The sequence below is a fragment of the Eucyclogobius newberryi genome, unplaced genomic scaffold (assembly GCF_026437365.1).
Source record: "Eucyclogobius newberryi isolate DKJ021-1_F unplaced genomic scaffold, fEucNew1.0.hap1 SCAF_18, whole genome shotgun sequence".
Lineage (NCBI taxonomy): Eukaryota > Metazoa > Chordata > Actinopteri > Gobiiformes > Gobiidae > Eucyclogobius > Eucyclogobius newberryi.
This window is the reverse complement of record NW_027315812.1, coordinates 6,557,233-6,691,124: the sequence shown is the minus strand read 5'-3', so window position 1 is coordinate 6,691,124 and position 133,892 is coordinate 6,557,233. Positions and strand designations below refer to the sequence as shown.

Here is a 133,892-nt window from a genome sequence, read left to right as displayed (position 1 = left end):
ACATGGGATGCTGGGACATTTGTCTAAGGACACAGGAGGCTGGGACATTTGTGTAAGGACACAGGATGCTGGGACATTTGTCTAAGGACACGGGCTACTGGGACATTGTCTAAGGACACAGGATGCTGGGACATTTGTCTAAGGACACAGGATGCTGGGACATTTGTCTAAAGACACGGGATGCTGGGACATTGTCTAAGGACACAGGATGCTGGGACATTTGTCTAAGGACACGGGATGCTGGGACATTTGTCTAAGGACACAGGAGGCTGGGACATTTGTGTAAGGACACGGGATGCTGGGACATTGTCTAAGGACACAGGATGCTGGGACATTTGTCTAAGGACACGGGATGCTGGGACATTGTCTAAGGACACGGGATGCTGGGACATTTGTCTAAGGACACAGGTTGCTGGGACATTTGTCTAAGGACACGGGTTGCTGGGACATTTGTCTAAGGACACGGGATGCTGGGACATTTGTCTAAGGACACGGGATGCTGGGACATTTGTCTAAGGACACAGGATGCTGGGACATTTGTCTAAGGACACAGGATGCTGGGACATTTGTCTAAGGACACAGGTTGCTGGGACATTTGTCTAAGGACACGGGATGCTGGGACATTTGTCTAAGGACACAGGATGCTGGGACATTTGTCTAAGGACACGGGATGCTGGGACATTTGTCCAAGGACACAGGTTGCTGGGACATTTGTCTAAGGACACAGGATGCTGGGACATTTGTCTAAGGACACAGGATGCTGGGACATTTGTCTAAGGACACAGGATGCTGGGACATTTGTCTAAGGACACAGGTTGCTGGGACATTTGTCTAAGGAAACAGGAAGCTGGGACATTTGTCTAAGGACACAGGATGCTGGGACATTTGTGTAAGGACACGGGATGCTGGGACATTTGTCTAAGGTTAATAACATATACATCGTCATAAAGGCGCTGGCAGCCTGGTGCAACGCTCTGCTCTTTTATGAAATTTCCCCATGTGTGGACAATAAAGGAATATCTTAAGGACACAGGACGCTGGGACATTTGTCTACAGACACGGGACGCTGGGACATTTGTCTAAGGACACAGGATGCTGGGACATTTGTCTACAGACACGGGACGCTGGGACATTACTGTTCTCACTTTCGCCCTTCGAGACAACTGCTTCTTTCAGCTGTTACAACGGGTCAAATCAAAGTCAATATTTCTTCCGCTGGTCTCGGCTGCACGTCTGTATCAAAAATCATTTCTCTTGGTTATGAATAAAAAGCAATTCTCACCAAGGCCCCGCCACATTTGTTTTGGTTTGTTCGGGCGCTTCACCTTTGACTTCCACCTAAAACCCAATGCCGCCCTGTGATTGGTCCAATGGCTCAGAACGCCGCCGTCAAACGACAAAATGCTAGAATATTTTGAGTCGTTTTTGGTGGTGGAAGAAACAGTTTGTTCCAACTCTTTCAGCAGCAAATGCTTAATACCGTCATCTCGTCTCGTCAAACAACGGCTCTCACCCGCGCTGACGGTAAAAAGAGACGAAACAACCTCTTTTCATTTGTCCGCGTTAACATCAGAGCCTCGAGATGCATCTTTGAAGACGCGAGGTTGGGTTCAGCTTGATCGCTCCGTCGCATTCCGCCTGCCACGTTCTGCACTTCTGTGACAAGAGCGGAAGAACCTCTTGACAAAACGAGACGTTGACGCCGCCGCGAAGAGCGAGCGACCCCCCCCCCCCCCCCGCCCGATGCCCGTCGTAAAAAAACTGCACGCGTACCGTCAATGTCGCGCGCGCAAATAACACTGTCATCGCACTCGACGCCGCCGGCTCAGAGTCGACCGGAGCGGGATCGCAATCAAACGTCTGCTGCTTTTTACGAGGCCGCGTTGAACTCGTAAAAGCCGAGCCGCGGACGTCCGCATTAGCGCCGCGATTCATACATCATGTTTTATTCCGTGGCGAGCGCACATGACATGAAATGGAAGCGCTAATTGTGTAAGAAAATGTGAGAGACGGTGTATAAAGGAGAGAATATGGAGAGGAAATTAGCAGCTCTTTGGCCTTTTTCAGCCTGTGCAGTTGACTGCGACGCACTTTTGCCTTTTACAATATAGTTTTAACCTTTAAAGTGGACGTGTGCTGCATTCTCGCCGCTGTAAACGGCTTTTAAACACACTTTTGGGATTAGTATTTTGCACTTTAAAAGGTACAACTCAGTTTCCAATGAGGTATTTAGACGTTGAAGCGCTGCGCAGTTACCGTATTTTCCGGAGTATAAGTCGCACCAGCCAAAAATGCATAATAGAGAAGAAAAAAACATAAATAAGTCGCACCGGAGTATAAGTTGCATTTTTGGGGGAAATGTGTCACTAAATCACTAAATCCATTGAATTCTTCTTCCTCTGCGTCACTTCTAAACAACTCCACAAACTCCAGAGGTAGAGGAAGTGCAGAGCCTAGAGTGCCCTCTTGTGGTTGTCATGTGAAAATAATCAACACTTGAAATGCGGTTGCCAGTGTGAAAACACAGAGACACAACTATGAAAAAAGGTGCAACTTATAGTCAGGAAAATACGGTAGTTGTGAACACAGGTTGGCCACATTACGATTGCAGTCCGTATTTTTGCCTGCAACGTGACTCAAACGGAGTGATTTCTGAGGCGTAGAAAAGACAAGCTCGTGAACATGACACGCCTGATGAAGTGAATGATGCGTTTGATTGACAGGAACAACAATACAACGCTCCAAAAAGTCCGTTTTGCCTGCGCCTTGCCTTTATTTGCTTCTGAATTTGAATAAAACGTCAAGTAATTTCATCTTTATCCATCTTGTTGTGTCTTTGCTGATAAAGTGAGTCCATTCATCAGCCTCTATCTGACATGCAAAGCGCTCGTGCTTCAACAAGATAAGTGCAGATTTGTATATGTGTTTGAAGGTGACTGTGGTGCGCCGCGTTAATCATTCGCCCACCAATCAGACGGTTTTGTGTTCAAATCTTCCTCGGTGCCATGTACTTTTTTAAAAATGCACCACGGGCACAGAGCGGCAGCCGCACTCCTTCAACTCTGAGGAGCCCCGTCATTACTATGTATCATTCTATACGGCATGAATACATCAAATGGAAGCGCTAATCATGCATGCGCTTGTGTAACCGTGGAGAGGAGGAGAAATCTCGACTTTAAGTAGCTACACTGCAAAAAAATGTGAGCTCGACCAGGGACTGACAGAAGATGGAAATGTTCTGAGCCGGACTGGAGTCACTGGAGCGTCAGATTCTGGCTCAAAAGGCTTTGGTTCAGTGTGTCCAGGAGTCATGGTACTTTTAATGTATCATTCCCATTTAAATATGAAACAAATGGAACTCAAAGACGATCAAGAACTGGACAGATGTGGGACAGACATCAAACAAATGGAGAACATTCAGACTTAATTTGGAAATGGACGCATTTGATAGATTTTGGACTAAATGGGACATATATGTAGGACAAACTGTGCTATATTATTATTATACATACATTTTTTTATTTTATTTTTTTCATTAGTATTATTATTACTAACACTAAGTATTTTTTGTGTTAGGGTTTATTTTTATCTTCTTGTAGCTACGTTTATATTTAAAACATTGAAAAAATAATACAGTAATTTCCGTACTATAAGTTGCACCAAAAAAATGCATAAACGAGAAGAAAAAAAACATATAAAAGTTGCACTGGAGTGTGAAAATAACAAATAATATCACACATAAGTCAGTCCAGAGTATAAGTATATAAGAATAAATATAAGTTGCACCCCGGCCAAAACGTAACGTAAACAAAGGGGTTTTATAATTACAGTATTTTCCGCACTATGAGGCGCACTTGGATCATAAGGGGCACTGTAAATGTCTAGTTTTGATCACCTCCATATATAAGGTGCACTGGATTATAAGTCGTTTTTTGAGAAAATGAAAGGCTTTTAAGTGTGTCTTAAAGTGTGGAAAGTACGGTATATGTTTATTGAGAAGACATAACATTACAGGTAAAATTATACCGTTCTAACAACAATAACAACAACAAAATCAACCCAAAAATCTAAATTTCTTCTCGAACAAGTGAGAAACATGGTCTACAACAGTCGATGCGGGGAGCGTTGGAGCGTATATTCCGACCGCTCTAGCGAATCCCGGCGTTCCTTTTGCAGTGCAGCGGCGGAGACTTCGGGAGCAGCAGCCTCTGGCCATCCCACTGTGGTCAAATTAGTGCTCCGACATGAAGCATAATAGATGTGTGATTAATGCAGCGCGTGTGGGCCCCGCCGCGCCTCGGAGGGGCCAGCGCCGCCCAGAACAGCAGGTCACGCCGAAGAACATACTCCCCGATTCGTCCCATTAGACGCCGCGGCGCACTTTTGCACCGTCCACTCGTGCCGGGGCCGCGGAATGGTCGGGGTTATGTATGCGCGGGGCCCCGTTCCCGCTCAACGAGGGATGAAGAAGAGCGCGGATTTCTGTGTCTTTTGCTGCTGCGGTCGCGAGGGATCGGACGGATATGCAAATGCCACGAATGCCAAGAGAACAGACGTACGATCTTAACTCTGTATGAATGTTTGAAATAGCTGTGCCCACTTCCTGTACATGCAGCTGAGCAAAATTAGACTGGTATAACGTTTTTAAGATCAAAAAGAGGCCGACGTGTGCTGTGTGCATCAAATCTTAAAGCGTTTAATCATCTGAAAACCAGGAAGTGCTAGTTTTTGTTAGCTTTATTGAATTTTGGATGCTTTTCTGATACATATTCTCTTCTACCTTTTATGAATCATTAAAACCAAACTATTTACTTTTATAATGTCTACATTTTTTATAATTAATTTCAATAATTCTCACTAAATCCGTCCAAATCTTTCCCCGTCTTACAGTTTTTTGTCAGTCTTTTTTTCTTCTTTAACACAGATATTTTTGTAGAAGGAGCTTGGGTCACAATGAGACCGCAGTGTGCAGCCTGCATCAAATTACAACATCTAATTTTATCGTTCGATTAAACTGTTATCATCAAAACATATAAGAGCGTTCGTTTGCTAGTTGCTGTTTGCTTCATTGAGATGGCGAAACTTCACTTTGGCCTTTGAAAGTTGTGAAAAGTGCGAATAAACTCAATGCGAATAATTAGGAAACTGAAAACGGAATCTAACTCTGAAACGGTTCTTTTAAATCTGTGTCGTTTGAAGGAACCGTTTCATCCACGACCTGCGGCCCAGTTTCAATTGCAATAGTTAATATTAATGTGTTTAATGTCACTAATTGATCAAGTTTGACAACATAATTTGGAATCTATTAAAATTCGACGTTACTATGAGAAATGATTGAAATGGTAATAAACAATTTCAGGAACTTTGGACTAAATGGGACTTTTGGTGTTGGACTTTTTGTGTTGTAATTTAGTTTGTCACTGTGCCTTTAATATTGTGTATTTTTAAAATTTGAATTATCTTTGTTTTGCCCTCTGGTTTTGTTTCTTGTTCCTTGTTTTATGGTTTGCTTGTTTTTTTGTTTTTTTAAATTGAGAAAAAAAAATGATAGATAAAAATGAAATTGGGCCAAATGATGTACATTATTTATTTTATTTATTACATTTTTCCATATCTTTGTTCAGTTCCATTGTCATAAAACAATAAATAAAATGCACAGGAAAAAAAAGGCAAGAAATGGCAATGAACGGACGAAATGTATACTGCCATTTACAAAATATCATGTCATAGAATTTAGTCTGTAGTATTCTTTTCCCAACAATATAAAGTACCTATTGTAGCGTAGTCACGGTAACGCCAAAACGACTGTAGACGGTTGATCCGCGCCATCTTCATCGAACACTGTATTTGTGCCATTGAGCAAAACAATAGGAGCCTTGGAAAGCACAATGTCATTTCTGGATTGTCTTTGTGGGAAAAACAAAGATTCTCTTGCCTTATCTGAAAAATCCAATCAGAATAATTACTTTTTATTTTAGTTTTAGCCATATTTCTACGTTTCCGTCTTTTATGGACAATTAAACTCCAACAACTTCAATTTAAAACGATCCAAGCGCTTTCTACACAGTCACAACTCATCCGCCCCGAATCGCTCCCCGTTCTCGTGGCGTGTTTTATCGCTCTTGCGTGAACGCGGGCGTCGCCTCAGACCGTCGACAGCCGTTACCTGAGCAGCCCATTGAGCTCGCACCTGTTCCCCACATAAACCCACCTCGCCGTCCTCACAGCTGCCCGCCAATCAACGCCCAGTGTGCGCCGCGACTCCACGGCGGCGGGCGCGTAATTAACCACGTCCAGATTAGTTCACACGACGCCGCGGGATGAAAACGGTCGGCGGCGGCAGCGTTGGAGAAGGACGGACGGCGGGAAAAAAAAAAAAACGAACATAAAGGTTGATTTTGTCATTGTCGCGCTCAGAAATTGCCGCGTCAGTGATTGGCGTGTGTGTCTCCAAATCGCCACGGCCACGTTGAACGGCATTACTTGTGTATTCAGCTCGTGGATACTGCGTTTGGAATAACCTTTGCAAAGAAACGCCGTAAACAATGTCCGATTTATTCAATTCAATCGAGAATACAATATGTGGTTATGTAGCCTGAAAGGTTACGGACCAGTTAAGGACCAGAAAGACATCACGTGACCTCTCTGGGCGGAGTCTGCGTGTTCTTCCCGTGTCACAGTGGGTTCTCCGGCGTTCGTTTGGTAAATTGGTGACACTAAATTGCCCCGAGCTGCGTCCAAATGTCCGCACTCGTCCCCTGACCGCCCCTGACCACACCTTCCTGCACTATTTAGCAGACGTTATGGTGCACTCTTCGGACACTTGACTCTACTTTCCCCTCGCCGCGGGTCATGTGACTTTGTGTGTGGCGTTTGGGTGATAAAAAGTCAGCAAAACGTTGAAAAAAAAAGTTGATTTTTGTAATGCCGTATTTTCCGGAGTATAAATCGCATCAGCCAAAAAATGCATAATAGAGAAGAAGAAAAAACATATATAAGTGGCACTGGAGTATGAAATGCAGTTGCAAGTGTGAAAATAACAAATAATATCACATATAAGTCGCTCCCGAGTATAAGTATGTACGTATAAATATAAGTATAAGTCAAACCCTGGCCAAAACTATGAAAAAACTTGCAACTTATAGTCCGGAAAATACGGTAAATATTGCTCAAATCCGTCCGTCACGCACGTATTTATGGACAATAATTCCCCGTACAAGTCACTGATCTCACGTTCGACAACAAACAGACTGGATTATACAACGTTTTGCCCGATGTGGGGGTCTTAAGTTATTCAAGGTAAATTATGCGTGATAAACTTCAAGACAATTTGCTCATCGTGACATTAATCGTGAATTGAATCTCCTCGTGACACTAAAATGTATGGCAGGTTAAAAAAAAACATACTTTTACCTTAAACGACATGAAAATAACAGCTTGGAACACTTTTTTGTAATGGATAAACGTTGATGACTTGAATGGAAAAGCTGAACAGGCTGTTGAGGACAGGAAAAACTTCAGGACCTTTTGCTCGGCCGCCGAGGCAAAAGCGCCCGGACCACACTAATGAGCGAAGAGCGGCGCTGAATTATGCATAACACAACGTGCGTGTTCAGGCGGCGCTGCGGCGTGTGGGAGTCGCGCTTTTACAATGACAAATGGGGCCGCGCGCAATCTATTCATTTTATGCCACTGTCAAAACATCGCATCAACCTTTCAGACCCCGGCGTCAGCACAAAGTCTCTACAAACAAATGGTGGGAAAAAGTAGAGGCGCGCGATTGCATTTTGATTCACACGTGGTCAAATTCACCCAGCACTTAATCAAAGGTATTTTTAGCGGCTGCGGTGAAGGCGTGTCGCTCGAGGATACGAAACGTCGCCTACGTTTACGATTTGACACTAGGACGACTTAATTGTGAGAAGCAGCGGCTCGGGCTTTTCTTAAGGTATTAATTCAGGATCTGGGGGACGTAGGTGAAGGATTTGCCTACTTCACATGTTTAAAGGGCACATATTATGCAAAATGTAGTTGTATTCTGCTTAATTCACGCTTCGCACTCTCCCGAAAACACAGTGTCAAATTTCCTGGATTTGTGATGTAGGTCGCAATACATGTGTTCGCGGTGACGTCATACATCCGGGACTTCCCCATAGCAGCCATTTTGAAAGGGGCACGCGATATACTAGCAACCACCACGACTGCATCCTTTTCTACGGCATCATGAGCCACGAATACTTTGATTCTTTAGACGATAACGGCAAACTAAGGTACACGACAAAGCTCTCATTCCTTGGTCTGACAACGCAGGATTTTGGCATTTGGGCCTCATGTGTCCTGGATATCGTATGTAGTAGACGTGCTGTTGTGCCCCTTTCAAAATGGCGGACTCAGTTGCCATTGCACAAGTTCCCGGATGTGCGAACGCATGTATACGGAGGTCCTCTGCTGTTTTTAAGTCCTTATATAAATCCTCGCTGGACTCTTTCTGCCATCGAACACGTTAATTACACACGAGTGCTTGTATGAGCGTGTCTTTCCCGTGGTAGTTCCCTCTGCTGCCAGTCGGTGGTGCTAACACAGAATCTCTCACGCCAATAGTCAGGAACGCCAGACAATTTAATTCAATTCATTTAATTGTATTTCTGTAAAGCCCACAGTCACAGCCGTCGCCTCGAATACTGTGTTTTTAGTACATACATTATTTCATATTCTAAATCATGAGGTGCTAAAGCATCAACGGTCTGTTTAAAGTTAAATGTGTTTGTATTGTGATTCTATTGTGATCTGTAAAGCACTTTAAACTACTTTGTGTACAAATTAACTTAACCTTATATTTTCCCTGGAATGTTTCACATTATGACACTTTTACCAAAAAGTAAAGTAAACTATAAGTCGCAGCAGCCAAAAAAATGCACAATAGAGTTTAAACTAATGACAGATGAGAGAACATGGTGAATAGGTGTACTTATGCTAACGCTAACACCTTCAGCTACATGACGTATGCTAACGCTAACACCTTCAGCTACATGACGTATGCTAACGCTAACACCTTCAGCTACATGAGGCACAGACAGAACTGTGGTAAGTGTCTGGTATGTTCACGTAACATATGAACAGTTATTCAGATAACTATAGCATAAAGAACATGCTAACAAGTTTAGCAAAGCATCAGTTTTACCCCAAATCACTAAATCCACTGAATTCTTCTTCTTCTGTGTCACTTCTAAACAACTCCACAAACTCCAGAGGAAGAGGAAGTGCAGATTCTTCTTCTGCGTCGCTTAGAGCCAAGAGCGCCCTCTTGTGGTTATCAGTGTGAAAATAACAAATAATTTCACATATAAGTCGCTCTGGAGTATAAGTCGCAGCCCGGACAAAACTATGAAAAAAGGTGCGAAAATAGGGTATTTATCACATTTTTTTCAGTAACTCACACACACGTTTTATGACAAACACATACATACACGTCTTTGATTCTCGTATCATCTTAAGGCTGGTCCCGTTCTCAGCGCCGCCGCCTCGCTGTAAATATGGCTGTATCTTTCCCCTCCCCGCACAGCGTGCAGAGCGAGCGGCCGTTCAGACGAGGCGCATTGTTCCCGCTGAGTGGAAGCGCAGCTGTTTCATGCCTCATGTATTTTCTCTCCTTCTGCAGGTGTTGCATTCTGCTGCGTCCATCGTTTTTCAGATTGCGCTGAAATCCACACCGCTCTGGTCGCCGCGGTCGGCCACTCGGCGCTTTATAAACAGAAATACAGTCCGTCCTCTTCAGGGGTCGGGAAACGGACGGTACATTTGACTTTTTACAGCAACATTACGTTTTTTTTTTGACAAAATGTATATGACGCAGGCTTAATCCTGAAGTGGATGAGTCAGTTTACAGATTTGATGTTTTTCTTTCTTTTTAAAAATAAATTTTAATAAAAAAACAAATGGAACAAAACAGTTTCCAGATTATGAGAGAAAATAAACGATAAATGCTAAAAGTTATAATAAAGTCTGTGAAATAAACTCCCCCCTTGAATAAAAAAAATAAATTAAAAAAAGGCAAATTTGATGACGTTTTTCTTTTTCTTTTTTAAATAAACAAACAAATAGAACAAAACACAAAACGGCCAGAAAGCACGTTTATCGATAGTGATCTTGTAATTGGGTTGGTAATTGTCCACTTCTCAAAAGGTCGATGGTTCTGCAGTGTCGTCAATGCGTGTGTTTGTGTCCATGAGCAAAGCACGTCACTCACCTTTGATTGCATAGGTGGAAATGGTCAAATGAGCGGTCTTTACTTTGTCGAGTCAGTTTCAGGGCACATGTGCAGTAGAAACATGTCTCCACTCTGTATTTGGGCCTCAAAGCTTCTGCCGTGGACAAGATACATGGATACTTTTGGAACGTACTTTTTGTGGCAGGAAAAAAGGCCAAAACAAAGCAGTGGACGACACAAACATCACCGACGATCAAGGACTGGACTGAGATAGGAACAGACATCAGGCAAATGGAAAAAAATACTTTCTGACTTAATTTGGAAATGGACAAATTTGACCGACTTTGGACCAAATGGGACTTTTATTTGATTTGAATATGCTGTGATTTTGTCTGTTTTTATGTTCAGTTGTGTTTTCTTTTGAGTTGTACTTTCTGGTCCTTTTGTGTTTTGTTCTATTTGTTTATAATAATACAAAAAGAAAAGAAAGAGAAATATCACCGTCATCGAATTTAACTTTACTTTTTAGTTTTTTTGATTCAAGGTGAGTTTATTTCACAGACTTTATAATAACTTTTTGTATTTATAGTTTACTTTCTCTCATTGGTTTGGTATATTTTATTGTCTTTATTGTTCATTATTTGGGCTGCAACTAACATTTATTTCTTTGTCAGATTATTAGTCAAATTATTATTTTTATTTTACATTTCTATTTTACATTTTTTTCTGCTTTTTATATTTTTTAAACAAACACAGAACAGAAAACAAAAAGGCCAGAGAGTGTAAATCAAAAATAAAACACAAATAGACATAAACTTAGCATAAATACCAACAAAATCAAGGCACATTTAGATTAAAATAACAGTCCCATTTTCTCCAAACTTTTCAATTTGAGCTGAATCATTTTATCCATCACCGTGAAGAGGATTAAGCGAGTGCATATCAAAGGTCCGGGGTTGGGGTTAAGGCTCAAAAACGTTGCCAGGACGATATAAAACAGGATTATTGCAGAGTAGAACAGCTACTTTGGTGGCCAGAAGTAATAGACTCGCATGCTTCTGTATTCAGCACTTTGTCCCTGATTGCTCTATATTTCAACAGAATAAACCCAGAAAAGACCAGCACACGCAGCTCTCAGCGAGGGCTCGAAAGTGGCTCAAATTACCACTATTAACTGCATTCAGAACATAAGGTCCAACGCTATTTTTCTCCTATTTTGTCCTTAAAGTGATAAAGTTTAATGTATTGAGGGCTAATGTTTGAAAGTTGGTAATTTAGCTAAATTTTAGCTCAACTTTTCTGTTAGGAGGATCAAATAATAGAGAACATTTGATTTTAGAGTATATTCTATGCACAATAATGGTGTTTTATTAATGGTTGTTTACTAAAAGTTATCACGGTTCATGACTTTGTGTCTCGTTTACATTTTTTACGTAAAACGCTCACTGTTAAAATAATAAACACTGCTTTTATTTGATATGTATAAGTATGTGTTGCACGACAGCAAAAGGGTCATTCTCACTGGGCTTGCTTTTCATCAAACCTAAAAGAAACCTCCTCCTGCTCGTCGCCATGGAAATTATGTTCCTTTGTTTATAGGATTCACAGTGTTGTCCAGTCCAAACATGGCACTTTAGACTAAACTGTCTATTATCATCTGAATTAATGGCAATCAAAAATATATATGTATAAATGTCTTGAATTGACACACAAACTTACCCATCTTGTAATTTTAAATGTTATAGTTAAAATTGTATGAAGCCAAGAAAAAGTTTTAGTTTTATTGGATTAAGTTCTTTCTCTCCACCGACTTTTCTTCAAGAACGTAAGCTTTAACTTGTAGTACCCGGTCTTACCTGTGGGTGGCAGCATCGCGCCTTCATGCGTTACAGCCTGCCGCAAATCAGTCATAGAACGAGAAAGAAGTCAATGTCATTGATGAGTCGGATTGTGACGAGAGCAAAATTCAAAAAGGATCAGAAACAAAACAGAAAAGCAAAGATAATGGAAAAAATGGAGAGAAAAGGGTCAAGAACAAAGGCGATCTTTTGTGTTGGAGGTCGATCGGCGAGCTGGAGAGGTCGAGGAGAGAGCGTGACGGTCGGATTTCCAAAGAAATTGAAAGAGGAGTTACTTAAAGATGAGAGGAAGAGAAAGGACCAGGTTTCCTTGAGAGAAACTTGTAAGAATAGTGATAAAAAAATATGCGGTTGGAATGATTTCTGTGACGAGAAAGGAGTTTTTAATGATCAACATGAAGTGGGAAGATGTGTTAGTCAGGTGGTGGGGGATGTGGAATGGTGAATATTGACTGCACGAATAAAGATCAGAGCGATATCGCCCTGAAGATGGAGAACTATGGAACTGCTGGTGTGAGGTGTTCTGATCTGGATGGAAAAACAAGTGGTGTCGGTACCGAGTCTACAGGTCTGTGTGGGACTGTTGTTCCCTGATGTTATGTGAGTATTGACTGTATTTATGTTGTGTGTCAAAACAGCATTTTTGTGTAAAAATTGCAAAATGCTAATCATGAGTCAGCGACTTAGCATGCTAACGCTAAAGCTAGCCTAATGTTAAATTCTGTATGCAAAGTATAGAGGTTTTATTTGGATAAAGAAGTTAAAGAGAGACTTTCTAATGCACAGCGGACCAAGGCCACTCTCTCCACCTCAGGTCCTGCTCCTGAAGCCCAGGTCCTGCTCCTGAAGCCCAGGTCCTGCTCCTGAAGCCCAATGGCCTGCTCCTGAAGCCCGGGTCCTGCTCCTGAAGCCCATGGCCTGCTCCTGAAGCCCGGGTCCTGCTCCTGAAGCCCATGGCCTGCTCCTGAAGCCCGGGTCCTGCTCCTGAAGCCCATGGCCTGCTCCTGAAGCCCGGGTCCTGCTCCTGAAGCCCATGGCCTGCTCCTGAAGCTCGGGTCCTGCTCCTGAAGCTCTAGTTCTGCTCCTGAAGCCCAGGTTCCCATGGCTTTGTGAGTACATTTCTAAAACCTTGCACCTTTTATTTCGACTTGCTTGAAGTGAAGGGGCCTTTGTTAAGATTTGAATTATTTAGTGAAACAAAACAAAGGCTTTGTTGAAAGTTGAACTACAATCACAAAGGGCATTTATTATTTGGAGTGTATTGTAACAGAAATACAAGTTATTATATTTATTCTGAATATGATGTTCTATGTTTTACATTTAAACTTACATGATTGTGGTTACATTTATAAGGATTCAAAAGCTAAATTAATTTAGTGGGTTTAAAAAGTAATTGACCTGCTCCGTGGAGGCACCGTCAATCAAAACTCAGACAAACTCGAGGATTTGTCTTTTCCATTATGTCGCGTTCGTGAAGGTTTATTATTTAGAAGTAAGTGTACTCATTAACACAGGGTTTTATCTACGCTGGATGGGTGTTACAGAACGGCATAAAATGTGTGAAAATGTTCCGTTTTTTAACTTTCTATTTCCGTGGATGTGACATGACACCTCCAGATGTATTTCATATCGAAAAACCAAACTGCCATAATAAGTAAACCTAGGAAATACCACATTTTTCTCACAATTTTATTAAGAAAATAAGTATAAAAATATAAATATAAAACACCATGACTCCGCACCCAAACAGCATGAATCCAGTGTATGACAGTTTTCCTACGACATACACTTTTCCAATACATTTTACACCGATTAGATGAGATCATGAATTCACAGTTTGACAAATAAACTGCAACAACCATTCACGTGGTCAACAAAGATAGCAAATAGTATATGATAGGATGTCCATAAAAACACTTTGTACATGTTCTGTTGAGAGTGGCATGAAAAGATACGCGATTCCCAACCCCTCGCTCTGCTCTCAGTGGACAATAATTATACTACTATCGTTCAATACAAAACACATGTTCACGTCATTGTTCACAAAAACCCCTAAGATTCAAAGGCATCGTTACTGATTATGACCAAAAAACGGTAAAACTTCAAGAATACAGTAATCCTCTGTAAAACCGAGTTCAAGTCTATTACATCCATCTCTGGATTCATCGAGTCCGTTCGGTGTGCTAGCGCGCTAACGAGAATCAACAAATGGCCGACCGGCGCAAAGCCAGGTCAACTTTGACATAAAAACAGATATATTTCGATAGATAGGTAGACAGACGGCGGGCTAGCTCGCGCGAGTCAATGTCGGCGAGCGCCACGACGGTTAAAAACGATAGAAAAAAGTCTCCTCTAGGTGTCGAGTTCTGCCGTTTTCCCTATGTACATCTCCGCCAGCTTTTTGAAGTGCGGCCCCCAGTTGCTGAGGTAATCGTACTCGTGGTCGCCCTCCGTCGCCGCCGACTCCAGCGAGCTTAGCGACTCCGCCAGCGAGCCGCTCCCCTCGTAGGCGTACGTGGCCAGCGAGTCGTAGGGGGGCGCCGTCGGGTCCGAGTCGTTCTCCTGTAGCCGGCTGTTGATAAAGTCCCGCACGTCGGTATTATCCTTTATGGGCGAGGTCCGGCGGAACGGAAACAGCATCTCCGGTATGATGTCCCGGCGGAGTTTGTTGGCGTCCATGACCTCCGGGTTGCGCAGCGTCCCGATGTCGAAGGCCTGCGTGTCCTCCTCGCCGCCGCCCTCGTCGTTGTAGCTGACCACGTTGTCCCGGACGTCCTCCTTGGAGATGATGAGCGGCTCCTTCTTCCTCTGCCTCCTCAGAGCGGCGAACAGCACCACGATCACTGCGCACACAAACGGAGAAAAGTCACGTTAGCGTTCAAGATCTTCAGGTTCAAAGCGGGTTCATCCAGCTGAGTACAGCGCTTCAGATGAATTCATGGTACCACAGTCAAAGTATGTTTTTTGTGTAATTGCAAGAATATGATTACAGTATTTTCCACACTATAAGGCGCACTTAAAAAGGCTTTAATTGTCTCAAAAAGTGAGCTTTATAATCCAGTGTGCCTTATATATGGATTCATTCTTATTGTGCTTATTGACCTCAAAGCGTTTTGTTTCGCTTAATGCGCCTTATATTCTGGTGCGCCTTATATATGCAAAATGATCAAAAACAGACCTTTCGTTGACAAGTGCGCCTTATATTCCGGTGCTTCTTATAGTACGGAAAATACGGTATGGTTTTTCATCCAATTAAGTTTCATTTTTGTCTAAGAGCTGAAAACTTTGAGTGTATTACTCAGTCGATCGTGTCAGCAGAAAGGAGGAAGTATTGAGTGAAAAGCTGGAGTTTTGGGGAGTGACTGGCAGTGTTGGGTACTTTTCTAGTAACCTACTAACGTGTTATAATAATGTTTAATATCAGGTTATATTTACTAGCCCTAGTAATTATACATTATCCGACCCAAAAGACGTATTTTCGTCATATACATTAAAATTATGACTATTATATCATTATTAAAATCAAAAATGAACAGCTGCAGCGCTCATCTTAGCGATGTCACGGTTCTGCCCAGCGGTGGTTTTGTGGGAGGAGCCGCGATATTTCTGAGTTTTACGCCGAGTTGTTTGTTGCTGATGAGGAAAAAAATCAAGCAAACGTGTTTTTCATCGCGAAAACGTTGACTGGAGCGATCTCTGCGAGTCCAGAGCAGAGCAGTCATGTCCGTTCTGAAGCCGTTTTCTGAAAGCCGCTTCTTTTACTCGATTGTTTGAAGTCATATTCGCTCCAAACACAGATTAAACGGGTTCACACTTAAACCTGCTCCTTTTGTCAACACAATTATAATATACAATGGCCTAAGTAATGAACAGGACTGAAAAGTTTACATTTTAGGGTTTATGTCTAACCTCTCCCCGTATAACCACTTGTATCTGGACTAGTATTGTTATAAAACATTAGAATTTGCTTTTGGGGCAAAAAAAAGATAAGGAAAATACTACATTTTGTTTTAAAAATGGGTGTTTGACGTGACCTTTTTTCTGCGTCATCACTTTAAAAGAATGTTTTTCTTGCTCCAAAATGCCATTGGAAAGTGCGAAAACGTGTGTTCTACGAAGTACACACAGTTTTAGAATGACGTTGCATTTAATCGATTGTGTCTTTAGCAAAAACACAACGATGTCATTAAACATTAAAGTGACACCCTCGGAAATTAAAGCTTATTTGATTCCACAACAACTAATAAATCATTTCTTGTTCAAGTATTGCTTCATGCTGTTTCAACGACTCCAACATCAGTTCACAACCTGGAAAATGTGGACAAAGTAAATTCAAGATCGATCAGTTCATTTGGATGTGACTGAAGTCGTTTTATTGCAGAACTTTCGTGTATCTTCTGTGTATTTTACGACTTGCTATCCTCCACTGGGCTTATGTTCCGTTATCTGACTTTTCTGTTGACACATATTCTTCCCCGTCGATGGCAAACGGCTCAACGCTCATTTGCGGCGCTGGGTTTTCCCTCTTTTGTCGGACCTCTGCATTTGAAACAAAGATAAAACCCACCCAGCGGGGCAGAGTGGAGTGTTGTGGAACATATGTCGTGCATTAAAGAGCACGGGGGAGCAGCGCGGAGGATGCATTTGCTACAGCGATAAACCCCCCGCTCTCTGCCTCGGGCGCTCACCTCCTTTTTATTAAAGATTCAGAGGAAAAGCTTTCTCTTTCTTTTGCCTTGAATGGTGCCTTGGCTCTACAAAGTGCTCCGCTCCGGCTTTATTCTCAACAGCGTATCTCGTCTCTCTTCTGATGGAGGAGGCACTGGGAGCGACGTGGCGTTCTGTGTGTAGTGGAATATTGGAACTTAATCATTTTATATAACCTATAGACTTCCAGGCCTCCAGCAAGAACTTCTGCGGTTTCCTTCCCGCGTCAATGGAGAACTGTCAGATTGTAATAAACCCCATCAGAATGAAGAACAAACCAAAACTAACCCCCAAATTAAATGTTGACTAGAGCAGAACCAAACGCAGACGAGGGCGGGGCCAAACGAGGGCTAGGGCGGGACCAAGCGAAGACCAGGGCGGGACCAAACGTGGACATTAGCTGTGTGTGTTGTTTTGCACCAAAACAACACATTTTAAGGCCTTTCATCTCCTCCCAGAACTGGACACAAACTACTAATTAGCTCAAAAATAAACTTGTGCTCCTCCACAGGTCCCTCCTCTCTCCTCCACAGGTCCCTCCTCTCTCTCCTCCACAGATTCCTCCTCTCTCCTCCACAGGTCCCTCCTCTCTCAGGTCCCTCCTCTCTCCTCCACAGGTCCCTCCTCTCTCCTCCACAGGTCCCTCCTCTCTCCTCCACAGGTCCCTACTCTCTCCTCCACAGGTCCCTCCTCTCTCTCCTCCACAGGTCCCTCCTCTCTCCTCCTCTCTCCTCCACAGGTCCCTCCTCTCTCTCCTCCACAGATTCCTCCTCTCTCCTCCACAGGTCCCTCCTCTCTCAGGTCCCTCCTCTCTCCTCCACAGGTCCCTCCTCTCTCCTCCACAGGTCCCTACTCTCTCCTCCACAGGTCCCTCCTCTCTCTCCTCCACAGGTCCCTCCTCTCTCCTCCTCTCTCCTCCACAGGTCCCTACTCTCTCCTCTCTCAGGTCCCTCCTCTCTCCTCCACAGGTCCCTCCTCTCTCTCCTCCACAGGTCCCTCCTCTCTCCTCCTCTCTCCTCCACAGGTCCCTACTCTCTCCTCTCTCAGGTCCCTCCTCTCTCCTCCACAGGTCCCTCCTCTCTCTCCTCCACAGGTCCCTCCTCTCTCCTCCTCTCTCCTCCACAGGTCCCTCCTCTCTCCTCCACAGGTCCCTCCTCTCTCTCCTCCACAGGTCCCTCCTCTCTCCTCCTCTCTCCTCCACAGGTCCCTCCTCTCTCCTACACAGGTCCCTACTCTCTCCTCCACAGGTCCCTCCTCTCTCCTCCACAGGTCCCTCCTCTCTCCTCCACAGGTCCCTCCTCTCTCCTCCTCTCTCCTCCTCTCTCCTCCACAGGTCTCTCCTCTCTCCTACACAGGTCCCTCCTCTCTCCTCCTCTCTCCTCCTCTCTCCTACACAGGTCCCTCCTCTCTCCTACACAGGTCCCTACTCTCTCCTCCACAGGTCCCTCCTCTCTCCTCCACAGGTCCCTCCTCTCTCCTCCACAGGTCCCTCCTCTCTCCTCCACAGGTCCCTCCTCTCTCCTCCACAGGTCCCTCCTCTCTCCTCCTCTCTCCTCCTCTCTCCTCCACAGGTCTCTCCTCTTCTCTCCTCCACAGGTCTCTCCTCTCTCCTCCACAGGTCCCTCCTCTCTCCTCCTCTCTCCTCCACAGGTCTCTCCTCTCTCCTCCACAGGTCCCTCCTCTCTCCTCCTCTCTCCTCCTCTCTCCTCCACAGGTCCCTCCTCTCTCCTCCACAGGTCCCTCCTCTCTCCTCCACAGGTCCCTCCTCTCTCCTCCACAGGTCCCTCCTCTCTCCTCCACAGGTCCCTCCTCTCTCCTCCACAGGTCCCTCCTCACCTGTCCCTCCCTCTCAGCCTCGTTTTTTTGTCCCTCTGCAGGAGCCGTAGTGTTATCCCGGCCCTGGCTGAGTGTTAATTACAATGCCTTCTGCCTGGCTGCTCGGAGGCGGGGGACGACTTTAAAAAAGACCTGATCTCTGATGGGCCGGATGTTTATTTTCGGTGGCCGGCGCCGCGGTCGGGCTCGGTGGCGCCCCCGGGTGTTGAGCGGAGGTGAATGGCGGGTCTGTCGGGGGCTGCCAGTGCAAAGAGCTATAGATAATGAGCAGATGTCACGGGATTGCACGTGAGAGGAAACCTAATCCGGCCTGCTAAATACTCAAAAACGGAAAGGGGCTCATTTTCAAACGGTAACGAGGGTAGAAGCTGTATTTAGATAATATTGCACATGTTTTTGAGCTTTTTACCAATTATATTTTGCTTCATTCACAATTGTTTCGTCGTTCATGTTTACAAGGTTGTCTTCTCTGAGCCTCAGGAAACACTTCCAGGTTGTTCTGAGCATCACAGCGGCATGTTTGTGTTAGCGTGTCGAAAAATGTCGCTTTAGTCCAGCTTGTGTTTGCTTTTTTTCAACGGTAATCCCATTTGCTGCCAGTAGGTGGTACGCTAACACCAAATCCTCAAACAGCGAGCACATAAATATGCCTTTTTTTTCAGTATATAGGCATTATTTTACGCAATAGGCCAAAGCGACGGTACTCAATAGCATGTTTACAGACCAATAACAGTATAAACAACCCATAATATGACTTTAAAGTACCGTATTTTCATACATATATATATATATATATATATATATATATATATATATATAATATATATATATATATATATATATATATATATATATATATATATATATAATATATATATATATATATATATAATATATATATATATAATATATATATATATATATATATATATATATATATATATATATATATATATATATATATATATATATATATATATATATATAGCGTATAAGTCACACCAGCCAAAAAATGCATAATAGAGAAGAAAAGAACATATATAAGTGGCACTGGAGTATAAGTCACATTTTTGGGGGAAATTTATCACTAAATCACTAAATCCATTGAATTCTTCTTCCTCTGTGTCACTTCTAAACAACTCCACAAACTCAAGAGGTAGAGGAAGTGCAGATTCTTCTTCTGCGTCGCTTAGAGCCAAGAGCGCCCTCTTGTGGTTGCCACTGTGAAAATAACAAATAATATCACATACAAGTCGCTCTGGAGTATAAGTCGCACCCCGGACAAAACTATGAAAAAAGGTGCTACTTATAGTCCGGAAAATATGGTATTTTGGAGTTTCCAGCTCCTGCAATGCTATACTTCAAAAAGCGCATTAAAAAGAAGGTGTTGTTAATGCAGTTACTGTCAAACTCCCATCTGTGTTTCCTCCTTCCAGCTCCTCAAATTCACATTTTAAGAATTCTACGGGTCAATTTACCGCATGCAGATCACACGCGTGCAGTCCCGTTCTGCACTCTCCCGTGTACATTCTCCCGTGTACGTTAATGCAGGGTTACTGTTTACAGCCCCGCCCCCCCACCGCCCATTCACCGCCCCCCCACCGCCCATTCACCGCAAAGAAATAGATGCACTTAACAAAATGGCTTCTCTGGCGCAGGTAAAAGATGTATGGTGTCTCTTCTTCTCTTTCACTAAAGCACCACTCCAAAGCTCTCAATGCCCTTTCCGCCGCTACACTCGGCTACAGTCAAACACGAGCGATCGTTTTACCGGAGAAAAGCAGAAATGCGCAGCGCTTATGGTCAAGGGCACATCAATAAATAATGCATTTCAACTATTTTTCCACTTTAGCGAGCTTGGCGAGATTGACAGCTCTATCTGCGGCGGTGAAGATGAATGGTTTTAAGCGCGTATAATGTGTGAAATAACGTATAATAAAAGAAGCAATAGTCCAAGTTGCTAAATTGGTACTAAAAGCGTGCTTATCCCGGCAAATGGAAGTGTGTGCAAAATATCACGTTGACATAATTTACATCGCGATTTAGTACAAATTGTCCAGTCGCCAGATCAAATGAAACGTTTTGGAGATTTCAGGTAGAGGAGGTTTTAAAGGAGACATTTTCTGCATCTGTGTCGTTATTGGCCTCCAAACGCGCTCTTACCTCGTGCCTTTGCTTTGGCGTTTCATATTCTAAACGCAGAAGTGCTCAGAGCGATGATTCTGAGCGATGAAGTGATGATTTATGGACGACTGCATCTCTGGCTTTGACGTGACCAGTGTTTTCGGAGGCTCAGAGGGAAAAAAAGACCTACTACAAGCTAAATACAACCCCGGGTATGCTTTCGATGAGGGAATCTAGTTAGTTAAAAGACATGATATGTGTCCTTTTAAAATGGAAAGAGAGGTAGTAGATATAGAAGAGTGTTGAGGTTTGAGCTGCAGGAAACGGGAGGCTGACAAAAGTGATGTATGGATGTAGAAAGTGTTCATGATACAAATGTACCCGGTTCCATTGGGAACAGGGAAACGGCGAGGAAGAGACTCGACCTCTGCGTTGACCTCTGCCTGATCTGTGTCACGTCCAAACAAACATGAAGCGGCCGCTGTTGGACTTTATATTTAGTTTCTTATGGATTTATCCCACGAGTCGTCCCAGTGTGAGCGACAGTAAGAGCGCCGACGATGTGTTTCGATTACGAGGAGACGGGAACGAGCCGGCCCAAATGCTACGGGCCGAATGCTACGGGCCGAATGCTACAGACCAAATGCTACGGGCCGAATGCTATGGGCCGAATGCTACGGGCCGAATGCTACAGACCAAATGCTACGGGCCAAATACTACGGGCCGAATGCTACGGCCAGAATGCTACGGGCCAAATGCCACGGACCAAATGCTACGGGCCAAATGCTACGGGCCAAATGCTACGGGCCGAATGCTACGGGCTGAATACTACGGGCCAAATGCTACAGGCCGAATGCTAAGGACCAAACGCTACAGGCCAAATGCTACGGGCCAAATGCTACAGACCAAATGCTACAGACCAAATGCTACGGGCCAAATGCTACAGACCAAATGCTACAGACCAAATGCTACAGACCAAATGCTACGGGCCAAATGCTACAGACCAAATGCTACAGACCAAATGCTACAGGCCAAATGCTACGGGCCAAATGCTACAGACCAAATGCTACGGGCCAAATGCTACAGACCAAATGCTACAGACCAAATGCTACAGACCAAATGCTACAGACCAAATGCTACAGACCAAATGCTACAGACCAAATGCTATGGACCAAATGCTACAGACCAAATGCTACAGACCAAATGCTATGGACCGCTTTGGAATGACTGGAGTAAAGAGGAGAAAATCTGAGTAAAACGCTCTGGAATGTGTGTCCTCTGCTCATTTAGCTGTACAGCCTAAAACTAGCCACTTTTGATAGCTTCCATGTAGCCTTATAACTGTGCTATTTATCTAAACGATCCCTGAAAACGGTGTTTGACTTTAGCCGTCTTCTGTCACTTTCTCGTGTAATTTGTCCCGTTATCGCTCTCAGACTAGTTTGATTGATCCCGAGCCTCGCGTGCGTCTCGGCGCGGGTCACTTTATGGTCACTTTATGCTCACTTCCTAGTTTTGTTCCGCTCTCTGCTCCGTTTGTGTTCACAAATCAAATGAACTGCCCCGGAGTACGACTCAATCGGACCGAGACCCGCCTTTTCAACTGGGCCAGATTTAGTTTCGGTTTGTTTTACTGTTGTATGTTTTTTTTGCTCTGGACTACGAGTCTCTAAATACAAGTTTGATGATAAATTGACTGAAATAATTGCCTGATTATTGTACAAATTCCTACTGGGCCCAAAAATAGGTTGTTGTTCTGTTCATTTCACCGCCGGGATATCGATCACAAGCCTCGCCGCAGTAATACAAGATGAGCTAATCACCACGGAAACCTCTTCATCTGTCAAACTGGGTAAATCGTGTCGGACAGCCCGAATGACAGCTGCCACAAACGAGGCGCTGCGACAGAACTGGAGATTCTGTCACGTGTCAGAGGACATTAGCGCCAGAAGATCACAAGTAAATGACAATAAATAACTGTGTAAAACATAGTTGCGTGAAACATTTGTAGTTTAGACTCTGTAGGTGATTTGTTGACTTTATGTTGATCCGAAGCCAGACTTAATAGTGTTACAGAATATGATTGACGACTGTGGACTGGAGTGTAGATCTTGATCTGATTTGAAATGTGTGTAATGTGTGGTCCCGGGATGACCTGGAGAGTGGCCCCTGTCTGTTTGAATAATAAGCAGCACTTCTCCCGACGCTAATGCTCTTTTCTGGCTCCGAACACGTCCAAAGCCTGACAGGCCCGCTGCACCGCATTAGAACACGGCAAACTGTGACACGCTTTGGACAAGGTGGGGAGAGAGGAGGAGAGAAGAGGAGAGGGGGAGAGGGGGAGAGAGGGAGACAGGAGGAGAGGGGGAGAGGAGGACAGGACGAGTGAGAGAGGAGGAGAGAGGGAGACAGGAGGAGAGGGGGAGAGGAGGACAGGACGAGTGAGAGAGGAGGAGAGAGGGAGACAGGAGGAGAGGGGGAGAGGAGGACAGGACGAGTGAGAGAGGAGAGAGGGAGACAGGAGGAGAGGGGGAGAGGAGGACAGGACGAGTGAGAGAGGAGGAGAGAGGGAGACAGGAGGAGAGGGGGAGAGGAGGACAGGACGAGTGAGAGAGGAGAGAGGGAGACAGGAGGAGAGGGGGAGAGGAGGACAGGACGAGTGAGAGAGGAGGAGAGAGGGAGCCAGGAGGAGAGAGGAGGAGAGGGGGATAGGAGGACAGGACGAGTGAGAGAGGAGGAGAGAGGAAGACAGGAGGAGTTAGAGAGGAGGAGAGAGGAAGACAGGAGGAGAGAGGAAGACAGTAGGAGTTAGAGAGGAGGAGAGAGGAAGACAGGAGGAGAGAAGAAGACAGGAGGAGAGAGGAAGACAGGAGGAGTGAGAGAGGAGGAGAGAGGAAGACAGGAGGAGAGAAGAAGACAGGAGGAGAGAGGAAGACAGTAGGAGTTAGAGAGGAGGAGAGAGGAAGACAGGAGGAGAGAAGAAGACAGGAGGAGAGAGGAAGACAGGAGGAGTGAGAGAGGAGGAGAGAGGAAGACAGGAGGAGAGAAGAAGGCAGGAGGACTGAGAGAGGAAGACAGGAGGAGAGAGGAAGACAGGAGGAGTGAGAGAGGAGGAGAGAAGAAGACAGGAGGAGAGAGGAAGACAGGAGGAGAGAAGAAGACAGGGGGAGAGAGGAAGATAGGAGGAGAGAGGAAGACAGGAGGAGTGAGAGAGGAGGAGAGAGGAAGACAGGAGGAGAGAAGAAGACAGGAGGAGAGAGGAAGACAGTAGGAGTTAGAGAGGAGGAGAGAGGAAGACAGGAGGAGAGAAGAAGACAGGAGGAGAGAGGAAGACAGGAGGAGTGAGAGAGGAGGAGAGAGGAAGACAGGAGGAGAGAAGAAGGCAGGAGGACTGAGAGAGGAAGACAGGAGGAGAGAGGAAGACAGGAGGAGTGAGAGAGGAGGAGAGAAGAAGACAGGAGGAGAGAGGAAGACAGGAGGAGAGAAGAAGACAGGGGGAGAGAGGAAGATAGGAGGAGAGAAGAAGACAGGAGGAGTGAGAGAGACAGGTAGAGTGAGAGAGGAGGAGAGAAGAGTAGAAAGAGAAGAGAGGGAGGGGGGAGGGAGGGAGGAGAGCGGGGAAAAGGAAGGGTAAAGGGATGATAAGAGATGGAGGAGAGGACAGAAGAGGAGGAAGGAAGAGAGGAAAGAGGGAGGGGAAAAGGGGAAGAGAGGGCGAAAGAGGGGATGAGAGGAGAAAGAGGTACAGGGGGAAAAGGGAAGGGTGGAAGAGGGAGGTAGGAGGGGAAGTGGAGAGAGCAGAGAAGATAAAGATGAAGCCAAAAAAGAGAGCGAAAGAGAGGAGGGACCGGGAAACGAGGAAGAGGAGAGAGGAGCAAAAAGAAAAAGTGTAAAGAAGAGGCGAGTTGTAAAGGAGTAATCCTGAGCACCTGAGAGGGCTTTACTTTGTGAATGACTCTAAGCTACGTAATGCTCCACCGACTGAGGCGACAGCTAAAGCTGGTTTCTGCCAGAAGTATTCACAGAACTACAGTTTTAAGTCGTAAATTACTGTTAATATTTTCCGTTACGTATTTGTTGATCCGCCGTGTTTTTACTGTGTCGCACAGTGATCTGGCAGCGTTTGGTGACAGATGGCCTCCACGCAGGGGCGGGGCACGGCACTGGAGGTGAGGTGTCTTGCTCAGCGACGCGACAGAATGCAACACCTTTGGCTTTCACATGCTCCTCACATTTCTACCTGACTGGAAGCTTCATGTGGCTATTGTACGGCTGTTTATGGGATATGTATTCTCAATCAAACGTTTTTTTAGTTTTTTTTTTTACATGATTTATTTTGTACATGATTTATTTTTGATTGATTTGATTGATTTGATTTGATTTATTTGATTTATTTTATTTGTTAAGCCTGTAGTGATTGACATAACCCTTATTAGGCATTAGCATTGTCAATGCCATTATTTGGCGTATGAAGAACTGTGATTATACAGGTCATATAATGTTAAGTTAAAATCATGTTAATTAAAAAAAAGGACAATTATCAGTATTTTGGAAGCAAATATATGATATTTCAATCACAATTTAAACTTTCCTTTATTAGGGTTCTGGCTGTAGACGCTAGAACTGAGTTTATAGAGTTTTTCTTTCTTTATTGTTAGTCTTGTTCTTCTGACCCTTTTGTGATCCGCCTGACTCTCCTTCACAGCTGTTAATTACCTCATTATCCTTTGATTGCCATAATCTGTCACATGACCAATGTGCAACAATATTGTTGTAAACAGGAGGTAGATTATACCTTAACCCACCGTTTCTCTGAGTGTATTTTGACCATCTTAATTATTATCTGGACTTACAGACTCCAAGACGCTAACGGAAATACTTTTTTATAACCAAGACAGTGACAACGTTAAATATATTTAAAAAATCATCAATAATACACTTAATTCATCAATATTCTCTCTCTAGAAGGCGCAAGTCACCATATATCAACCTGTATCTGGTTTAGAAAGTCTCATTGTACAGTAGAAATAATGGTTTGACATATATATGTCGCACTGGAGTATGAAATGCAGTTGCAAGTGTGAATAAAACAAATAATATCACATCTAACACTCGCTCCGGAGTATAAGTATAAGTATATAAGTATAAATATAATTATAAGTTGCACCCCGGCCAAAACTATGAAAAAAGTTGTGTCTTATAGTCCGGAAAATACGGTAAATGCTCTAAACGGCTTGAGTCATATTTTAAGGCAGTGTTTTCCCACCCCGCCGCCCGCCTCGACCCAAGCGCGCGTCGCCCGTGCGTTCGCCGCCCACGCGTTCCCCGCCCACACTTTCCCCGCCCACACTCACTGAGCAGGATGACGACGCAGAGCAGGATGGCGACCAGGGCCCCGGTGGTGAGTCCGTCGGAGAAGGGCAGGACCTCGGGGCTGCAGGTCTGCATGTTCCCCCGGCTGTCGCAGGCGCACACGCGGATCACCAGCGTGCTCGTGCTGCTCTGGATCGGGTAGTCGTTGTCCGAGATGACCACGGGCAGAAAGTAGACGCTCATCTCCCGCCGACTGAAGCCCCCCCGCCGTGTCAGGATGTTGGCCGTGTTATCTGAGGGAGGAAAGACTCACATTAGACACGCAAGAAGCACTGTGCGACCGTCGCTGGGGGAGAGGTTGCGAGGCTTATGTACAGGTTACCGTAGTTTCCGGACTATAAGTTGCAATAAGTCAATATTGTTTGTTATTTTCACACATGCCGCCGCATTTCATACTCCAGTGCAACTTATGTATGTTTTTTTCTTCTCTATTATGCATTTTTTGGCTGGTGCGACTTATACTCCGGTGCGACTTATAGTTGGGAAAATATGGTATTTACAGGTTAAATCTGTGGAGAGGTGACTACACTAACGACAAGAATGTTTTTGAGCACAAAATGACTTATGTTTAACGTCATGCTGTGGACCATTACGCACAATTTACATTTTTTAGCTTTATACCATGTTATATCTTTGTTCTCTCATTAAAAACATACTGTATTTTCTGGAGTAAAAGTCGCACCAGCCAAAAAATGCGTAATAGAGAAGAAAAAAACATATATAAGTCGCACTGGAGTATGAAATGCGGTTGCAAGTGTGAAAATGACAAATAATATCACATAAGTCGCTCCGGAGTATAAATATATAAGTATAAATATAAGTATAAGTCGCACCCCGGCCAAAACTGTTTGCGACTTATAGTCCGAAAAATATGGTAACTGGTAACCCTTGCCCGAGTTGTATTTTGTGTAATTTGCACTAGTTAAATGAGTCTGAATTGTAAGTCTTTTCCACTCTGAGCATCAAGAAACACTTTAGAATTTCCCTGTTTTGTGACATCAAATGTAGAGATCTGGAGTTCTCTTGTGCTGTTTTTAAGTCCAAAAATCACGAGACTGAATGTTTGTGACGTCAAATCAAGCTAATCACAACTGCGCGTTTACATTAATATGTCAAGGGTGAATTGGGTATTTTTGTTTCCCTGTGGTGATTCCATTTTCTGCCAGTAGATGGAGTGCCAACACCAAATACTGACGACGGAACATCTGACTGATACAATGACAAACATGGTTTTCAGTAGATTCATTTTTTGAAGTTCTAAAGCTGCGGTGGGCAATTATTTCCCCCCCTGAGGGTCGTATCTGAACCCGGGAAAGCGCTGGAGGGCCGGACTGCAGTCAATGGTGTCACAAATTAGCTTTTCTGTCAAATATATCTATCATTTTATCAACTTTGTGTAATCTTTAGAAAGGACACAAGCGCAGACAGATGTTCCGTAGCAAGACAATAAAAAAATAAAGAATAATCCAGTTGTTAATGTCTGTTCTGAAACATGAGATGCCAAAGCAAAGGTCCTCGGAGTAAGTTTAAAGCCCCGATAACAACGCAAACAATGCATAATATGTTCTCATAAAATCTCCATTCTGACAAAAACTGAAAGATCTAAAATTCCCTTAGGAACTTAATGCAGTAATTAGTCCTTCAAACGTTATCGAGCTGGTTCTTGCCTCGAAGAACGGGACTGTACCTCAGAGGAATCGTCCGCGAGGCTTACCTTCTTTATCGTCTATGGTGAAGTTTGGGTTGGTGGGACTGATACTGAAGACGAACTTGTGTCCCACCAGCGGCTCGTCCGTGTCCACCGCACTGATGGTCTGGATGAGCTAAACGAGAAACGATACGGTTTTAGAAACGCCTACGCTTGGTTTATTTGACTGCAGTAGGAGAGTGTCGTTGCCAGACTTGGGTCCTGACCTGTCCCGCTTTGACGTTCTCACACACAAACGTGTCGTAGGACATGGCGAACTCGGGGGCGTTGTCGTTGACGTCCAAAACCTTTATGAACACCGGCACTCTGGTCGTCTGTCGCGGGTTGTCTGCGGGAAAAACAAAAACGATTTATCCCACGCGTTACGACAAATTCTTCGAAACGTTTTAACCCTTAACCTCGGACTCACTGATTTCGGTGGCCACCACGGAGATGTTGTGCCACTTGGACATCTCTCGGTCCAGATTCTTGAGCGTGGTGATGGTGCCGTTTGTGGAGTCGATGTTGAAGAGTCGCTCCAGGTCTGTGTGTCGGTCGATGGAGTATCTGAGAAAGAGCAGGGTTTTTTTTGTTAATTTTTGACATTATTTATTTTTGATATTATTTATTTTTGATATTATTTATTTTGGACATTTTATTTTGGACATTATTTATGTTTTACATTATTTATGTTTTACATTATTTATTTTTTACATTATTTATTCATTTTATTAATTTTAATTGCATTTATTTTATTGCATTTATATTATTTCATTCTTTTTAATATATTTTATTTGATTTTATTTTCAATTTTATTCATTTTAATTACATTTATTTTATTGCATTTATATTATTTAATTCATTTTAATTTATTTATTTGATTTTATTTTCAATTTTATTTATTTTATTTATTTTATTTATTTTATTTATTTTATTTATTTTATTTATTTTATTTATCTTATTTATCTTATTTATTTTATTTAACCCTGTAGTGGCTTAGCAATGTCAACATGATTTGGTTTATGAAGAACTCAGGTCATACAGTTCTCTTACTGGGAAAGAGCAGGTTTGAGTCTCGTTAAGACGTAAAACTCTTGAGAAACTCGAAACCCGGCCAACCACAAACTAATCCAAACAATAAGCGATGTCATATAATATTTGAATCTCTGTCAAACAAAACTGAACTTTGCCAACGGTTTTGCCGACCAAAGGTTTGGAAGCCGCAGCGTACAACAAATTAAGAAGCATATTAACGCTCCCGAATTAGCCTGCGTGACCCTTTGAGTCTTAAAAGGTCCTTTTCTAATCCCACTGAGTCAATACGGCAGATTTTGGACGGGCTGCATAATTGACTAAATCCCACGGCGACCAATGTTTACCACTGCAAATCCAATGTTTACAGTTCGCCGGCTTCTCCTTTGACAGTTTAATGGGCACGTTCAGTTTAATTAATTTCCCCGTCGCCACAAAATACGTGTAAACGTTGCGAAATCTTGATTGGCAAGTGGATGGAGCGGCGCGTTTAAGCCTCGTCGAGATCGCGAGCAGCCGAAATGAGCCGGGTCTCGAGTGCGCGGCGTCGAGAGCAGGTGGGGGACTGTGCGAAACGGTTCCTCGCGATTAATCACTTTAGAGACGTCTTGGGTACGGCTTAGGCACTTGTGGAGATACTTGCGCTGCGTGTTTGGGTAAATGGGCAGTAATCACGGCGCTGCTCGTGGGAATATGACATTTACAGTCTAGTGTCCTCCAAAGTGTTCAAACGTCCACTCCTTTTTGTCTCCTGCCACACTCGGGACACTCGGCAGGCGGACAATTTGAGGCGAGACGCTTTCATACCGTTGACATTATGCTCTGTTTGGTACTTCAAAATGTACTTTTAACAGTACTAGTAATAATGCTTGCAAAGTGTCTGATCTGGAGGTACGTTTTATTTTATTTACTGTATTTTTCAGAGTATAAGTCGCACTGCTGTATAAGTCGCACCAGCCAAAAAATGCATAATAAAGAAGAAAAAAACGTATATAAGTGGCACTGGAGTATGAAATGCGGTCGCAAGTGTGAAAATAACAAATAATATCACAAATAAGTCGCTCCAGAGTATAATTATATAAGTATAAATATAAGTATAAGTCGCACCCCGGCCAAAACTATGAAAAAAGACTTATACGACGACTTATAGTCCGGAAAATACGGTATATATGCCAGAGTCACAGCAGGGACTCGTTTTATCCTTTAACAATTCTAATAATTTCATCCATTTTGTCCACTGTCTTATAAAAAAATCAATAATATAAAAAATACATTGAATAAAGTCTTTAAATCTATATCATATCTGTTAAATTAGCTTCAGCTTCTCCCAGCAGCAGTTTTACTCCCATTTTATATTCAGCCAAATAACTCTACGCATGATTTGGTGTCAGACTTTCCCATGCACGGAGCCGGTTTTCACTTATAATTAGTGAAAATCTGACGGCAGAAGCCAAAACGAAAGCGGGTCAGCTTCACAAAGAGCCCGGCCAAGTGTTTGTGCTCCAAAGGGTGAAAAGGAACAGCTTCAGTGGCAATTTCAGTCCAGGAACAATCAGCCAGAACGAGGAGACGCATTCGAATTCTATAAATAGCTACAATGTTAGTCCTGGGCGATGTTTTGAGTAACACGTACCAAAAAAACTAAAAACAAACATAATTCAGAACAGTAATTTTTCCAGAGTATAAGTCACACCAGCCCAAAAAATATCTTAATAGAAAAGAAAACGCATTTAATCAGATTAAAACAGATGAGAGAACATGGTGAACAGGTGTACGCATGCTAACGCTAACACCTTCAGCTACATGACGTATGCTAACGCTAACACCTTCAGCTACATGACGTATGCTAACGCTAACACCTTCAGCTACATGTCGTATGCTAACGCTAACACCTTCAGCTACATGACGTATGCTAACGCTAACACCTTCAGCTACATGATGTATGCTAACGCTAACAGCTTCAGCTACATGAGGCACAGACAGAACTGTGGTAAGTGTCTGGTATGTTAATGTAACATGTGAACAGTTATTCAGATAACTATAGCATAAAGAACATGCTAACAAGTTTACCAAAGCATCAGTTTTACCCCAAATCACTAAATCCATTGAATTCTTCTTCCTCTGTGTCACTTCTAAACAACTCCACAAACTCCAGAGGTAGAGGAAGTGCAGATTCTTCTTCTGCGTCGCCTAGAGCGCCCTCTTGTGGTTGCCAGTGTGAAAATAACAAACAATATCACATATAAGTCGCTCTGGAGTATAAGTCGGCCAAAACTATGAAAAAAGACTTATAGCGACTTATAGTCCTGAAAATACGGTAACTGTATTCCGTTAGTCTTTATTTTGGTGATATACTTATGAATGTTACTGTCCTATAATCGAGGAGCACATTAGGGCTGGGAATCACTGGGACCCTCACGATTCAATGCGATACACGGCTCACGATACGATACAAATATCACGATTTTGCGATACATACGATAATCGATATATCGCTCATGACCGTCTACAATATATATCACCATTTTTTTAAAAGAACCCAATACATTTTAACAATTTTAACAACTAGTTTCAGCCCAACATTAACACCTACCAACATAGTCTATGAAACAGACATGTCCAAACTGCAGCCCGGGGGCCAAATGCGGCCCTCTGACTCATTTTTGTTGGCCCTCCGGCTTCCTGCTGTTGGTCCAAGCAACAAAAAGTAGTATTTTTACGCATTGTGATGTTAAACCAACCTAATATTAATGTTCCAAGTCCTATTAAAGGTGTGGAGGCATCGAAACAATATCAAATGCAAATCTTCACTTTAATAAGTAATAATTCGACATTGTCAGGTTGTTTGTGGCCCTCTGCTCAGTATAAGTTTCAAAATGCGGCCCTCGGTGAAAAAAGTTTGGACACCCCTGCTATAAAACGAAGTTCAGTCTTGGTTTGATCCTGGTTCAGTTCTTGCCGGTTCAGGTCTCGTTTTAGTCCTGGCGAAGTCGTTTTTGCTTCGGGCGTGTTCCTAAACCTACAGCCAGACAGCGCTCGTCTCCTCTTCACGATGAACGGTAGAACTCGTCCTCTCCATCACTCACTATCTGCGAGTCTATCCTTTGTTCCCCGTTGTCAGGGTAACGACAAAGGCCTCCCGGGGGCCGCTCTCGTTTGTCATCGTTGTGTTCGGATTCGACGCTCAAAAGTCCCGACTCGAGTGGACAGATCGTGTTTGTAAGATTGTGAGATGAGCTAAAGGTCGAGGGGTCATTTGAGCGCCATGGCGATGTAGCACGGGTCACTTGAGCGCCATGGCGATGTAGCACAGGTCACTTGAGCGCCATGGCGATGTAGCACAGGTCACTTGAGCGCCATGGCGATGTAGCGTGCGGTCGGATCAAACTGTTTACATGAACGTGAAGACAAATCCACTGCCCTACATCTTTTAAGTATAGATTATATGATGTAATGTGTTTTTTGTTTGACACTTTATTGAACTTGGAGCTCCACTTTGTTCAGGATTGTGTTTTGAACGTTTGGCTGACTTGTACTTTTCATTGATCCAAATAATTGCCCCTGGTGGGATTAATAAAGTCCCTGCTTTTTCCAGTGGAGATGGATTTAAAGCACAGGTGAGGCAGAGAACGACAGGGTCAGAATGATCCAAAACAAGACTAAAAGGTCAACAGAGGTCCTGCTGCCCTAAAGGGACCTCCAGCTCAGGACAGAGCACATTCTGCCCTCTCAGACCAGGACCAGAGTTTCAAGTCTGACATTAATCTTCTTTAATAATCTTTTTAACGACTTTGGGCTTCTTTATTACGACTTTGGGCTTCTTTAAAACGACTTTAAGCTTCTTTATTATGACTTTAATAATCTTTTTAACGACTATAAGCTTCTTTATAACAAGTTTAATCTTCTTTATAACAAATTTGGGCTTCTTTATAATGACTTTGGGCTTCTTTAAAATGACTTTAAGCTTCTTTATAACGACTTTAATAATCTTTTTAACGACCATAAGCTTCTTTATAACGAGTTTAATCTTCTTTATAACGACTTTGGGCTTCTTTATAATGACTTTGGGCTTCTTTAAAACAACTTAAATCATCTTTATAACGACTATCAGCTTCTTTATAACATCTTTAAGCTTTATTGTAAAGACTAAGTTTCCTTGTAACAACCAAGCTCCTTTATGACTACTTTGGGCATCTCTATAATGACTTTGGGCTTCTCTATAATTACTTTGGGCTTCTCTATAATGACTTTGGGGCTTCTTTATGATGACTTTGGGGCTTCTTTATGATGACTTTGGGGCTTCTTTATGATGACTTTGGGCTTCTCTATATTGACTTTGGGGCTTCTTTATGATGACTTTGGGCTTCTCTATAATGACTTTGGGGCTTCTTTATGACTACTTTGGGCTTCTCTATAATGACTTTGGGGCTTCTTTATGATGACTTTGGGGCTTCTTTATGATGACTTTGGGCTTCTCTATAATGACTTTGGGGCTTCTTTATGATGACTTTGGGCTTCTCTATAATGACTTTGGGGCTTCTTTATGATGACTTTGGCTTTCTCTATAATGACTTAAGGCTTCTTTATGATGACTTTGGGTTTCTCTATAATGACTTTGGGGCTTCTTTATGACTACTTTGGGCTTCTCTATAATGACTTTGGGGCTTCTTTATGATGACTTTGGGGCTTCTTTATGATGACTTTGGGCTTCTCTATAATGACTTTGGGGCTTCTTTATGATGACTTTGGGTTTCTCTATAATGACTTAAGGCTTCTTTATGATGACTTTGGGCTTCTCTATAATGACTTTGGGGCTTCTTTATGATGACTTTGGGCTTATTTTTTGGAACGTCGCATTCAAAACAGTCATGACTTGTGTTTTTTTTTGTCATGAAAGAAGTGCTTTTTAGCCTTTTTTCAGAGCAACAATAGACAGTAATGACTGAAATACAGACCGTAAACATGTATTCTCATTTATCCTCATTAGCACTCGTTCTGCAGCTGCACACAACATTTAACTAGTGACATATTGTTTTATTTTCGTTGTTGCTCTCTGAAAAATCGTCCGACCCTGTCCAGGACCTTCAAATTGAAAATGACTTCCAGACGGCAGTCAAAACTTCTCACTTTCCAAAAAAACGGCGTGCAGATACCGGACTGCGAATGAATCATAATACGGGAGCTCAAAGAACACTTAATAAACAAATAAGAGGGCGACAAACACTCTTGGCACTTCTGCACTCCATCACTCACTATCTCCGGGTCTCGTCTGTTGTCAGAGGAACGACACAGGCCTCCAGCGGCTGCTCGTTTGTCAAAGTCACACCGGATATTTTCTCCTGATTTAAATATGACTCACAATACTCCATTTACTCCAATCCGAGCTGGGGCATTTGTGGGGCCAGAAGTGATTGAGCAAGTGAGTCACTTTCACCTTGCGTCTAACCCGTCTTTTGCAAGGACATTTTTTAGATATTTTTTCTTATTGTTATTCAAACTTAATTTCAACATGTAGAAGCAGAGGAGGTCAAACCAGCAGCTAAAGCGTGTGTAGCAAGGGAAATAAGTTGATTAGACGTTGTATAAAGTGCTTGTTTCTGGTGGAGAGATGCCGTTAATGGGACTTCCAGGTTGGAGATGTGACCCTGCTCAAAGTGACAAGTATAATTCCAGATTGTGGCACATTCTAGACAAAAATAACCAATTTTGTAAGCAAAATATCCAATTGGGATTTTTCTGACCGTTGTAATTAAGATAAGTTTTTAGATTCATTCATTTTTGGCTCATTTATCACACAAAAAATTACTATTTGACTTACTAGTATTAGTAGTCTTATGTATTTAATTTATTAGTATTTTAGTAGTCTTATTTATTAGATTTATTGGTACTTTAGTAGTCTTATGTATTTAATTTATTAGTATTTTATTAGTCTTATGTATTTAATTTATTAGTATTTTATTAGTCTTATGGATTTAATTTATTAGTATTTTATTAGTCTAATCATTTGATTTATTAGTATTTAAGTAGTCTTATGTATTTATTTAATTAATTAGTATTTCATTAGTCTTATGTATTTGATTTATTAGTATTTTATTAGTCTTATGTATTTAATGTATTAGTATTTTATTAGTCTTATGTATTTAATGTATTAGTATTTTATTAGTCTTATGTATTTAATTCGTATTTTATTAGTCATGTATTTGATTTATTAGTATTTTATTAGTCTTATGTATTTAATGTATTAGTATTTTATTAGTCTTATGTATTTAATTAGTATTTTATTAGTCTTATGTATTTGATTTATTAGTATTTTATTAGTCTTATGTATTTGATTTATTAGTATAGTATTGTATTAGTCTTATGTATTTGATGTATTAGTATTGTATTAGTCTTATGTATTTGATGTATTAGTGTTTTAGTAAAAAGTATGCCTTCCATTGATATTACCATTAATTAACGGCATTTTTAATTGTTTCACGGTGGACTACACTGTGCTTAGTATAAGTTTAACAAATGATGTAATACGAGTGAAGCCTGTCTATTTTGAGCTGTGTTCATTTTGTGGGATTCATTCGTCTCCGTCGCCGTTTCCGTGCTCTTTACGCGCCACATCACTGCGAGGCGCGCGGACGTGCAAATGCGCTGTAACGACAGGGTTTTTGCACTTTCACAATGTTTAATTCGACATGGCCCATTTCAAAGCGTTGCACTGTTTCCAGCACAAACACAGAAGGAAAAGCGTGTCACTTTATGTCTAAAACTTTGAGTCCCTGTGATTATTCTGGGCTTTTCTCGCAGCGACGGTGAAGCGACAGGAAGCGGTTTGTTTCTGTGGCGTTAAATACGAGTCAGCGGCAGCTACGACAACGCTTCATTTCCTTTGTCAAACGTCGCCTCTGCTAAAGCGTCTAAAGTGTTTTTATTAGTACCATATTTCTGACGTTTATGGACGTCAAGATTATCAGGCTAATGGAAAATTGTGATTACTCAATATAATCGTAAGAACCGAAAAATAATGATCGGGACAATTTTTAGAAGCAAAATTTTGTATTTTTAGTTCAATATTCAGCCCAAACTTAAACTAAAATATAGTTAAGATGAATATATTTAGAATTTTGCTAAAAGTTGTCACATAATAGCACATTTTTAAGTTTTATAATTTCACTTTCTGTTTGTAATTGATGACATCACACAAGGAAATTACCCAGAAAACACTGGGAAAAAACTCATGTCACAGTGTTTTTTTTAATTTGACAAATAAATAAATGAGCACCTTTTTTTGTTGAATTCATGTTTAGAGAGTCAAAAAAGTTGTTTTATTTGTGTAAATTCTGCATCAACTTTGACTGGAATGACTGTCCCTGGTGTGATGTCACTTCCTGTAATTTTCTACACATTTTTCAAGGTTTTCTCCACAAATACTTGCTCGATTTGTGTAAAACTATAACATATACGTGCGACAGGTACAAATCCTCCAAATAAAGAAAAAAATTTAGAAAATCGTAAAAACTTTTCAATTTATTTTTGTAACGCCCAAAATCACAACCGCAGTTTCCTCAAGGTGCTACACAAGTCATACGGCACTTTAACTTTATTTTGTCATTCAGGAAGTGACATTTTGTAAAGTCGGTCACAAACAGTAACGTGTCAGACCAAAAGGGTGAGAGAAAACTGAAAGATTTCACTGTTTAGTCTCAATAATTGTTCAATCGCGATGCTTTTTCACACAATAATCGCCACACTAACACGTTATATATACATGAATGTATATGTAGAGTCGCACTACACCAAGTAAAGATAAATGATGAAGTATCCCTGAACTCGTCTGCTCGCCCGACGCCGCGCCGCATTGATGGATTGGGGTTCGCACACGTTTCATTTCTCTGCTGATAAGAGGAAAGCTGCTATTTGCACACTGTGTTGATATTGATTTAGCTGCAGTGTAATTAAGGACAAAACAAAGACGGCTTCCTTTTAACTAAAGTTTAGTTTTTCGAAGGAGATCGGGTTCCTACAAAGTTGTAGAAATGGATGTGGACACATAGAGATAAAAATGTTTGTCTGTGCCATCTGTCAAACGTGTCTACTTATTATCGTTCCTCCTCTGAGTCGGTTCTAACGTCACGATCTTTAAAGTGCCCCCTACAGGTCGGACGGCTCGTTGAACTAACCTGCAGTGAAGTTTTATATATTTTTAAAATTGTGCTAAAAGTGTTCATAACGTTATCAAGATCAAATGTTATAAGATTTCACTTCCTGTTTGTAATGAATGACACCACACAAGGAAATTACCCAGCAAACACTGAGAGAAAACTAATCTAATTGCAATTATATGAGATTGACTTTATTTAGTTTTATTATGTTTAGAATGTCAAAAAAGTTGTTTCTTTGTGTAAATTCTGCATAAACTTTGACTGGAATGAGATTTTTCAACTTTCTCCACAACTTTTCAACTTTTTCTCCACAACTTTTCAACTTTTTCTCCACAAATACCTGCTCAATTGGTGTAAAACTATAATTTATGTGTACAACAGGTAGAAATACACAAAAAAAAGTCAAAATTAGAAAATCGTGAAAACCCGTCATTGTACAAATTTATGACATCACTGCACTATGACATCACCGCACTTTATGACATCACTGCGCTTTATGACATCACTGCGCTTTATGACATCACAAAGATGAGGGTATATAAGCCCGGTACGAGTCCTCAGCACCAAACGTCAAAGAGGGAGAGGAAGATGAAGAAGAGTCTCCCTGGAATAAAGCCGGTTGGTCTCTGACACAACAACTATTCTAGTCACAAAGACATATCATGACCTCATGGGCTTTGTAACACCAAAGCAATGGGAGGAGTACTTTTACGGACTACGACAGAGTCTGAGGACTACGAAACGTCTGAGGAATAAAGTCTGGCGGTAATGCAACACTCGGATGCCAACCGCCATAAAACAACAACAACAACAACAACAACATCAGAGGATCGTCAGCAGTCTGCGTGTACCTGTGAGGTTCACTACAGCTCCTGAGCCCCGCCCACTCTCAGTCCACACAGTCCAGAGTGTCTGCCACTACGAGATGGATGATGTTTGTATGTTTGGCCCTCACGGACCCCGGACCCCCGCGATGAGGACTACTCCAGCGACCGACCCGGATGTGACGTGGATGACGCTGTGGTGAGTTCACGGTGATCACAACTCACCGCCGTCTGAATCGTTTCATAAATGTAAGTATTAATTTGACATATTTTATGTCTTTATGGTGAGTATATTTTAACTTATTTGATATGTTTTATGCCTTTATGGTGAGTATATTTTAACTTATTTGACATGTTTTATGTCTTTATGGTGAGTATATTTTAACTTATTTGACATATTTTACTGTCTCTTTATATAAAGTGTATTTTAACTTATTTGACATATTTTATGTCTTTATGGTGAGTATATTTTAACTTATTTGACATGTTTTATGTCTTTATGGTGAGTATATTTTAACTTATTTGACATGTTTTATGTCTTTATGGTGAGTATATTTTAACTTATTTGATATGTTTTATGCCTTTATGGTGAGTATATTTTAACTTATTTGATATGTTTTATGCCTTTATGGTGAGTATATTTTAACTTATTTGATATGTTTTATGCCTTTATGGTGAGTATATTTTAACTTATTTGACATATTTTATGTCTTTATGGTGAGTATATTTTAACTTATTTGACATGTTTTGTGTCTTTATGGTGAGTATATTTCAACTTATTTGACATATTTTACTGTCTCTTTATATAAAGTATATTTTAACGTATTTGACATATTTTACCATCTCTTCATACAAAGTATATTTTAACATATTTGACATATTTTACCATCTCTTTATATAAAGTATATTTATTTGACATTTTATTAACTTATTTGACATGTTTTATGTCTTTATGGTGAGTATATTTTAACTTATTTGACATGTTTTATGTCTTTATGGTGAGTATATTTTAATGTATTTGACATATTTTACCATCTCTTTATATAAAGTATATAACTTATTTGACATGCTTTATGTCTTTAATGTGAGTATATTTTTCACATGTTTTTTGTCTCTTTCTTCATGTGAAGTTCAGTTTGAACTTACTTGACCGGTTTGTTGTCGGCGTCGGGGTCCCGCGCCGACACGACCCCCACGGCGCTCCCGGCGGCCGTGTCCTCGTGCACCTCGATGACGTAGGGGTTCCTGGTGAAGACGGGCGGCTCGTCCACGTCCTCCACCGTCACCCTCACCGTGGCGTAGTCCTTGAACTGCAGCCCGTGGATGAAGCGCGCGTCCAGGTAAGTGTTCCTCACCTCCACCCGGAACTCGAAGTCACGCTTCGTCTCGTAGTCCAGCCTCTGTAAGGGAAGTTTTGAATTGTGATCATTTCAGTTTAGGTTTTTAGGAATAAAATGTAGCCTATTTTCCAGACTATATGTTGCACCTTCTTTAGCATTGGCCGGGGTGCGACTTATACTCCAGAGCGACTTATGTATGTTTTTTTCTTCTCTATTACCGTATTTTCCGGACTATAAATCCCACCTTCTTTGGCCGGGGTGCGACTTATACTCCAGAGTGACTTATGTATGTTTTTTTCTTCTCTATTACGGTATTTTCCGGACTATAAATTGCACCAGCCAAAAATTGCATAATAGAGAATTTAAAAAACATATGTTGTCATGGTAACCGTCTGGTCTGGTGATGTCTTGTCTTGTTTTACTCACGGCGTTTCTGTCTCTGCTCCTCTTCGTTTCCCCCCTCCCTTCTTGTTTCCTCTCTGGTTACCGCCCCCTTGTCTCTCAGCTAATCACAGGCTCTTCACACCTGTGCGTGGGTTCACTGCTGTGTCAGCTTGTTAATCACTGGGTGTGGTATTGTAGGTGTTTGTTTCCTCTGCCTCAGTGTGAGATTGTCAGCATTGCCCTGTTCTGCCCCAGCTAGTGAGCTTCTGATATTTTGATTTTTGACTCTGACTTCTGATTTTTGCCTAACCCTCGTGATTCTGTTTGCTGTTGTTGACCTCTGACCTTCCTGATTATCCTTTCGCCTATACTCTGACAAAGCTGAATCGAACCTGGAACGGATTTTGATTACGCCTCTCGCCTGCTCTCGGACGCCGCTGTTTGAAGGACCCTCTATTGTCGTCACACATTACTAAAAACGTTGTACATTCTCAGTTCTATTTTGTTAAAACCCGTTACAACTATCTCCTGTTTCCAGCTTCCGTAATTGGCTCCGTTCTGCCGTTCATGACATACGTTTAAGTCACACTGGAGTATGAAATGCAGTTGCAAGTGTGAAAAAAAACAAATAATATCACATAAGTCGCTCTGGAGTATAAGTATAAGTTACAGTAGTGTAAGTCGTACCCGGGTCCAAAACTATGAAAAAAGATGTGACTTATAGTCCGGGAAATACGGTACACAACAAAACAATGCTTTAACTTCTGTTTTAAATGAATAGAGCAAAGATATAATTTAATCTGCAGTGGCTTTGGAAAACAAGTGTCGAAAATATTACGAATAAAATACATAAGGTTTATTTTAAAGGTCAATTTGAATAGTATAGACTTAATCACTTGAAATGATTGTGATTTAAATGATGTGCCAGTATGTGATTAGCCATAATCAAAATGCCCTATAATGAGATAATATATTAAACAAACAAAGGATTTGTTCAGTTTTAAGAAAGTGATATTGGATACAAGGGGGAAATATGGCTTTATTACCATTTCTTTGCCTCCGAAGACTCCTTTTTAAGACTAATTCTGAAACTCAGCGTGACTTTCTGTTTTAAAGAACATTGAAACAGGAGCATGTCTTGTGTTGTACTCTTGTTTTATTGAAGTTCTTGTGGTGAAGAGAACTAGGCCAGACAAGTCCGACTGTGACTAAAATTAACATCCTGCTGAAATTTAGATGAGGTTTTCCAGGCTTTTAGTTCAGCAAAGCCACAAAGTTCATCCACTTTCTCCAATCCAGTTTAATCATGTACAAGAACTTTGAGACAATGTGGAGCAAGTTTGAAATATCATATCATGTACTTGTACTAGTGTCAGGACTAAACATGGACCGGCCTCCTGCTGGTGCCAGAGTCAGGACTAAACATGGACCGGCCTCCTGCTGGTGCCAGAGTCAGGACTAAACATGGACCGGCCTCCTGCTGGTGCCAGAGTCAGGACTAAACATGGACCGGCCTCCTGCTGGTGCTAGAGTCAGGACTAAACATGGACCGGCCTCCTGCTGGTGCCAGAGTCAGGACTAAACATGGACCGGCCTCCTGCAGGTGCCAGAGTCAGGACTAAACATGGACCGGCCTCCTGCTGGTGCCAGAGTCAGGACTAAACATGGACCGGCCTCCTGCTGGTGCCAGAGTCAGGACTAAACCTGGACCGGCCTCCTGCAGGTGCCAGAGTCAGGACTAAACATGGACCGGCCTCCTGCAGGTGCCAGAGTCAGGACTAAACATGGACCGGCCTCCTGCTGGTGCCAGAGTCAGGACTAAACATGGACCGGCCTCCTGCTGGTGCCAGAGTCAGGACTAAACATGGACCGGCCTCCTGCTGGTGCCAGAGTCAGGACTAAACATGGACCGGCCTCCTGCTGGTGCCAGAGTCAGGACTAAACATGGACCGGCCTCCTGCTGGTGCCAGAGACAGGACTAAACATGGACCGGCCTCCTGCTGGTGCCAGAGTCAGGACTAAACATGGACCGGCCTCCTGCTGGTGCCAGAGTCAGGACTAAACATGGACCGGCCTCCTGCTGGTGCCAGAGTCAGGACTAAACATGGACCGGCCTCCTGCTGGTGCCAGAGTCAGGACTAAACATGGACCGGCCTCCTGCAGGTGCCAGAGTCAGGACTAAACATGGACCGGCCTCCTGCTGGTGCCAGAGTCAGGACTAAACATGGACCGGCCTCCTGCTGGTGCCAGAGTCAGGACTAAACCTTGACCGGCCTCCTGCAGGTGCCAGAGTCAGGACTAAACATGGACCGGCCTCCTGCAGGTGCCAGAGTCAGGACTAAACATGGACCGGCCTCCTGCTGGTGCCAGAGTCAGGACTAAACATGGACCGGCCTCCTGCTGGTGCCAGAGTCAGGACTAAACATGGACCGGCCTCCTGCTGGTGCCAGAGTCAGGACTAAACATGGACCGGCCTCCTGCTGGTGCCAGAGTCAGGACTAAACATGGACCGGCCTCCTGCTGGTGCCAGAGACAGGACTAAACATGGACCGGCCTCCTGCTGGTGCCAGAGTCAGGACTAAACATGGACCGGCCTCCTGCTGGTGCCAGAGTCAGGACTAAACATGGACCGGCCTCCTGCTGGTGCCAGAGTCAGGACTAAACATGGACCGGCCTCCTGCTGGTGCCAGAGTCAGGACTAAACATGGACCGGCCTCCTGCTGGTGCCAGAGACAGGACTAAACATGGACCGGCCTCCTGCTGGTGCCAGAGTCAGGACTAAACATGGACCGGCCTCCTGCTGGTGCCAGAGTCAGGACTAAACATGGACCGGCCTCCTGCTGGTGCCAGAGTCAGGACTAAACATGGACCGGCCTCCTGCTGGTGCCAGAGTCAGGACTAAACATGGACCGGCCTCCTGCTGGTGCCAGAGACAGGACTAAACATGGACCGGCCTCCTGCTGGTGCCAGAGTCAGGACTAAACATGGACCGGCCTCCTGCTGGTGCCAGAGTCAGGACTAAACATGGACCGGCCTCCTGCTGGTGCCAGAGTCAGGACTAAACATGGACCGGCCTCCTGCTGGTGCCAGAGTCAGGACTAAACATGGACCGGCCTCCTGCTGGTGCCAGAGTCAGGACTAAACATGGACCGGCCTCCTGCTGGTGCCAGAGTCAGGACTAAACATGGACCGGCCTCCTGCTGGTGCCAGAGTCAGGACTAAACATGGACCGGCCTCCTGCTGGTGCCAGAGTCAGGACTAAACATGGACCGGCCTCCTGCTGGTGCCAGAGTCAGGACTAAACATGGACCGGCCTCCTGCTGGTGCCAGAGACAGGACTAAACATGGACCGGCCTCCTGCTGGTGCCAGAGTCAGGACTAAACATGGACCGGCCTCCTGCTGGTGCCAGAGTCAGGACTAAACATGGACCGGCCTCCTGCTGGTGCCAGAGTCAGGACTAAACATGGACCGGCCTCCTGCTGGTGCCAGAGTCAGGACTAAACATGGACCGGCCTCCTGCTGGTGCCAGAGTCAGGACTAAACATGGACCGGCCTCCTGCTGGTGCCAGAGTCAGGACTAAACATGGACCGGCCTCCTGCTGGTGCCAGAGACAGGACTAAACATGGACCGGCCTCCTGCTGGTGCCAGAGTCAGGACTAAACATGGACCGGCCTCCTGCTGGTGCCAGAGTCAGGACTAAACATGGACCGGCCTCCTGCTGGTGCCAGAGTCAGGACTAAACATGGACCGGCCTCCTGCTGGTGCCAGAGTCAGGACTAAACATGGACCGGCCTCCTGCTGGTGCCAGAGTCAGGACTAAACATGGACCGGCCTCCTGCTGGTGCCAGAGACAGGACTAAACATGGACCGGCCTCCTGCTGGTGCCAGAGTCAGGACTAAACATGGACCGGCCTCCTGCTGGTGCCAGAGTCAGGACTAAACATGGACCGGCCTCCTGCTGGTGCCAGAGTCAGGACTAAACATGGACCGGCCTCCTGCTGGTGCCAGAGTCAGGACTAAACATGGACCGGCCTCCTGCTGGTGCCAGAGTCAGGACTAAACATGGACCGGCCTCCTGCTGGTGCCAGAGACAGGACTAAACATGGACCGGCCTCCTGCTGGTGCCAGAGTCAGGACTAAACATGGACCGGCCTCCTGCTGGTGCCAGAGTCAGGACTAAACATGGACCGGCCTCCTGCTGGTGCCAGAGTCAGGACTAAACATGGACCGGCCTCCTGCTGGTGCCAGAGTCAGGACTAAACATGGACCGGCCTCCTGCTGGTGCCAGAGTCAGGACTAAACATGGACCGGCCTCCTGCTGGTGCCAGAGTCAGGACTAAACATGGACCGGCCTCCTGCTGGTGCCAGAGTCAGGACTAAACATGGACCGGCCTCCTGCTGGTGCCAGAGTCAGGACTAAACATGGACCTGCCTCCTGCTGGTGCCAGAGACAGGACTAAACATGGACCGGCCTCCTGCTGGTGCCAGAGTCAGGACTAAACATGGACCGGCCTCCTGCTGGTGCCAGAGTCAGGACTAAACATGGACCGGCCTCCTGCTGGTGCCAGAGTCAGGACTAAACATGGACCGGCCTCCTGCTGGTGCCAGAGTCAGGACTAAACATGGACCGGCCTCCTGCTGGTGCCAGAGTCAGGACTAAACATGGACCGGCCTCCTGCTGGTGCCAGAGTCAGGACTAAACATGGACCGGCCTCCTGCTGGTGCCAGAGACAGGACTAAACATGGACCGGCCTCCTGCTGGTGCCAGAGACAGGACTAAACATGGACCGGCCTCCTGCTGGTGCCAGAGTCAGGACTAAACATGGACCGGCCTCCTGCTGGTGCCAGAGTCAGGACTAAACATGGACCGGCCTCCTGCTGGTGCCAGAGTCAGGACTAAACATGGACCGGCCTCCTGCTGGTGCCAGAGTCAGGACTAAACATGGACCGGCCTCCTGCTGGTGCCAGAGTCAGGACTAAACATGGACCGGCCTCCTGCTGGTGCCAGAGTCAGGACTAAACATGGACCGGCCTCCTGCTGGTGCCAGAGTCAGGACTAAACATGGACCGGCCTCCTGCTGGTGCCAGAGTCAGGACTAAACATGGACCGGCCTCCTGCTGGTGCCAGAGCACATAAATTTACAAAAACACATAAACCAGGTCTTTTTACAACCAAAAACAATCCAATTTCCACTGAAAGGAAATGTAATTTGACTGAACAAACCGCACGACTTTCAGAACGTTGTGGAAATGCAGCAGAAGCGAAGCCACTTTTACAAACCTGAAAACTGGACTCGCTGCAGCTCATGTTCAAACGTTTCCAGCTGATTAGCCACAAACCCAAAACAACGTCTGTTTTAAACAAATTAAAAAAATATTTCGATCATTTTTAAGTGCTCGCCGTTCCCGTAGTAACACACAATTCTATTCTTGAGTTGATATTTTCAGCAGTCCGCTCATTGCCTGATGTGCCAATCACAGGTTATTTATGTGTATATTTATGTGTTTTATTTTGAAACCCCCCACAGTAATTACATTCTTTGTAAACTGCCAGGCGTGTTTTGGTGAAATTGAATATCACCAAAGTATTTGCTGAAAACCTATTTTACATGAACAAAGACGAAACAGAACACAATTAACACAATGTCATTCTTAAGTCACCGCCTATATATGATCCTCCAGAATACAATCAGACATACCATATTTTCCGGAGTATAAGTGGCACCAGCCAAAAAATGCATAATAGAGAAGAAAAAAACATATATAAGTCGCACTGGAGTATGAAATGCGGTTGCAAGTGTGAAAATAACACATAATATCACATATAAGTCGCTCCGGATTATAAGTATGTTAGAATAAATATACGGTGGGGATAAAAAGTATTTAGTCAGTCACCAATTGTGCAAGTTATCCCACTTAAAACGATGAGAGAGGTAGACCTCAATTATGAGGGACAATGTGATTTTCTGATTTAATTTTTTTTTAATAATAAAAGAATATATATATATATATTTGGTCCCCTACAAACAAGCAAGATTTCTGGCTGTCACAGACCTGTAACTTCTCCTTTAAGCGGCCCCTCTGTCCTCCACTCATGACCTGTATGAATGGCCCCTGTTTGAACTCGTTAACAGTCTAAAAGACACCTGCCCCACAACCTCAAACTGTCACAGTCCAAACTCCACTGAAGACCAAAGAGCTGTCCCGGGACACCACCAACACAATGTAGACCTGCTCCAGGCTGGGAGGACTGACTCTGCAGCTCTGTGTGAAGAACTCTACTGTAGGAGCAATGATCAGAGAATGGAAGACCAATCTCCCTCCATCAGGGGGACATCGGGGGGACATGAGCCCGTGGAGTCAAAATGATCACAAGAACGGTGAGCAAAAATCCCAGAACCCACTTGTATTTTCTCATTTTGTCTCATAGTTGAGGTCTACCAATGATGTCAATTACAGGCTTCTCTCATTCCCCCCCCAACTGCTACTACCTCCACCACCACCACCACTACCACTACTACTTCCACTACTATCAGCACCACCACTATCACCACCACCACTCCTACCACCACCACCACTATCACCACTATCACCACCACCACTCCTACCACCACCACCACTATCACCACCACCACCACCACTCCTACTACCACCACCACTCCTACTACCACCACCAAACAGAGCTCTTCGCTCTCAGAATGCCGGCCTTCTGGTGGTGCCAAGAGTCTCTAAAAGTACTGTAGGAGGTAGAGCGTTTAGCTACCAAGCTCCTGTGTTATGGAATCAGCTCCCGACCCATGTTAAATATGCTGACACAGTCTCTTCATTTAAGTCCAGGCTTAAAACGTTCCTCTTCGAAATCGCTTATGGTCAGAGTAGTTAGGAACAGAAACATAAACCCACAGCTTTAGCTACGCCGCCCTAGGAGTAACTATGCTGGGGAAAGTATGACAGCTTGAGCACTATCCTCTTCTTCTGACTACTTATGCTATCAAACAATATTTATTTTTTGATTCCACTTGCAAACTGTTCACCGCCTTCTTTTCTTTCTCTCACTCCTGAGGACCTGTGGACCCAGATGCCCCTCCCCTGGTGAAGTGGTCCCTGCCCTGTGTGGACGGTCCCTCATCTGCCTGAGGAGTGGGTCCAGCTCGCCCCCGACGGTCCCTCATCTGCCTGAAGAGTGGGTCCAGCTCAACTCCGACGGTCCCTCATCTGCCTGAAGAGTGGGTCCAGCTCAACTCCGACGGTCCCTCTTCTGCCTGAAGAGTGGGTCCAGTTCGACTCAGACGGTCCCTCATCTGCCTGAAGAGTGGGTCCAGTTCGCCTCAGTCGGTCCCTCATCTGCCTGAAGAGTGGGTCCAGTTCGCCTCAGACGGTCCCTCATCTGCCTGAAGAGTGGGTCCAGTTCGCCTCAGACGGTCCCTCATCTGCCTGAAGAGTGGGTCCAGCTCCAGTCTCCTCGTGTCCGTCTGTCCGTCTGTGAGAGTCGGATCTCTCCTTCACTGGAACTCCTCCAGGTTTCTACGCTTTTTTCCCAAAGAGGTTTTTTTTGTAGTTTTTCCTGGCCGAGAAGGAGAGTCTAAGGACAGAGGACCCTGGGACATCGTCCCTCGCCACCACAGACATTGTCTGACTCCATCGCCACCACAGACATTGTTGATTCATTTCTCCCTGTGGCCCTCAGAGGCAACTGTTGTTGTGATTTTGGGCCTTACAAAAATAAATTGATTTGATTTGATTTGACCACTATCACTATCATCACCACCACCACCACTACTACTACCACCACCACTATCACTATCACCACCACCACCACCACCACCACCACCACCAGAACAAAGTAAATAGTACATTTATTTTCATTTTAAGATAGAACAGTAGGAGAAAACCTATTGAATCCACTCCATCTTAAACTGTTGTGACTTTCCTTTTTATCTTGTCACTCGATGGCACTTTACAGACGATTACGTGCCACAAAAAAGCGATAAGAACAATACGTTGCTTTGCCGTACGTGCCAAAACCTGCGCCAAGTAAAAAGCCTTCGCATTAACTAACCGCTGGGTTTGTTTTGTTTGGCGGAAATGAATCCACTCCAGAGGGATCTCCCCGCTAACACTATAGAGTCTGTTTCCGTAGCGATGCGTGAAAACATGTCACTTCTTTCGAGCAGCCTCTGATTGCCTATTCATTCTTAATTAGCGACCTGGCTGCTAGCACTGCCTGGATCCGCACTACACAACACAATGCCGTCAATTAACAGGAAGAAATGACTAATAGTGGGTAAGCTGGCGCTGTATTTACCAATTACTTCGAGTTTCATATACTTTTGCAAGCTTTTTTAGGCCTTGCAGTGGTTTTCAGTACTTTATGGTGTGGGGAAGGGTGTTTCCACTGTGGTACGTCAACACACATGTCATCCATCTATTTATTTGAACTTTATTCATCAAAATGAGGGAGAAAGAAATGATACATGGGAATACTATGAATCGAGTGGCATCGTTTTCAACCCTTGTGATAAAAACGCAAAAGTCCTTCAAACAACAATGCAAACGAGCAGCTTCGGTGACTTGTGGTGCACATTAACACTGATCATTCTGTACAAATGAACCAACTTTGTATCATTTGTGTAGCGACTTTTCTCTTGTTCTCGTTAGTTCTTAGCAGAAGTAATCATGGCGCGGAATAAGGTGAATATCAAGCAGTTTACTATGTTCACGTTTGTTGAGCGCTAATACGATCAGGGCTGCGACCAACATATATTTAAGTCATCTTTGTTCGTCCTATTATGTTTCTTTTCTATTTTTTTGGTTAGTCGATCAATGAAGCGGTTATTTCTATTGTACATTGAGCTTTTTTTTTTTTACATATACAGGTTGAAATATGCTGACTGAATACTGCCAGACGGATAATATTTATGTATAAAGTCTCTTGACACTGGATATTTGAGGCTATAGAAGTTTTTTTTTAACTTTGCCAAGCACTTATATGATTAGAGCTGCAACTAACAAATTACTTAGAGTTGTTTTTTTTTGGCACTATGTTTTTGTTATTTTTTTCCCCAGTTAGTCAATTATTTCTATTGAACATTGAGCTTTTTTACATGTAAAGGTTGAAATATTGTGACTGAATACTGACAGATGAATAATATTTAAGTATAAAGTCTCTGGACACTCTGGATGTTTGAGGCAGTAGAAGTTTATTCACCATCAGTCCAGGACCGTATGACTCTTAATACTCGACACGTTGAGCTAGTACTTGTTACTCGACCCAGAGGTTTAAGTAGTAGCTCAGAGATACGACCAGAAGCGCCGAGCAGACCGCTTACCTTCTTTATGATGACCACGCCCTCTTGAGTGGTCTGGTCGGTGATGATGTTGAAGGTGTCATGGCCGCCCACGATGGTGTACTCCATCTCCGCGTTTCGCCCGATGTCCGGGTCGTCGGCTTTGATCCGCCCGATGGCCCCGCCCACCTCCGTGGCCTCGGCCGCCGTCACGCGGAACGAGTCTGGACACAAACGCGCCAATGAGTAACGCGCCGCCGCTTTCGCCTTGGATTAGCGGGTTTTGTGATAAATACTAAGCAAAACAGACATAATTTTCGCTCGCTTCAATAGAATGCATTTTCGTCGATGTATGTGGTGTTTAATGCCGCACTGTGGAACATTCCGGCAGTCAAAACAACATAATCTACCGGGACACAAGCTTGCGGACGTCTTAATTACTGACTTAATTACCGACATGTTGTCCAGACACTGCCAAAATGAGAATGCGCTGAATGTAACTTGATGAAAAGAAGCGATTCATTCAAAACAATGTAATCTAATTAAGAAAACGCTCCAAAACAACATCCTCTGTCACATTTTATCTGGCGACACATCTATATCAACGCGGCGCATAATTGGATTCTGATAAGGCTGGACTGAATAATGCCTAAATTGAAACTTTCTGTCCAGGTTTGTTGCGGATAAGAAAACGCCAACATTTTCCTTTTCTCATTACACCTTGTTTTTTGCAGCTAAATCTAAAACGAGGCTAAACGGGGATGACAAAACGAAATTCAGATCTAAACATTGGTGTGACTTTTAAAATATACCAGCTGCAGAAAGAAGTGATAGCTAAAAACACATGAATACTATTTTAGGAAGAGTTAAAAGGAGGATTGTGTGACTAGGTAGAAGGTCTGCCATCTGCTTTTCTCCATTTTTATGTTTGCCAGAAATGTCCCACAGTATAAAATTCAGTTCAATTTATTTTTGTAACGCCCAAAATCACAACTGGGGCGACAGTGAAAAACAGATTAAAGAATGTCTATAGGGACGAGGGGCGATGTCCCAGGGTCCTCTGTCCTTAGACCCTCCTTCTCGGCCAGGAAAAACTACAAAAAACCTCTTTGGGCAAAAGTATAAACCTGGAGGAGTTCCACAGTGAAGGAGAGATAAATGAAAAAAAACGATAATATACAACATAAAATTGGCTTTCAAATAATTTAATGCCAGGGTTTTTGCCAAGGAAAAAATATTTATTTTATTTATTTTATTTATTTTATTTATTTTATTTATTTTATTTATTTTATTTATTTTATTTATTTTATATTTAGAAAGGGCACCGTGCATAATGAACATATGCTACTTATGTAAATATGCCAGATTTGTTGCCACAGGCCAGTTTCCATCTGTTGTTGCTGGACAGGTTTGTAATACACGGTGAAGGTTTGGCACATTTGCACTTGTTTATACACTTGGCCATTCATAATTAAACATATCAAAAAGTCACAATCATAAAACGTGTCAATCCTGCTTTTTGAAATATTAGGATACATAACTACAAAACAACCACATTCAGTACGAAATATGACCATGTTATGATGCCATCTGAACATCGTTAATCACTCACGGTTAGCGAATCTGGGCGGGCTGTCGTTGACGTCGGTGAGGGTGATGCTGACGGTGGTGGTCCCGGAGAGGCCCCCCATCTGCCCCGCCATGTCTTTGGCCTGGATCACCACCTGGTAGTTCTCCTTCACCTCACGGTCCATCCCGGGGAGGGCCGTCTTTATGGTGCCTGGAGCAAAAGAGGGGAAAAGGGTCAAACGGAGGTCAAACGGCAGTCAAACGGAGGTCAAACGGCAGTCAAACGGAGGTCAAACGGCAGTCAAACGGAGGTCAAACGGCGGTCAAACAGAGGTCAAACGGAGGTCAAACTGAGGTCAAACGGCAGTCAAACGGCAGTCAAACAGCGGTCAAACGGAGGTCAAACTGAGGTCAAACTGAGGTCAAACGGAGGTCAAACGGAGGTCAAATTGAGGTCACACGGACGTCTGGTGGAGAGCTCAGTGATGTAACGGAGTTTGATCGATCTGCTTGTCTTTAATCCATCATTTATCCACTTTATGTACAACACATTTTAAAACAAAGACTTTCTAAAGTTGCTGCACACATTTGATTTAAAGGAGACGTGTTGTGCTTTGTTTCAGGCACAAAATATTGAATTATAACATAAAAGTAGATCATTTTATCGTTTGTTCATTGTAAACGGCAATATTGATCTAAAACGGCTCAGTAACGGACACGGGTGCATTGACTTCCTGTTGGAAACGGCAGAACGGATAAGCCCCGCCTCTTCACAGTGGCATTTCAAACCGTAGCACGTAGTGGATTGTCACGTAAGTGGTATTTTAGAACCTATGTGTGTCACTCGAAGTCTGACTTTTTTTTTCAAATAATAATAATAATAATAATAATAATAACTTTTATTTATATAGCGCTTTTCAGTGACCCAAAGACGCTGAACATAATAAAAAAGGGGGGGGGTATTTACAGACAGGGGGGACAACACGTACAATACACATTAATATACAGATAAAATGAACAAGACAGAAGAAGTAGAGAGAAAAAGATGGGGATGTAACAGGGGGTAGAAGTGTAGGCAATGGGGTAGAGGAGGCTAGGGGTAGGGGAGGTCATAGGCTTGGGTGAAGAGGTATGTTTTTAGGCGGGATTTGAATGTTGTGAGTGAGGGAGAGTGGCGGACAGGTTGGGGGAGGGAGTTCCAGAGTCGGGGTGCTGTTCGGGAGAATGCTCTGTCGCCAAAAGTTTTGAGTCGGGATGTTGGTGCAGTCAGGGTGAGAGAGGAGGAGGATCGGAGAGCTCGGGTGGGGCGGTGGGGGATGAGGAGGTCAGACAGGTAGGGGGGGACTAGGTGGTGAAGAGCTTTGAAGGTGAGGAGGAGTATTTTAAAGTTTATGCGCTGCTTGATGGGGAGCCAGTGGAGAGAGCGGAGAACGGGAGTGATGTGTTCACGGGACCGGGTGTGGGTGAGGAGGCGGGCAGCGGAGTTTTGGACCATTTGGAGTCTATGGAGGGAATGGGAGGAGATGCCAGTGAGGAGGGAGTTGCAGTAGTCAAGGCGGGAGGAGATGAAGGCATGGATGAGGGATTCAGCAGCGGGGAGGGTGAGGCAGTGTCGGATTTTGGCGATGCGGCGGAGGTGGAAGTATGAGGTCTTGACAATGTGGCTGACATGGGGAGTGAAGGAGAGGGTGGGGTCCATGATGACACCGAGATTGCGTACCAGGGTAGAGGGGGTGATGGTCGAGGTGTCGATGCTGAGTGAAAAGGGACCAGTTTTATTGAGAGTGGATTTGGTGCCAATGAGGAGGAGCTCTGTTTTGTCACTGTTCAGTTTGAGGAAGTTGAGAGTGAGCCATGATTTTATTGTAGAGATGCAGGTTTCGATGTGGCTGAGGGGAGGGTTTTGGGTGGATTTGGTGGTGAGGTATATCTGGGTGTCGTCAGCCTAGCAGTGAAAGTCCAGGTTGAGTTGGCGGAGGATGTGACCAAGGGGGAAGATGTAGCAGATGAAGAGGAGGGGGCCGAGGACTGAGCCCTGGGGGACCCCCTGCGTTACTGGGGAGAGGGTGGATGAGTGACCGGAGAGGGAAATGAACTCTTGCCTGTTGGTGAGGTAGGATGTGAGCCAGTCAAGTGCAGAGCCCTCAACACCCAGTTGGCGCAGCCTTTGTAGGAGGATGGAATGGTTTATAGTGTCAAAGGCTGTGCTGAGGTCTAGTAGTAACAGGATGTTGAGGGCCCCGGAGTCTGCAGAGGTGAGGAGATCGTTGAGTACTTTGACCAGGGCTGTTTCAGTGCTGTGAAGTGGGCGGAAGCCAGATTGGAGGGGTTCATAGAGGTTGTTTGACTGGAGGTGGGTGTGAAGTTGGGCGGCGACGATGCGTTCCAGCGTTTTTGAGAGGAACGGCAGGTTGGAGATGGGGCGGTAGTTGGAGAGGTTGGCGGAGTCTAGGGTGGGTTTTTTGAGGATGGGGGTGATGGAGGCCAGTTTGTAGATGGAAGGAACATGGCCGAGGGATAAAGACTGGTTGAAGAGGGTGGTGAGATGGGGGATGAGAGCAGGGAGGCAGGCCTTGGTTAGATTCGTTGGGAGGGGGTCGAGAGAGCAGGTGGTGGTTTTGGAAGCGGTGATGAGGTCTATGATATGAGAGGAGTTAACAGAGGAGAAGGTGGTGAGGGCAGGGAAGGGTGGGTGGTCAAGGAGCGGAGGGGGGGCAGGGGTGGGGGTGGTGATGGAGTTAATGGAGACGGCAGTCATGGAGCTGTTGATTTTGGAAATTTTGTCATTGAAGGCAAGGAGGAAAGAGTTGCAGAGGTCAGGGGAGGAGGGTGGAGTGATGTCCGGTGGCTGGAGCAGCTTGTTGACGGTGGAGAACAGGGTGCGAGGGCTCCGGTGGGAGCTGTTGATGAGGGTGGAGAGGTGGGCAGATTTGGCGGCTTGGAGAGCGTCACGGTAGGAGGAGATGTGTAATTTGAAAGCTTCGGCGTGGACGGTGAGGCGGGTTCTTTTGAGGAGTCGTTCAAGTTGGCGGCCAGTCTGCTTCATGGTGCGGAGTTCAGGGGTGTACCAGGGGGCGGGGTTGATGTATGAGACGGAGGAGGTTTTCCAGGGGGCTAGGGAGTCAAGGGAGTCGGAGAGGGTGGTGATGAGCATGACAGCATAGTCGTCGGGGGAAGAGGGGGGGGGGAGTCAGGGGGGAAAGCAGAGGATATGAGCTGGGAGAGCGTGAGGGGGTTGACTGACTTGATATTGCGGTAGGTGATGGTGCGTTTTTTGGGGTTGTGGGGCGAGGGTAGGGGGGCAGAGAAAAGGATGCAGAGATGATCAGAGAGTGGGAAGGGGAGGGGGTGGGGCTTAGATATGGGTAGGAGAGAGGAACAGACTAAGTCCAGAGTGTGGCCTTTGGTATGGGTGGGGAAGTCAATGTGTTGGGTGAGATGGAAGCAGTCCAGGAGAGAGAGGAAGTCGGATGTCAGTGGGGCATTGGGGCAGTCAATGTGGATGTTGAAGTCACCAGTGAGTAGGAGGCGGGCAGAGAGAGAGGATGCGATGGTGAGGAGTTCAGACAATTCAGTGAGGAAAGAGGGGTGGGGCTTTGGGGGACGATAGATCAGGATAGCGGTGATAGAGTTGGGGAGGGAGAAGGCGAGGTATTCAAATGATGAGATGGATGGAAGGTTGAGGTTCAGTTCAGTGATGGATGTAGATTTTTTATGAATAACAGCAAGACCTCCCCCACGCCCGGAGAGGCGGGGTTTGGCAGTGTAAGTGTAGTTGGAGGGAGTGGCTTAGTTGAGAGCATAGAAGTCCAGGGGCTGTTGCCATGTTTCACACAAATAACCGATATAAAGCACAGGATGTGGGCGGGGATAGGGGGTAGGTGAAAACGGGTATTTTCTGAGCGCTGGAGCCACTGTTGCAGGACAAAATGGGTTTAACTCAAACATGCAGGGATCAATCGAAAGAGGAAATGGTTAAAAGCTCATTAAAGTTATAATACTCAATATAGCAACATGAGCATATGCTAAGTGAATACATGAAACCTAGCGCCATAAATAACAGTAACATTTCAGTTTCGAAGGATAGAAACAGAATTAAACAAATAAAAATGACTAATATATAAAAAAGCTAGACAATAAAATGTATATTAAGACTATTTTAATAAACACTCCATATTGGCTGTTCCATTGCTTGATAATATTGAAACTGACCCTTTATTAATATAACAGGCTACAGTAAATAAATTAAAATGTAATATGAGCCATAGAAGTAACTCTTTTTCATCAATATGACGCTGTCGACACACACAAACAGTAAGATACACAACCAATATATCACCACTATTACTTTTTTGAATTCTTTAAGTAGCTTTATTATTTGAGCTTTTTTTAGGGATTGAACATATTTTTTTTAGTTTTTCATTTTTTTAAATTTATTTTGATTCTAAAGATTTTTAAAATTTTTCAACTTTATGATGAACCTTATACTTCTTTCTAAACAATCTGTACGTCTTTAAATACATTTAGTCAAGTACAAGAAGTTGCGTGTGCAGAAGAAAGTCTTCAAAAGTATAATTGTTCACAAAGTTGCTCTAATAAACACCTAAACTACCTGGAAATAGAACATTACATTCGACGCTCGTCTCCAAATTGAAGGCAAATTGCGGATTGGGAAATGCATTTGCCGCCATCGAATGTTTAATTTGTATGAGATCGATGGCTCTTATGCAGTCGGCACGTCTCGCTCTGGAGGTGAAAAGCCTCAGTGATTCTATTGATTATCTCTGCTGAGAACAAGCGCAAACAAGCGACTTTGACAAACAGACACACGCCAAACGGGTTCTGGCTTTTCTCAACTTGTGCGACGAAATGGAGATGGACGAGTTTGGAGAAGAAAGACTCAAACTAAAGGAGAAACTACTTTGACAGCGTCATTTTGTTGTGTTTGTTTCACTTCTTTGCGCCTTTAAACTCTATTTAATCTGCTTAAAATGGTTTAATTTGGACACGATGACCTCCACGATTAATTCCAATGACAAGAAATGTAGATTTTTGGTCTCAAATTGAGCAAAAGTAACAAAAAACACCATTAAATCCCGTCAAAACATGTCCGAATAGCAGAAAATTGTGTTTGTAAATGGAGAAGCAGGTGTTCCGTGTGTGATTCGCCGTCGGCAATAACGTACCGTTTTCCGAGTCCACGGAGAAGTAGGGCTGTCCCTGTAGAATGCTGTAGACCAGCTTGGCGCTGTTCCCGTACGTTTGGTCGTCTGCGTCGGTGGCGGTGATGGTGACGACGGATGTACCTGGAGAAAGAACAGGTCAAGTCAATTCAAACGTTTAAAATGTGGGAAAATGCTGGTTTAATGATGTTATTTAATCTGCAGCGGTCCGATCCGAGTTTTTATTAGCGCTTTTCGCAACTCTACGAGGCGAGAGCAACGTTCTGCCTTCACGGTAAAGCTAACAACAACTAGCATGCTAACCGTGCGCTAATCCTGGCTTTAAAATTTAATGCAGACAGCACACAGCAGCCTCATTTTAACCCTAAACGCTGCTTTACAACATACTGCACTGTATAGGGACGACTTCACTCAACGACATGGATAACAGATAACATATCAGATACAGCCCTTTTGAACATATTTAAATGGAACAAAGTGTATTTATTCAGCATCAACATTAATTTTTTTGAGTAGACACACTTTTATTTGCCTCTCTTCTGTATATACCGCCGCGCCGCGTATACGAGTGTGTGGTTTGAGTGGTTTCTCAGATGGAAAGGCCAATGGTGCAAAATGGCAGCCACATTCTGCTCCATTTTCCGAGAGATTGAGCAATTCCGAGCACTTATTTATGGATTCGCAGCGACTCCATGACTAAAACATGACCCGGCCACACCTCTTTGTGCCATTTCTATTATTTCTGTCCGCAATTGTAAACACGTCTTCCCCCCCTGTGCTTTATGAAATGCCCGCTCGGAGAAGACGTCTTATTTTAAACCCATCCGTTAAAGTCGATGTTGCCCCGGCGCTGCGTTTGTCCCGTTCTGACGGATGCGTTTTAAGTGCACGGTACAATGACCTCTGTGACGGACACGAAACACCACTCGTTCTTCCTCCGCCGGGGGTTTCAGAGCGACTCCGCCATATTAAAGCCGATTCCGGACATAAAAAACGCGGTCACCTCGACGACGGAGCGACAGAGGGGGGCGGGGCTTACGACCGCCGTCCTTGGCAGTCGGAAGGAGAACGAGCGGGCGGATTGTGTCGTGCGCTGTTCGCGAGGGTTCACCGTGCAACATTTTGATCGTCTCCGTGAAGATGAGACATTTGTCCCACAATATGGCATTAATTGAACTTGCAGGTGAGTCAGATCTGTGGAAAGGCAAGCCCGATCCCAGTGAGAGTGTGTGGACATTGAACATTAAAAACACCTGCAATTTAATCATTCTTTGGAGACTGAAATGTTACATAGTGCACCTTTTTAAATGACACAGATTATGCATTTTTCTGTTTTGTTTATTTCCCTCTGAACATGTTCTGGACTTAAAACTTTACTTTGTTATGTCATGTTTTAGATCTTAATGTATGTATTGAAAACTGCACATTATTTTATACCTGTGAGGCGTTCCCTCGTGAGTGTTTGTGTTAGAACTCCATCTACTGGCAGTGACGGGAAATTACAATGGGGGAGATAAACAAAAGCTAGCTTGCCCCGATGTTGTAATTTGAGGTAGAAAGGCTCAGGACGTGTCTGTGATTATTTATGGAGTTAAAAACAGAACAGAGGATCTCGCAGCTCGACCTCTGACCCCACAAATCTGAAAACATTTAGAATGAAGTGTTTTTAGGCTCAGAGGGAGAAGAAATGATGCTGAATACGACTCCAGTGATGTTCTGGATGAGGTAATGATGCACAATGTGTCTGTCGGCGCCAAATATCATCAAACGCTGAGCAAATCCATTTTGGACCATCAATATTGACGACATGTTGGGTTAGCTCCAATGTCAACAACTGAAAACAAAACGCCCCAAAAAATGTCATATTGGCTTAACTGAACAATAGAAAGTAACTCCCGACACTGATCTGGTCTTTTTACCGAAGTCAACCCGGTAAATATCGACACGTGATTCCTCATTTTAAAGTCCGAAATGACAGAATTTGTTTTATTCTGGAAAGTTTTGCAGTTGTAAAGTTACTGTACCGTATAAGTCGCACCAGCCAAAAAATGCATAATAGAGAAGAATAAAACATATATAGTCACATAGTCACATTTTTGGGGAAATGTATTCAAGTAAATCCAAGACCAAGAACAGATATTTCATCTTGAAATGCAATTTAAAATAATAACAGATTAGAGAACATGGTGAACAGGTGTACGTATGCTAACGCTAACACCTTCAGCTACATGACGTATGCTAACGCTAACACCTTCAGCTACATGACGTATGCTAATGCTAACACCTTCTGCTACATGACGTATGCTAACGCTAACACCTTCAGCTACATGACGTATGCTAATGCTAACACCTTCTGCTACATGACGTATGCTAATGCTAACACCTTCTGCTACATGACGTATGCTAACGCTAACACCTTCAGCTACATGACGTATGCTAACGCTAACACCTTCTGCTACATGACGTATGCTAACGCTAACACCTTCAGCTACATGACGTATGCTAATGCTAACACCTTCTGCTACATGACGTATGCTAACGCTAACAGCTTCAGCTACATGACGTATGCTAATGCTAACACCTTCTGCTACATGACGTATGCTAACGCTAACAGCTTCAGCTACATGACGTATGCTAACGCTAACACCTTCAGCTACATGAGGCACAGACAGAACTGTGGTAAGTGTCTGGTATGTTAACGTAACATATGAACAGTTATTCAGATAACTATAGCATAAAGAACATGCTAACAAGTTTAGCAAAGCATCAGTTTTACCCCAAATCACTAAATCCATTGAATTCTTCTTCCTCTGTGTCACTTCTAAACAACTCCACAAACTCCAGAGGTAGAGGAAGTGCAGATTCTTCTTCTGCGTCGCTTAGAGCCTAGAGCGCCCTCTTGTGGTTGTCAGTGTGAAAAGAACTAATAATATCACGTATAAGTCACTCTGGAGTATAAGTCGCACCCCGGACAAAACTATGAAAATACGGTAAATGAGATTGTTTATAGCGTGATGAAATACTCTTGAGGGAAACTGCCCACACTCAACGCCCGTATATGGACGTAGCCTGCAGTCACTTCCTCTTTATTGAACATTTTCATAAAGGCAATGAGCAGACCGCACTCCAAACTAATTACACCTTTCAGTTTCCAGCCAAGTAAACAGTGTCATGAGCGTGTTTTCGTCAAACCTGGTGCCATGTCGAAGATGTCAAATAATAAATAAACCAGCCCGATTTATGTGCTAATTAGGGCCGTGCGTTTGGAAGACAAAAAACCCCACGTTCGTTTGATTGACGGCCGAAAACGCAGCGCTGTTAACATCTTTTCTGCGACTTTCCAAAGCGCTTTGGCTCTAAATATTTTGACTCGCTACTGTATTGTTGTCGCTGATTACTTGAATTTTAATTAATCGCCTTTGAGAGTGTATGAATTTATGCATTCCTAATTTTATGTAAATTCCTGTGACGGTGTTAATTATGCTGCTGCCACTCAGTTAAAAAAGTGGGAAAAATGGGTGCATTAAAAACAAAAAAGAAACAACGAAGCCACATTCAAAACAAGTCGGTCGCATGAATGTGAGATCAACAGTTGAATTTTGATTAAAATTTGACTTAAGCAGGTGCAGCGCGTTAATATTTAACAATTTGATTACGTGTTACTTTTGCTTTCAAAAACAAAGAGTTATGAATAAAAATATGAATCAGAATTGCAGTTGTTTGCTGTTTAGAACAATTTGATTATTAGTAATTGTAATTTAGTTAATGTGGTGAGACACGGCAGAAAAACAACTTAATGAACTAGAATTTTCTTTTGTTTACTTTGCACTTAATGTAAAGAAAATGTATTAGACTTTTTCATGTAATCGTTTCCCTTTTTTCTACTTGTATATATATTTTTACTTTATTATTTGCAAATAATACAGTTTCATAGCAAAGCAAAATAGACAAATGTTAGCACTAATAAAATAAGCACAAATATACCAAAGCAAAAAACAAAACAAAAAAATCATACATTTTTTATGTATAAATCTGAGAATTTGATTTGATTGAAGTTTATATTTCTTGCTTTATTTTGTCGACATGTTGGATTAAAAATTGTAGTACCGTATTTTCCGGACTATAAGTTGCTCCAGCCAAAAAATGCATAATACAGAAGAAAAAACATATATAAGTCGCATTTTTGGGGAAATGTATCACTAAATCCATTGAATTCTTCTTCCTCTGTGTCACTTCTAAACAACTCCACAAACTCCAGAGGAAGAGGAAGTGCAGATTCTTCTTCTGCGTCGCTTAGAGCTTAGAGCGCCCTCTTGTGGTTGCCAGTGCGAAAATAACGAATAACATTACATATATGTCGCAACCCGGCCAAAAAAAGGTCTGACTTATAGTCCACAAAATACGATATATGAGTAAACTTAATGAAAGTTTAATGAAAATGTCTGTATATCAAAAATAATCTCAGAAGGTTCAGAATGAGACATCATCAAGTCCACAATTTTACAGTTTGGCGTGAGTAGTTCTACTTTAAGCGCTGATCTTGTAACTTCAATGGCCATTTTCTCATAAAATTTATTAAATTAAACACTAAAACGTCTTTAGGAGCAGCTTGGACAACGCTGTAGTTTCCAGGTGACATCTTATATTTTGAGAACAGAAACACTGATTAAAAAAAAGCATTAATTGACAAAAAATGACCGCTGTTCTTCAGGTGTAAGCGAATGATGTTCTAACCATTCTCTATTTCCTCACTACCTAACTCCAAATGTCTAATCCGGCCGCATGACTCATGACGCTCGAGTCCTCTTATGGCTTTCTTTCGAGAGCAGCATCTTCTTCTGACGCGTGAGTGAAAATAACCTCGTTTCCGAACGTCTCACGAGTCACAATGAGTCGATCGGAGCCTCTGTCGCGCCATAATAGTCCATTTGTCGGAAAAGTGGATGAGATATTTCATCCATCTTTACTGAGCAACTGTGGCGTGGGTATCTGTACAATATACGTTTTGGTTCCATTGCATTGAACGCCCGAGATCAAGGGCTGCGAGCTCCAAATCAAACCCACAATGGATGGATTTGAATGAATGTGATGGGCAAAGGCTGTTATTTTTGAAGAATCCTTTAGTTTGCATGTGATTCTTATAGTTCAACTGGTTTATATTTCAGTCTTCTTCTCCCGGACCGATTTCACTGCGCGCGCTGAGCTTTTTGCCCTATTTCTAAAGTGTTTTCTCATCTACAAATGGCCAATAAACAAAGCTTTGTCGAGTAAATGTCAACTTTGAACAGAATTCTATCAGAACAACACAAATCACAACTCCAATCTTAATCTCCATGCTTGTCAGAGAATTTGCAATAAGATATGTTTCCGTAATGTGCATTTCTAAAAACCTAATCTTGTTGGGTCTGTCCTACAATTTGACGGTTTATTTGAGCAAAAAAAACCCAAAGCTCTATTTGTCTTTAACCTTAAACCAGAGCGCTCGTGTCGTCGCCGCTGCCGTAATCCACGTAGCATGTCAATAGCGCCGCTAACGCCGTCCTTGGCATTCAGGAGACCTCTGCAGTGTCCCGCTCCCGTCCAAACGCCCGGCGCATACAAATGAAGCCGGCGCGCATCTGTCCCACTTACGGGCCCCCGCGCTGACGGCGACCGAAGCCAAGCGAGCGCCTTTGACTTTTCACGGCTCGCTGCTCTGATTAACCAGTTTGCTCGGGCCCGGAGTCCATAAAGCTAGCGCGGCGGAGACGAGCGGGGGCGGCGGCCAAGAGCGCGGGTCCCAGAGCGCCGCGCGTTCCCGGAGCCGAAAATGTGCAGCGCGTTGTTTATGGACGCCAAGAACTGCGATCGCTCGGTTCCACTCGGTCTAAGGAGAATTATGAGCTGCCAGAAGACAAACAAAAAGGGCGAAAAGTGTGACGGTTTAATTATATTTTTGTGCAAAAGTTATGCACCGGGTCATTTTGGGTTTGTCGCGTCGCTTTTTGGGGCCAGTCGGGGTCATATTTCCAACACGTTTAGCGACTGCTGCTGCTGAAGTGTTTGTTTTCTTGAGCAGACGTGGCGGGATTAGTCTCACCTGTGGACCTGGAGCAAACCGCACTAATTATGAGCGTCGTCTGTGTTGCTTCGTCCCGCGCGGCTCGTTCGTGTTTTTGTAAATGTCTGTACGAATTCCCCCCTGAGTTTAACTTACTGTGTTCCAGCGTCAGTTTGTCTGTTCAGAGTCCGCGCTTTGGAGCTGACATCAGTTTAAAATGACTCCAGGCTCCATTTTAGGGCCGGAATATTCATTTACTTCTTACTTGGAGACTTTAATATCCACGTGAACATGAGTGATGACGCTCTCAGTAATGCCTTCAGCGCCTTGTTAGACAGCATTGGTTTCACTCAGAATGTAAATAAACCGACTCACACTCACAAGAACACTCTGGATCTTGTCCTAACGTATGGAACAGAGATTAGTGACCTCATTGTCTTCCCTCAAAACCCTATATTGTCAGATCATTTCCTAATTACCTTTCAGTTTATTCTTAAAGATCATCCAGTCCCACAAAATAAAGTTATAATGAAAAGGACAATATCTGAAAAATCTATCTCAAAATTCAAAGAAATAATAGAGCCAATATTCAGTGACATGTCATGTGATCCTGCTGAGAACAGCTTTAGTCCCAGTATAAGTGATCAATGTGTCGACTTGACCATGAATTCTCTGAAGTCTGCTCTTGACGTTGTCGCGCCGTTAAAACAGAAGGTCATTAGGCCAAAGCGTGCCTCCCCATGGTACAACCAAGAACTGCGTTCACATAAACAAAGAGTTAGAAAGTTAGAGGGATTATTTCGTCGCTCTCACACCGAAGAATCCCTAAAAGCATGGAAAAGTTGCCTGCTGTCCTATAAGCAGGCTCTGCGTAAGGCCCAAACCAGATATTATTCAAATCTAATAGAAGTCAACAAAAGTAACACTAAATTCCTTTTCAGCACTGTAGCCAGGCTAACAAACTGTCACAGTGCAGTAGAGCCCTCAATCCCAGCTACACTTAGCTCTGATGATTTCCTCCTATTTTTTAATAATAAAATAAAAACAATCAGAGATAAATTAGATGAAATTACCCCCGCTATTAGCCCTGAACTAGCCCAAGCTGTAAATCTAACGTCCCATATAAATCCACCTGTAAACTTAGAAAGGTTCACAGCTGTTGATCAAGCAGAGATAACTTCAGCCATTATGTCCTCTAAAAGCTCAACTTGTGTCCTAGACCCCATTCCAAGCAGACTCCTCAAAGACATTCTTCCCCTAATTATAGACCCTATTCTTAATATAATAAATACTTCACTCGAAAGTGGCTATGTTCCACAGTCCTTCAAACATGCAGTCATTAAACCTCTTCTGAAAAAGCCTAATCTAGATCCCGACCTATTGGTAAACTACAGACCTATTTCAAATCTTCCCTTCGTCTCTAAAATCCTTGAAAAAGTTGTAGTAAAACAGCTTTGTCGCCACCTGCAGGACAATAACTTATTTGAAGTTTTCCAGTCAGGGTTCAGAGCCCACCACAGCACTGAAACTGCACTAGTTAAAGTCACAAATGATTTGTTATTAGCCGCTGACGATGGACTGGTCTCAATCCTGGTTCTGTTGGACCTCAGCGCAGCGTTTGACACCATCGACCACAACATTCTACTGCAGAGGTTAGAATGTGATGTAGGTGTTGGAGGAACAGCCCTCAGCTGGTTTAAATCCTATCTATCTGATAGGTTCCAATTTGTTAATGTAAACCAGAGCTCCTCACCAAGCTCTAAAGTAATTTACGGTGTGCCACAGGGATTGGTACTCGGTCCAATTCTGTTTACTCTTTATATGCTGCCATTAGGCAACATTATCAGAAAGCATGGCATTAACTTCCACTGCTATGCAGACGACACTCAGCTGTATTTATCAATGAAACCTGATCAGAGCGATCAAGTAGACAGACTTAGTACTTGTGTGAAGGAGATAAAAACCTGGATGACACTAAACTACCTGCTTCTTAACCCTGAAAAAACCGAGGTCATTGTGCTTGGCCCTAAGCATCTACGAGACGCACTATCTGAGCAGATAGTCACACTGGACAATGTCAGTGTAGCCTCCAGTTCTACTGTAAGAAACCTTGGAGTCTTATTTGACCAGGAGCTCTCATTTAAAGCTCATATAAATCAAGCTTGTAAAACAGCCTATTTCCATTTGCGCAACATCGCCAAAATCAGAAGAATCCTGCCTAAAAGTGATGCCGAAAAACTTATCCATGCATTTGTAACGACTAGATTAGACTACTGTAACTCCCTGCTTGCAGCGTGTCCTAAAAGCTCCATAAAAAGCTTTCAACTGGTTCAAAATGCAGCAGCAAGATTACTAACAGGAACAAAAAGAAGAGAGCACATTACGCCAGTGCTGAAGTCTCTTCACTGGCTCCCCGTCGAGTCTAGAATCAAATTCAAAATTCTACTCTTGACCTACAAAGCCATAAATGACATGGCCCCATCCTACCTCAAAGATGCTATAGAACCATATCATCCAAACAGAGCTCTTCGCTCTCAGAATGCCGGCCTTCTGGTGGTGCCAAGAGTCTCTAAAAGTACTGTAGGAGGTAGAGCGTTTAGCTACCAAGCTCCTGTGTTATGGAATCAGCTCCCGACCCATGTTAAATATGCTGACACAGTCTCTTCATTTAAGTCCAGGCTTAAAACGTTCCTCTTCGAAATCGCTTATGGTCAGAGTAGTTAGGAACAGAAACATAAACCCACAGCTTCAGCTACGCTGCCCTAGGAGTAACTATGCTGGGGGAAGTATGGCAGCTTGAGCACTATCCTCTTCTTCTGACTACTTATGCTATCAAACAATATTTATTTTTTGATTCCACTTGCAAATTGTTCACCGCCTTCTTTTCTTTCTCTCACTCCTGAGGACCTGTGGACCCAGATGCCCCTCCCCTGGTGAAGTGGTCCCTGCCCTGTGTGGACGGTCCCTCATCTGCCTGAAGAGTGGGTCCAGCTCGCCTCCGACGGTCCCTCATCTGCCTGAAGAGTGGGTCCAGCTCGACTCAGACGGTCCCTCATCTGCCTGAAGAGTGGGTCCAGCTCGCCTCAGACGGTCCCTCATCTGCCTGAGGAGTGGGTCCAGCTCGCCTCAGACGGTCCCTCATCTGCCTGAAGAGTGGGTCCAGCTCGACTCAGACGGTCCCTCATCTGCCTGAAGAGTGGGTCCAGCTCGACTCAGACGGTCCCTCATCTGCCTGAAGAGTGGGTCCAGTTCGCCTCAGTCGGTCCCTCATCTGCCTGAAGAGTGGGTCCAGCTCGCCTCAGTCGGTCCCTCATCTGCCTGAAGAGTGGGTCCAGCTCGACTCAGACGGTCCCTCATCTGCCTGAAGAGTGGGTCCAGTTCGCCTCAGTCGGTCCCTCATCTGCCTGAAGAGTGGGTCCAGCTCGCCTCAGTCGGTCCCTCATCTGCCTGAAGAGTGGGTCCAGTTCGCCTCAGTCGGTCCCTCTTCTGCCTGAAGAGTGGGTCCAGCTCCAGTCTCCTCGTGTCCGTCTGTCCGTCTGTGAGAGTCGGATCTCTCCTTCACTGGAACTCCTCCAGGTTTCTACGCTTTTTTCCCAAAGAGGTTTTTTTGTAGTTTTTCCTGGCCGAGAAGGAGAGTCTAAGGACAGAGGACCCTGGGACATCGTCCCTCGCCACCACAGACATTGTCTGACTTCATCGCCACCACAGACATTGTTGATTCATTTCTCCCTGTGGCCCTCAGAGGCAACTGTTGTTGTGATTTTGGGCCTTACAAAAATAAATTGATTTGATTTGATTTGATTTGACTCCAAAATCCAATCGTCGTTGTTATTTTTCTGTAATCAAACCTGACCCGGAAGTACAGCTTTGTTGCAATGAAAGACCAAACATTTCTAATCCAAAATCTAGTTCAGTTTGAAGCAAATATGTTTTAATCAAGCACTTTTTGTTTGTTTTTGTTGATTTGCAAACAAGTTAGTCCTGGTTTTGATTGTGTTTGGACCAAATAAAGACTTGGTTTAGTTCTAGTTTGTTCCTTACTCAATCAATCAATCAATCAATCAATCAATCACTTGTTATTAATACAAATACAAATAAACTAACATTTAATCATGCTTTTCTTTTCTGATCTCTCAAATGTAGGACTGTCACAATATCAAATGTTAGTGTTGCAATTATTGCGTGAAAAAACATCTTGATTTAATGATTATTGTGACTAATCATCAGTGAAATCTTCCATTTTCTTTTATTCTCGTTGTCTGACATGTGACTATTCCTCAAGTTTGTGAGCGGCAAAAGTTATTTACATTTAGATTTATTTTTTGGGCTGAATATTGATCGAAAATGACTTAATTTTGCTTCTAAAATTGGTTCTTATGGTTATATTGTGACCGATTATCGATTAACCTGATAATCTTGACATCCCAACTCATGTGACAACTAATTACCTGAATAACAATGTGAACACAAACAAAACATTTTATTGCCACTTTTATGACACATTTTAGCAGTAAACCCAGTATTCAGTTTGGCTCGGGTCACAGACAATCGTGTAATGCAAGAGGCCAACGAGTTCCTTCAGCACCACGGACAGCGCCCGCCTCAAAGTGCCACGTGGACGATCGCTGTGCGTGCTTGTAGTTCATGGCTGTGTAATTGCAGATTGATTTCGAGCCGGGCGCATTGTGTTCATAAGCCGTGTTTGCATTCAGCCCGATCGGTGTATTTAGATGACTCTGAATGGGATAAAGTGGAGCGCAACCAAGCAAGTCTTTAATTGGAAAGGACGCCGACAATCTAAATGCTCAATAGGGCGACGGCGTATTAAGAATCTGCAAATGGGCGAATGCCCAATGAGTCCGGGCCAACTGATAAATACAAAAGAACGTGATGAGGCGGCGAGATGGAATTTTGATCGTTTTGAGATGAAAATATTGCCAAAATATGAGTTTTTTTTGTGTGAAAAGTTGAATTTGACCATCTTTTGATTCATATGTTCACATTTCCTGCTCCCGTGCCACATATTCACACTCGATCTTCGGCAGTGCGGCATTGAACAATATGATTTTTTTCATTTTTAGCTGATTCAGATCAAATATTTCAGAATACAAAAGTGTTTGTTTGTGAATTCTGTTCAGTAACAATGGCAATATAGGAACTTGGCGGTTGTCTTGTTCGGTTCAACATAAAACAAAATTTTATGTCGAGATTATTAGTTCGATCGATAATCGAGATCGTTCAGGACACGATATAATCTTCTGATAACCAAAATGTTAAAATGGTGGCAATTTGAGAAGCAAAAGCAGTTTTTAAGTCCAAAAAATAACTCTAAATGTTATTTTTATCGCTCTGTTTTTGTCACAATAACTTTATTTTGTTGGATTTGGCAAAGCCGGTCACAAATGTGCTGGAAAATGAACGCGGTCGACAAAGAGATTGAAAGAAAATGAAAAGTTCCCCTGTTGTTTGGTCTTGATCGCAGTCGTCTTGAATTGTTAAAATTGTGCTGTGTTTTTCTCACAATAACCATAACACTAAGATTTGAAATGAAGATTTTTTAATTCATATCAAGGCTCACACATTTATGCCAAGTTCACTAATAAACTGTTCACTTTTGGGAAATTAATGAGCAAAGACAGTTATCTATATTTATGTGTCGCATGATTGTTTAAACGTTCAACCACAAAAGTCAGTGATGTCACAATGATCAGGTTAATCGATAATGATGATTATTCAGGTCACAATATAACTGTAAGAACCAAAAAATAATAATCCTGTCAATTTTAGAAGCAAAATTAAGTATTTTTAGTTCAACATTTTGCCAAAAAATGGACCTAAATGTAAAGAATATTATATTATATATATATATTATCTGTCTGCTTTTGTCAAATTTAACTTTATTTTGTTGGATTTTGTAGAGTTATAGTAAAGCTTGCAAATAAACTGTTCACTTTTGGGAAATGAAAAAGCAAATACAGTTAACTTGGATATAAAATAATGTGTTTCTTGATTGTTTAAACCATCTTTTTTATTATCCCAGTTCCATTTTCTCTCATTATTACTTTTACAAAGACAAATCTGTTGCATTGAGGACAAAACTGTGATGACGACGGGGCAGAAAACGTATCGGCGCCTCTGATATTGCATAAGTTTTCCAATATCAAACCGTGGAAACCCTTTGCTGCCACGACAACCCAGACCCGTCAGTCAAAGCAACAGCCTCTCTTGAGATGATCTCTGCTCTGGTTGGACCGCTCGGTGTGAGTGTGTGGGCTTCACGAGCAAACGGTTTAACGTCACACTCTGCAATTAGAAGCCTCCACTTGGATCTGCGTCTGTGGTTACCGTGACAACCGGCTCAGACGAAGGGGCTCTGGACTCATTTTCTCCACGACCAGACTCTGAAGTAGGGGTTAGGGATGTCACGATGATCAGGTTAATCAATAATCGTGATTATTCGGGTCACAGTATAATCGTAAGAACCAAATAATCATAATCGTGACAATTTTAGAAGCAAAATTAAGTTTTTTTTAATATTTTGCCCAAAAAATTGACCTAAATGTAAAGAACTGTATTTTATCTGGCTGTTTTTAGTCAAAATTAACTTTATTTTGTCTGTGTGAGGGTTTTTTCCCCCCACAATAATTGCAACAATAAAATTTGACATTGTGACAGTCCTAGTATACGACAGATACAATATAATTTCACGGTATAATATATATTGCGATATTGTAACGCATTGACAGGTGCTTAATAACCGTTATTTCTTCACGTTTGTTGCACTGAAATGAAGCAACAAAACGATGCATTTAAGCAAAGGAGTTATTGTTACATCCCTATTTGGAAGTACTAAACGCTACTTCTATGTCCTGGATACTATAGTTCTACATCTCGGAAAGTACTTCTTGTTTCACGGTGTGTCTGCGTCTTCTGTGCACTAACTTCTACTTGGTCTGAATCCAATATCAATAGTGGGGACGTAACGATATCGAATGTTAGTGTTAAGAATATTGTGGAAAAAAATTTAAAAAATCACGGTTTAACAATTATTCTCGATTATCGAGGCCGTCATCAAACAGTGAAATCTTTCATTTTCTTCCATTCTCGTGATCTGACACATTATATTCCTCGAGTTTGTGCAGCGTTACCAAACTGAACTTTCTAAAAAATAAAATTAAATTTGACCAAAAAAAGCCAGATAAATAAAATTCTTTAAATTTAGGTTCATTTTTTGGGCTTTATATTGAACAAAAAAGTCTTAATTTGGCTTTTAAAATGGTCACGATGATTATTTTTTGGTTCTTATTATTATATTATGACCTGAATAATCACGATCATGGATAAACCTGATCATCGTGACGCCTCTGACCAATGGAGCGACTTCCAGGACCACGATCGCGTCTTCAAATCCGAAACGCGCCACTCACCCACTTCGGACATCTCAGGGACGCTGGCGAAGTACACGTCTTTGGCGAAGCGGGGCTCGTTGTCGTTGATGTCGTGTATTTTGATGTTGAACTCGGTGTCGGGCTCGAGCTCGCCGAGCGTGGTGCGGTCCAGGACTTTGGCGTGGAGCGTGTACATGGCCTTCTCCTCGCGGTCCAGGCGCTTGGTGGCGTGGATGTCTCCGGACTTTTCGTCGATCAGGAACAGCGTCCCGGCGCCGTCCCCGGTCAGGACGTACTTCACGTTACCGTCGTCTTTGTCCATGTTCGAGTGGATCTGGAAGAGGAGAGGGACAACGAGCAGTGAGCGACACAATATTACACAATATCCCACAATATTACACAATATCCCACAATATTCCACAATCTTCCACAATATCCCACAATATTCCACAGTATCCCACAATATCCCACAATATCCCACAATACCCCACAATATTCTACTATATTTCACAATATCCCACAATATCCCACAATATTCCACAATATCCCACAATATCCCACAATATTCCACAGTATCCCACAATATCCCACAATATCCCACAATACCCCACAATATTCTACTATATTCCACAATATCCCACAATATTCCACAATATCCCACAATATCCCACAATATCCCACAATATTCCACAATATCCCACAATATTCCACAATATCCCACAATATCCCACAATATCCCACAATATCCCACAATATCCCACAATATCCCACAATATTCCACAATATCCCACAATATCCCACAATATCCCACAATATTCCACAATATTCCACAATATCCCACAATATCCCACAATATCCCACAATATCCCACAATATTCTACTATATTCCACAATATCCCACAATATTCCACAATATCCCACAATATCCCACAATATTCCACAATATCCCACAATATCCCACAATATTCCACAATATCCCACAATATCCCACAATATCCCACAATATTCCACAATATTCCACAATATCCCACAATATCCCACAATATCCCACAATATCCCACAATATTCCACAATATCCCACAATATCCAACAATATTCCACAATATCCCACAATATCCCACAATATTCCACAATATTCTACTATATTCTACAATATTACACAATATCCCACAATACCCCACAACATTCCACTATATTCCTATTCATTTGGCTTTTTAGTACTTTCCTTTATGATATGAAAACTTCTTATTTTAATTTGATGGAAAAAAAAGATTCAATATCACCAAAAAAACAAACATGAAATATCACAAATCACTTTGTTTTGTTTGTATGTAAAATTAGAATATGGAGTATGTTGTCTGAATTGAAATGATTAAAATGTATCTAAAAAGTGACGTCTACAACTAAAATTACAAGAATAATTTTAGTGGTTTTCTTATGATATGAAAACATCTTACTTTAATTTGATGAAAGAAAATATTTGATCCCACCATAAACACAAACATGGAATATCACAAATCACATTTTTTGTTTTGGATGTATGTAAAAAAAAAAAAAAAAATTCGTCTTTAACTAAAATTACTAGAATCATTTTTGTCATTTTTTTTATTATATGAAAAAGGAAAAAATTCGATATCACCAAGAAAAGTAATTTTTAACAGGAAATATTACAAATCGCAATTATTGTTTTGGATGTATGTAAAATTTTAATATTGAGTATGTTGTCTCAATTGAAACTATTAAAAAAAAAAAAAAAAATTGCTAAAAAGAGACGTCCAACAATAAAATTACTTTTTCCTAATAAGAGTACAAAGTGATATTATGTTTTGTGCGATAGTTAAACCTCAATTTACGTGCGTTTCTTCCACGTTTCTGTTTTAATTCTTGAATAATTTAGTATCTAATCTTATACCAGTATCTAAAAACCAGGGTGAAAATAACAAGGGACAACTCTACTTTCTTAGATAAATGCTTTTGAAACCATCTTCTGCAATTCTGACTTTGTTGTAGTCACATGTTTTTTGAATTGGCTCATTTTCGTCAGGAGAAAAACTGAAAATATATTTAAAGGTGACAGTTCATCATCTTGCACTCATCATCTAGTTAAAACCACTTAAACCACGGTTTAATCCCATTTTAGATCTAATTTGGACCTAATTTAGATCTGAGTCGCACCGTTACTTCAAATAATATTCCTCAAGTACACGTATACAAATAGTGATCCAAAAAAGTAAGTAAGAGTAAATGTAATTTGTTTGTTTTTTCTAAAATTAAATTGAAATATGAATAAAAAAGTGAAGGAGAACAAAAAATTATCCACAAAATCTGGTATTTTCAAAGGATAAAGACACAAAAATGAGAGAAAACAATCATACAAAGAGCGTGCGAAAAAAAAAAAAAAAAATTCACATTGTCAACATAAAGCTTTCATACAACTTCCATATTTATAACTCGAGAAGGAGTAAAAGTGCCGTATATACCGTATTAACTAGACTATAAGTCGCACCAGCCAAAAAATGCATAATAGAGAAGAAGAAAAACATGTATAAGTCGCACTGGAGTATGAAATGAAAGTGTGAAAATAACAAATAATATCACATATAAATCGCTCTGGAGTATAAGTACCGTATTTTCCGCACTATAAGGCGCACTGGATTATAAGGCGCACTGTCAATGAATGGTCAATTTTAGATAGTTTTTTTCATATATAAGGTGCACCGGACTATAAAACGCACTAAGCAAAACAAAACATGTACCTAGGTCAGTAAGCACAACCAGAATTAATCCCTATATGAGGATTATAAAGCGCACTGTTGTTTTTTTTTTTTGAAAATTAAAGGCTTTTAAATGCGCCTTGTAGTGCGGAAAATACGGTAAAAACGGCACTTTTACTCATTCTTGAGTTATAAATATGGGAGTTGTATGAAAGCTTTATGTTGACAATGTGAGTCAAGTATATAGGTATAAATAGAAGTATAAGTCATACCCCGGCCAAAACTAAGAAAAAAAGTGTGACTTATAGTCCGGAAAATACGGTACTGTATATTACAAAAGTCATTGTATTTCTTCTCCTTCCACATTTAGATTCTTTACGGCGAGGAACAGAATGGCTCACATTGCACAGTAAAGTCTTACACGTATCACAATGACTCAACCTTGTAGAAAACTGTAATCATTTCACGCAGTATTTCTTTCCGTCTCAACAGCAGATTGAGGCCCGTTCTGTCAGATGAACATTCCGAGCAGTTGGAGTCGGTTATTAGCAGAGCGGCTCTCTCGTTTTACCAGCGTTTGCATCAGCACTGCACCGCCGCCGCCGCTTTTGTTTTTATTGGGACGTGCAAACTCGTTGCTCCGCTGTCTGTCTGGAATATTGTCTGGTAAATAAAGAGGGCGTATGAATTATGTAACGCGACGATTTCATGCGGTTGCCTGAACGCGCCCCTTTAACCCGTGTGCGGGCCGAGGTGGAAACGGGGTGGAAAAGTAGAAGTCCGGCGGCATTATCTTGAAAAAGTCTGATAAATGCAATTATTAAAATACTCTTTATTTGTTTTTCTTTTTTGTGTTATTTTTCTGATGAGTTCTTCCTTTCAGACACAATTTTATCAAATAACCATGGCTTCACTCTTGCTGTAAATGCATTGTTAAAATGTATTTATTATTTATTTAATCTTTATTTTTTGTACCTTTTGAATTTTGCATTGTTTAGATGTTTAGTTTGAAAATGATTATATCTGTCGAGAGGAATAAAACCATCTCAAGATTTGTGTTTCAAGGCAAAAAATCTCAATTCAAAACACTTCAACTTTCAAAAGGAAAAGACTTGACGTTATTTCAGCTCCAATCGGAGCGTTCTTGTGCTGGTGTGACCCAGAATATGAAGCTTAATAAATATCTATTGTCTTACTGTTAGATAACAAACAATACAATACGAAATGAAATTGAAAATCCTTGGGTAAAATCTGCGCTTACGACAAGGAAAGTCTTAAAGTGCCTATGACAAGGTTTTTACGATTTTCCAATTTTTACTTTATTTGGTGTATTTATACCTGTTGTACTTATAGTTTTACACCAATCAAGCAGGTATTTGTGGAGAACATCTGTGGGAAATGACAGGAAGTGACATCTAGGAACTCTCCAGTCAAAGTTTATGCATATTTTTTTGACCCTCCAAACGTTAATCCAACGAAATAACGAAGATTAGTTTTGGCCCAGTGTTTGCTGGGTAATTTCCTAGTGTGATGTCATCAATTACAAACAGGAAGTGAAATTATAAAAATAAAAAATGTGCTATTCTGGGATAACATTTTCATAATTTTGAGCAAAATTGCATTGCACTGCATTTTAGTTCAATAAGTCATCTAACCTGTAGGGGGCGCTTTAACTTGGTTGGAGGTTTTGCACGGCACCGACCTTATAGAATATCATTGAATTGAATATAATTTAACAGAATAGAAAAAGGTGTACACGTTTTGTAACAGATTGTAAAAGGAAATCATATGAAAAGCTTTGATTTTGTTGAAAGAATCGGACTTTTTTATAAGTAAGTGCAAATACTGAGTTATTGATACTGAGAAATGAAGCAGAGCAAAGACCATTATAACTCTGATTGAAATATTTATTAAAGCTTATAAATGAGACCTTTTCAAGCGATAAATCTAAATGATATAACGGCATTAATAATCTAGATAACCACTCTACTGCATGCATTAAAAACACATGGGAATTTTGCTTTGACAGACAAAGAATGGGAATATATATTTACATCTTAATGGAGGACCAGAAAATCACATGTTTGGAAAGAATTCTGTTTCAAAAATACATCAAGTTTTTTTTTTACAATTCACTATTCATATTATATATTTACAACTCATTTGATATTGAATTTTCACAAATAAAAACAAAGAACCTTGACTTATTTTCTCATAGCGTATTTTTTTTACTATGAATATATTTCCTGTGACATATTTGATGGTTACAGTCGACGTTGAAAGGAACGATGGGATAAACATCTGAAGCCTTCTTGAAGCCACTATTGACGCTCCGTTCTATTTGAATTATGGATCTGTTTCCTTGTTTGTTTTGACACAAACGGCTAATTTTAGAGATGTAAATATCAGTGGCTTCCCTGTGGATTCAATTTATGCACCAAACTCCTGCTACGAACAATCCATCTTCAGCCTCATCATCGTCGTCTTCCTCCACATTCAAATTCACGGTATACTTTTCCACACAAGCGTGAATCTTCATTTGCATCTGCTAAATGTGTCCCTCTACGCCCCTGGTTTAGTCCTGGTTTAGTCCTGGTTTAGACCTGGTTTAGAGCTGGTTTAGTCCTGGTTTAGTCCTGGTTTAGAGCTGGTTTAGTCCTGGTTTAGACCTGGTTTAGAGCTGGTTTAGTCCTGGTTTAGTCCTGGTTTAGTCCTGGTTTAGTCCTGGTTTAGACCTGGTTTAGAGCTGGTTTAGTCCTGGTTTAGTCCTGGTTTAGTCCTGGTTTAGAGCTGGTTTAGTCCTGGTTTAGACCTTGTTTAGACCCGGTTTAGTCCTGATTTAGTCCTGGTTTAGTACTTGTTTAGACCTGGTTTAGACCTGGTTTAGTCCTGGTTTAGACCTTGTTTAGTCCTGATTTAGTCCTGGTTTAGTACTTGTTTAGACCTGGTTTAGTCCTGGTTTAGTCTTGGTTTAGTCCTTGTTTAGACCTGGTTTAGCCCTGGTTTAGACCTGGTTTAGTCCTGGTTTAGACCTGGTTTAGCCCTGGTTTAGTCTTGGTTTAGTCTGGGTTTAGACTGGTTTAGAATTGGTTTAGACCTGGTTTAGTCCTGATTTAGTCTTGGTTTAGTCCTGGTTTAGACCTGGTTTAGCCCTGGTTTAGTACTTGTTTAGACTTGGTTTAGTCCTGGTTTAGTCCTGATTCAGTCCTGGTTTAGCCCTGGTTTAGTCTTGGTTTAGTCTGGGTTTAGACTGGTTTAGAATTGGTTTAGTCCTGGTTTAGTTCCAGTTCAGCCCCAATGCAAACCTGCTTCAGTCTTTGTTTTGTTCTGGATTTCATTTGGTTTTGTCCTGATTTAGTCTTGTATTAGTCCTGGTTTCGTTCAGATTTGTCCGATTTTAGTCTCGTTTTAGTGATCCCGATTAAATCCTGGTCCGGTCCTCATTTAATCCCGTTCCCTCGCCCGTGCCTCCACAGCGGCTGCCTCTGACCTCTGACCTCTACAGGCCAGTCCAATCCGACCTTTTCCATCCACTCCGAGCATCTCAACCTCGTCAGAAAAAAGGGAGAAACGTGGACGACAAACCTGGATTCAAACTCATTAAACCTCGGCTCGTGACAGCGGATATATTCAGCACACAATTTCAAATGACACGTAGTTAGGGAGACTCTGCGCACGTCAGGACTGTATTAATATTAATGTGCCGCGCATGCTGTGGTGAAAGGGAAGGGGAACTAATTATTTTTCTTTGGATGTCAACAGTGAAAGAGGGTGAAAAAAAAAGAAAAAGTTTTGGATGGAAGTCAGAAAAACACAGGCAGGAGTTGTTGAATTTCAAAATGGGGTTGGCGTGAGTAACAAGACGCTGTCAAGTTCAAATGAGCAGCGCTAAAGTCTATTAAAAAGGACTGCGCTCGGTGTGAAATGTCATATATATTTGTATTGTGTATATTTGTGTAGTGCGCGGCGATATTAGTGGGTTATTCTACCGCCATTGAGAATGAGTGACAGCGCGATAATAGTGGAAACGCGGCGAATCTGATGCATTCAAATTGGCTTTTTAAACCTGCAATCTTCTCGGGAATAAAGGCTCCTGGAGTGGCCGACTTGCTTTGGAATGCGTCGTGTTCGCGGCGACGGCGGCGGCGGCGGCGGTGACAGATACGGGCACGCGTCGCGACTCGAGCGGCACGGGAAGAAGAACTGCAGCAAAGACTAAGAGATTACACGTACAAAATGTGTATGGAAAACGGGAAAGCCATGCAGCTGTTCTCTGTACGCGTCAGGGGAAAGCAGCTATTGGAATTAATGATGAGAATGAATGTTGAAGCTTTAAAAACACAGAAGAGCACTTGTAGTCTTTTCAGGGTTGACACGTATTGTGAGTTGAAGAAGAAAAACAAACAGAGAAACAAACACGGTAATGGTTTATGGACTTAAAAACAGCACAGGAGACCTCTGGATCTCTACCTCCGACGTCAACAAATCTGGCGAATTTGAACGATTTGACGATTTAACCACAATAATTAAACAATTGCAAATGAATCTACTGTAAATACAACTCCAGGAATGTCACTGAGTCAAAACATACATTTTCACGCACCGTTTTCAACTGTCTAAACTGTACAACGAGGAGAAATTTGCTCTGTCTTATACCTTTTGACGTTACATATCTGGGACGTTTGAGTGTTTTGTGAGGGTTTTTTGAGCAAGAGAACCGTGTCCACAGGATTATTGGAATATGCTTTTTAGAGGTGTGTTTTTGACAAGGGGACAACGTTATAACACGATCACAATCTCAAAAAAGTAGATTTAGAGTAATGTGTGTCCTTTAATGTGATCATTTAGAAAGTTCAAGGCAAATGTTCCATTATGCAATGAAAGCCCTTGTTATTCCTAACTGAAGATGTCAATATACTGCAATCAAATGACTTCTAATGTAAAATAACACAATATTGGGCTGTGGAAACCCAAAGCTATGTTTACCGTATATTCTAACGACGCCGCTCCGTTCCTGCCGCTCTACGCCATTGCGCGATAATAAATTCTTTTGATTACTCTCCACACCCTCACGTTTATTACCATATCCCTCAGTCTTGGTTGTTAATCCGTTAAAATGCAGCCACCTACAAAAACAACAAATGACAAAGCATCAAAGTGAGCCGCCAGCTGCATAATGGACTTTATAATGGACTTTTTACAGTGTAGGGAGGACCCCGTGTCATCTATTTACATATCTCCACGCCCGTGTTTTGCCCTCCTAGACCTTACCTCATGCACTTTTGCTAATTACCCCGGTGTCTACATGCTCGCGTGGGTAAACTTCTCGTCCCCGTAGCCGCATATAGCTTTCTTAGTAAGAATAAGTGCAAATAAGGAGGCGAATGTGCAGCGGTAAGCAGCTTTGACGGGGTTATTAAGAGAGAGCGCGCCGTCTAAAAGTGAAATTGCTCCTCTCATAAAAAGAAAAATGAAAAAAAGAAGAAGCAGCAGCAGCAGCGGACTCGCCCAGGTGCGTGAAGTGGAGTTATTTTGCATTTGATCCCCGCGGGGACGCTGTATATAAGTGTAGGTATAATTACTCTATGTAACATCTGCAGTAATGGCCTAGTTTTGAATGTCTGTGTGGAGTATTAAAACATATCCTAAAGTATATTAACATTTGACCGTTTGACTAATTATCTTTTTGTCAAATATAGATGGATTGGAAAATATACTAAAATATATTGATATATTTGTAAGAAATTGTCTTTTTTTCCCTCCATTTTACAACATAAAAGTCTCATTTTATTATTTATTTTAATGGTTTAATTTTCAAGCCAAGCCCAACCAAAAATCTCAAATCACAAAAGTCAAGTATTAAAGGTGACGTAGCTGTTTTGGTGGAGGGTCATGACTTTGGGTGGGATGTTCCACAGTAAAGTATTCGACTGAAGTATTCACAGGACTAATATCATAACAGTCGTACACACAATGGAACAAATAACCTCAGGACCTAAAAAAAGACACATTTGAAAAACAATGGACACAATTATTCAGATTTGAATATGCTCTAATTCACATTTGTCCCAAGAGCTGTACGTATATTTAATGATGCATTTTGTTTTCTTTTGACTCAGAATAAAGACTGTATTTAAGTTTACAGAATACAAAACGTGTTCTTTCTTGTTTTCTTCCTGTTTCTACGAAGAATTTTATTGCCAATGTCGGAACAAAAATCACAAAGCAGGAACTTGTCTGTAAAAATAAACTTATACTAAATACTTTGACTGAATATATATATATATATATATATATATATATACACACAATGACGTGAATATATCATCCTACTACAGACAACAACAAATATCCCATCTCTTTATGTCTAAAATAGGTCAAGCTTAAAGTTTAAACCTTTTATTACTGCTCATGGCCGTGTTTAAGATGTGCCTCGTGAACTGCATCCTGATTTTTAAAAATGTATCTATTCAAAGTCTCTTCACTAATCAAATCATCATCATAATCGCAATTTCTGCTCAAAAACGTGCCGCTCTACTCATCATTTCCACCCAAACGCACGCTCTTTGCCTCATTCAAGACGCAATCAAATATCTTCGTCGTGAAGCATTCGAACGCCATCGGTTGATTAAAAAAGCCAATAAAGCGGAACATTTTGAAATCATGTCCTTGATGTTCTTTTTGTAATAAACATGATGTAAAGACGTATTAATCTATTTAGCTGCATTTCCATACGTGGTAAACATGTTTGAAGCGACATTATGGCTGGACAGCGACGGTACTGAAGACGCCGGTGTGCTAAAGCTACTACGCTGCACCGTATACGTAGCGTTTGGCGTGCTAAAGCAGAAGTAGCGCTCGCGGCTGGTACCCGGAGCCCCGCGGACGCCGCTTTGCACCGCACACACAAACTGTAATCTGGTTCGCCGTTTTTGCCCTGCAGTTTTTTTTTTTTTGTGTCAAATTGAGCCGGATTCAAATGGCAAACGGCCCGTAGCGGCGCAGCGAATGACTCACTCAGACGCCGAAACAAGCCCAAGTACTCGCAGTCATTTATACTCGTCCTAATTATAGACTCGGAGCACTGGATACTGGTGGATTTGGTTTTGTGCGATACATGCGACGGCTGTAGCTTTAATGGGGCCATTTTGGGGGTTTTTGAAGACTCTTTTACGGTGCAATTAAATCTCGTTTGTCATTGATCCAAGTGTTTTGTTAATTTTTGGGATAAAATAATGTGTTCTATGTTAATTTCTCACAGTGAAATTAGCACAATAAGCCTTGAGCGCGTTATTTTTTTGTCAGAAAGTAGTTATTCGTGGTTGATTCTTGGTGCATATGCGAATGTTTCAAGACATTTTGAACGAGTGATTGACTTTTGGAATCACTGTGGTCAGCTCGGTTTGCAAAATGGTCGTCTTCTGAGCCGAAAATCCCGCTCTCGGCATAAACATCCTTGGTTGAGCCACTGGCCCACATAGTTGGCGGTGCGATTCCAGCTCCCGCGGGTGAATACTGCCGTTGTGTCCTTGGGCACGACTGGTGAGTGAATGTGTGAGTAGTTCCTTGATGTAAAGCTCTTTGAATGTCTTAATTTATGTGTGTCTGATCAAATTCAACAAGCCACATTTTCAAACTAAAGGTCAAGGAACAAAAGTCAATGAACTAATTCAAACCGAAATGTCAGATTCTGTTTAAATATGTGTTGAGATTCTATCGATAAACTGTTCTGACTCTGACACTCGTGTGTAACTCTAGTATGTGGTGCTGTTCTATTCATCTCATTTATTATTCTCAGCTTGAGCCAATTTCTGTTCAGACTTATCCCTGGTGCACACACACATGAACAAATACAATTATATGTTCTGTAGAGCATGTAGTCATCCTTTGATCTCCAGTTCTCAGTCGTGTAAATAAACCCAGCAACGTCCAGCACTAAACCAGGCCTGGACCAGAACAAACCAAGACTTAACCACGCACTGTGAACATCGCCAGTCGCTTAGAACCACTTAGCCCCTGGTTTGGCCCTTTGTTTGCCTCTTGTTTGGCCCTGGTGTGGTCCTGGTATAGTCCCGGTTTAGTCCCGGTTTGGCACCGGTTTGGCCCTTTGTTTGGCCCTGGTGTGGTCCTGGAATAGTCCCGGTTTGGCCCTGGTTTGGTCTTAGTTTGGCCCAGGTTTTGTCCCGGTTTGGCCCCGGTTTGGCCCCGGTTTTGGCCCAGTTTGGCCCTTTGTTTGCCTCTTGTTTGGCCCTGGTTTGACCCCGGTTTGGCCCTGGTGTGGTCCTAGAATAGTCCCGGTTTGGCCCCGGTTTGGCCCTGGTTTGGCCCTAGTTTGCGCAGATTTTGTGGTGAGGTTGGACGAATCGAAGAACTAAATGGACTAAATGGGCTGCAACCATTACTCGAGTAAATGGAGTAATCCGATTACAAGAACGCTTGGATGATTATTTTATTGCCTCGATGATTCGTCTAATTTACATATTTAATTAAAAACATGTGAATCTGTGACGCATGGAACGACTTGTAGCACGTTTCGTTTCGCACGGAGCTTGTTCCGCTCAGACCTGCAGCAGCTAAAGCTCAACAAAGAGAGCGGCGTGTTTTAAACTCAGGAGTTTGACTGGGGAGAGTTTTGTTGTGTGAAAGAGCACGAGCTGTAACTCTGTGTTTTCGCCCCGCCTTCCATCGTTCTGTTTCATGCTCTTGTTCCTCTGTGCTCTTTCACACAACAAACTCTGCTTCCCAGTCACACTCGTGAGTTTAAAATACGCCGCTCTCTCCTCTGTTGTGCTTTGAAACAGCCGATACATCCACGAGAATGAAACCGGAAGTCTGCGATGACGAGGCGATGACACGGAGGCTAAAGTGAACAGCACACGGAGCTAATGCCGCAAAATGACAAAATGTAGAGTTCAAGGGTGTGACGGCTCAAAACACCAGGTGTCACTGGTCTCACTCAACATAAAGTTTACAATTTTTTTTTCCTTATTTTAAGGCTACTGTAACAAGTTAATTAATTAATTTAAGAGTTTTATTTATAAGAGTTTTTCTATTAAGAGTGTTTTTTTAAAGCTTCCTATAAGCTATCTTAGTCCTATATATTCTTTATATACAAACAGAGCAGTTTGGACTGATGAATGTTGCTGTTTTGGCCACAAACTTCAGAATAAAATGTTTTATTTTAAGCAAAAACTCCTCATTTGTTATGTGTTTATTACTATGAACCATAATGTCTATTTACAAATGATTTAATTTGTTTCTTAAATTGTTTGAATGTACAAACAAATTAACTGATTACTCGATCAAAGAAATCAAAGAAAAGAATCTATAGATTACTTGTTTACTAAAATAGCCTTTAGCTGCAGCGCTAGAACCACTTCAGCATCTTTCTACACCAAACGTTCCAAACGCAGAGTAACAAACACACGACGCCTCAGAGCCTCGCAGCGTCGGGAAAGTTGCAGTGTTTTTCTTTCCAGCCTTTACCAAATCAAACGTCAGCGGCGGCGCGGCGTCTCGAGGCTTCAGTGGTCACCCTCCCGAGGTGTCGAGGCAGCACAGAGAAGCGCCTTGATGAGCGAAGTCGCCTCGTCGCAAACACTGAAGAAATTGTCCGCAAAGCAAAGCGGCAAAGCGGGCGAAATCATTGGCAATTCTTGTCAGGCGCCGCGCTAAGCATTGCTCGCTGCTGCAGAGCGGAGATAGCAAAATAGAGAGCCGAACGGATACAGAATAATTACTCTAACCCTCCTTTTTAAGCCACAAGCGAGAATTTCTCACTCTGCTGCTACGCGTGTTAGCCAGGTTAAACTATACAGCGGCTTAAATGTGCTCAGCGGATGCTTGTACACGCTCGGCGAAAAGCAACATCTAGGAAAAACACAGCCTCCTTTTGATAAATGTGGAGAATGCTCGCTGCTAACATTGTGAACTCACCCTTTTTCACGATATATTCAAATGTAGGCAATTACCGTGACTAATTTCCAAGGGGATTAGGTCCTTTTTTGCAGAGTGTTGCTGGTGGTTGCAAGTGCTTTCAGAAGTAGGACGCCCCAGCTGCACACAGGCAGCCTCTGTCACTATGGACACAGCAGACTTAGACATGGTACACACTGCACAGGAGGACACTGGGAATATACAGTTTAAGCATAAAATGGCCGCTGCAGGAGTCATTACGGAGGCGGCGATGGCTCAAGGCCTTGTCGGGAGTTTGAGGAGAAATGTATGTTGTTTAAAATCAGTGTAGACTTTATATTGATGGAAGCAGCTCAACATTTCATACACAAATGCATTTATTTTGTACAGTTTTATTAAAGCCGAGTGTAAGGATACCACTAGAGATTCATTTGTAACCATCCTTTACAGATTATTATATATTTTTAAATGCATGTATTTATTATTTATGTTTTGTTTTATTTGTTTGTTATTTGATTTTTAATGTTTTTCTATTTTTTAACCCTAACCCTTATTATTAACCCTAACCCTTTCAGATTATATATTTTTAATGCATTTATTTATTATTTATGTTTTATTTATATTTTATTTGTGTATGTTTTATTTATTTTTAAATGTTTCATAACATATAAAATACATTCATATAAAATCAGTGACAAACAGTTGCACAAAGAATTGAAAAGAGGCGTTTTCTGCCTTTTTCAAAAAAAAGTTCCACACTGATGTTTTAAAACGCATTACAATAAATATTTGTTGTAAAATGACGTACAAAATGACATTGCAAACAGATTTTCGGTTCTTTCTCTCAACAATCAAACTTAGTATGATCTGTTTCATGTTGTTCTTGATTCTTTGAGTTCTTTGTCAAGATCGTTCCATAAATGTAACAAATATAATCACAGGTACAAATAAAGTAACCTGAACCTATTTTTACAAAGTGAAAATAAATAAATCAATAAATTGAAGCAGGGATGGCTATTCTTTTTGTCAGTATGTCGTAAACGTTTGTACTTCTTGACACTGCCGTTATACCACATGGTCATTTCATGTTTTCCAAATGCATGGTCCTAGTATAATGTATGTATAATTTGTAGTATTGTAGCAAAATGTCTCTCCCAAAAGTTCAACATAAGCACAAAACAATAATCCAGCCAGGAAAATGCCGTAATTTGCACATGCACACACAGGTAAAACTGCGTACTCTTTCAGCCAATATTCTCATAAAGCTGCTGCGTTGTAGATTAAACACCATTATTGAAGGTACACAGTGTGGAGAGCCCCCCGTGTTATTACTATGCTCAGAATCATACACAGAATATGATTAAACTTGTCCGTGGAGACGAGCGGTGGTGACGCCGCTTGGCCAAGTTACAAGCTACGTATTTATTCTGTACAGCCATAATTATACGGCTTGATGAATACATTTGATACCGTACTGTGGAACATATCAGGGAAAAGCAGAGCGTCCCCATGGAGACGAGCAGGAGGCCACACAGCAGAGCACTAGCGAAGTCGCGATGGAGGCAGGGCAAACAAACGACTTGGGCAGTCCGGGTTTACCCCTGGTTTAGTCCTAGTTTGGTCCTGGTTTGCCCCTGGTTTGGACCTAGTTTGCTAATGGTTTGCCCCTGGTTTGGTCCTGGTTTGCCCCTGGTTCACCCCTGGTTTGGCTCTAGTTTGGCCCTGGTTTCGTCCTGGTTTGGTCCTAGTTTGGCCCTGGTTTGACCCTAGTTTTCCCCTGGTTTGCTCCTGGTTTGGCCCTGGTTTGACCCTAGTTTGGCCCTGGTTTGGTCCTGGTTTAGTCCTAGTTTGGCCCTAGTTTGCCCCTGGTTTGGTCCTGGTTTGGCTTTAGTTTGGCCCTGGTTTGACCCTGGTTTTGTCCTGGTTTGGTCCTAGTTTGGCCCTAGTTTGCCCCTGGTTTGGTCCTGGTTTGGCTTTAGTTTGGCCCTGGTTTGACCCTGGTTTTGTCCTGGTTTGGTCCTAGTTTGGCCCTAGTTTGCCCCTGGTTTGGTCCTGGTTTGCCCCTGCTTTGGCCCTTGTTTGGTCCTGGTTTACCCCTGGTTCGGTCCTAGTTTGGCTCTAGTTTGACCCTGGTTTGACCCTGGTTTGGTCCTAGTTTGGCCCTGGTTTGCCCCTGGTTTGGTCCTGGTTTACCCCTGGTTTGGTCCTAGTTTGGTCCGGGTGTGCCCCTCGTCTGGTCCTGGTTTGTGTAGATTTTGTGGTGAGGTTGGACGAATCGAAGAACTAAATGCATCTCTGTCAAAAATGAATGACCGGGGTCAACATTTGCAGCTTTAACGTTTGATCATCACAAATGTACCGCGCAGACAAACAACTCGCTCGTCACGGCCCGGTCGCGGCGGCGATGCATATGTGCTCGTTCCACGTCCACTCCAACCTCTTCAGCCTCCTCCGCTCCTCCACATTGTCAACCTTTTTTTTCCCCTCAGCACACGAGTGCCTCCGCTCGCTCTGTACATCAGCTTGATTACCGTAATCACGAAAATCATCTCGAAACGACAGACTGCGCCGACACGTGTGGCCTGATTGGAGAGCCCTGATTGAATTGAATGGGAAATGAACACGATATTCCGCCGCGCGTCGAAGGCCGTTCTGCGCGCGCCGAGCCATCAGCGCCTTTTCACGACTTTGCCCATAAAAGAGCTTTCGAATCAATATTTTTCCCTTGACACGCGAAACACTTTTAATCTAAACGTGTCACTTTCAATTTGCTTATTCATCAGACGCTAAAATATCGGCCTATATTTCTCGACGGGGAATTACTTGGCACGCGTCGATCGGCCCTGTTTTTCCACCTTTTCTCTAATTCATTATGGCCGCATGTTTTCCTGACACTTTAATGGTAAATGATATGAGACACAAGGAGAGTGTGCCGGGCGGGTGGATGTAATTGCTGTCATGCCACTGAATTTGGTGCCAGCGAACATCAAAGTGTCAAAGCCGGGAAACCGCAATGCTCAAGAAGCTGACATCTCACTGCGGCAGCTCTGTATAATTAGTTTGGCGTTCTGTTTTTAATGATGGGACTTTCAAATTGCAGTTTGCCACGTGTCGAGGTAAAGAAGTCCTTTTTGGTGCCACACCTTGCTTTGCTTTAGCTTGGATTTCATTATCCTACAAATATACGAGGAGGGTAGTACTCGGTTACATTTCACCTGAGTAACTTTTCAATAAACTTGAACTTCTCGTTGTAGACGTCATACTTTTAGTCCTACTTGAGTTTAACACTACCATATGTAAACAATTATTATTTGCAAGCACACTAAATGATGGGTGTCATTTGAGTTTTAAAAATATTAATACTGGTACCTGAATAGTGCGTTTTTTTTGGGTGCGTTCACACTTGGTTTGGTGCGTTCACACTTGGTTTGGCCCTGGTTTGGTACTAGTTTAGTCCTGGTTTGGTCCTGGTTTGGCCCTGGTTTGGTCCTAGTTTAGTCCTGGTTTGGTCCTGGTTTGGCCCTGGTTTGGCCCTGGTTTGGCCCTGGTTTGGTCCTGGTTTGGCCCTGGTTTGGTCCTGGTTTGGTCCTGGTTTGGTCCTGGTTTGGCCCTGGTTTGGCCCTGGTTTGGTCCTGGTTTGGTCCTGGTTTGGTCCTGGTTTGGCCCTGGTTTGGCCCTGGTTTGGTCCTGGTTTGGTCCTGGTTTGGCCCTGGTTTGGCCCTGGTTTGGTCCTGGTTTGGCCCTGGTTTGGTCCTAGTTAAGTCCTGGTTTGGTCCTGGTTTGGCCCTAATGTAGATTTTGTCTGGTCCTGTTTTAGTCCTTGATCTAGCCTTGGTGTAGTTCTAGGTTTAGTCCCAGTTTAGTCCCAGTTTTGATGTTAACCAAAATATCTAAATGAATGACCAATATTCTGCAGAATCTCATTTTTTTAATGTTTGAATCATTTTACTTCTTTAATGGCTCCTCCTAAAAAACACAGTAGTTTGACATTTCTCTTTTAGTGTTTCTTTCCAACAGCTGTTCACATTAAAACCCAAACCAAACAAACAGATGAACCAGACTGCAGTCGAGTCTCACATGGATTAACTTTCACTTTTGTTTATCAAAGGCTTTCTTTTCACTCGTGCTGTGAAAATCTGCACACGTTTACTTGAGAACATTGTATTTTTAACTGGATGCAGATCGATGGATAATGGCTTATTGTCTGTTTTGCCCAAACTTCCCCGCCAGATATTCAGCCGCATCGCATCTACTCTGCGATTACACTTTTACGGCCGATTAGGATGATTACATCGAGGATTGAATCACATTATTCGTTTGGCTGCAGCTTTTACGTGCACACTGCGGACCGTGACTGGATATGAGCTGCATCACACAGCTTTGTTTGGCCTCGTGTCGTTCTAACTTAAAAGCGATTGTCGCGCCGCGTATTTATTGCCCCGTTGAAGTAGCTGTTTAAAGCCAACAATGACACAGCCCCAACGACGAGATAATGACACTGTTTGCCAAATGTCTCTTGTTGGAAAAGCTACATTACGTTCGCATTACATCATGTTACAGAAATACTCTTTTAATAGTTGTGAAAACAAGTAACGAACTGAATGAGCTGCAAGAATTTGCAGCATTGAAAGTCACGATCGTTGCATATCAATGGATTTTCTCCTTTTAAAGTTGGCATTGTTTCATCACGCAACACAACAATCACTTGTGCGCGGCCTTTCGGATTGACAGGGTTGCCTCTTTCATCCGTTTTCTTTTAACAATGTTCGGATGATGTCTTTTTTGGCTGAGGAAAGTTGTCACGCTCCCAACTACTCAACCTCAGACACTTGTTTACGGCGCAGATGAGCCGGCGATGAAAGCGTGCCTTCCTCAGAGAAAATTGGCTGTCTAAAGGCACCTCATTTGGTTTCGGAGGGGCTGATGGGTGCAGTGCGTCTGTCACGGGACAGGACAGGTGAGGCGACAGGACCAGCTCTGATCTAGAAAGGAGCAGGAGCAGAGATGCCGCAGAGCAAACTTCAGCAACGCAACAGCTTAAGTAAATGAGAGGTGTTTGAAGGAACTACTTTTTTTGGAGTGTTGAGAAGGCCTCATAAGCAGATTTAGCTTTGCTTTTGTTGTTTTGTTAAGGTTAAAGCTGTTTTCTGCAGAGCTTACCGTACTTTTCCGACTTTAAGCCGCAACTTTTTTTCCCACGCTTTGAACCCTGTGGCCCATACAACGGTGTGGTTAATTTACTGGCTGACGGCCAGCAGGGGGCACTCTAGCATTTGACACACTGTAGAAGAAGACAACAGTGGACAGTGGTCACTTTATTTTAAGCTTCAAATCAATCAGACTCACATTCACCGAGATATGAGTCTAATGATGAAGTGAATCTAGACGTGGCGAAACTCCACACGTGGAACATGCAATATAGGGCGGTCTGCACTTTAGAACCTGCTGCAGTGAAATGAGACTTTCTTGGCCCGACCTGACTCACGGGTCAAAAGACGACATGTGCATAACGACCATGGAACATATTTCTGTGTAAATATCTCAAGTCACAACGTAACACTCACTCTCTAAGTACAAGCTCAGGAGCAGATGAACCAAATGTGAGACACAGACACAAGTAAAACAGCTCAAACAGAGTCATCAAGGACAGAGGGGACAGTAGGGACAGAGGGGACAGTAGAGACAGAGGGGACAGTAGAGACAGAGGGGACAGTAGAGACAGAGGAGACAGAGGGGACAGTAGGGACAGATAAAGTGTTTTCTGTTTGTTAAGCTTCAAAATGCTGTGTGTTTTATTACAATCCATCCACATTTACTGAGAAATGAGTCTAATTAGAGCCCCAGTTCAAAAGACAGCCGGCTACATATAGTACATATAGTACATAGTATGTAAATATCTCGGCTTATTGACCGGTGCAGCCCGTATATATGTACATTTTCTTGTTTCTTTGTCAATTGGAGCAGCTTTTCTTCAGGAGCGCTGCGTCGCCTGAAAAGTACGGTACATTGTGATTCATTGCTTCTTTCCACCTGCTCCGCTCAGTGATGGATCCAACCAATCACAGTTAAGTATAATGTCAAAATCAACACTCTAAATGGTTTGTTCTGAAGGTTATGCCCGGTCAGTAAAAGGAAGAATACTTTGAAAATGTATTTAGTTACAGAACACTGAACACCTGCAAGAACATGTATTTGTATTGTATTCTGTTACTTTGTAATCGGAGCACTGGTGGTGTAGTGTAGTGTAAAAGCATGACATCAAATCTGCTTTTTGTTTCACTGTTGTGCATTTATAAGATAAGAGAAGCTTTATCACAGGTTATTGGAGGTTTTCTTTACATTTTATTCTTATATCATGTTTTATTTGTTTTTTTTGCATTTGACAGTGTACCAATAAAAACTAAAGGTTCTCTCATTCCACTGTAGAAATAAATGAAAAATAAATGCATAAATTGAGAAGGAAAAAAACATGCACATGTGTTTTCTATTTCTCTCAAATCCTGTTCAGTTTGAAGCCTAACTTGTGTTTTCAAATACCGTATTCCTCTGATTTTATAAACGCAATTATATTCTGAACACCAAACGAAAGAGTAACTGCACCGGAATATAGTCACATGAAAATTCTGAATACGTATTTTCGGTGTATGTAGTCACGGCCGGAAAATCAATCAAAAGATGTCCTCTTAAAGGCCGTTTGTAACTCTGGAAGTGGAAAGTCCAGGGCACAATTCCATGGAAACAGAAGGTTTAACACGTACTGCACCTCTGAACATTCTCTACGGAGCTACGTGTATATGTTTTACGCCGCACTGTGGAATATTATTAGCAGAAGGAACAACAGGAGGGTCAAGTACGAATCAGGTTTGTGGTGATGCGAGCTCGTTCACTCTTAAGTTTTTATACATATTTAGCCTGAGTAATATACACACCTGAATTCAACACTTCTCATTTACATCATAAACTCACAAAACGACACACGTGACCATTCACTTCCTGTGTATAAGATGTGTTTGCATATTAATGAGGTGTATTCATAAACCTTAATCAAACATCTGAAAGGCCACAAGTTACCAACAGGCTTTCAGATAGACGTCCGTCTTCCCGTATTTAGGACAAGGTATTTTAAAATGTGGACGGGCATTTTCGAGTGCAGGGACGGCCATTTTATGAATAAATCTTAGAAAAAAAGGGAATATTATCATTAAATCGGGCCGGGAAGCATTTGACAATAGTCCTCCATGACAGTTTACTGTTTACAAGTGAAAATGTGCATGCTGTGCGCTGATGGCTCTTGATTGGCTGCCGAGCCGTGGTCCGGAGAATGCCGAAGCTACTAGTTTTTTCACCTAGTCGGCCCCCGTACCCCCGGACAAAAGCCGCGTTTTCAAATCCTATCTAAAAGCCTGGTTATAAATGATGGGAGAAAAAAAAACAAGTTTCCATTAATTTGATACATTAAAAGCTCAGTTTAGCTTCTTTGGTGATATCTCGTTGAGTTTTGGATGTATGCACGCATAGCTTAGCCCGATGGCACCAAATGTTATTGTGCACCCTCATAAACTACTACCACTTCTAAACTACCACATTCATTTAGAATACGTTTGCCTACCTTCCCGACGTATTGATGGTCAGTGCCGCCGTATTCCTCCAACAGGAAAAACTGATTCCACATCCATCCACGTTTGGAGCGGTGCAGGATTTTCTCACTGTCCGAAATCCCAAAAAGATTCCCAATATTATTCCCTGGGTTGAACGGTAGGGACCTGCTGGGACGTGGGACGCAAAAAAGAAGCAAAAGGAGCAGGAAGAGGAGCCGGTTGGTCGCCATTGTATCCCTTTGTCGAAAGATTGTCCGGCCGGTTTTTAAATGACGAGGACAAGTTTGGAATAACCGGCGCTGTCTTCCAAACTGGGCATTGTATTCCGTTCGCCGACGCTGCTCAGATCCCTGCAAGAAAGGGAAAAAACACAAAAGCCGCCTTCAATGGTACTTTCACTTGAGACTTTCAAATTACATCCAAAACAAAGCCTTGTAAAATCACGCGCTATACGAGAGTCGTTTAAGGCAACACGTTTGCTTGTTTTCCGTCAGATTGAGGCCCATTACGCCATCAGCGAACGGCAACTGTCACTGATGTGTTTGGTGCTCATGGAAACAGCCAGACAAAATGAGTGGTTGCATTCGAAACCCGCAAAATAACTGGAGAGATGATTACCGAGTCACCTCCAGATGTCACGAGTTTGTTTGAAAAGATGCTGTGGGCACGTCTGCGTCGAGAGTGGCCGGAATTACTTTTCAAACTCCCCCGGTTTTGTGAGGACATTGAAGTTTGACGTCGCACAAGACGGTCCCTCAAGTAATTCACTGCTTTTGTGAGAGAGTATGATGTGCTTTGTTGTCAATTGTTTACCTAGGTTTGAATGATTCGCCTACACTTGTCGTCAGTAGGACTATCAACCTTTTACTGACATATTTTTTGCCACAAATTTACAGTAATTTACAAACTGACGAAACAAAACGGGCCTTGTGATGTTATGATCAAGTAGGATTCCTTATATCAAGACCTTTTTTTTTTCCAGGCACTGGGTGTTTGGGTTGACAAAACTAATTCTTGATCAACTATTGAGTGAGTAATTAGTCGAGAAAATGAAAAAGTGGTGTAACAACCGTGGCATCTCCACGATATGACCGTGAATCTGTCCCAAACTGCACTCACAAGACCACCGCCAGTTGACAGTTTACCCAAAAACATTAATCTATGTGACAAAGTACTTGGACTAGTGTATTTTTAAGTACAAATATTCAACTCACTCACTCCAAGTCAATAAATACAACATTTAGTAAACTGAAACACAACTGGCCGATGAATCGACTAAAGGCCGATATTTCTAGATAACGCCAAGGTTACAGACAGTTTTGATCTTTGTTGGCTCGAGAGTTTTGCAGATATTCAAGAACAAAACCCACAAAAGAATGCAAACCGGGATTGGGGGGCGTAAAGTCTAGAGCTGGGAATCACAGGGTCCCTCACGATTCAATGCGATACACGATGTACGGCTCACGATACAATAAATGACATGCCATTATCGATATATTGCTCATGATATAACAATACATCAATAGTTTTCAAACCACGACCTACAAAAACACATTCTACGGTTTGTAAATACCTCATTAGTGTTTTTCCTAAGGCTCTAAAGGTTGCACTGATCAAACCACTCGTAAAAAACCTGATTTGGACATTTCTGTACTTAATAATTATAGGGCCATATCAAAGCTGCCGTTTAGCGAAAAAAATAATTGAAACAGTGTTTTTTATACGAGTTGTCCATTATCTGACTGATGATAATCCTCTTGACCCCTTTCAATCAGGGTTTAGAGCCAATCACAGAACAGAGACAGCTCTTGTTAAAGTTCTTAACGACGTACAGATGAGTTGGGAGGCCGGTAAAACAGGGGCGGGCAATTCTTTTCCTCCGAGGGCCATATTCGACTCCAGGCAAGTAGCAGAGGGCCGGCCCGCAATCATTGGTGTGAAAAATAAAAATTAAATATCAAATAAAATATAACTTTGCTGTCAAATCTAGGCTATTGAATCTATTATATAATTAACTCCAAATAGAAGTATATAGGAAACCTACACACACGGACCAGTATCTGCTCTTTGGTTCCAACCACCCACTACAGCACAAGCTGGGTGTGATCAGAACCTTACAACACAGAGCTCAAGGTGTGCCCACCAGCACAGAGGGCAAGAAGAAAGAGGAAAAACATGTCCGAAATGCCCTCTCAGCCTGTGGTTACCCCGCTTGGGCTCTCAACAGAGTGAAGAGAACCAAGAAGCAGGAGAAAAGGGAAACTGAACAGAGAAGGAAGGGTGTTTCTATCCCTTATGTGTCTGGCCTGTCTGAAAAACTGCAGAGAATTTTTAGACAACACGAAGTCCCTGTTTATTTTAAACCAGGAAACACTTTAAGACAAAAACTGGTTCACCCTAAGGACAAGTTGCCGACTCAAAAACAGAGCAATGTAGTTTATTCGATCCAATGCAGTGAAGAAAGCTGTAAAGAACGGTACATAGGTGAGACAAAACAGCCTCTACACAAGAGGCTTTATCAGCACAGAAGAAATACAAGTTCAGGACCTCAGAGTGCCGTGCATCTCCATCTTGAAGCCTCTAATCACTCGTTTGAAGACGGTGAGGTGAAGGTTTTAAGCAGGAGAAAAGATGGTTTGAAAGAGGAGTCAAGGACGCTATTTTTGTTAAAAAAGAAAGACCTTCTCTAAACAGAAATGGAGGGCTAAGGTTTCATCTTCCTGTTATTTATAATGGGATTCTGAACCCCTGGAAAGGTAGAGGACCAGGGCATTTAGATGCTAATCAGGTACTCAGGGTGGTTGAGCCAGGGTCTCACAAAGACAAAGAGGTTTCTAATAGCCCATTAAGATTCTGAATAGGCTCGGTAGATACAAGGGGGAAGTTTCTGTTGAAACAAACAACTCTTTCTACTTCAGGAAGGCTCCTCCCAATGGGCGGGTCTTACCACAGAACAGTATTAATATCGGAGTTCTCGATCTAAATTCTTTTATTGACAATGACTCTTGGATGAGAGTCGAAACGTCTATTTTTTCAAACTGAGTCCAGATGACTACAACTGAAGCTTTTTCTACTATACACAATACACAATACAGACAATATAATATAGACAACACACAAGGAGAGGATGTCTTGAATCATCGGTGCATTATTGGACACAAGTACAGCTGTGGATGTGTCATCATTTTAATGTTATGTGAGGACAAAAGCGGGGTTATTGTTTTTGGTTCAGCTAAAGACAGACAAACTGTGTGAAACGCTGAATGCTCCGTCCTTCACATGCGAGGACAAAGTGAAGAGTCTTGGGGTCACTCTCGACTGTAACTTGAGATTTAATAACCATATTGAAATTATGAGAAGGTCTGCCTTTTATTGCTTTAAAAACATTTCGTGCTTCAGTGACTTTATATTCTGACAAGATTTTGAAAAGTTTGCCTATGCATTTATTTCTAGAAGACTGGACTATTGTAAAGGCCTCAATCCGGCAGCTACAATAATACAAAATGCCACAGCACTTTACCCCAGGATTATAAATGTTGCACTTCCAGCCCCTCATATAATGAACTTCTCAGAATTAAATTTACTTATTGGTCCACAAATCACTAAATGATAGAGGCAGACCTGCTGACTCCTTATGAGCCCTGTCGGCCCCTGAGATCAGCTGGTGCTGCTCTTTTAGTGGTGCCTAATGTTCAAACCAAACATGGTGAAGCCTCTTTTTCTTTCTATGTTCCAATATGTGGAACTCTCTTCCAGAAGATCTAGGTTTTGAGATGAGGCTTAATATTTTGAAGTCTAAAATAAAATCTCATCTTTTTAGCATTGCCTATATCTAATTTATCAGTAAATGTATGTAATATGTATTAATTGATTTGAAATTACTCTGTATTCACTGCAAATGTGTAACTTGTATGCATTTTTTTCAATTCTATGTAAAGCACTTTGAATTGTGAAAAGTGCATGACATAAAATTTACTTGAAATTTACTGCAAAATGAACCACACCCATTTTAATCATCAAAACAGTCGAAACTTGTTTACGAGAAAGCATTTGACATTTTTCTTTCCTTAAACAAACAACTAAATTCTAGTGCGGTCAGAAAATAATTCGGGAAATTAAACCAACAAGGACTCCTGGCGATGTATCGATACAGCGGCCCACGACATCGACGGCGTATCACCAAATTCACCTCGAGAAGAAGTTGGATCTTTTGCCTCACGGCTCCAAATTCGACAGCGCCAGATCAATTAACTAAAGCAGACATGTCCCGGGAGAGGTTGTTTTTCTCGCCTGTGACAAAGACATATCGGAAAAACAAAGAAACAAAGAAGAATACACACAGCAAGTTTTCACAGTCTCTGCTTTCTGCTTTAAAGGTTAACCTCCAGGCACTCTATAGATTTCCTGTTCCTGGATGCAGAGAAGAAAAACATTTACTTTACTTTTCGGGCAGTTTGTCTTCTCTAAAAGATCAGAATGTAATTTGGGTTAACATATAAACATATATATATATATATATATATATATATATATATATATATATATATATATATATATATATATATATATATATAAAATGTCTATTCAGGTTTAATTTAAGTCTATTGGCTCCTCGAGGATACAAGTATTCTCACAACAAACCGAATCAATGCACCGCCACTTTGTAATTTGCGATTCTTTTCATTGCAGAGTTCCACTACAGCTTTTTTGTTATCTTAAATCCAATATTGACACGGTGACAGAAGCCGCCTCCCCGCAACTGCGCCGCGCCGTAATGAACAGGTGCAAAACACACACACACACAGAAAAAACACGCGTTCTTTCTTCGGGGGTACGGCTTGTTCCGCGTGCGCCGCGACAGCTGCTGGAAACGTCTCCGCAATTATCGGATCTAAAAAACCGCCGTCGCAAATGTGATCAAATAAACGAACAAAATGAGGGGAAAGAACTGTAAATCGCTTTGATGGGTTTTCACAGTCTGTAAACTTTGACAATTTTGAGGGTGATGAATGAAATTAATTTGCCTGCCGGAATACAAATCTACAAATCGCGGGCTAAAATGAAGCACTAGGGTGTTTCCATACGCGTTAAAGGGCGTGTCTGGCAGGGCATCCGGGCTTAATCTCCGCTAACTACGTGCCTCCCGAGTCGTGCCGATAAGTGGGGTTGGAGATGTTAATCGCCAACGGGGGTTCAGGAGCGGGACCACGCCTCGACCTCTAACCACACCTCTAATTACCCAGAAGCCCTATGTATAAGGCCTATTCACAGCATCTCTTGTCGTCTCTGCTCTCTCGACCCCGCCCTCCCACCCCATGTCTCTATCATCTTCACCTTAACACATCACCATCCCCATCGTCGCTCTCCATCGTCGCTCCATCGTCGCTCCATCTTCAGTCTCAATCGTCAATCTCCATCGTTGATCCATTGTCGATCCATCCTCAATCTCAATCGTCAATCTCCATCGTCGATCCATCGTCAATCTCAGTCGTCAATCTCAGTCGTCAATCTCCATCGTCGATCCATCGTCGATCCATCATCAATCCATTGTCGATCCATCCTCAATCTCAGTCGTCAATCTCCATCGTCGATCCATCGTCGTTATTATCAATAAATACTCTTTCATACTCCATTGTTGTGGCGTGGTCCCTGCTAGTGAAGCCATATTTGCCGAGTTGTACGTGAATGCCTGTAGTGCATCGTTTTGCTCTAATTTGCCACAGAGACTCTTTGCAGCGCGGTTGTCATTCGAAAGCCTACAGCACCGTTTCCATGGTAATGTCGATACTTTTCATTTAATTCCTTCCAGTGGAAAAATCAGCTCTCGCACGGCCGGCGGGTTTCTGTGAAGACGTTGACGGACCGAGCGCGAGGTGGAGGGGGGAAAGCTTCGGGGGGTCTCGGGACAAAATATCTCAAACATCAGATTTACAGCGAGAGAGTGAGATTGTGACGGGGAAAGCTGAATGTTTTCTTTGCAGTTTTTTTTTTCTTCTTTTGCACAAATACATTCATCTTACGAAAGAGGAGAGCTTGTCCCTGGGCAGGTGCGCACAAAAGGTAGATTATTACCAACAAACAATAGAACGAAATGCTATGAAAGTGTTTCGATCGTATCAGCTCGCGGTGAAGCAAAAACTATAAGCAGATGCTCCACAGCAGCAGCAAGAATCCTGTGTTTAAAGATGTGCTGCAGTATTTAGTATTACCTGTATTTAACGTATTTTCCGGAGTATAAGTCGCACCAGCCAAGAAATGTATAATAGAGAAGAAAAAAACACATATAAGTCGCATTTAATGTTGAAATGCAAGTTTAAAATAATAACAGATGAGAGAACATGGTGAACAGGTGTACGTATGCTAACGCTAACACCTTCAGCTACATGACGTATGCTAACGCTAACACCTTCAGCTACATGAGGCACAGACAGAACTGTGGTAAGTGTCTGGTATGTTCACGTAACATATGAACAGTTATTCAGATAACTATAGCATAAAGAACATGCTAACAAGTTTACCAAAGCATCAGTTTTACCCCAAATCACTAAATCCATTGAATTCTTCTTCCTCTGTGTCACTTCTAAACAACTCCACAAACTCCAGAGGAAGAGGAAGTGCAGATTCTTCTTCTGCGTCGCTGAGAGCCCAGAGCGCCCTCTTGTGGTTGCCAGTGTGAAAATAACGGATAATATCAAATACAAGTCGCTCTGGAGTATAAGTCGCACCCCGGCCAAAACTATGAAAAACTGTGCAAATTATAGAAAATACGGTAAGTGTATTTTGTAACACATTTTGACGCATGGTCCAATCAGAGGACTATTCCGAATACTTATAATACTTTTACATTGAGTTGCATTACATTATGTTGGGGAAAAACTACGTAAATGAGCTGCGTTTTCTTATTTTCTGACTAGAATCGTGAATTTTTATTTTAGCGATCGAGCGCGACAAGATTTTCCTTTTGATTTCCAAAAAAGCCAAAGCCAAATGAAAGAGCATCATCATTGTATAACATTTAATAAACCTGACATAAAATGAAATCAGCTTTGTTTGTTTCGCCTTTTGCTATGTAAGTATTTAGCACTAATTAGAGAAGATAAAACTCTTCGTGCCATTTCCACAAGAGTGTTTTTCTGACTCATTTCTGTGCAAGTTGAAGCCTACATGGATATTTTACACAAATCATTCTACTTTATAGAATCCCTCGTTCTCCATTTAAACCAATGGACTTCCTGCTCGACCGGAAGTGTCATTACAACGGAAGTGACGATCATGTGGGAAGAGAAGGAAAAGTGGGCGGAGCAGGATAAGGACAATGAAGTTATTGTTATCGGAATGTTTTTTTTGTTGTTTTGTTGCTACATGTGATCAGTTACTTCTAGGGACGTCACGATATCAAACGTTACGATTATTGTGAGAAAAAACATCACAATTTAACGATTATTCGCCATTATCGATACCAAAACACAGTGAAATTTTTCATTTTCTTCCATTCTTGTGGTCTGACACTTACTATTCCTCGATTTTGTGATCAACTTTACCAAACTAAACTTCCTGAAAGACAAAATAAAGCTAAATGTGACAAAAACAGCCAAATAAATAAAAGTTATTCACATTTAGGTCAATTGTTTGGGCTGAATATTGAACTAAAAATACTCAATTTGCTATAAAACTGTCACAATTACGATTTTTGTTGTTGATGCGATTACTTCATGACCTGAATAATCACGTTTATCGATTAACCTGATAATCGTGACATCCCTAGTGACTTCCCAGCGCTGCACATGTGTTTCTGGACGAACACGAGCCGTGGCGTGATAATTACAGGCGCTAAAAAAGCCACGACAAATGGGAAAAACGAGAGCGGCCTCTTCAAAACTCCTCCCGTACAATATATGAAGCCGGTTCTGTCTGGCTGCGTCCGCCGAGTGCGCCGCTCTCATCTGAAAAATGTTCTTCACACGCTCCGCTGAATTTCCCCAAAGTATTCCACAGTTTTGTCTAGTCTTCCATATTGTGCTGCATTCCTCTTTCTCACTTTCTCAGCGGAGGAGCATTTCTTTCTTTTTCTTTTTTCTTCTTCTTCGGATGAGGGCTGTAAAATAAATCACTGCGCTATTACTCGAGTTCAGAATGTTGCGTTCCAACCGCATGAAAGTTGTGATTGAACGCGGGACGATGGCCAAAGCGTAATCTGGAGCTGACCAGTGCTGAACCCGGGACTAGAGCGGGACCAAAACGGCTGGAAATCGTCCAGAATCGGGCTTGAAGTCGTTCCAATTGTAGTTCGGCTTCGTTAACACACCGAGCCAAATAGTTTGACTCGCCTCAGGATATTTTCTCCTCCTCGCGATTTATAATTATCCTCTTTAAACCTAGTCCAAAAACAATAATTAGGTGCACTTTTTTCAACTCCATTTTGTGCTGCATGGAAAAAAAGAAAAGAAAAAAAGCTGTATCTTTTCTCCTGACATTTAACCATATTTTCTGGACTATAAGTCGCACCAAAGTATAAGTCGCACCAGCCAAAAAATGCATAATAGAGAAGAAAAAATCATATATAAGTCGCACTGGAGAATGAAATGCAGTTGCAAGTGTGAAAATAACAAATAATATCACATAAGTCGCTCCGGGGTATAAGTAAAGTAAAGTATAAGTCGCACCCCGGCCAAAACTATGAAAAATACGGTATTTAAAGGCGCATTGTAATGTTTCCCTTTTTGTGGAGGGTACGCCACCTGCTCAGTCCCGTGTTTTGCCACACAACGGTTTTAAACGTACGCATCGACACCGGGCCGACTTACGGATCAGCTCTGTGGAAAGGCGTCGCCGTTCAGAGTGTAAAATGCCTGTTTGTCAAAGGTATTTCAGTCAATAAAACACACACATAATGGAATGAATGCGAGATAGATTGATTTCTCTTGGGTTTTTTTGATAATTGAGCTTGAAATGACAGTATTAACATCCCTTAGTAACAAATAAAAGAAGAAGAATCTAGACCAAGCTACTGTCCGTCCAAATTATGGCCCGGGAGGCGAAATGCAGTCGTCAGTTCAATTGTTGTTGGCTCTGCAGACTTTTTTCATACATATAAGTAATTCTAACACTATAATCCTAACATGGTATTGCTACAAAATACTATACCTATACAAAAATGTCACACACAAGCTATAACGGTCTATTACAATACGACCCAGACCTAAAATGACCTTATTTCCAGTCCCTTGGTGAACACAGTTTGGACTCCACTAATCCAGACCAACAGTGCAAATATGAACACTGAACACACATTACACACATCATTTTTGTCATCGTGCCCGGTTAGTTGTGCATCTCCGGGGCTCTTGTCTCCTCAGCACGACGTCCGTAAACGGGCAAACATGGATGAATGAATAATGCACGCTCTTTCGGGGACTAAATCCTCCCAAATCTGCGCTCTCTCCGTCTTAAAGAGTGTGTTTAGCGTTTTTTTTTTTTTGTTGGAGCGCAGGAGTTTGACGAGCGTGTCCCCGGGGCCACGCCGCGTCGAGCGCACCAGCTAATGCTAACGCGCTAATCCCCGGCCTTTGTGTTCTGCCTCCGATGTGAGAGAAAATGCACCGGGCTGTAGTTGACAGACTCCTGACGTGGAGCGAGAGGAGAAATGCTGTCGGTTTGAACTTGTACACGAGTTGAACTCTTTTAGATTGCTCAATTTTGTTGCATTAGCTCGCCTGATTTTGTTTGTTGTCATGCTTTTAATACAATTGATGATTTATTGTAAAAGTTTGTATCTCGTCTGAGAGATTTTGACTTTATTATACTTGTTTGTGAGTAGGATTTACTGTAAATTACATAATCTAGACCTAATTATCTTTCACTGCATTGGTTTATCTGCTGCATCGGCTGGACGGACTAGCGCGCGACATTTCTGCCCCAAAACATAGTAAATACAGTACAAACTGTATAAATACAGTACGGTAAGCTGTGTGGTTCTTATTATGGCACTGGAAAAGAATTCTTTGTGACCATATTATACAAAATGTGTTGTAGTTGGCGCAAAATTAACAAAAAATGCATCCAAATCACACAAAAATCCAGGAAATGACACTACTTAAGTAAGTCTAACCAAGTAAACAATACCTAGATTCTAAATTCATTCAGCTCTGTCTGGTAAACATAACCATTTGTTGCAGTGATGGACTCAATATGTTACTGGTCTTTATACTTATTAGTTGAATGGGGTGTTATACGGTTATATTCTGCCTGGATCACTCTGCTACACTGGCCTCTGTCGCTGTGTCGTGAGTGTTTCTGGCTCTTTCTGCAAATGGATGCGTGTCAGGCCTGGACAGCAGGGCTATTCAATTATATTTTCCATGGGGCCAGAGGGTTTGGAGGGCTGTTGTCTGGGGGCCGGAATACAAAACTACACCAACATTTTGCGTATTATATCCACTAACCATAAACAACTTGTAATGGTACTATTCAACAGAAATCTATTGTTTCATTGAAGTAAATGAAAAGCGAAAGGATATTTTTCCGTCACATTAAAACGGGACTGAGCACAGACCAACCCAGTGGCAGACGTAACCAGACATGAGCTAGAGCAGATCATAGTGGTAGATCTAGAACTAGACCTAGTCCTGGACCAAGAAGGACCATATTGTAGATCTTGAACAGGACAAGACCACAAAATCAGAACCAGGTCTTAAGTTTAGATGACATTACAACATCTGATTCAGTGGATATTAAAAGCATAGTACAGCAGGGTACTGAACAACAGAGCTAACACAGAGCTAACGCAGAGCTAACACAGAGAGCATAAGGACAAACTCAGCTTACCGAGGAGTATGGTCTGGCCCGTGGCCCAGTTTACCATCAGGGGCCGGACCATTTTGCTTGGCGCAAGTTGTGGCATCTCTGCTGCTGGTCACGATGAGCCAGAGACGACAGCGGGCAGCGGGCCAACGGAATCTACAGCCTGTCCGTCCTGGCTCAGTATAAGTTTAGAGTAAAGAGCCCTTTACACTGGCTTTGACTCATACTGGTACTTTAGGAGTACTTTTGTATTATGCTGTTTATTTTGACAATTATAATATTACTTTTTCATTCAGTTTAATTTAATAAAGCTAGACTTATGAACGAAAGCAACTAAAGGACTTTAATGTTGTTGGGTCATAGTGCAAACAATTGGGAATGATCTTAATATCGTGATGTTTCTTTGGTTTCCGAACCCCTTTTGACTCGAATGTGGTCCCAACCCAGTGTAAATAATTGCCCATTAGCTTCAGGGCAGCTCTTCAGCCCTGACAGATCCATTCAGCCTCACGTCATTCAGCAGAGTCTATTTAGAACGGCCAATTCACCTCCACGTCCGGCTCCTGAGGCTTCAAGGGGCGGTGGGTGGAGCCACATTTGCATAAAGTCAAACGCAGAGCCGCCTGGGAATTAAACTTCTACTTTTGTGAGTCCGTCTTTCTCAGGTTTTCTGTTAACTCTCCATTGTCCTGTACTGGAATGCATAGGTGATTCGATGACAAAAACTTGAAAATCTAAAGTGTGTGTGAAAGTTAAAAGTGCACGATGTAACTTTATCTGGTTTAGGGTCTTACTGTCTTACTGTCTTACTCTTCACATCTTTTTTCTCCTTCTACTTCCCTCGAGGAGTGGTTCTGTTTCAGCCACATGCCAAACTGTGGCTCCAGATGCTCCTCCACTGCCCCGAGAAACACTCTCTACTACAGCTGAATGGTTCTCCATCTGCCTCGAAGAACTGGTTCTCCTCCTGAAGAACTGGTTCTCCTCCTGAAGAACTGGTTCTCCTCCTGAAGAGCTGGTTCTCCTCCTGAAGAACTGGTTCTCCTCCTGAAGAACTGGTTCTCCTCCTGAAGAGCTGGTTCTCCTCCTGAAGAACTGGTTCTCCTCCTGAAGAGCTGGTTCTCCTCCTGAAGAACTGGTTCTCCTCCTGAAGAACTGGTTCTCCTCCTGAAGAGCTGGTTCTCCTCCTGAAGAACTGGTTCTCCTCCTGAGTGGCTCCAGCTCCACTGTTTATTTTCCCAAAGAGGTTTTTCCTGAGGGCCTAAGGACAGAGGATGCTGGGACATTGCTAAATTCCCCTTGTCGTCCTTTGAGGCGAGTCCCGTTGTCATTTTGGGTGTTACAAAAATAAATTGAATTGGGTTTGTCCCCTGCTTGTCTCCTTGGAGAAAAGTTACATAGTGCACCTAAAATAATCGTCTTTTTTAAACTTTTGTCATTTAACACTGACCGTGACAAGTACGAGCACTGTTTACTCAAAACAAAACTATTAAGTATCTTCTGAACATTTAGATAATAATACATAATAAGTAGTCAATAAGTAAACTAAACAACTATGATATTCTGAATTCAATCCGCCTTGATGCAGTGATGATATCAATATGCATTCTGCTTTAGTACTTGACTGCAGTAGTTTTGTGGTAATTAAACAAAGTGTATCTGTTGAAATATTGTTATTTGACTTATTTCAGTACATTCTAAGACTATGAACGTGCAGATCTTGGAAACACATCCCATTAACGATGCAGAATGTGCCAATGACACTTTCATCAGAGAGTGTCTTGTGGAGATCATCGCGCGATATCGATGTGCAATGTCCTTCCACGCATCGAGCTGTCATCTTGTTGTACTTGAAATAATCTCACTTTACTTTGCACATATTCTTTACACATGTCTTTACTTGCGTGGTCAAAGCGTTACATTGAGAGTCAGCACTATTTAGAGCTGTCCCCATGGCAACTAAAGGCTCATTTACGCTCCAGTTCCGTATGTCAACAGCTCTGTGCGATTCAGAACAGTCTCTCCCTCATTTTGGCTTTCAACTGGTTCTAATGGCGAGGCTTGTTCTTTTCAATAACCTCGAAGTCAGAGTTGACCAAAGTGGAAAACAAACATGGAGGCCCCCAAGAAAAAGACCCCCGGCGTATTGATTTTTTGACAAAAAGTTGGACGTGGCGTGGCACTTGCAAAAGCTGTCAAAAGTCATCAAGATTTTGCTATAAAACTATTAAAAAAACATGTTAACAGCATCTTTACGAGCGAAAAACAACAGATAAAACTGCACAGTTACTCTTAAAATTCCATTATTTTTTTGGTCTGGTTTTCTAATAAAAAATGTGCTTTGACTAAAGGTTCACACATTAAAATTTAGACCCTGAACTCGATCAGGACTAACCCAGGACTAGACCAAACCAAGTAAAAGCCAGTTAGAGAGGTGACCAAAATGGAAAACAAACATGGAGGCACCCAAGAAGTTCTTGATTGACCAAAGACATCCCCGGTGTATCGATTTTTTTTAACTAAAAACCTTTTAAACTACAAAACCTGTCAAAAGTATTAAGATCTTCTGCAAAAAAACTATAAAAAAAAAACAATGATACAAACTTGTAAAAAGCATCTCCACAAGCAAAAAACAACGGATAAAACTGCCCAGTCACTCAATACCCTGGTTATCTAATATTTTTCTAAGGGTTCACATATAAACTGGGAACCTGGACTAGATCAGGACTAAACCAGGACTAGACCCAAACCAGCTCAACACCAAGACTAAACTGGGCTCGAACCAGGACCAAACACGTACAAATATGAACGCAGCGCGACCAGAGGAGCACAGTCCGATTGTCTCGTTTACCCAACGTCGTGAATGTCGATTTTCTTTTCTTTCACTTCCGACTCCCCTCCACTCCGCCGCAGCCTGTTTATTCCCCTCCGCCGTTGCATTCCTCAAATCACAAAACGCCGCCTTCTAATTAATCTAGTCTGAAGCCTGTGATTGCATTTTCTAATTATCATTCCGAGCTGTCCTTGGGTTTTAATGGCATTCTGGATATTAATCTTTGATGTGGTTGAGCCTATTAAGCATTAGGACCACAGTATCTTCCCCAGAACTGGCCCAAACACTCCATTAAATATGAGCGCCCAACTGCCAGCTCCTGCGGACTGATTATGCGGCCTCTCCAAATCATAGATCACACGGCGCGCATCTCAAACTCGAGGTAGAGGAATGTCACCTGGATAGAAACGTGTTGTCCCGGTGTCAAAGCTCAACCTCGAAAAGCATCATTGGGAAGACCGTTTGAGCTCTGAGTCTATAAAGTCGCACTGGAGTATAAGTCGCACCGGAGTATAAATCGCACCAGCCAAAAAAATGCATAATAGAGAAGAAAAAACATAAATAAGTCACATTCTTTGGGGAAATGTATCACAAAATCACTAAATCCATTGAATTCTTCTTCCTCTGTGTCACTTCTAAACAACTCCACAAACTCCAGAGGTAGAGGAAGTGCAGATTATTCTTCTGCGTCGCTTGGAGCCTATAGCGCCCTCTTGTGGTTGCCAGTGTGAAAATAACCAATAACGTTACAAGTCGATCTGGAGTATAAGTCGCACCCCGGCCAAAACTGTGAAAAAAGGGGCAACTTTTAGTCCGGAAAATACGGTACGATCAATGTATCAATGGCACACGGACTTTACAAATGCAGAGGAGACCTGTTGGAGCCCGTGCACGATGTCGCAGAGCGGTACTACGGGAAGACAGGCTAAATATGACTGAAACGTTTGAAGGAACTGCTAAAGTGGCATTTGAAAACGAGGTCGGAGGCAATTTAGTCGCAGTGTTTTTCTTTTAAAGCCAAATCTGTTTGAGTGCAATAAATGTATTATTCCAGTTCTCCTTGATCAAATCTCCTCAGCTGTATTTTCATCCGTAATATGTGGAGAAGATGGTGACAAAGCAGGAGAAAAAGGCAATTACGCTAATAACGCACAAATATAGACCTTTTTCACGATGATTGAAACATGTTAAACCACTTTATTTAGTAGTTTAAAAGCTTGAATAAATTCTTAATTAACTATATATTAATTATTACTTGAATCTTTGCTCTTGCTGATTGAGGCTAAGGCGAAGCTAACATAAAATGTACCGATTTGACACTTTTTCTCAACGGAAATGTCTGTTTTTGTCAATCAATGTTGTTTTTGATGAAGAAACACGATCACAAAAGATAATGACCTTTAACAGAGAGGTTTGTGCTCGGAAGGGCATCTGACAGAATCGGCTTTCACGCATAATTGGAATCCACTGAAAGGAAAATAAGAGTAAAAGGAGTTTGTAAGTATGAGAGGATCTTCCTGAAGTGGTTGGCATATTGCTGTATCCATTATGAAAAATGTTGTTTGTTGAGATGCATTCTGGCAAAGGGCAACGTTCCGGCTCCGTTTCTGTGGATTTTGCTGAATAAGTCCCCCTTTGATCGCGAATAAAAACTCATGAAAACGCGCTTTGGGAAGGAAAGTCTGGGGCTTGCACTTAAATCTGTATGGATTTGTACGCACGTGTAGTCGCGCAGCTACAGCCTCCCCGACGCGAGCGGTGAACTAAGCACTTTTTTCACCGGCTGCTCGCTCCCACCGCACAGTAATTATAGGCGCAGTGTACGGCGGGAAAGGCATTATGGGGGAACGGCGGGGGTGTGCGCGGGGGCCAGAAGAGCCGCTGTAAGAGCAGGTTATGCGGCGGTCTGTGTCTAAGGTCGTGTCTGGAACATGCGGAGGACTGTTTTTAGGGTTGAACGTCTTCGGATGGAGAGAAGGAGCCTGCGCGACTCTGTGGGCGATTTACTGCTTTATTGAAATGAAATGGTTACTCTGATGTTGATCCATTCAGGGTTTTAAATTGTTTTGTCGAGGATTGGTTCTTCAAACTTTATCTTGTAGCTTATCCTTTCGACTCGTGACAATTTACCTCTTTGCAGTTGAATATTATCCCACTTTTAGAAGACAAAGTGAGAATAATAGGTTTTTGTTGTGTTGTGTTGACAGCTAAGACGATGGACAGACGAGGTGTTTTTTGTTTCATGCCAATAGATCCAGTAATTCAATTAATTAATAATATTAGTAATTAATCACAATCCCAAGGTCGACAAATCTACAGAAAGATCAATATTAAAGTGCCTATGGCCTATTTTCTCATTTTGACTTTATTTGGTGCATTTGTAACTGTTGTACATATAAATGATAGTTTTACACAAATCGAGCAGGTATTTGTGGAGAAAATCTTGAAAAATCTGTGGAAAAATTTAACAGGAAGTGACATCACACAAGGGACAGTCAAAGTTTATGCAGAATTTACACAAAGAAACAACTTTTTTGACGCTCTAAATATCAATTCAGCAAAATAAAGTCGATCTCATATATTTTTATTTGCAAATAACAAAACTGACTTTAGATGAGTTTTGGCCCAGTGTTTGCTGGGTAATTCCCTTGTGTGATGTCATCAATTCCAAACAAGAAGTGAAATTATAAACCTGAAAAATGTGCTATTCTTTTATATTTGATATTTTTGGGTAAAAATTCAACTGCATTTTAGTTCCGACCTGTAGGGGGCACTTTAAGGTTTACGGTAAAATATAACGCCTTTTGTTATTTAAAACTACTCAAAGTCCATACGTATGTCTTGGGTTAGGGTTGTGTTTGACTTTTTGCAAATTGCCGTCGTCTTCTTTCATATGCGTTGAGACGTATACGGTACATTTGGACTTAAAGATGCTCCATTACTTTTAAACGTGAAAGAATGACATCTATTTTGAGTCCACTTTCGGGAAAAACATTGACAGTCATTACCATAAAAGAACATATTTCCCATCTTGAGTTCTTTTGACGCAAAGTGAATGTAGCGCTTTCAAGTGGCTAAATGCCTGGAAATGTAAGTGCATTTTTCACTCTCTAATTAAAACGACGGAACATTTTGCTTATCACATGTCACAATAAGCCTGAACAGAGAGCGGAGACGGAGCAGTTTGAGTGCTTTGTCATTTGCAACGATCAGAACTGCTAAAGGTGCCAAGGAAATGTTGGAAATATGCACACAAAAAAATAGTAAGTATTTTGGGGACATTTACATTTTTTCTGACATTTTTTATTTTGTTGGACGTCAGGACTCTGTATTTGGAGATCGGAACTCTGTATTTGGACCTCAGGACTCTGTATTTGGACATTGGGACTCTGTATTTGGACCTCAGGACTCTGTATTTGGACATCGGGACTCTGTATTTGGACCTCGGGACTCTGTATTTGGACATTGGGACTCTGTATTTGGACCTCAGGACTCTGTATTTGGACATTGGGACTCTGTATTTGGACCTCAGGACTCTGTATTTGGACATCGGGACTCTGTATTTGGACATCGGGACTCTGTATTTGGACATCGGGACTCTGTATTTGGACATCGGGACTCTGTATTTGGACCTCAGGACTCTGTATTATATATTTTATATCTGTAATAACATGAACAGTAACAGTATTTGAACATACTCTCTTTGTTAGCTCTAGAGTTTAGATGATGTTTGAAGTTTAAGAAGAGTTTAATGATGAGTATTAGTTAGTTCTGTTTATTAATTTGATAGGAACTAGTTTTAGTGCACTGCTATTAAACTATAACACACATAAACAAGGTGAATCTGTTTTGCACTGTTTGTACTTGGGCTTTTACAATGACAAAATGTACACATTAAAGCTGAATAACCCATGTTTTCTCTTGTAAATGAGTACGTTTTCCCCCCTAAAATGTACTCTAAAATCAGGCCGCTGTGTCACATTTGAGAGTCGTTTGCTGTGTTTTGGCAAGTCGGCCCTGCTTCATTCCTCCTTCTGAAAAAGATGATGTAGAACTGCATGCGAGCCCAATAATACACATGTGAAATCTGTGACTGAAGAGCACTGCAGAGCTCTGGACTTCATGTGACTTCAACGCAGCTGCGCGGTTTGAACGTCAAGTACCTCGGCTTTCATTCTGACTTATTACTCGCCGTTTGTGACGACAAGCTCGCTATTTCTCTGACAAAACAACCTCAGTCTAAGGTATCGAGTTTCGAGGTAAAACACGCAAGACTCATTTATAGAAAACAGATGAATGCAAACAAAGCCAATAAGAGCAATCACGTTATGAGCTTAGAACGAGCCGAGCGATGCATTATTCATGAACCTGAAAATGAAGAAAATATAATTCTCTTCAGTTCGACAGAAGAACTCTAATCATGTACTTATGTTGTAGTCTTTGTATTCTACTTTGTACTTATGTTCCGTCCTCTTTGAATGTCAAGTCCTGCTGTTTTTGAAATAAGTTAATCGTCATCAGTTAATCTAAGATCCAAGGTCCATTCAACAGGTCCAAGGTCAAGTTCAAATGACCTGAAATAGAGCTGATCGACACATTAGTTTAGATGTTTTTACCAGATAATTTTACTTTCAAACGTGTCTATGACTGAGAATAATTCTTCTGATTTCAAGCCACATATTTCCCAATGGGTTAATAATTATTTTACGTGGTAACCAGTCAAAAATGTCTTAAATCTGGTCATTTCAAGATTGCAGTACACAGCTCGAGTTAAATCACTGGAAACTTGAAAAAAAAACAAAGCCTGAAGGATAAAATACATAATTAACCTTAAGTCGTGAAAGTGACGTCCGTACAAGAGTTGCGCTCCTTGTTTTCGTCCTCTGCCCCGACAAAAGCCGCGGTGACGCCTGAAGGTCATCACAGAGGCGTCGTGATCGCCGCTCAACATTTGACCATTTGTCCAGTCGGTGGATTTATGACGCGACGAGGGGCCGTATTTCCTCTGACAAACAACCAACCGCGGCTACAAAGTTGGTGCAAGGAAGCCGGCTGATTGGCACTTTGAGTATCCCAGCTGATTGCGCTGCTGCTGCTGCTATTGACAAGGCAGTAACCAACACACACACATGCAGGCAGACACACACATGCAGGCAGACACACACGCTCTCCTCCAAGCATCAGGCGGCTGCAGCGTCAGCAACGGCCACTTGGGGGAGCCCTAGCCCTTTCGCGGCACCTTCAGCCGAGCAGCCATAAGCAGTCGGGTGGCAGACCTCAGCAAGCTTTACTCATGTTTTGAAATCCTCTAAGCAATTTTGTGATACACTGAACACTTCCGCGCTCAAAAGCTCTTTCAAAAACGCAGGGACAGCTCGCTTTGTCGAGGCGTACATCAAAAAATGACGCGGCGCACAAGGCCATAAGTGCACTTCGACATGAATTTAGATGCTGGGGGAGATGTTTCTTTTATTTATTTATTTTTGCGACAAGAAGATACAGAAATTGCACCGGACGTCAAAGTGCAGGGCCGATAATGTCAACGGCTAAGGATGCGCTCGTCTTTTCAGAAAAAAGACGGCAGCAGCGCTCACTGAGAGCCGTGTTGAATCGTAATCTCTTCCCCACTTCAGCATGCAAAGGTCACCCCCATATCTGACATTAACTCCAAAGTCAAGCAGCTAATTTGCCGGAGACAATATCGTGCCGGCGAAACCCCCGGGGGATGTGGTTCCAGAACGTGTCACTCCTCGGCGACACGACTGGAAAACGAAGAGATGAGGGGGAAGAGAAGAGAGAGGGCTGAGGAAGGAAGGAGGGAAGGAAGGAAGGAAGGAGAGAATCGAGGGAGGAGAGGATTAAGTTTTCATATGGCAGAGTTGCACATGGCACAGTCTACTGGAGCTTATACTGCCCTGCTCCCGCTTCATGATAAACGGCATCATTTTTTTTTCTTCTTTTCTCCCCCGATAGAAACGCAACAGTGGCTCTGCATCAAAAATCTGCCCAGTAGCTCGAGCCAGCCCTTTTTTTTTCAGTTCGACTCGCTCACAGCAGGCCACCGTCCGCAGAAAAAACATGTCCAGAGATAAGCCCGAAAGTTGATTTTATTCGCATCCGGAACGACAAGGCCGTCGCGCACTTTTGACGAGGCGATTCTTTTTGGGGACCTGGCTCTCCAAGGCGAGTCCGTTTGTGTCATTGCCCGAAACGGATTCAAACGAGCTGACTTTAGTTGACATTTCAGACTGGATGGATGACATTTTGTCTCTTAACCTTGGGCATAAACAGGACACGGAGCCAAATGGACAGCTCCAAATGCTAAACTTAATCTATGTCGATCCTTACGCCCGAAACAAACATGTATAATTGATTTTGACAGCATTTTCTTGAAGCTTCGAGGTTGACGATGTTTTGCAAAGTTACACTTTTACCATGTAAGAAGCAGGACCATCTTTTGAACAACATGGACAAAAGACAAATGTTATATCATAGTTTCGTATCCACTTATGGTCCAAATCAACAGCAGAGCAGCAAAGCAAAGTGGCATCCCTGTACGGCAGTGGAAGCTGCAAGGAAATAATTAAAGATGTGCATGAAATTGGATGTGTTTCAAGCATTGGGCGCAGAGGCGAGCGAAATGTGGTCTTTGAAGTTGTCTTTTTCAACATTGGACTGTCATAGCATCAGCAAAGGGCATGAAGGGCTTTGAAGCCGCGCAAAATGCAGGAACTGAGCATATTAAACGAAGTGGCTGTATCTGTCAACGTTGTCGACGGGAGAGATGTTGTGTTCGGCGAAATGAAGTTTAGAAATGTAATCTAGAAATGCTGCTTCGTCAGTCGAGGCTCAGGGGAAGAACAGAGACACTTGTATAAGGTATAAAGCACAAAAATACAGAAGAATTGAAATTGAAAGTGTCAATCTCAACATTATGCAAGACATTTGAAGAAACTGTTGCTGTTGATGTACATTTTGTGCATTTTTTTTAAACGATTAAACCCTGATCTGTCAAGTCACAATCAGAGGACACTGGCATTTCTTTGAGCTTGACCGATGCACAAAATGATAGAATAACTGTTGCTTACGGGAAATCTGTCTTAAATCTGTTGAATTGTTGACTCTTAAGCTCAAACTAGAGTTGGATTCCTACGTCGGTTTGATGTCACGCGAGCAAAGACCATAGGCAGTCCTTTTGAGGTTGACCAATGCACACGAAACAAAATCGTGCAAGAAACATTGGTTAAAGTCTCACAAAATGCGGCTTAAATTGACAGAATTCTTGAATGTGAAGTACAAACTCGAGCAGAATTTCTACATTGCTTTGATGTCATGCAAGCACAGAACATTGACAGTCCTGTTTGAGCTTGACCGCCGCGCGTAACGCCAACAAAACAACACAACCGGAAAAAACACCTTCGAACGCTTCTCGAATCGCAAGTTGAATCCGAAGTTGCTCCGGCTCTACATCGATTCTCTCGACGACGCGCAGTCCGAGCACATTGACATGCCGCTTATGTCGCACGGAAATAGCCGCAAACGTACAGCAGAAGTGCGCCCCGTACCTTTTTTCAACTGTCGCCGGCGTCAGCGTCCATCCATGTGCGCGGAGCAGGGGCCGGTCGATCGCTGCGTTGTCGTTGGTTACCGGTGCGTTTGGGGGAGGCGAGAGTGCTTACATTTCCAGCCCTGCGATCGGCGCGGCGGCTCGGATAGTGTGCCTTGTGTGCATGCTCTGCTCCTCTCTCTTCCCTCTCTGGCTCTCCCTCCCTCACTCCCTCTCTCTCTCTCTCTCTCCCTGTCACATTCTCTCTCTCTCTCTCTGTCACATTCTCTCTCTCTCTCTCTCTCTGTCACACTCTCTCTCTCTCTCTCTGTCACATTCTCTCTCTCTCTCTCTCTCTGTCACACTCTCTCTCTCGCTCTCTGTCACATTCTCTCTCTCTCTCTCTCTCTGTCACACTCTCTCTCTCCTGTCTTTTGCGAGCAGAGCATCACTTTTGGCGGTGCATGTCAGTGAGGCTGGAACCGAGGCGACTCGGCTCCTGATTGGCTGCCATTCACAAGTTAGCGATAAAGAAAAGAAGCCAGTGAAGATGGAGAGAGGGCTGAGAGGGGAAGGAGGGAAGGAGGAAGGAGAGGACGAGTGGGGGGAGGGGAAAGTGGCCTTACATCCAAGCGAACATCAGCTGACTGTGGCTTGGAGGAGCAGGGGAGCTTTAGACACTGCGTTGCTGTGTTTTCCCGGGCGGCGGGTGGGTGGGTGGGCGGGTTGGGTTGGGATGGATGGAGAATGGGGGTCTTTAAATCAGCAGGATGGATTGATGCGTCATGTGTGAAGACGGGAGAAGAATAGTGGACCAGAGGATCGGTGGCTAATGAAGAGGAAGGCAGCTGTGTGCAAGGATATAGTCCGCTGTGTGTCTTAATTAGGGCATTTCCAATAGATCAACCCGTAAAAAACGCGAGCAAATTAGCTTCTGTGAGAATATTTATAACGCGGTCGCTTCAAACGTGAGCCGCTTACAGTCAGAGGTCGGGCGAGTGGCCAAATTTTGCATTAACGTAAGAGTAACGCTACTTTGAAATAATAGAAGTATCGACCCAAATGATCGCCGAAGTAAAACGTTTATTTGAAGAAACTACTTTGAGTACTAACTGTTCGGACCTGCAACGTGTTTAAAATCTGATTTCTGACTCAAAAATACCAAAGCAAATGAGTAACAGGTTTTGAAGAGTGGTATGTTGTTACGGAAAAGAAGATGATGAGCAATAACATCGAAGCTGCTGTGAGTCACTGACAATAACGTTAAAGTCGGATAATCCCAGTTGAACCCTTTTCAAAATGTACAATATTGTTAATAAAGATGGAATAGATCACTTAAGTTGGTTAGTATGTATGTATAATGAGTTACAGATATGGCCTTGGACAGCTCTAGTTGCATCTCCACTACAAAGTACACAAATTAAAGGCTAATGATTAAAAATATGGGTCTATCTATCATGTATTGAATGATTGGTCGATTGAGTAATTATCTTGACAGGCCTATGTCTATGAGCATTTATAGTCAGCCCCCTCCTAGTCATTATTATACCTATGTCTTACAATTATTAGTGTATATTCCGGGCTAGTACGAGTTCGGGGTCTTTAGTTCCAGCCCTGTTTGCTCCCAGGACCCTCGAAACGAGTACAAATGAATAAAACGTGGTGCTATGGACACATACAGTGTCACTTAGCAACATTTGAGAGAATTGGAACAATGAACACTGATGAGAAATACAGCAATATAACATTATGGGGCTTTATGCATGCCAGATTCCAATTAGTAGACGATTTAATGAAAAGAAGAAACAAATGTCATTCTCGTGGACAAATCCTCATCAGAAACAATTGCATTGCGACCGTATCATTACCATTCCATATGTAAATAGTAAACGCTCCCAATTTATTAGCTACAAATTAAGCCCGCGATGAGCTCTGTTCCTCAATAGTCAACTTCCGCCAAAGCAATCGTGGAACATTCCGAGCAAAGCAATAACCGGAGACTAGAACACGTTCCAAGACGGCGAGCGTGTTCAGCGAAAGACGTGATCTGTGCGACGATTAATCGAACGGCGCCGATGTGTTGTGCCAGTCAAAACCCTCAAGAGTTCACGCGATTTCAAATACAGAAAACTAAACGCCACATTTATCTGTAATCTTGCACATTCAAGCCCAAATCTCAAAATGACTCACTGCAGACTTTTCTGAGCATACACTAAATCCTTGTAATCTCAATACAATTAGTAGTTGATTTAGAAAAAGAAAAAAAACAAGTCCTATGATTAATGATTGCCTGAAAGACCCACCGGAGACTAAAGCCTAATTGTGGAGCCATTTTTCTTTGGGTGAATGCAGAGCTGGTGGCGGTCCATCTGTACATTTTCAGAGCGTTACATAAGATTGAGAAGAGGAGAACGGCGGGCCAATCATCTGTCAGCACATGACTGACAGCTGGCTTCCTGCTGCTGCCTTCAAAGACCCGCTTTTCAAAGGATCGCGCTTTAAACAAGAATGATGTTTAAGATGGACTCCTCTGCCGAGCGAGGAGCGGCTCTGGAGATGCACACGTGTTCAGCTCCGGTCTTAACTCGGAACGTACTTGTCGCTTAATCACTTTGCTTTTCATTAGTCCTAATCAAGCATGAACAAAGAGTCATAATGAACAAATAGTTTTTAAGAAGGATTCAGGCCTTCTGACCACTTAAGACTGAACTCCCGACCCCTTTTAGCAGTTGCTAAGCTGAAATCTTTCTTAATTAACTATTTGTTCATGTTCGTGTTGTTGTTTGGTTGAAATTGTGCATGTTTTAGTCCTGATAAAGACTTGGTTTGGTCCTGATCTGGTCCAGGATAAAGGTGCATTCACCACATCAAAAATGGGACAAGATCTAGCATTAAACCTGGATCAAAGACGGTCTGAACCACGACTAGAACAGGTTCAAATGGGACAAAATTGAGATGTGGACGGGCCACATTTTCGCCTCCAGCCCGTGCATAATGTCCGAGTGACCTTGGGCAAGGCACTTCAGATACCTTGCTTGAACCCTTTTGGTGGAAAGATTGCCATCTTATTGCTTTGTCTTAATTGTTTTACTAAATATCAAGAAGGTATCGAGAAGGTGTCTCCAACTAGGCAAGTTACAGGTCAGGTTCCCAACAAAAACACCTCAAATTTGACACATTTTCTTTTGTCCGGTCCAAAATGGCAAAGGTGGCTCTGATGTACTGTGCGAAATCCAGACGATATTGAGAGTTAAGCTGTGTAAGAATCCTTTGTCCCGTCTCCCAGGACTCTCAAGCACATGCATCACGTCGAACAACAAAAAAGACGGCGCTGTATACTCACTTATTACATAATACTGCAGTGGATCCGTGAAGAAGGACCTTTAAAACGCCTGTCAGAAAGTTTCATTTGACTTTGTTTCCATGGAATTCCTGACATGCCAACAATTCCCTCTCTGGGATCTTGTTTTGAGAGATGTTGAGCCTGTAACGTCTGGTGTACTTCCGTCCATGGGGATCGCCTTAAATGTGTTGCGCTTGTGTATCTTATGGTTTTGGTCGTGAGTCTGAGCCTTTGTTTTGTAATAAAGTTAGAGGTCAGAGAGGTCGTTGGTGAAGATGGGCCGCCGGCGGAGCCTTTAAAGAGAGATAAAACAACCAATTTTCTAGAACTGGGATGCCCTATAAATTAAAATGTAGGTTTTTATACTTCAACGTCAAGGACAGTTTTTATTTAACCTTTGATCTTTTCCAGATTGGAGCCAGGATTTTGTTAAAAGTTTAAAAAAAATGGCCAATTTCTATCAATACTGGGGGAAAAAAGCCTTTCCTGAACAGATTTGGAATGATCTTGAGCGTTATCAGAACATGTCTGAGACCACATGGCATTGTTTTGTGTAGAAATGTACAGTCTATGAATAAAAGAGCATTTTATTAACCATTGCAGACGTTTACAGATCGTCCAAGAGCGGGTGGAAGTAAAAGGCGGGAAACCAACTGTACGTCTTTAGCCGGAGAGGTTTATTCACCGTCAATACGGCCCCGAGGGGAGTTCAAAGGTCAACGTAGTATGATCTTTGAGTGTTCCAGGCCCATGACCGTGCATCCAGAGGAGAAAGAGGTGTAAAGAGCAAGCGCAGCGAGGCTATGGAGGCCAGTAAGGCTCCAGTTAGACAGCATTATGCCAGGATTAGACAGTGGCGTGCCAAGGAAAATGATAAGGCTCCTGTGAGGCATTGTTACACCGAGAAATGGATTGATTGGTTTATTCCGAGCTTATAGCATAATGTAGGACACACACATGCTGCACAATAATTACATATTTGCAAAACCAACATACAGAGGCACAAACAAGTCCATACGGAATTGAATGTGTCCTTGATCAAGTCAATGAGAAAAAACACTAATAATAGACAATAACAGCCTGAATTGGAGTGGGAAGAGGAGAAAATGCAAGGAAAATGTAAATGATCTAAGTTCTGTTTATTAATTATGGTATTGAAATTGGTTGTGAGCATCCAGTCAATTTCTCAGCGTTGTAATTGTCATGGTAACCGTCTGTCTGCTGATGTATTGTCTAGTCTTGTTATACTTGCGTGTTTCTGTCTCTGCTCCTCTTCGTTTCCCCCCTCCTTTCTTGTTCTCCTCTCTGGTTACCGCCCTCTTGTCTCTCTGGTTACCGCCCCCTTGTCTCTCTGGTTACCGCCCCCTTGTCTCTCTGGTTACTGCCCCCTTGTCTCTCTGGTTACCGCCCTCTTGTCTCTCTGGTTACCGCCCTCTTGTCTCTCTGGTTACCGCCCTCTTGTCTCTCTGGTTACCGCCCCCTTGTCTCTCTGGTTACCACCCTCTTGTCTCTGGTTACCGCCCCCTTGTCTCTCTGGTTACCGCCCTCTTGTCTCTGGTTACCGCCCTCTTGTCTCTCTGGTTACCGCCCTCTTGTCTCTCTGGTTACCGCCCTCTTGTCTCTCTGGTTACCGCCCTCTTGTCTCTCTGGTTACCGCCCCCTTGTCTCTCTGGTTACCGCCCCCTTGTCTCTCTGGTTACCGCCCCCTTGTCTCTCTGGTTACCGCCCCCTTGTCTCTCTGGTTACCGCCCTCTTGTCTCTCTGGTTACCGCCCTCTTGTCTCTCTGGTTACCGCCCTCTTGTCTCTCTGGTTACCGCCCTCTTGTCTCTCTGGTTACCGCCCCCTTGTCTCTCTGGTTACCGCCCTCTTGTCTCTCTGGTTACCGCCCTCTTGTCTCTCTGGTTACCGCCCTCTTGTCTCTCTGGTTACCGCCCCCTTGTCTCTCTGGTTACCGCCCCTTTGTCTCTCTGCTCATCACAGGCTCCTCACACCTGTGCGTGGGTTCACAGCTGTATCTTCTTGTCAATCACTGGGTGTGGCATATTAGGTGTGTGTTTCGCTGCCCCGGGGCGAGATTGTCTGCGTTACCTGGTCGGCCCCAGTTATTGAGTGGTTCATATTTTGATTCTTTTTTTTGGACTCTGACTGTTTTTTGCCTTATCCTCGTCATCCCGTTCTGCTGTCATCGACCTTGGACCGTTCTGATTATCCTTTCGCATATCCTCTGACAACGCTGTTCTGCCTGTGTTCCGAACCTGGCACGAACCTGACGACGCCTCTCGTCTGCCCTCTATCACCGCGGTTGCTGGCGTTGCTCACCGCTGGAAGGATCTTTTTTCTCTCGTCACTCTTAACTAAAATACTTTGTACTTTTCTGTTCTGTGCTATTAAAGACTGTTAAATCTTCGCCTGTTTTCAGCTCTGTAATTGGCTCTGTTCGTGACTGTAATCATGTTTGAAATGTTGAGTATCGTGAAAAAAAAAAAAAACAACGTTGTTCAGGGAGTGAACACTGAAGCTTTTAGTGCTGCAACATAAACATCACCTTTCTATGGCGCTATTACAAACGTTTGAAAGAAGTGTGCAATGAACATTTACCGTGCGGAAGAAAAAGTGGTACAGTTTCTGTTTGTTCCCTGTGGTGCTGCTGTGGTTTGTTGTCGGGTTCTTCTTCTTCCTCGTGGGAGGCGTCATGCGTCACGTTTGATATGTGCGCCCATCGTATCGCCATCTAATCTGCCTTCAATGACGAACGAACCAAGGGGGAAAAGCCCATAAGGTGTAAATCTGAAGAGCGCTGAGGGGTGCAGCGTCTGGGGCAGGAGAGGCTGTTGTGCCTCTTTGTCTTCAGCTAAAAACAGAACGAAAAACCTTTTTTATATTTACTGTGCGAATTCATCTAGATTTGACTCTTGACTTGTTTTCATGTTTTAATATATTTGCAAGCTATTTTTTCCTCACTCCTCTACAATATTCCTCTGCAATATTTGTTATTATAATGAGAAATAAATGCTCACTAAAAGTCTACCTAAAAATGAATGTCTGTTGATTCTGAGCAGTTCTTTGGATATCTGCTTTAAATTCCTTTATTTTTCATTGATTATTGGTAACGTAATTCATCTATTGAACATTTAACTTGCCTTTTTTGTGAGAAACTGGATGCAGTGAACAAAACCACATTCTGAGTTTAAGCAGATTTAACATAATCCAGGTATAAGTGGTCGATTATGATGAAATGAAGGTCGATACGTGATCATTGCTTTGATCCGACACCAAGTAATACTATTGATCCAGTACTGATACCAAGAGTTTTGAAATGCATTGAAACTCCTACGATAATGAATTTTACCTTTGCATAGAAGCGCTCATCAGCTTAAAATATGTATGTGTATAGTATGAGTATAAACCATGAATGTCAGCATTAATAAAACCTTTTATACATTTTTTCAATTTTATTTTTTAAACATTTGGCCCTCCGAGGAAACTTACGAAAATTAATTTAATTGAACATTTGAGACATTTTAATGTTTCAATTCATGTAATGTATTTATTTCATGTATTTTCATTTTATTTATATATCTATTTTATATATATATATATATATATATATATATATATATATATATATATATATATATATATTGCGTTGGAATCAATTCTTGATACCTTTTTTAATTATTAGGCATCAATCCACCCATGGTTGCCTTGGGGGACAGAGATCCGGTCTTCCATGAGGTAAACCTTCACTATCAGATCAACAGCAGGGTTTACCGTTCAACTAGATTAGGAATATTATGATTATTATGTTAAAGGCGGTATGGAAGATTTTTCGGCGATTTGAGACCGCAGGTGGAAGTGCGCATGCGCACTCCCCCGTGCCGACCGATACAACACACACGTGCTTTTGTTTATTAGTGCAACGGATCGCATCGCATCTCTTGTCTCCCGTAAGGCAAGGCAAGTTTATTTGTAGAGCACATTTCATACACAAGGCAATTCAAAGTGCTTCACAGCAGGAAAAATGTATTCAAATCACAAAGAAATTACAGAAACAGAAATACAATAAAATTAACTAAATTAAAAAATGATCAATCCAACAGATTGTCTAAACTAATAAAATCACAAACAAAAGAGAAGAGTGCAAAGAAAAAATCCTTTCAGTCATATGCGCAGCTAAACAAAACTGTTTTTAGCTTAGATTTGAACATGTCAGAGTAGAAGCCTGTAGATTTCTGTCCACTTCTGCGTCAGCTCGAACTGTCTTTCTCCGTCTTCATTTTGCCCCGTACACTGAGGGAACTATATTATGATAGATCCATGCGCTTAGACACGCGGAAACGTGGGGACGAGCCTGACGCGGCTGCAGGTGAGCGGTGGGTGCGTTTTATGATTGATACGTGGCAGGACAAATGATTTATCCACGCCACGAGGAAATATGATACAAAATTGCTGAAAAAAATCGTCCATTCCACCTTTAAGGTTTAGGCTTAGGTTAAGGCTGAGCAAGTCCTTTATGCTCAAGGTTAGACTCCACCTCCATGAATTGAAGTCTCCAAAAGCGTGCTAACCCAACACACAGGATTGTGTGTGTGTGTGTGTGTGCGTCTGCGTGTATGTGTGTGTATATCTGTATGTGTGTGTGTGTGTGTGTGTGTGCGTCTGCGTGTATGTGTGTGTATATCTGTATGTGTGTGTGTGTGTGTGTGTGTGCGTCTGCGTGTATGTGTGTGTTTATCTGTATGTGTGTGTGTGTGTGTGTGTGTGTGCGTCTGTGTGTATGTGTGTGTTTATCTGTATGTGTGTGTGTGTGTGTGTGTGTGCGTCTGCGTGTATGTGTGTGTTTATCTGTATGTGTGTGTGTGTGTGTGTGTGTGTGCGTCTGTGTGTATGTGTGTGTTTATCTGTATGTGTGTGTGTGTTTATGTGCGCCTGTGCGTGTGTGTGTGTGTGTGTGTGTGCGCGCACGCGCGCGCCTGGTCTCCCCTCGTTTCTGCCTCCATGGCGTTGGATGCATATCAATACGTCTCCATACAGGGCGAGCTGTCAGGGGCAGAGTGGCATTATAGAATATGCTACAGACGAGATCGATGCAAAGACAGGCGGCCCGGCAAGATTACTCACTGTAAGAGATTATTATTAGATGAATGAGGAACCTAAATCTATTCCAATGCATTTCAAAAACCTCAATAATAAATATGGCAATGAGAATATGCTGAGTTTAAAGGCGCGCGCGTGAAGTGGCTTTTTATTCACTTTATAGAGAGGATTTAAATCTTTATAGGCGGCAGTTCAGGCACAACAGTGACATTGTAAGACTTTGCACTGTAAAAAAGGTTTAATGACACTTTCATGCCCACGACAGGTAGGGCATCTGGCTCCACAGATTTGTGACATCAAAAGGCAGCGATCCGGAGGTCTCCTGTGCTATTTCCAAGACCGTAAATAATCACCAGACTCGTTTTGAGCATTTCTACCGTCAATTCACCATTGTTACAACTGCTAGCTTTGGTTTATTTGCCAGTGATAATTCCCCCTGTGGACTGTGGATGGCGTGCTAACACCTGGAACGCCTGACTTACAGAAAGCAAACGTATACATTGTTCACAAGTTCTAAAGATACTCAATAACATCAAGAAGATCAGTAACAAAACAGATAACATACTTTGTGTCGTTTCATGCGTTCCGCCGATATCGTTCCGCTATCTTTCACTCAAATGTCACGTTGCGATGTCGGCGAACTGATCAAAGTCGAACAGCAGCCTCCATTGCATTGGCAGTCTGCAGATTAGCCCCGTGTGCGTGTTTGTGTGTGTGTGTGTGTGTGTTTGTGTGTGTGTGTGTGTGTGAGACGGGAGGAAACGGGGCCGCGCCATGGCGTCCCGCTCCTGTCCCGAACGCCTCGCTTTGAGCAGATAAACGCCGGGCCGCGGTGACTTTGTGATCCGCGGGACGCCACTCAAGGAGACGCGGCCCGGCTGAATAATTGAAGAAAAAGGCGAAGCGTTACGCCGGCCCGTGATGTCCCCGGCTCCGGCCTTATCCGCCCCGCATCAGTTTGAATAGATTATCGTCTCCGGAGCTCAAACCCGGCTGCAGTGGATAAATAAAATGCAGGCCAAACTGATTAACATGGGAACAAGAGGAGGGAGGTAGGCTCCTTCTGATGTGCGGCCAAGTCCCGATCCTTCACTGTGTGTGCAGACTCCGGAGCAGCTTTTATTCAAGGGTTATGAACTGCAGGCTTCTTAAAAGACATATATTATGCAGAAATCAACTTTTTTGAGCTTTTAATCATGTTACGAAGTTGTTTCCTCTTCAAAAAACATACATATAGTGGCAGTTTGCTTCACGCTTGCTTGTTTCCTCAATCCTGTTCATGAGGTTGTCTTGTTCTGAGCCTCAGTTTGAACTCTCCCCAGATTGTACCAGGTGAAAGTCCGGAGGGAGTTTTTGTGTCCAGAAATCAACTCCAGCCTTTCTGCCATCATTTTGTGTCCATTACAACTGCATGCAAATATTAGCACTTATGTGGCTTAAGTGGCTTGTTTTGGGGGTTTTGTTGTCAGTGGTTCACTTCCCTGCAGATAAATGCGACATAATGTGTATCGTCGACACAATAGGCATTATTTTGAAGCTCTAATGGTAATAAAACATGCACAAATAAAGTCTGATCATCTTTAAATGTTATAATATCCTGCGTGTCTCTCTGCTTCCCCCAGCACGTTCCGATGCTCACGTCCTGATGCTCACGTCCTGATTTGCTCACGTCCTGATGTGCTCACGTCCTGATGCTCACGTCCTGATTTGCTCACGTCCTGATGCTCATGTCCTGATGTGCTCACGTCCTGATGCTCACGTCCTGATGTGCTCACGTCCTGATGCTCACGTCCTGATGTGCTCACGTCCTGATGCTCACGTCCTGATGTGCTCACGTCTTGATGCTCACGTCCCCATGCGCTCACGTCCCCATGCGCTCACGTCCTCATGCGCTCACGTCCCCATGCGCTCACGTCCCCATGCGCTCACGTCCCGATGCACTCACGTCCTGATGCGCTCACGTCCTGATGCGCTCATGTCCCAATGCACTCACGTCCTGATGCTCACGTCCTGATGTGCTCATGTCCCGATGCGCTCACGTCCCGATGCGCTCACGTCCTAATGCACTCATGTCCCGATGCGCTCACGTCCCGATGCGCTCACGTCCCGAACACGGTTAAACACGGTTAAACGGTTTTAAACACAGTTAAACACAGTTAAACACGGTTAAACACAGTTAAACACAGTTAAACACAGTTAAACACGGTTAAACACAGTTAAACATGGTTAAACACAGTTAAAAACGGTTAAACACAGTTAAACACAGTTAAACACAGTTAAACACAGTTAAACACAGTTAAACATGGTTAAACACAGTTAAAAACGGTTAAACACAGTTAAACACAGTTAAACACAGTTAAACACAGTTAAACATGGTTAAACACAGTTAAAAACGGTTAAACACAGTTAAACACAGTTAAACACGGTTAAACACAGTTAAACACGGTTAAACACAGTTAAAAACGGTTAAACACAGTTAAACACAGTTAAACACAGTTAAAAACGGTTAAACACAGTTAAACACGGTTAAACACAGTTAAACACAGTTAAAGACAGTTAAACACGGTTAAACACAGTTAAACACAGTTAAACACAGTTAAACACAGTTAAACACGGTTAAACACAGTTAAACACAGTTAAACACAGTTAAACACAGTTAAACACAGTTAAAGACAGTTAAACACAGTTAAAAACGGTTAAACACAGTTAAAGACAGTTAAACACGGTTAAACACAGTTAAACACAGTTAAAGACAGTTAAACACAGTTAAACACAGTTAAACACGGTTAAACACAGTTAAACACAGTTAAACACAGTTAAACACAGTTAAACACAGTTAAACACAGTTAAAGACAGTTAAACACAGTTAAAAACGGTTAAACACAGTTAAAGACAGTTAAACACGGTTAAACACAGTTAAACACAGTTAAACACAGTTAAACACAGTTAAAGACAGTTAAACACGGTTAAACACGGTTAAACACAGTTAAACACGGTTAAACATGGTTAAACACAGTTAAACACGGTTAAACACGGTTAAACACGGTTAAACACGGTTAAACACGGTTAAACAAGGTTAAACACGGTTAAACACGGTTAAAAACGGTTAAACACGGTTAAAAACGGTTAAACACGGTTAAACACGGTTAAACGGTTAAACACGGTTAAACAAGGTTAAACACAGTTAAACACGGTTAAACACGGTTAAACACAGTTAAACATGGTTAAACACCGTGTTTAACTGTGTTTAACTGTGTTTAACCGTGTTTAACCGTGTTTAACTGTGTTTAACTGTTAAACACAGTTAAACACAGTTAAACACGGTTAAACACGGTTAAACATGGTTAAACACAGTTAAACACAGTCAAACACAGTTAAACACGGTTAAACACAGTTAAACACGGTTAAACACGGTTAAATGGTTAAACACGGTTAAACACAGTTAAACACGGTTAAACACGGTTAAACACGGTTAAATGGTTAAACACGGTTAAACACAGTTAAACACGGTTAAACACGGTTAAACACAGTTAAACACGGTTAAACACGGTTAAATGGTTAAACACGGTTAAACACAGTTAAACACGGTTAAACACGGTTAAATGGTTAAACACGGTTAAACACAGTTAAACACGGTTAAACACAGTTAAACACAGTTAAACACGGTTAAACACAGTTAAACACAGTTAAACACGGTTAAACACAGTTAAACATGGTTAAACACGGTTAAAAACGGTTAAACACAGTTAAACACAGTTAAACACAGTTAAACACAGTTAAACACAGTTAAACATGGTTAAACACAGTTAAAAACGGTTAAACACAGTTAAACACGGTTAAACACAGTTAAACACAGTTAAAAACGGTTAAACACAGTTAAACACGGTTAAACACAGTTAAACACGTTTAAACACAGTTAAAAACGGTTAAACACAGTTAAACACAGTTAAACACAGTTAAAAACGGTTAAACACAGTTAAACACGGTTAAACACAGTTAAACACAGTTAAACACAGTTAAACACAGTTAAACACAGTTAAACACAGTTAAACACAGTTAAAGACAGTTAAACACAGTTAAAAACGGTTAAACACAGTTAAAGACAGTTAAACACGGTTAAACACAGTTAAACACAGTTAAACACAGTTAAACACAGTTAAAGACAGTTAAACACAGTTAAAGACGGTTAAACACGGTTAAACACGGTTAAACACAGTTAAACACAGTTAAACACAGTTAAAGACAGTTAAACACGGTTAAACACAGTTAAACACAGTTAAAGACAGTTAAACACGGTTAAACACGGTTAAACACAGTTAAACACGGTTAAACATGGTTAAACACAGTTAAACACGGTTAAACACGGTTAAACACGGTTAAACACGGTTAAACACGGTTAAACAAGGTTAAACACGGTTAAACACGGTTAAAAACGGTTAAACACAGTTAAACACGGTTAAACACAGTTAAACACGGTTAAACACGGTTAAACACAGTTAAACATGGTTAAACACGGTTAAAAACGGTTAAACACAGTTAAACACAGTTAAAAACGGTTAAACACGGTTAAACGGTTAAACACGGTTAAACACGGTTAAACACAGTTAAACACAGTTAAACACAGTTAAACACGGTTAAACATGGTTAAACACAGTTAAACACAGTTAAACACGGTTAAACACAGTTAAACATGGTTAAACACGGTTAAAAACGGTTAAACACAGTTAAACACAGTTAAAAACGGTTAAACACAGTTAAACACAGTTAAACACAGTTAAAAACGGTTAAACACAGTTAAACACAGTTAAACACAGTTAAACACAGTCAAACACAGTTAAACACGGTTAAACACGGTTAAATGGTTAAACACGGTTAAACACAGTTAAACACGGTTAAACACGGTTAAACACGGTTAAACACAGTTAAACACGGTTAAACACGGTTAAATGGTTAAACACGGTTAAACACAGTTAAACACGGTTAAACACAGTTAAACACGGTTAAACACGGTTAAATGGTTAAACACGGTTAAACACAGTTAAACACGGTTAAACACGGTTAAATGGTTAAACACGGTTAAACACAGTTAAACACGGTTAAACACGGTTAAATGGTTAAACACGGTTAAACACAGTTAAACACGGTTAAATGGTTAAACACGGTTAAACACAGTTAAACACGGTTAAACACGGTTAAATGGTTAAACACGGTTAAACACAGTTAAACACGGTTAAACACGGTTAAATGGTTAAACACAGTTAAACACGGTTAAACACGGTTAAATGGTTAAACACGGTTAAACACAGTTAAACACGGTTAAACATGGTTAAATGGTTAAACACGGTTAAACACAGTTAAACACAGTTAAACACGGTTAAATGGTTAAACACGGTTAAACACAGTTAAACACAGTTAAACACGGTTAAATGGTTAAACACGGTTAAACACAGTTAAACACGGTTAAACACGGTTAAATGGTTAAACACGGTTAAACACAGTTAAACACGGTTAAACATGGTTAAACACAGTTAAACACAGTTAAGCACGGTTAAACACGGTTAAACACGGTTAAACACAGTTAAACACAGTTAAACACAGTTAAACACAGTTAAACATGGGCTAAAGCCCATCGCATTTGCACACGACTCGACTGTTGTGTTCAAATGTTTAATGCAGGGGCGATTTTCTGTAAAAATCTGAGTTTTCACTGAAGATCACTCTTTCTTGTCTCTGCGGCTGCCACTCTCGGCCCCGCCCTCTTGTCAATCAAACCCGCTCATTATCGGCTCATGGTTAGGCCCGTCTCGTTCACGTCTCACTTATTGTCCTTATATGGTGACACGGGGGAGTGTACGTTTTATAAAGCTGAATATTTCTCAAACGTTGGGTTTTAATCCCACGTACGAGTTCCACCTACTGTTTCATAAATGAGACCGATCTGTTGACAGGCGTGGGCACTCTCTATGGAACATTCCAGCATAAACACAACAATCTCCATGGAGACAAGCCGGTACCTTTCAATATCAACACTGCAGATGATTGGATATGTTGGAATTATTGATCGTGGCATGTGTTTTGTATCGTCCAGTTAATATTTCTATGATTATCAAAGGCAACTACCATGATGTTCTGACAAGTCGAGATCAGTCGATTCATTGTCGCAGCCCCAGTTTCAATCGTACAATAAATTACAATTAAATGAAGTCGTCAGCCAGTCTATCATTAGCGTTGGGTAGAATTATTCCAGAATATTTCTCCCATCCTTGAATGCAGCGGCCTGGCTGCGACGGGAAGGTCAATCCGGCTTAAAACTCTGCGTAAATGATGTGCGAAACACCCACTGTTATAACCCCTGACGTAACAGAAAATTGAGATTCTTATTATCTGAAGTTTTGCCTTCACTTTTCCGCGGCCTGGACAAATATAGCGCAGCTCGCTAAGTATGCCTTGTTTACATCTCAATGGGTAATGACTTCTTGCTAACAACCTTGCGGATAAAAGCGGACTATTTGGAACATCTCTGTATAGTGTTAATTTACTTGCTATTTACACCCGAGGGACGTTAATTACGCCTTTGTTGCGCGGCCCTGGCAACTCGGAGCAAACATCAAGACGAGTCTGTTCTTTCTACTCCGTGCGATTCAAAGGGAGGGCTGCTTTACGGTCTCATCCGTGCAGCCATTTTCCCCAAACGCCCTATTGTTTCTCCGCTTCCTCCCGATGCAGACGGCGTTTCATTAAATCACAGTTGTTGGAGGCTGGAGGAGCTGCTGCTGCTTCAAGGGAAATGTTTGTTTAGGGTGAGCCCGATCCTGAGCGCATAGGAGGGAGAAATGATCAACCGTGAAAACGTAAAACGGCAATTCAGAAAGTACAAAGTCAATACACACGGGCTGAAGCACGCAATGAAAGAAATGTGGACATTTATTCAAACATGAGCACGTTTGAATAAATGTCCACGTTTGAATAAATGTCCACACTTGTCTCGGTCTGGTCCTGGTTTGATACTAGTTTGGTCCTGGTTTAGTCCTGGTTTGATACTAGTTTAATACTAGTTTGGTCATTGTTTACTCCTGGTTTAGTTCTGGTTTGGTCCTGGTTTAGTCCTGGTTTATTCCTGGTTTGATACTAGTTTTGTCCTTGTTTAGTCCTTGTTTAGTCCTGGTTTAGTTCTGGTTTGGTCCTGGTTTAGTTCTGGTTTGGTCCTGATCAACCGTGAAGACATAAAACAGCATTTGAATTCAGAAACACGCGATGAAACCAAACCAAAATGAGTAGATTTGACTTTGTCCTCCAAAGCATCTTCACTCGGCTCTAACACCACGTGATTCTACTCTGACAGATTGACCGTGGACCTCTAGATTAAAGACCCAAGATGATCATTGACAATTAGAGGTGACCAAATCTCGATTAAAACGTGATGAATCGCACAACCCTAAACCCTTACACGACATTAGTCTCTGCTCATTGTGTCCTACGGTTTGAAAGACCAGGGGCCATTTGTTGTTCCTCATATTCCATTTTTAGTCTGATATGTTCATGAAAAGCACAACAACGGAGAAACTCTCACACAAAGATCACAGTCTATCCAAATACCCACGGGGGCCAATCCATCCTGTGTCTTTAACAGAACTGCTCATCTGTGGCGCTCTTTCCGATTCTCTCTCTCGCTCGCCTGATGAAGACTCCATTACATTAAATCAAAGTTTTCCGAGGCCGGTGGGGGAGGGGGGGAAGGGGAACTGCTTCTTTAAGTAAAAGGGTGTCTCCCCGATTGGCGCCCAATTCCGCGTGTCAGCTCGGGTTAGCGTCAGCGCGGCCCGCTAGCTCGGCGGTTCACCTCCGCAGCCCGCCGAGCCGGCCGTGATTAGGTCTCTGATTTCCCCGGCGGATCCCAGAGGAGCGCTCCTGTGCGCACGCCCGATCACCGCTTTTCCACGCTGGCACAACAACAACACCAGCTGCTGAAGGCTTATTGATACAGCCCTCTGCGCGGCGGCGACACGGCGGCATTAGAGGAGTATTAGCGTCAGCGTCGAGTCGACTGTGGTGGTTTTGGCAAAATATTTGAAAACATGGGAAATGGAAAAAAAACGCATGTGCAATGAATAAATAATGGCGCGGATGATGGTTCACTTGGCTCGGGCACGAGTTGTGATTTGACCACAAGGACAGTTAGTGACCAGAGGAACCCATCCTGACGTATCGGTTAGTGCTCCTGGCTCTGAATAAGAAGGCTTTGGTTTGGTCCTCGAGCTGAGGCCGTACTTTTAATGTGGTGTAGGCTTTAAATGATCACGATGCAGGATTAGGGTGAAACGTATGTATTGACCGTTATTTGACCAGGAAAGACATTTAAATGAATAAACAATACAACAAATGTGATCAATGCCAAGAGTTCACGACTGTAGAGGCAAGAAGTGGGCAGTATAGTAATATAACTGGAAGGACGGAGGAAGACATCCAGACACAGATTGGAATAACCCGAACAGCTTTTGTCATACTCAAATGTCAATGCTGCCTTCCTATACGGTTCTGAGACATTGTGAATTGTGTAAAAAAAAGTGTGGGAGAAGAAAAAAAATCCAATCTTTTGTAAATGAGTTCAGGTGGCCAGAGAAGCTCCAATTGGAACTTCTGGGAAAGGACAAAGTGTTCCCACCTGTCGAGATCAAGAAGAGAAAATGGAGTTGGATATGTGACCTCAGAAAGAATGAAAAGTAGTATAAGAAAATTAGAATCATCCAGGAAAGAGAAAGAGGGGTCAGCCTGCAACATCTGGCCCTGATAGTGGGAAGACGAGGTGAAGGCAGCTGGACTGACCTGGGACTAACCCAGGACTGACCCAGGACTGACCTGGGAATGACTTGGGACTGACCCAGGACTGACCCAGGACTGACCTGGGAATGACTTGGGACTGACCCAGGACTGACCCAGGACTGACCCGGGACTGACCTGGGACTGACCTGGGACTGACCTGGGACTGACCCAGGACTGACCCGGGACTGACCTGGGAATGACTTGGGACTGACCCAGGACTGACCCAGGACTGACCCGGGACTGACCTGGGACTGACCTGGGACTGACCCAGGACTGACCCAGGACTGATTCGGGACTGACCCGGGACTGACCTGGGACTGACCTGGGACTGACCCAGGACTGATTCGGGACTGACCCGGGACTGACCTGGGACTGACCTGGGACTGACCCAGGACTGACCCGGGACTGACCCAGGACTGACCCAGGACTGACCCAGGACTGACCTCGGACTGACCAGGGACTGACCTGGGACTGACCCGGGACTGACCTGGGACTGACCCGGGACTGACCCGGGACTGACCTGGGACTGACCAGGGACTGACCCAGGACTGACCCAGGACAGACCTGGGACTGACCCGGGACTGACCTGGGACTGACCAGGGACTGACCCAGGACTGACCAGGGACTGACCCAGGACAGACCTGGGACTGACCCAGGACTGACCCGGGACTTTCATGAGCAGACTGGCACAAGGCAGAAAGAGATGGATAGAGCGTGTTCACAGCTGTGCACCGAATGAAGCGGAGGTTTAAGTCAAGCTTAAGTCACGTGATAATCATGTTAATGAATGAATGTTAATTGTTTATTATCACAGGTGATTGTCCCTATAACGCCATTTGTACAGAAGGTTGTGACTCTAGGTAACTCAAAGATCCCTAAATCTGGATTATATACATGTCCAACACCTTGCTCATGTTTAAATCAATGTCCACACTCTCGGTTTGGTCCTGGTTTGATACTGGTCTGGTCCTGGTTTGATACTGGTTTAGTCCTGGTTTGATACTGGTTTAGTCCTGGTTTGAAACTGGTTTAGTCCTGGTTTGATACTGGTTTGGTCCTTGTTTGCTTCTCGTTTGATACTGGTTTGGTCCTTGTTTGGTTCTGGTTTGATACTGGTCTGGTCCTGGTTTGATACTGGTTTAGTCCTGGTTTGATACTGGTTTGGTCCTTGTTTGGTTCTGGTTTGATACTGGTTTGGTCCTTGTTTGGTTCTGGTTTGATACTGGTTTGGTCCTTGTTTGGTTCTGGTTTGATACTGGTTTGGTCCTTGTTTGGTTCTGGTTTGATACTGGTCTGGTCCTGGTTTGATACTGGTTTAGTCCTGGTTTGATACTGGTTTGGTCCTTGTTTGGTTCTGGTTTGATACTGGTTTGGTCCTTGTTTGGTTCTGGTTTGATACTGGTTTGGTCCTGGTTCGGTCCTGGTTTAGTCCTGGTTTGATACTGGTTTGGTCCTTGTTTGGTCCTTGTTTGGTCCTGGTTTAGTCCTGGTTTGATACTGGTTTGGTCCTTGTTTGATACTGGTTTAGTCCTGGTTTGATACTGGTTTAGTCCTGGTTTGATACTGGTTTGGTCCTTGTTGGGTCATGGTTTAGTCCTGGTTTGATATTAGTTTGGTCCTGGTTTGGTCCTAATTTTCTCGTTATTCTCTCATCCGGGTTTAGTTGTGTGTTTATAATGTAAGAACTGATTCAAACTCCATAAACGAGACTGAACATCATTCCCGTCTGTCTGTGACCTTTGACCTGTACATTCTGAGCTCTCTAAAGGTCTCATGAATCCCACACAGTCGATCGACTTCGACCCGTCACTTCAATCCACACAAGCACATTTCTAATCTAATTCACAACTTCTCTTATTGAGCACAAGATTTTCCAGCTGCAGAAGCGTTCGTTTCACAGTCATAACTCGATACAAAGCACACAAAGCATGCATTTATATTCTCTAAAAGTACATACAGGTGAAAGAACAAAGTACGATCCTGTGTATTGTCTCTAAGGCCTGAGGCAACAAAGCTTGATTGATGTTTAATTACTGACATGAAGCTGAATAAGTCTGCAGAAGATGTTTGTTCATATTTCTTTGTATTGCATTTTAAACATGCTTTTTGTCACCTTGGAATTAGTATTTTGCATTTTCCAACTTTAAATCATGTCTACATTTGAAAAACACGCCTGAACTAGACCTCTGTTTCCAATTAACTAACAAACAATGAACAAATAAATGATAAATCAAGCTCTTAGGCAACGTGTCTGCGTCGCTTTTAGAGTCGTGCGTTTGTTGTGAACACAGTTTGAGCGTAGAACGAGTCCGATGATGGTTTATTGACTTAAAACCGTGAAGGAGAAGAACCTGTGATGCATCCTCCTGAGGACAATTCAAAATGGAGTGATCTGAGGCTCAGAGAAGAGAAGCTCGTGAACAGGATTAACAGAACAAGCGAGAATGAAGGGAAATTCAAGATGTCGATCAAAGAAGTTCACTAAATACAGTGTTTTTCGGAAGTCTTTTTTCATAGTTTTAGCCGGGGTGCGACTTATACTTATATTTATACTTATATACTTATACTCCAGAGCGACTTATATGTGATATTATTTGTTATTTTCACACTTGCAACCGCATTTCATACTCCAGTGCAACTTATATATATTTTTCTCTGTTGTGAGTGTGTCTGTGATGCATTTTTTAGCTGGTGCGACTTATACTCAGGAAAATACGGTAAGTTTGGCTAAGTTGAGTATTTCTATATTCTACATATTTCATTGGGTAGAATATATCTGTTATGCTGAGGGACTATTTTTACTTAAATAAATAAAAAGCCCAATGCCCCGTGAGGAGGCATTGGGAGGATATTAGGAATATTATAGGAATATTTATTTTAGCGAACAAAACCAGGTCGTTGTTGTAAATGACCTACCTGGATGAATAAATGTTAAATCAAAAAATGAAATAGAAAAAATACAAATTAGCCTTGGCTTTATATGTTGTATTAATGTACACACTTACTTAAACCACACGCTGCGACAAAGTGATTGTGATTAGATTTGTGTCTGAAGCTCACACTTGTTTGTTTGTTTGTTTGTTTGTTCCTTTACACATATTTACAACTGAGTGTGATTAGTGCTGGCTGGAGATCTACTATCAATTAAGAGAACGATTATAGAGTCTTATAGAAGGAGAAATAAAATGCAAGCTGTGTGTTTGACGGGGCATTTGTGGCACAGTGGTTAAGGGGTCTATGCCCTCCAATGCAAAGGTTATGAGGGCATTACCTAGTCCTCGTGTCCTCGGGCAAGACTCTTCACAAACCTTAAATGAAATTGGTGTTTAACAAACGTCAACGATCAAGGACTGACATTGTAACGGACATCAGAAAAATGGAAAAAATCGGAACAATTTGGACTCAATTTGGAAATGGACACATTTGGGACTCTTATTGTAATTCATCTGTGTCATGATTGTGTTTCTTGTGTTTTCTGGTTGTAATCTTGCGTACGGTTTCGCTGCCTGGTCCTGTGTTGTGTCCGTTCTGTGTTTGAAAAGAGAAAAAAAAGGGAAATTGGTGCGTAAATGGCTGATGGCGTAAATTGCCTGCGATCCAGAAAACACACGTCTTCACTACTTTACACGAGAATGAGTCCGGCCACCACTCCCTCCATCATAGAGCGCTGCGCAATCACGTTTATCTCCGTGACGTACGTGAAACAGATGCTCAAACTTCTCTCGCGTCAGGTTAAACGTGTTTTGTGCTTTGCTCGTCGATTCTGACTGAAATCTGCCATGTTTTTCAGTCCCTGCGATATGTTTTTGCCTTGTTTCGATGCGGTCGGACCGTTGGTGCCCCCTGATTGGCCAATCCACCTGTCAATCACGTCCATTTGACCTCGGGGGAGATGAGAGCGCTGACCGGGCTCATCGATCTGTATGAAAGTGTTGAGAGACGTCGTTCTGGATCTCTCAGGCAAACAGATTGGCAGCCGTTTGCATTGGTCTACCCCAGGGCATCTGTGGCTTAAGGTGTACTTTACCACCAATCTGTCAAGTCGTATTATGGAGTCGTAGAGTTATAGGGTCGTGGGTGTTTAACGGGCATAACAAAACAGACCTACAACCCTTTGCACGGCCGCGTGTTCAGTGTGCAGTTTAATGTTCATCCAACAGAAAACAGAACAAAATGTAATGTAACGTCTTGGCTCGTCTTGTATTGTATTGTATTGTATTTTATTCTTTTCTCATTTTTCTTATTTTTTTTGTATTTATTTTTTATTTCAGTTCTATATGTATTTGTTTATTTTTTATTTACATGTATTTATTGTATTTATTTTAGTTAGCTAGATAGTATGTGGGCTGGAGGCGGGCAATATAGAAACGTTTAGATAATACCGTCAATATTGTTTTGAAGATGAAAAAAGTTATGTTGTAAACTTAAGGCATAAGGTGATGGTTCTGCACTTTTGTGATTCAATTGATAGACATTTCTCATTTGTTTCACATAATTTAACCTCAGCTAACATGTTTAAAGACATTTTAACACAGTTCTATCAATATATATATATTGCCAAAGCAAAAATTGAGTGAATTAGCTGGAGTTCTGGGAGTAAAGTAGCCTTTTCGCAGACACAAGTTGGCCTGATTATCATGTTTTTCGGGTCTCGCTTTTGCCAAGGCCTCGTTCACATTTCAGTCAATCAAGGGTGTCTTTCATCGATTATTGCCCCTATGGCATGACCTTGATTTGGACTTTATTACTTTGATGACTCGAGCCTCGACTCGACCCCGAGACTCGACACGACTTGATGCATCTCCTCAAAAACCCTCATGTCTTTCGAAAACAGTCTTTGGTTGATAGTTTGATGTACTTTATGTGTTTTATTTTACACAAATAAACTAAAATGTTGTTTCTCCACTTGAAGAAGAAGAACCATTGACAAAAAATATTGCAAATTGCAATTTGAATGAGCTGTATTCAGTAATTCGGCATAACTTAAAAGGACTTGAACTTGACTTGAACTCGCCGGCCTAAGACGTACAAAAGAACGACCGGAACGTTAGCGATGGGTGAAGCTCGCGTTCGACGGCTGCCAAACGTGAGCCTGACCCGCCGCCGTCATAAGCGATCGATCATCGCCGTGAAAGAGAGCGAAAGGTCATTTTTTAACCGTGCAAAACTGGACAGATTGCATTACGGGAGAGCAGACTACAGACTTTGCAAAGCGCTTTTTTTTTCCAAACGAGAGGAAACAATAGCCGTTATAGTATGTATCGTTTTCCCAGCGAAATAAGGCAAGCTGTTGTGTTGAAATTCAAACGAGTGCCGTAATTAAAATGGGGAATTTGGTACGAGCCAGCAGCCATTGTTTCTTCAGTGAAATGTAGAAGACGGAGCCAGATTGTGGGATTGTTATCTTCGCAGGTGCAGAGTGCCTGAGAGTGGCCACAGCTGAGTGCATTGTTCCGCCGAAAAATATATAATGCTCCGAAAGCTTGAAACAAATCCAAGACGGAGTGTCGGGAGTAAACTGCTTTGTCGAAGACCAGGCAGCGGAGGCAGGATTTTCTCTTCCGCTGAACACATGGTACAGGAAGTCTGCAGCTTTTGTCAACAGGGACGGTGTTGCCTTTGTTTCGTTTGAGTGGATTGTGAACTATCCTGAGACGCGGAGTGCGCTAATGTTGCCGTTGTGAAGTCCGTGTTTGTGCTGGTAATTTGTTGATTTAGACGGATTAGTTCAAGCTCTGCCATCAGACGTGAGATGTCGCAGTTAGAGGGAGATGATCGGGCACGTGTTTGCATCATATGTGTCGTTTCTTGGCCTTTAAACATGCTCTCGAGTACAGTATTTTCCGGACTATAAGTCGCATTTTTTCACAGTTTTGGCCGGGGTGCGACTTATACTCCGGAGCGACTTATAAGTGATATTATTTTGTTATTTTCGCGACGCAGAAGAAGAATCTGCACTTCCTCTACCTCTGGAGTTTGTGGAGTTGTTTAGAAGTGACACAGAGGAAGAAGAATTCAATGGATTTAGTGATTTGGGGTAAAACTGATGCTTTGGTAAACTTGTTAGCATGTTCTTTATGCTATAGTTATCTGAATAACTGTTCATATGTTACGTTAACATACCAGACACTTACCACAGTTCTGTCTGTGCCTCATGTAGCTGAAGGTGTTAGCGTTAGCATACGTCATGTAGCTGAAGGTGTTAGCGTTAGCATACGTACACCTATTCA

General features: G+C 42.5%; 1 protein-coding gene across 1 annotated transcript; it reads right to left on the bottom strand.

Annotated features, from left to right (window-relative positions):
* Positions 1 to 13,741: 13,741 nt before the first annotated feature.
* Positions 13,742 to 89,490, bottom strand: cdh10a (cadherin 10, type 2a (T2-cadherin)). The gene is made up of 11 exons (XM_072450419.1): positions 89,234 to 89,490; positions 69,035 to 69,329; positions 55,571 to 55,690; positions 50,428 to 50,595; positions 48,858 to 49,039; positions 38,949 to 39,202; positions 28,224 to 28,360; positions 28,021 to 28,142; positions 27,821 to 27,929; positions 26,088 to 26,339; positions 13,742 to 14,909 (listed from the first exon to the last, which is right to left on the bottom strand). The coding sequence occupies exons 1-11, from the start codon at positions 89,450 to 89,452 to the stop codon at positions 14,419 to 14,421; spliced, it is 2,349 nt and encodes a 782-aa protein (XP_072306520.1). The 5' UTR covers positions 89,453 to 89,490; the 3' UTR covers positions 13,742 to 14,418.
* Positions 89,491 to 133,892: the final 44,402 nt, after the last annotated feature.

Coding starts and splice junctions, on each gene's coding strand:
- cdh10a (XM_072450419.1), bottom strand. CDS start 89,452: ATGGCGACCAACCGGCTCCTCTTCCTGCTCCTTTTGCTTCTTTTTTGC. Junction 69,330..89,233: donor ACCATCAATACGTCGGGAAG/GTAGGCAAACGT, acceptor CTCCTCTTCCAG/ATCCACTCGAACATGGACAA. Junction 39,203..48,857: donor GCGTGGTCATCATAAAGAAG/GTAAGCGGTCTG, acceptor CTTCCCTTACAG/AGGCTGGACTACGAGACGAA.